Here is a 144179-nt window from a genome sequence, read left to right as displayed (position 1 = left end):
AGCATTATCTGTCAAGATCATCACCATCAACTGTCCAGTCTACACACAGAGGATCATTACCTTGACTATCATGGAGCACTCCGCCAACTGTAAGAACTGGAGGATGTGTGGGTTAGGGGGTCTAAAGTGTGGGACTGAGCCCAGATGAGAGAGGCCTCTCTGGTGTGAGGAGGGCAGGATGAGTGTGGTGCTCAGCTCCGTCTGGGTCCAGGAAAGAGTGAGATGCGAGGAGGGATGGTAGGAGATAAGTCCACTTCACCAAACTCAATGGGACACTTCAGTACAGGCGCAGCTCTCACTCTGAGCACTGTCTGTCTGCCTGTCAGGACAGAGAGACACAGAGAGATATGGACTTTGATAAATTCAACTTGGACCAAGAAAACCAAGAACTATTCACTTTAGTCAGTCATTACTGTCACTTTTGGTCTAGCTAGTATCAAATACACAATAACATAGCATCTAACTAGGGTAACGTCACTGTGTGTGTGTGTGTGTGTGTGTGTGTGTGTGTGTGTGTGTGTGTGTGTGTGTGTGCGCAGGCTGCAAGCACAGTGACAGAGACAGATTGGGTGTCTGAGAGGAACAGATAGCCTTACAGCCAACCTCCACTCACTCACTGAGTAAGATAAAGAGGAACGTTCACACACACACACTCTCACACACACACTCCTCCACTGGCATCCGACCAATTGTGTTGAGAAATAACTCAACCCTTAACATGGACAAATAGGTGTGGATAAGGCCCGCGTTGGGTCTCCTGAAAATTGCCGATTCATCACAAATTTCAAACAAACAGATTAGAAGAAGACTGTTGTGGTATTCAAATGGACTTATAGGATTTGTCCATGTATACACTCCGCCGTGCTGTGTGAGACTTGGGAGGGTATGCGAGTACGAGTGTGTGTGAAGGTGCCAAAACAGTGACAGGCCATTCTTCTACAAACAGGTTTTCAACAAGCTCTTATCTCTCTTCTTTTCTCGCCTCATCCATTCCCTTGTTTCTTGTTTCTTTGCTGGAAGAAATGCTTACATTTCTATCACAAATACACTATTTGACAGAAAGGCATTCTTATAATGGGCAAGAGCCTTTAACCAGATATTCAGTACATCACCAGAAAACATGACACAGTTAAGGTGAGAAAAGCAGCATTATGGATTTGTGTTTGTGTGGATGTCAGCGTGTGTGTCTGTGGGAGGGCTGGTCCTATGTTTCCGGGTGACCTCAGTGGCCTGCCTGTCTATTAGAGCAGGGGCTATTAGACCATCAGAAAGTGGGAGCATCCCCTCTCGCCATGGTGATAAGATCAAGGCATTCCGACGGCCAGAGCGGTCATTACCCTGTTCTCTAGCCCATAATGTCCCTCCATTAAAACACCCCGTTGCCATGGAAATGCAGCTGTGGTCGTTTAAGTCATTTCTCGGCCCCGCTGTCTCACTGGGTCATTGACATGCGCGCACACAAACACACAACGCATCGACATGTCATCTGATAAACAGTCACACATGAACACTGCTATCAGGGGCACCCACACACACACACACACACACACAAGCTCTGCTGCCTGTCTGGGTGTGATTCTGGCTCATGTGGGGGTCATAGCCGCCAGGACAGCAAGATGATCACTGAGTCACTGTCGACGCAGCAGGACTGATGACATATTGTACAGTAAGACAATCTGAACGGCTGAGTCATCACGCAGCAGTCCGGCAGGATTTAGCTTCAAACACAAACATGGACAGGCAGACGGATACGAGGAGGCTGACAGAAAGACACACACAAACAGACACACGCACAGCACTAACACTGATCCGGATAAACAAACACCTCTGGTTGTTCTGAAGATTTAGTGTCAAACAAACTAAGCCCCCCTGTTCCTCTAATCCTCATTTGACCACTTCCAAACTTTCTTCAGAGTCATCAGTAGACACCTCCTACGCTCAGATTCACACACACACTTCCACACACAAAATACAACCTCCTAAACTCCGAAACTCCTAACTGCCAATGCACGCTTACTAAACCCCCTAGTGTTGCTCCTAAGGAACTATAGCACACATATTTTACATCATAATCTTACTCAGTTTAGTCCCTTGTTTGTATAATTTACCAGTTTTATTTGTATGTACCTACTAGAGTTGTCACAATACCAAAATTTTAACCTTTCATACAATACTAGTATTAAAAAACATGATACACAAGAAGAAAAATGGTCCTAGGAACACTTTAAAAAAAAAAAAAAAAATTAAAAATTAAGATCCTACACACAATGCTGGTACAGAAAAAATATCAGTGAACACTGTCTGGTTTTGCCATGCTAAAAGCCAAACTTCAGGCAAGTTAATAAAGACTGAACCAAAATTATGTGTTGAATGAGCAGTGATATATATATATTTTTTAAATAACTTCAGTACTTTTGATTATTATTTAATTAACAGAAATTGTATAGTTTTAAACATGTGGCACTGAAAAAGTAAGGCTACAAGATAAGGTAGAAATTCGTATTGCAATTATTTTGACTGAAATTGTTATTATGATTTGCAAAATGATTAGTGGGAATTATCATTTTTGCATTACAATTTCATTTCTACTGAAAAGAAAACCCTACTAAAATTGTGATGATGTGATATTTGTTGGGGTCTATGCCAAACAAACACATATTCTTTCATCTGAAGAACAAGATTTTTAGGCCAGGTCATATTTGCACAACTACAGTCCTTCATTTTTTTTTTCCACACATTTTTCCTCTATAAAAAAAAATCTGATTTGGTTCTGCTTCTGCAAGTTAGACTTGACCATTTTGCAATTTTAATAATATTATGATTAATTGTGCAGCCCTATATTTAAGTATCAAAACATTTGACATCCTCAGCACCTACTTGCAAATATCTGCACATTTAGTTTGATGTTTTTTTGTGACAATAAAGAAATCTAAAGAATTCTATCTTTTTTTAGTTAATTATTTCCCCCAAGATTCATTTCATACATGCAGCTTATCTGTCTCCAAATTTACAGTTCAAAATAATTAACATTTTTTATCCCAATTTTAAATAAACAAGTGAAGATACACACCCAGAAGAACAGCAAATAACCCCTAACCTGTTTCGGCAGGGTACATGTCTTTTTTTTTTTTTTTTTTTCTTTTGGTGCTATGAAGAGGACCTGTGTTTTCCGTGATTCATTTTACTATTGAATGTACAACATGTATATCAGCACCTGATGAGGGTCTCTTATGTTTATTATTTTCGTCAAAACTTGACAAATACAATAAATATGTTATGGGTAACACAGTTAAGTGAAATATTGTCAAAATCACAATGTAGCCAAGTACAATATCCACAAGCTGCATTTTTTTGATAAAGGAAAAACGTGTGACCAAAAAAAAAAACAAAAACAAAACATTATAATGAAATACTCTAGTGCTGCACAGATAACCTGTCTGATCTTCTTGTAAGAAAACATGTTTATTTGCTACAGACCCCAACAAATGTCACATCATCATCAAGTGAATACTTCTTTTCAGTGGAAATTAAATCAAATATTATAATCCCCACCAATCACAATTGCAATATCTGTCAAAATAATTATTTCTTTTTTTTCTTCTTTTTCTTTCTTCTTTTTCTTTCTTTTTTTTTTTTTTTTACCATGTTATGCAACTCTATATCACACCAACAGATTTTTGGGTCTCTGAAACTAACATTATAAAGAGCAAGGTCTAGAGCTGTCTGTTATGTAAAGTGACCTGAAATAACCTCTGAAATAATTCTGCACTATATGAATAAAAATTTATTTAAATGAAATAAATTTAAATATTGGGAGAAATATTGCAGTGCTGCCATCAAAATTACACTGTACAGTCAACACAATACACTGCAAACAATTTACGTCAAAAATAAATAAGAAAACACATAATGCAGGCATTCCATAATGTGCATCTTACCATAATAATAAAACTACTTACATTACACAGGCTGACGGACAGTCAAAGAAGGCAAGCGTCTGCTTAAAGCGACTGGGCTAAAATTAGCCTGCGTTGCCCCCTAGTGGCCAAAGTTCAAATAAAAAAACAAGAAAACAAAACAAAACCTGAAATGTGACTCAAACATACGCAGCCTGTTTCAGAGTCATTCCCTATCAATGTCTACTTTTTCCTGTTTAATGTCACCAGGACCAGCGTTCAAATGAGCTTTCTCACAGGAGACACAATGAAGAGTAAAAGTTAGTGCAGTCTCTCCCCCACTTTGAGGGGAATGGCCAAACACAAGGCTTTCAGCTAAAATTAATAGCTCAAAGGCAAACAAACATAAACTTAGAATATAGCTACATTTCTTGCGTTATTTCACAGTCTGGCTTGTACAAGAACTACAGCAGAAAGGAACTACAAACACGGCCCTGTTTGTAGTTTTTTTTTCTCTCACAGCCAAACACACACACACCCCTAAACTTAAAAAAAAAAAAAAAAAATACACCAACCTTGTAGTAGAAGTTTTATAAACTTTAGTGAAGCTTTTTGCAACAAGTTCCTGGCACCGCTAAGATTACATCCCTTATTTAAATGTAACAGTGTGGTTTGCAAGAATGCAAATTTTGACGAATATGTTGCTGCTGTTGGTCCAATCTATCTTCTACGCATGCGCCGAACAATTATGCCCTAATGTTAATGCGGGTCGTGTCTAAAACGAACACTTGATATGCTATGCTCGATTTTGCAAACTCCAAAAAAACTGAAAGGGTAGCACACCTGAAGTCTTAATGTCAAAGAGGACAAATACTCACATTTCTCTTATCTATTTGGCTCACATCACAATAAACAAACGCTTACACGTTTCGGCAAAAAGCCTTCATCCGAGCGCTTGATTTTGCAAACCATGATTTTCCCTTGCGGGACTTGTATACGTTGTTTCTTCATGTTGCACCTTGTACAAACGTAAAAATAAAATGAATAAAACTATGTTTTAACGTTGTGCTTAAAACCTGGGTAGGTTTAGAAACGTAAAACATGTGGTTATGTTTAGGAAATGGTCATGGTTTGCTTTAAAACGATCACTCTCGCGAGATCGTTCGCGGGTCTGGGCTTCACTTGTACACGACATTTAAATTGTGTTGAAGACTGTTTATCGGATTGATTTGTGTTTCTCCCCACCAAACTAACCTCAGCCTTACCCTGTGACTCCTAACCATCAACTCGCTTAAGTCTTAATTCCAACCGCACAGTGCAAATACGATGCTAAACCACTCGAAGAGGAGACATAGTTCGCAGAGGAAACACATCTCAACACAACACCTGTTAATTTACTAGCCGCATCTCTTGTTGTTGCTGCTGTTGCTAAGATACACTACGCACTGGAATGTGTTTATCTTAAAATCAAAAGTTAATCTTAAATCCACTTTGTCAGCCTACGTTCACACCCTGCTACCTGTCGACCACAAAGTAAGTTAGTTAGGTTAAGTTACAGTAAATATTTGCTAAATAATATATTACCGTCTGCTGTGATTGAAACCAGTTTTAACTAGTACTGCCTCAATGGTAGTCAGGAAAAGTTAACATGCTAACCTAGAGTCATCTGTTTACAAATATTGACTAGCTCTAGATGTTTGTTTTAAAGTGTTGAAAATAAATCACAAACCTGGCAGTAGACCGCAGTTACGACACAACCAGTTAACTACTTTATGTTGTTTATGCAGCTACTTAAGGCTAGCTAAATTTCACTTTTGGTGCAGTGCAATTTAAGCTAGCCTTCGTCCTGTTCTTTCACTGCCACCTAGTGGATTAAGTTAATAACAACTAGTTGGCTAACTGCTTGAGTTGAGAGTGAATTGTCACTGCATTTCTGTCAGCCATGTCCATAATAATATTAACCTAGATGCAATAAGATATTATGTTACGGTATTAACTGTCTTGGGATTAAGTGACCTGACAACTAGGTGACAAAATTACTTAGGAGTGGCTTATTGCTTGCAATAGTTAATCAGTGACCATGAGCCTTATTTTTTGGACTCCTTTCGGTCAGAAGCTCTGTCTGTTTGTAAGGATAGGTTTGATATCACAATAAACACAAGTCTATAAAAAGCCAGAACCAAGGGGATCATATAACAGATTAAATGCTTACATCAGCACATAGGATTTAGGGATTTTGGTATGACCATAACTTATAGTATGCTCACACAAGGGCTGGGTAATATTGACAAAATCAAATCACAATATTTTTGACCAAATACGTCAATGTCAATGTTTATCAATATTTCAGGGATGGCTATTGGTGCTTTCGTAAAGTATTAGCACAATTAGATTTTCAATAAATAATCATCAGTAATGTGGATATGACTAAGTGGGTAAAAGCAAACTATGGAACAGGTAGAACTTCCCATTTCCTGGGACGTCCAGGAAATGGCATCACTTTATACTGTAATGCATCCTGTAAAACCAGCAACACTTAGGCCAAATAACAATCCAAAATCTAAGACAATATCTAATCGCATATCAAAATATCAGTATAATATCGGTATATATTGCCCAGTCTTAACTCATACTGCAGACATTGCATTTTTTCCAGTACCATCAGGACCAAATGAGTGTAGCTCACCAGCAACAGTGGCAGCCACAGATGTTGCCTACAGTAAGGCCTGTCTGGAACACAGGGCCTGGAAGATCTTGTTCCCTGAATGAACCACAGAATCCATCCAATTTTGAGGCACGGATGGTTCAGCAGGCTCACCGAAAGATTATAACCCGTCTGAAAATGGCAGACCTATTCCAGCAATACAGGTAAGAAAACCTTAAATTAGAATTCTAAAGCTCAGACAGATTCAGAGTTGTATTTACTGATATTCAAAAGTATCAAACTGTTCAGGTTTCAATCTATGACTAAAGTTAAGAATAATACATTCATTTAGTTATGTTCAAATGATCTTTTTCTTAATGCATTTGAAGTGCTCACAGGCAGAGCAACACAACACTGGGACCTAATTAGTGTTTTGTACATTTTTAAGTATCAGAGATAAAAATCATCTTACAAGTAGCTTATTGGCCCATGCCTCCTTTCTTTTCTTTGTGACTTCTTCCTTGTGTCAAAGCACTTTACTGTTTGTTGTAAAGCAGGGATGAGTTGTTTTCTACCTTAAATGTGAATTTTTAAAACATTAACTGCTTCCAACATGTGATTTTTATAACTGTGACATGCTGATTAAGTAGAAAAAAATACAGTACTTCACAAGTTTACCTGTTTCGCAGTTCACTTTATGTATGATATAATTGCAAACAAGCCTTGCTGTATAACTTGTCATCCATCATAACAGGGACCAGCTAATTTCCAATAAATATGATGTCACTGTGACCTCAGAACCTGTGTCAACAGAAGAGAAGATCTGCCTCACTGTGGCTAAAAAGAAGGTGAGAGTTTGGGGACTTTGACTAAGAAGCTGTGCTTTTTAATGACAATCAAAGGAACCTGTGTGATTTATAATACCAGCAATACCATAGCTTTAAGTAATTGCATCAAGTCTGACTAAAACCACACTGAGAAGCTAATTAGATTCTTGGACCAACATTTAGGTATCATCATTGCAAATACAAGCGCCTTTTGACTATCATTACTCATTGTATTGTATGAATCGTCCTACACAGGCCAAGTGTTCTGATATCAATGCACTGTGATGAATACTGGTCCTAATTCTTAATTAAGACCACTCTGATCTTATATAGGCAAATTTCAAGGGCTACAACTAGCAATTATTTTCACAGTAGATTAATCTGTTTATTATTTTTTCAATTAATCTATAAGTCTGTAAAATAAAATAAAAAGTCTGAATGTATTCCAAAGTCCAAGATGACATCCTCAAATGTCTTGTTTTGTATGCAACCCAGACATTCAGTTTAATGTCATCGTAGGGCAAGGGCAGGGAAAATATTCATGGTATCAATATTTACGGTCACAGTATCGCAATGTTGTGTTTTATGACACTGTATCCATTCTTAAAAACACTGTATTGTGATATTATGATACATCCAAAGAGTCATTTTGTGTTGTGTTTAAACCCCCAACCGCTAGATAGCAGTGTTGTTTCACTGTTGTTGTCGTCACTATTGTGATTTCACAAAAAAGTAAGCTTTTTTAAAAGTCAGATTCTATGCATATGATTGTGAGTTCTTTGTACTACGACATTTTCTTAAAATTAGATGAATAAAACAGCAATATATCACCTTGCTTACTATATTTCAGTCTACTGTGATATATTATTTGTGATCCCTATATTGTGATACATATTTTGTTGCCAGATTCTTGGCAAAATACAGCACTGTATCATAGAAGAGTAAAACAAAACAGAAAATATTCACATTTAAGAAGCTTGAATCAGAAAAATTGACTTTTTTCTTGCAAAAATTACTCAAACCAATTATTCTGCTATCAGGATTGTTGTTTATTAATTGTAATTTAATAGTTCACAACTAATCAATGTATCATTGCAGCTGTATAAACTCAAAGCAGAGGTTATTAATGGCTCCAATAACATGCATGTGATTATGATTGTGAGTTTTGTGTTTGTGTGGATATATAGTACATTTGCTCATGGCTGCAGTGATGATAATTGTTAAAGTTTGTGTATAACATATGTGTTTCCTGCCCAACAGAAAATTGTGCCACTCACTGTGAAGAACTCTGGTGTCACGCCAGTTTGTTTCACTTTTTGGGCTTCTGACCTCGTAAAGAACATTTTCACTATAAGAGACTGTAGTGGAAACATCATCAAGATTATCAGGCAATTCACTCTTGAGCCAGGTATGAAGAAGACACACACAGTCATGTGCCGCATCTGTAAGGTGATCTATACAAGGCTTATTTAGTTACTTTCTTAGAAGGGCCAGATTTGAAAACAGTCAAGTGCAAAGGGCCAGACGTTTACATTTTCCTATGTCTGACCTCTAAAGTAAGGGATTTAAATGTGTAAAAACAAAACACTTTTATTTTTTTCTCCACTTTGTTGGTTGTTGGGAAAAAAGAAAAGAAATATTATACACAAAATCCAGGAGGGAAAATGCTCATCCTAGTTTAGAAATAGCTTGTTGTTTTAGCAATGTTACATTTAGCATCTGTTTCATTCAATTGGACTTAATTCCCTCTGCTTAAACAGCCTCAGCTAAAATCTTGGAATAAAATTAGTGTGGCTGTGCTTAACAACAGACATAACCAAAGAATGGACTGATTAGCCTACTAATAAAATGATGATCTTATAATAAATAATGTAAACATCCATAAACTTTGAATTTTAGCAGGTTCAAGTCCTGATGATAGACATTTTTCATATTTATAAATGATCTAACGGCCAGCTTGAGGTCATTAAAGGGCCAGATTCAGCCCACTGGCCACCAGTTGAATAGGCCTATACAGTTCAGTGGCAGTTGGGTAGTGATACCACTGTCAAATAAGTAATTCCCAGCAATTGTCCACATCATGTTCACCATATCATGTACACCATTCTTAACTGTGAATCCACAAGGAGGAAGAACACAAGCTAGCAAAGGCACTGTGTCTATAGCCCACCTTAGCTTGGGAGATTAAGTGAAACCAAAAGGCTCACCCAGTGTGCATAGTGCATCAAAAATGTAAAAAAAAAATACAAAAAGGAATTGCAACAACTGTTACAGAATGAGAGACAAAAACTTTTAAGCTGAGTCATAACAGAAACAGGAGACTTCACTGACTGGTCATAGTCAATTACTTTTTGGCACTTTTCAAAATGAAAGTATGTGTCTTTTTTTTTCGTCCAGTTGCGACAAGTTACTGTTCACAATCCTCACAATTCCTCCAGGCAGTCACGTGTTAGGTTAGACAACTGTTTAGTGTCTAAGGCATTTGACAATGGAAATACTGACTCAAACATGAGACAGACAATTGTTATTTCATGTGGTCTATAATTAATGTGCTACATTTGAGTAAATGACAGAAGAGAAGTTCTTAAAATGTCTTCATCTATGAAATATCTACCATTTCAATTGACTTTTAACAAATTCAAATGACTGCTTAACAGCTAACATCACATTTTTCTCCCATGCTATTTCTAGGAGAGGAATATCAGATCAAGGTCCATTTCCACTCGCACCACGCAGGCTTCTATGAACAGTTACTGGTCTTTGAGTTTGAAACATGCCAGCAGTCCGTAGATAAATTTAAAATCATGCGCCTCCTAGAAGTCATACATCGGACATCTACTGGACAGCTTCTCCCCAGAGCCAAAGAAAATGAGCGCCTTCTCCAAATAGTGAAGTGGACCCCTGCTCAACGGTATAACAAGTTGATATCATGTAATATTCATGTTTTCTATGTTAGTGTGTTGATTATTCTGTACAGCATTACTCGAGGAATTTTCCAACCCAGTTGTTTTTGTAATTTATTATGGGGTTGAGAATCTGTTGGTTAATACTCTCACTGATTTGGCCTTTTTCAGACAGAAGTCTAATTTACAGAAATTACCACGAAAGGCTCACTTGACAGAGTGACAGTTTTTCAGTTATATTCACTTCTGGTTTCCTTGTGATGGTCTCCATTCACTTGCAACTTGCAACGTGTGCAATATTCAGTGTTTGTCACTTGTGTTCTTACTCATCTAAGATATTTATGTGTGTGTTCTGTCTTTATTTTTCCACTCTAGTAAAGCCTTTAGGCTTTATGAGCATTTGTTGCCTTTGAAGGCTTATAGGATGCCTGCCGATATAAAAGACTTAAAGAAAGCTGACAGGTATGTATCGTGCACATCACATGCACACAAACATACTAAATGAAAAGGTTAACATAATTTGTATGAGACTTAATTTATTGTCTTAAGGTAAACCACTTCAGATTTTAATCCAGTAGATATTCAGCTTCTTTAACAACCAAACACATGTCAGGGCAATACACTGTGTTACACAAAATAATTTTTATTTCTCAAGTGAAGCAAACTAAGTCTGTCATTAAATAATGTCTCATGTTTGAAATAGTCTCATTCCACCTTGGGCAAACATAACAGCACTCTACTGTTGTGACTGGAAAAATAAAATCAAACCAGTTCCTTAAATGACTCACTGAAACAGTAGTCATTATTATAATTCATTATATGAGTTTTTCTCTGTGGAACTATTTTAGTGTGACAGACAACTCATTTTGCTCTGAAAAAGGCCACTGTGTTAAAGGAGAATTTTGTAAATACCTACCGTTCAAAAATGAGTACTGCAGTCCAAATTGCGAGTGGAGCCATAAAAGGTATATTAAATAGATTGAATCTTTATTTAATGGACGTTCTATGGTTGAAGCAAGTTGTTTCCTCCTGACCCCTCCTCACCTGCAGCTCAAGCAGGCTGCCTGCAGACTGCACAGATATGGAACAGGAGCACAAAGTTGAGCACAACATTATATTTTGACATTGACAAGCGTCGACAAGTCCTTCACTGTAAGTTGACCAGCTGTAGGACGGTCAGTTGTCTGCCAGTGTGAAGCAAAGCCTGTTAGCCTAAAAGCAAAAGCCCACTGCTCTGAAAATACACAGTCTGGAACTGGAGCTGGAATTGTGACTACCTACCTTACTGCCTACCAGACTCCATTAACTTATTGCTCAATTCAACAATTAACATCTATAAACATGCACTACTCCTTTTAAAAGATTATTGATGATTTCTTATGGCTCATAAACAGACACCAACTCATTTGGCGGACATTTGGCTGTAATTTTGACTCTATCAAACATGAATGAAGCAAGAAAACAAGAAACAGTTGTTCTGACCTAGAATGGACATTTCAAAGGACAGACTGGTTGTAGTGGTGTTGTTGTTAGAGAAGGCAGTATTTCAGTATGAACTAGGGCCATCAAAGTGAACGCGTTTATAACGGGTTAATGCAAATTCCTTTTAACACCACTGATTTTTTGACGTGCAATTAATGCACACTCTGTTATATTGACTAATATTTTGAATCAGCAGCCTGAAATGAATCAGCTCACAGTCGCGAAGACGCGAGATTCTGTCACCTGATAATGTAAAGGCTTGTCTGTTTGTCTGACGACTGACTTAGCGCAAAGAAATAGAAGTATATGAGGAGGGAGGTGAGCAAGTGCTGATCGAGCTGCAGCTCCACCTGAAACCAGATAAAAGTGAAAATAAGGCTGACCCACAGCAGAGAGAGAATGTGTGAATATGGACAGATGTGTTGACTTGATATAAAAAAATTTCTGATCATGAATCTTAATGGTAATGTACACTTCTGTGGTGCATGATTTGGACTCCAAGTCCAATTTGTGTACTTTTAAATACTTAATTACTTCACACTGATTAGTCATAACTGCAAGGGACAAGAGACGAGCTGCAGAGAGGAGGGAGGGAGGGGGAGCGAGTGTGTGAAGTACTGACCGATATAAAAACATTATTGATCATGAATCCTGATGTTACTGTACAGTTCTGTGGTTTAAACACTACAGATTAAAATATCTGTCTCTGTAAATGCCAAAACTGACAGCCCGTTGTCTCCTCCACAAAACGTTTGTCACTGCGCTGCATTGTCATAAGTCATGATGAAGAGTCCAGACACTGTCTCTCCTTTTCATCTCCTCGGTGTGTGACGGTGTGCAGTTTGCCGTCTGCTGTGGTCTAAAACATCCTCACTGATGTAAACTGTTAGAGTGACACTGATGATGATCCCGCTGCATTAATCCAAAAACATAAATATCACGCACCGTTTCGTCATTATATAGACTGAGCTGAATAAACGTGAGGATTTTTCTCCTCAGAGGGCAATATTTTATTAAAGAAATAAACTATTATTATTAATAATAATACTAAATAAATAAATAAGTACCGTAAATGCATATAAATAGTAACCTTTTCCTAAAATATGGCAAGTTCTGTAGTGTTGAAATTTAAAATCTGTAGTCTGCAGTGCACCACAGAAGCTTCAGTTGACTTTTTTATTGAAGCTTTTGGTGCGTTTTGACCTAATGTTAAATTGAGCAGGTCAGTATGCTCATGCCAATTTTTATGCCAAATGTAGTGCCTTTGAGGGTTTCTGGACAATATTTGTCATTGCTTTTGGTTAATATCCTTTTAAGGTACATTTTGAACAAATAAAAAATGTGTGATTAATTTGCGATTAATCGCAATTAACCACAGACAGTCATGCGATTAATTTTGATTAAATATTTTAATCAATTGTCAGCCCTACTAAAAACATATAATTGTAATTTTATGATTTAGTACAGTAAATATATTACATATTTCTCCTTTAAGGTTATTAGTTTGAAGGGTATATGAAAGACTATAAACTTAAATGAAGAAAACTTCAAGATTTAAGATGCCTCAGCAGATCTGTAATAAGTAAAATGAAAATGCTTGAAAGAGCCACTGCGGGAAACATGGTGCTTTATGTTATAACTTCACACATGCGCCATGCTTGTAGTAGTCATCCAATATTTCATGCCACTGGGATCTCTTTAGGGAGCTACAGGGACTTCTGATGTGGAATAACTATTCCCAGAGGTTCCACCTGCTGCTGCATCTCGAAGAGCTCTGGCAGACGACAGAGACAAAAAAATTCAACCGTGATGATGTGCCCATGTTTAGACACAAAAGAAGGACAGACCTTTTAATTTTGCAGGTGAGTGCCTCACACACACAAAGACATAAAAACTGCTGTTGCATTGGCTTGAACTTTCCCCTGAACAATTCTAGAATGAAACAGTAAGTTATACGAGAATTTTTTTTTTTTTTGTCATCAGTTGGGAGATGCTTCTAAAAGCTCGATATCGAACCTGTCTGGGAACAATGCGCTGGTGACTCCTTTAGACCAATTAGGAGATGACGATAATAAGGCTTACAAAGGTTGGGTCCATCATGTGGATGAGGAGCGAGTCTACCTACAATTCAAGGAAAAGTAAGATCAGAAAATTGTGTAAATAAAATGAAAAAGGTCTTTATAACCCTTTTAGTCATATTGAACATCTATTTAACAATACATGCAAAAAATACAAAATCAGTCTTTATATTTTTATATCAAAATGCAATCATGTTTTCTCCATGTAAAATCTTTGATTTTTATCAGCAACAGATGTAAGATTCATTAGTTAGCTAGCTAGCAACAATATAGTACATTCTCCATGTTAATTTATGACATGCCCACTTTTCAACATTCAAATGAAATTCCTCCCAAACGTTATGTCCCACCTGCCTGTCCCGTTTCACTGAGAAGTAGGGAAGCTAGATGCTATCAAATTGCCATTTCATCTTTTCACACCTTTTCTCTGGGTTATTGACTTTTGGAAATGTAGGGAAAAGGAATATAGGTATTACGACATCAGTGATCACTGCATCTCTTCAATGGCATCATATGAAAGGGGAAAATTTAGTACTCCTATTATTTCTAGTTGTAGTTTCTAGTGTATAGAAAGGGCGAAAATGTTTCCTGTTTTCAGTGTGTTAAGTTCACTTTGTTATTTTTTTTCCATAGTGTTCACCAGTTCAAAGTAGCTCAGTCCATGATACCACACATGACTACCTGTAATTTTAATCACAGGTTCCACAGTCTTTTTAAGGAGGGCATGAGGCTCAAAGTCAACTTCGCTATCAACCGTGTCCCCCTACGTTACCAGCATAGAGCAATTGACATGGTGTACAAACACAGACTGAAGGAGGTGCTGTTCCCTACTGGAAGATTTTCTCCACATCATTCATTTCTACCCAGGTCAGACTACCTCATGGTCAGGAGTTCAGAGAAAACATTCAAAACATATGATACAGACAACGTCATACTTCTGTAATTGTTTAACTGAGTCTGTGTGCCTTTTATCCCATCCATTCCATAAGTCGCATGTAAACATACCTGGGTGTAAAAACAGACTCACTGCACAGCCCTGATATCATTCCTGTGCACCTCTTTCTCTCTGTAATCAGGCTGATAGAGCTCGAGTGCAACCCTGAGCAGAACTCAGCTATTCAACATATTGTAGCTGGTACTGCAAAACCTGCCCCTTACTTGCTATTTGGTCCACCTGGCACAGGTATTGTACACGTATATGTGGGCGAATGCCCCCTGATGCTTAAATATTGATTTTATTTACATGCAGAATAATGTATTTTTACATGTTTTGGTCAGGCAAAACAACGACTTTGGTGGAAGCCATCAGGCACATCATGCAAACTCAGGCTTCGTGCAAAATCCTGGCTTGCGCTCCTTCTAACAGTGCGACTGATCATCTCTGTGAGAAGATTCTGGGAAGACAGATAGGAAACAACAACGTGTATCGGTTCTACTCTCTAAGCAGCCCTGTGATGAGCATTCCCCCAAAGATAAAGGTCAGAATTCTTTTTTTTTCTAATTTCTTAAAAATAAATACAGCAAGGAATGAGCTTAAAGACAACACAAATATTAGGCAAGAAGTAATATTTACCACCATTTATATCTGTTTCTGAAGGTGCACAAATACATACCAGTGCATAATAGATTCATGAAGAGTTCTGCTGCTTCGCCTCCATCAAATGACACATTTCACTCTCTGATATCCTGTTGTTGTAACTTTTTACATAAATCCTGACTATGTTAATGTCCGGCCCCAACAGCTATTTCTCAACAGAAAATTAATCAAATTAGGGAAGCAAGATCTTTCACTGTGAATTTACTAGTAATTAGTCTAATTTATTGCAGTCAAATGTAATTCTTGCCTCTGCATATCTATGTGTAATGTAGGCGTGTTCGTGTGTATATGTATGAATGTTTTTTTTTATAGTTGTGCTGCAACCTGGAGGAAGACACAGACAAATTAATGATTCCTTGCAAAGAGGAGCTGATGTCGTATAAGATCATGGTCACCACTCTGACAAATGCTGGAAGGTATAATAGCTAGTACAATACATTTTTGTGTTTGTTACGATTGACTTTAAATACCTTTTTTCACAACACATATTTTGACATGTCACAGCAGGTGAAGCACAGGTGTAATAATAGATATAACGGCCACTTTCCATTTAGGTGTGCCAGTTCCACATATTGTGGTCATGTACTTAATTGTGTGTCTTAGTGCAGTTTGTGTCATCCTTCTACTAACATGCAGACGCTGAGCTATAGCCAACATACATAATGTCTGAAAAGTTTAATGTTAGCATTATGTTGATTGTCATTTTTATTTGTTAAATGTTTTCCAAATTACATCTTCAGATCCATGTGAAGAAGAATTGTCAAGTCAGTGTAACTTTGTTTGAGTCTGTGATGTAATTGTTTACTGAGGATGTCTGTTTCATGTGAACGTTAACGCCACAGAGATTCACAACACTCACATTGTCCTCTGACCAGGGTTCCTATGGAGTACTGAAAAGTATGGAATTTGATTTTAGTAATTTCCAGGTCTGGATAAGTTTGGAAAAGTGAAAAGACACTATTGAAGAATATGTGTTAAAAGACTATTGCCACTTTACTGTTTTCTAAAATATAAAATCAAGAATATCTAAAAATAAATTGAACGAGCAGAATGCTTTTCATGGTGTTTGGAGCAGGCAGCCAGCACAGCCAAATGTGTGTTGGCCAGAGCCATGTCATCAAAAGCAAACCCTCAGAGTTTTTTTATTCCCACTCAGCATTTTTTAATGTTATTGTATATCTTCTGTTTTGGTTTATTATATGCATGCCTATATTTATTAGATGCACAAATGACCTATAGAAGTGTGGCGTGCGACTCAACGCACATTCCAACACAGCTGTCTCTATACTTGTACATCATAGCCTGTAACACAGTTGCCTCAAGTGTTTCATAACTGTACCAAATCCAGACATCCTAAACAAAATTAGTTTCAAAGAAAATATGACAATATCTTTGAGTTGCATATATTCATAGCATCACAAATAACCAAGTATTAAGCTTGTCTGAACATTTATGAGTTACGCAGTGGTTTAGTTATCAGAAAAGTAAATGGATTATCTTTTTTGCATAAGGAAACTATACCTTTATGGCCTTGTTTTCATGGACAGAGTGGATTAACAATAATAATAGTAACTTTATTTATATAGCACCTTTTAAAACAGTTTTACAAAGTGCTTTGACAGGCAAAGCAAGGCAGGGAGTTGGTAAGCAATATAACAACAGAAGCTAAACAGTAAGGCCAAGCAAGACCAAAGAGATAAAGTTAAAAGATAAAGTTAAAACAAGATGGCAGAAAATATGCTAAAAAGCAGGCTGCATGTCAAAATACATACATATATAATATACAAGATAAATTAGGTATATATGACAATATAAATAAAAACAATTAAAGCAACACAATAAAGGAATAAAAAATTAAATGAAAGGAAGGACAATAAAGCCATAAAAAAAGTGAATAAATAAATGAATAAAAGACAACATCACACAAAAGCAGGTCTACAAAAATGGGTTTTAAGAAGTCAATTAAAAAATGTTACTGATTTTGCAAGCCTCATCTCCTCAGGCAGGTCATCCCAACAAGGCTGTACAGGTGTGCTGGGTATGTTTTAAAAAGTTACAATACAAGTACCAATACCAGTATCATTAAAGTGATACCAATACCAATGGAGTACTTAATTTGATACCCTTTTTGAATGCTCTTCTTTATGAAGAACATTTGCCGTGAGCCAAGAGGATTGAATGCAGGTATTGATTGACTTGAGAAGATTCAATACTACATGGCACTAGGTTATTTCAGTTGATACCTGAAAGGTGTTGAAATCTAATACACAGCCCTACTGTACAGACACCTGAAAATTGAATTATTTAACTTTATTTGGCAACATAATAACATACATAGTAGTAGTAGTACGTACAATGTAACATACATGTTATCAGTTGGATTGTAAAACCATTTATTTACATAATAAACATTTAGCTATTTATGTTCTAATGTCAAATATGGTCTAAATAATCTACTGAGAAGAAGTCTGGAAATTTGAATCTAGCAAAGTGTGGAATTTGAAAATGTGTAGGAACCTTGTCTGACATGGACACTCATATTAACTAGTGCAGTTGTTATTAGAGTGCTTTGTTTTGTAAATTCAAAGTTTCAGCTTTCTTCAGTGCAAGCAAGTTACCGAGAACTCTCATGTCAAAGAGCGAGTAACTACAACTGCAAAACTTTTGTCTAAATAAATATTAATATTATTTTTTTGTTCTCTCCAGGCTGGTAGCAGGATTTATCCCTCCAGGTTTTTACACTTACATCTTTGTCGATGAGGCAGGGCAGGCTACAGAAACTGAGTGTCTCATCCCTATAGCAGGTGACATAATATGACACATACTGTATGTCATATTACTGCTGTATTCCATAAAGTATCTGATATTCTGTATAGTCTGTAGTGTGTATAGTAACATCTCTGTTTGCTTCACAGGCTTATTGAAACCACAGAGCTGCCAGTTAGTGCTGGCTGGAGACCCTAAACAGTTGGGCCCTGTCATCAAATCCAAAAAGGCAGAGGAACATGGCCTGGGTGAGCACTGTGTATAGTGTTTAAACATATAGGTAAACACTACTAGTGTGTGAGATGTTTCTAAAGAATCAGTTACATCGAGTGTTTGATGTCTCAAAGGCTTATTTAATCTGAAAATAACAATGAAAGCTGTAGATCTACTAACTCAACAGGTCTTCAAATTTCAGTTAAATCCTGTCCAAATGCCATTTATTATTGCCTGTACATCAGGAATTTAAAAGATGCTTACTCCGTGCAGGTGTGTCCCTGTTAGAGCGTCTGATGACGGACATCAACCTTTACAAGTCACATGAGCAACATGGGTTCAACAACCAATTTGTCACCAAATTACTGAGGAACTACAGGTGTGGTGGTGCTGATTTGTTGCTTTATCTTCTCACAGTGTTACTGTTAAACCACTCTGATATCTCTGTCTCCCCTGCTTTGTCTAAATCTTGTCCCTTGTCCACATTTTTCCATGATCTTTTTTTCCGCTTCACACTCTCTCAGGTCCCATTATGCGATTCTGAAAATTCCAAATGAGCTCTTTTATGAAGGAGAACTCAAACCTTTTGCTGACAAAGAAAAATGTAGTTCATACTGCAACTGGGAACACCTCCCCAAGAAGGTAATATGCACACACGCACACACGCAGTTCTCTCTCTCTCTTTCTAGAACCCCTCCATTCTCATTCGTCTTTTGTGTCTCAGGGTTTCCCGGTGATCTTCCATGGAGTGGCAGGAACTGATGAACGTGACCGCAACTGTCCCTCTGTTTACAACATGGCAGAGGTGGAGGTGTTGATGGAATACGTAAAAATCCTCATTGATCATCTTCACAAAAAGGGTGTGGCCAAAATTAAACCAAGACAAATTGGCATCATTGCCCCATACAGAAAACAAGTAAGTATGTTATTACAACAATCCATGGATGTATTACTAAACCTGGAAATGGCACTTCATATGTGAACAAATCAAAACAAATCAATTGAATGGATGTAATTTTTGAGCCCAGTGTTCAGTTCCCATGTAATAAATATTTAATTGCATTTCATTTATTTATACTGTAAGGACAAAGCACATGAATCAACATTTATGTAAATGTGCCAGTGCTAGCCAGCTGCCTACTTTTTAATTGCAGTCCTTTGGTAAGATGTTCGGAAACCAGTGAGGTGATGTTTAAAATGTACAGACATAAAACAATGAGACGCCATTAAGACAGCAACTGCAAAAAAAAAAAAAAAAAAAAAAAGATTCTCAGAACATGCAATACTGCAAACCCTTAGAACAGTAATACAGAAATGGTATCCACTGTTTGGTACATATAGCCATGCAAGCAACATGAGGCAACAAAACACAGCAAAGCAATACTGATAGCATTTTTTTTGTTGAATGGTAATATCATACACCTAATATATAAGCAATGCAGCACAGGGTTGTTGATAAATTACTAATAAATATTCCAGATGATCATTGCATGCATATATCATTTTGCTGCTATAGTTATTAAGCAATTTCTTAGATGACTAATGTTATAGCAATAAATAATACAATATTGCTAAAGTGGTAAGTGCATGTGAGTTTGATCAAGCATTGCAGTGACCAACACCACATCTGGTAAGAGTAACCTAACATTTTATTATTTTTGTGTGCTGACAGGTGGAAAAAATCCAGAACGCCCTTAAGATGGACAAAGATCTCCGGCAGGAAAACTTGGAAAACGTACTGGTATGTAGAAACAAAGTGAGGTGTACTGTGTGTTTGTTACAAAACATGTTTTGAGAGAGATTTTGGAACTGTATTAACAGACCTCACATTTATATTTTTCATAGATTGGCTCAGTGGAGCAGTTTCAGGGTAAAGAGTTTGATGTGATTCTAGTGTCTGCTGTGCGAAGCGGTCCCAAACTGACTGCGGACGAGCAACAATTCACTCTTGGCTTTGTTCATGATGAGAAGGTGAGAAACATTACACAAACACACAATAACTCAAGAAAAATATATAAAATTTGTACCAGATTGCCATTAGACTTGGGCGGTATCTATTTTTCATACCCTCATTCCTTCCTGAGACTTTACCAGGGTCTACAGACAGACTGACTTCTGGTGGTGTGTGTAAAATACCTCACATTAATCCAGGATCTCTGTATCAAGTTAAGAGATTATTATATGACTATACTGAAAATCAGTATACCATAATATCTTTATACTTTATCCACAATAAATTACATGCTCACTTTAGTAGTCTGAGAACATTGCTGCAAACGCTTCCACATTAATGAAAATAAATTCAGTGTTATGGTATGGTGTGGGCTACAATGGCAGCAACAGTAGACCATCTCACAGACACTCATTTTACATGAACACTAACTGAAACTATCTTCTTAGAGATTCAACGTGGCAATGACTCGAGCGCAGTCCTTACTAATTGTGGTTGGAGACCCGAGAATTTTGAAAACTGACCAAATGTGGAACAAGTAAGGCTATAAATCATCAGTGGCGAAGGGTGGATTGAGCAAATGCACCCCCCCTACATGCCTCATTCACTGACTTCTCTTTTTAGATTCATCCATTACTGCTACAAACAAGGGGGTTACAGAGGCATTAGAATGGCTGATGAAGAGGAAGAGGAGGATACACTGACTGACATAACCCTCAGTGAACCTCTGGTAATATATACATTCACACATATATACACACTGCATACTGTGTGTCTTTCTTTTGTCTGGAAACTGTTGAATAGTCTTGAAGACTAAGGGTTTGGGTTCTCTGTCCACCTTTGATCTACAGACCACAGTGATTCAGCAGCAGCTGGACCACTGTTGAGGAACAACAAGACTTCACATCCTCATCTTCAGCTCCAGGATTTAACATAAAAAGTAAGAATAAAGAACTGAATGAGAAAGCAAGAACTAAGTGTGCAGCCATAATGTCTTTTATACTCAGGACAGACACAAAGCAGAACTGTACATTTATCATATTTTATTTCAATTCTATAAATGTTTTGAATTAAAATTAGAGAGATAGGTTTCCTGTTCCATTTCTAACAAATGTACAGACATCATCAAATACATTAATTACAATTCAAATACACTGAAATTAATGAGGAAGTGAAAATGGGAATTGTGTGTGATTATCGTGTCTCCCAAGACAATATGAAAAAGAACACCTGTTTGCATAATAGCAATAACTGACACCTGCTAGCAACTGACATAAAAACTGATTGACTTTATGGATTACTAAGAAACTACAGTCAAGTAGAAAGTTTCATTTTCATTTCACTACCTGGACTGACTGTAGAAACTGCACTTGGGTCAATAAATATTTGTATAAGAAACTCTCTAGGGCTGTAGTATTACCCATATAATTGTTGGAATAATCAGAAAGAGGTAGGATTTTAGGTCTGCTGATGGCTGCAGTTGTAAGCCTGCTAAGAAACACAAGGGCTACCTGTCAGACAATAAATGCCATATGCATTGAAGGAAGACTTGCACATACAGAACAAATGTTTCAGTCGATATTGGACTTTCTTCTCTTTTGCTTTTGTTGAGGAAAGTCCAACATGGACTGAAACTTTTGCACTCTATGTACTTTTGCACAGTTTGCACTGTCTGTACTGCCCTACAATGAATCTAATATTAAAAATCTCTAGAATCAAGACTTAAGTCTGAACCGTCTTTGTTCTCTGTGTGTGTGAGTCCTCCTTTGCTGCATAATATGTGACTTCTTGCCTGACTACTGCACCAGAGAAGTGAAGCACAGACGATATAAATCTGCAGATGTTACTTCTCTCTGGAACTCTCTTTGCACAAATCATTTACAATGCAGGCAAAGCCCCTCATCAACCCCTGTGCTCAGACACAGCCGTGGACAGTTGTGATAGGGTGAACAAGCAACAAACCTTCCTCACAAAACAGATTTGTAGTATTGCTGCTGCATTACCGAGAATTTCTTTCAGGTGATATGAATAACCTCTGATCTTCATACAGCAGGATACTGAGAGTAATTCTGAAAGCAGAAGGCTGCAGGAAAAGCCAGTGATTAGACTTCACACCCTGCTTTTTTTTGTGATCTTGCTGTAAGATGTAGAAGACATTAAGAACACCAATACTGCTTTCACACCTAACTGAAAAACATCATAGTGCACAACATATCAATGAAATTGTGAAACAGCAACAGGAGGTACTGAAACTAGACTGATCTATTGTACACACGTTTAGCTGTTTGAATACTACCAGTAAGAAGAGGAGTTGAGAGACTGTTGGCACTGAGATTCTGGCTTTCAACTGCATGTAACTTCCACTCAGTGCACTTTAATGACATTTAAAACTTTCGTTTTTCTGGGACTGCAGACATTTTTTTTAAGGCAGATGGACTTTGCCTTTGCCTCGCCTCTACCCTATTTTACCTTCCTGCATCATCTATCTGTTCCTCTGCCGAGGACAAGAGGAAACAAAACAATGACAAGACATAACAAAGACATGTGACATGACAAAACACACCAGAAACCTTGAGCCACCTCAGCCCTCCACCTGATGAGAGTTTAAAACATGAGGGACTTTAGAGACAAGAGAGAGATTCTCCACCTCACATGCCAACTAACTCTTATGAGGATTCACCTTCTTCACCAGTCTGGGTCACCATCCTCTTCTGTCACCCTCTACCCTTGTGGAGTTCACTGACCAGATAAAAGAGCTGGTCAGCAAAGCCTATTTGAAGGACAGAGACTGCTTTGTCACCAGCTGACTATGGTCCCATTCAAGCACTAAGTAGGTGCCAGAGTTTTCTTCACTTAATCAAGGTTTTAAAAAAAGGTTTCAAAAGTTGAAACTGAAATAATTGTTTTGGAGCCAAAGAAGAAACAGTCAGTGCTCAGCTTAAGTCCCTGGAATTGAAAACAGTCCAGGCTATTTTAAAGACATAATGTGCAACATTTTCCTGAAAAAAGATTTGACTCTGAAACATAACTCCTTTCTGTTATGGCCCACTAAAATTGTTGGTGGTGGATAAATGTGCAGAAAACCTGCCTCTGCCTGTTAATTCTCATTATTTTGCTGTGCTCAGGATACTTTTATCAACCCAAAACGTTGGTATTTGACATCCTAGGAATGAGACATGACAATAAACTGGCTTTCTGGTGCATTTACAAAGAGTTCAGACAAATCCTACTGATCAGCCTAACTTTCACAGTGTCTTTACGGGTCTCTCTAAACTCTCAGAATGATGCTGTTAGAGTCCTCATAATGTCCAGGACTGTGGATCACATTAGTCCAGTTCTCATCTATACACCGGGTTCCTGTGTGCTAAAGAACTGACTACACTATGACCTCTCTCACTCACATTGTCTGGAGCAGGTCTGCTTTCTGTCACCAGAGTCAAAACTAAATATGGAGAAGTAACTGTCAGTTTTTATGCAACACGTATCAGGAGCAAACTCCCAGAAAACTGGGGCTCTGCTCCAACTCTCAGTTCAAATCAGGGCTTAAGACTTTTCTGTACACTGCATTTTATTAAATTAAAAGTCTTCCTACCACTTAGAGCTCATCCAGGATGATAAGCCTAGTTTTGATGCCAGCACTGGCACTTTTATCTGTGGGCCCATTTACTGATGTATCATTGTGAAAGCACGTAGATCATTTCCAAATGGCTCCCTCTTTTGATAATCTTCACCCATTCTTTACCAAGTCATATTTTCTTTGAACTAAACACTGTAACATATATACTTATATTTGTTTTAACCTTAGAAAGTTAATATCTGGGCTCCCTAACAATTTTAAGTTGGCTGAATTTTAAAAGACAAGTTGAAGTAATTTTTTAATATTTCAAGACAAAGAAACTTTTCTCATCAAAAAAACTTGATACTAATTCAGTTGAAAATATGTTCAGTAAGCTTAGAGGGATAGTTCACCCCAAAATGAAAATTCAGTCATTAGCTACTCATGCTCATACTGACTGATGGTCAGGTTTAGTTTTTTTAGTCCACAAAACACTGCTGGAGTTTCACAGGAAAACAGTGTTGCAGAATCTCCCAAAACAATATTAGTGAGTGATGACCAGAAAAAACAAAACAAAACAAAAACCATAAAATGCTTCCATACTGCTGGTCTGGTGTAATCCATCTCTCCTAAAGCCCCGTTTGATTGAACTTTGTACAGTGCTTTCATTCAACTTGTAATTTAAAGTCAAAAGACTTTTGGAAGAATATATAAGAGAATAATTCATGAAACAAGCCGCAACGACATATATGTTCATGAGAATAGATGTGTCGACTCAGCTAAATTTCTTTAAATATTTTTTTACTGTAATAGTTTACTTAATATAAAGCTTAGTAGATTTTTTTAAATAAATGGAAGCATGTTACATTCACCAAGTACTGTTTCTATTCATGCTTAACTGTTTAAGTTTTTAGGGTTGAATCAGTGACAAAAGTTAAGCAGTGGATGTCCTTACACACACTCTGGGTTTGTTGTGGGTTTGTCCTATGTGTTGATCCAGCTTCAAATTTAACATTATTATTATTATTATTATTTTATTTCTTATTATTATTATTATCAGTCGGCAGCAATAATGTAGCTAGCTCCTGTATCTCTGATTGGTCAATTACAGAACTCCTGAAGACATGTTTTACACTAAATTATTAGTCGCGTAAAGACATATTAAGTTATTAAGCAGCAGTAGCATATGACTGACTGACTCATACTTATCAAATATTATTAAAGTCTTTATAGCCTCGTTTGTTTACAGTTTCGCTTTGTTCCAGTTCCAACTCGTTAAGTTTCGTTTCTCCGGGCTGACAAACTGCGTGGGTGCGCCTGCTATAAACATCCGAGCTATACCTGTTTCAGTGTCGCAGCTCTGCACAGTGTCAGGATAGAGAGACACCGCCCGCGTGGACTGTCCGGGAGTAAGAAAGGAACTGCAACGCTTCGGGATTTGCTCTGAGACGCAAATATATCTCGTGTGTTGATGAGCTATTTATCCCTATCTAGACGAACAACCCAGGTGTATTTATGTTTTTTGAGTAACTTCGATCATATCAGACTTTCATCATGGTTAATAATAAGAGGTTATCTTGGCTCTGCCAGATTGGACTGGACTTCTTTGAGTTTTTGGAAGAGAGTGATCGAGCATCCATCACAGACAGACTTGAACTAAGAGACATTTACAACACTGAGTTCAGGAGAAGGTGAGTTATCCTTCATTATATAGAAGATGTGAATCTAAACTTGACAATTTTATTATATTTCCGTAATTAATTTGTGTTTTTGTGCTGACTTAAGAATTCCAGGGACCAAAGATCCAAACTTCGGTTCGGTGCTTCATGGCCTTAAAGTGTTTAACAAAATAACAAGACGAAGAGACAATATTCGCTTCAACTCCTCGGTATGCACTTCCACATTGTATTTTAAGAACCTAAGTCTATCTCGGTATTATTTCAGTGTTATGCTGCCGCATTTGAGATGTGATCATGCAGAATCGAGAGTCACCAATCCAAAAGTTTTATTGACATTCAGAAATAAACAAGTTATCTATGCGATGAAACTCTTGGTTCCCTCTGTCTCTACCTGGTGCCGTCAATTATTCTACTTAAAAAGTTGGACTGTTATGTTTAACTTAAGTGCAGAGAATGAAGTCTGTGCAAAATAACAAATTAGTTGTGCATATCTTTGGCTTTCATCAACTTTTCTGTTTGGGTTTTGTATAACTTGGATGAAGTTATTTGGTGGCACAGTGTCTCATACAATATACAGTGTTTCAGTTTTAACATTTAGAAACACTAAATTACATAATTAAATGACATCTTGTCAATCACATGAAACAATTACTGTATGATGGATGGAGCCTTAATGTTGCTCTGTGTGTAACTGTCATTTAAAAATATAATCCTAGAGTTTAGTGGCTCTAATTTAGGGGTTAAAGTCTATTACACATCTGACCACTGTAAAAAATTATTAGGTAGGTGTGGTCATGAGTCTGTTAGACTGGTGATCACATGCAACAGTGATGTCACTTTGCATCACAGGTCAGTGACACAATGTTAAGTGTTAACACAAAACTATCTTTTTTAAATCTTGGTTCCAAAACAAAATAAATAAATAAAACTATTATGGTGGAGTTTTCAGGAGCTTTAAACATTTTCAGAGATTTAATGTTTTGAACCAACCACAGAAATGTGTCAGTTCAAAAGCAATGGCTTTGCCAAAATCACCAAATGACTTGAAAAATAATTGTTTGTGTTAGAACAGGGTGGTGTCACTTTCTCGGGAACAAAATATCCACTCTAAGACAAATCCCTTTTGAACAGTGCTTGCTGGTATATTTATATGCATTTAAATATTTCTATGCAGATTAAGTACCTTGAAAAACAGGTCAGCCCACTGCTGCCAATAAAATAAATAACTGACATGAAGTGATCTTCTGCACAGGTCAGAGCTCTTTATGTGGACCAGTGGCATTCACACAGGGGCCGACAGCCAGAACCTTCTCAGAGTGGAGCTGCCAGTCCCGGGTCAGTACAGGCTTTCACCTCTGGAGATGAAGCAGAGACAGGAGTTAGAGCCCGGAGGAGACTGGCCAGTCATCTAATGGACAAACTGAAGACAAACAGGTAACAGTGTCCTCTTTTGATTATCATGCTACCAAAAGTCTTTTGTCAAAGTGGGGTTGTTTTTATCAGTGCTTCTCTCACAACACTATTTATCTCACTACAAAAGTGCTGCGAGAGCAGTTTGCCTGTAGTGTCAAACAAAGAAAAGAGAAGAGAAAGAGAAACCTCAAGTGTGTTTGAACTTCATAGACAATAAGCAAAAGTAATTTAAAACCTCTGTACACCCACTCAGGTGTTTTCACTGATTCGGACTGATTAAATCTGTACTCAGGTTAAAAGTGGTTTGGAGCTTTGATGGGGATTAATTAGGTCACAAACCTCATCTACCAATAAGATGATAAATGTGTGATTTATCTCACCTTAACCGGTAAAAGAAAACTAACAATCAGTTGCAGTCTACACTCCCACACAGTCTTGAGCCTGAAAAAACTGAAAACACTCATGTGGGTGTGCAGAGGCTTACAATCAACAAGGTCAAAAAAGAAAAGGCAAAGGATCTAACTCTGAATTAACAGCAGGCTTCACTTGTGGCAAAAAATCGGAATCAGAAATATTTTATTGATTGATTGATTACTGATTCCAGTGAGAGATTAGGTTAGATTACACTCTAACTGAGAATAGAAATATATACGCATAGAAAATTAACAAATGAATAATCATAAACAAAACAGAAAATGGGTCAATAAGTAATCATGTTAAAATGCAAGAATGTTACCAATAACAATGTTAGCTGAAGTGTACTATGAATGCAGTATTGATACCAGTGTACCCGAGTTAAAGCATTATTGCACAATGTATTTATTGCACAAAAAAGCAGATGGAATAGGAAATTGGGAGGGTTGAGTTGAAAGCATGAATTGCAGAAGCTAGGACGGCTAGCATGCTAACAACAGCAGTCCACAAAGTTGTGAATGATACGGTTTTACTTCCGTCATTGGCCTTGCACTCACTGCAGCCCTCCTCATCATCACCCTGCATATATGTATGAGAGAGCACATTTGAAATTTGAAATTTGACTCTGTGATTTAATGGTGATATTCAGAGTCACACACACACCACTCAGCTGCCTTGAATACAGGATATCATAACCTTTGCTCTTCTTGCACCCACAGGGCTCAGTTCATCTCTGACAAAAATGGTATCCGCATCAGCTCTGACCATCAGTTTGAGAATGGGAAACTTTGCTTGAGTGTGGATGAATGTGAGGTATTAATGTTATAAAAACTGCAGCGTTCTCTGACGATCATCTCCTAAATCAGATGGACCCTTTGTTGTCATGATACAAATGTGGAGCTGTGTTTTTTTTTTCTTTTTGAAACAGTATGCGGTAAATCTGATAGTGGAAAACACTGGAACAGAACCTGTGTATTTCACCTACTACACCCCGCTGCACTGGCTTAAGTACTTTGCTCTGACAGATGTGCACAAAGTGACCAAGACAAACCCACTGTGTCTAGAGCCAGGTAATTTAAATATCATGATGCCATATTTGCTTAGTTGAAAGAGAATTTATGGACATAATAAACCACTGTGACTACAGTGAATATTATTACCTGTTCTATTCTTTTCTCAGGTCACAGATATGAAGTCCAGGTTCTTTTCTCCTGCACTTTGGTTGGTTATTATCCAGCTACACTGGCGTTTGAATTCAAACCAGACCTGCAGACCTCCACTGCGTTCTACATTGTGCGCTTTATTGAGGCTCAGTGTATAACTGCCTTAGGACGGGAGCTGGCACCTATAGCGCCCTACAAACCTCGTTCCCTCCCTGCCTGGACCCCTGAATGGGAGTGCACAATTGTGGATGGACAACATCCTGAAGGGTATTATTGATCACTCAAGACACTGTTAAATATGCAGCAAACGTAATAATTGAAATGTCTCCTGGTGATGGGTCCAACCTTTTCCATTTTGTCTTACCAGGCTGTCAGTGATGCAACTAAAAAATGTGGTTGAACTAAAACAGTATCGAATACCACCATTTGTGAACCAGCTCATCCAGTCGCTGAAGAAGTCAACTTTCTACGCCGATACAAGGTAAATTTAGTTATGTTTTGATAACACCAAAATCTTTTCTTGAAATACAGTATCCACTTGTAGTGACTGCTGTTATAGACAAAACTCAAGATGTGAACCCGGGTCTGAGATGTCAAAGTCCTGTGTGTTGTATGCCTACTGTCCACACCAGCTGCCTCGCAGAGACTCTGGTGTGCTAGATAAATGTAGCTCTCCAGTCACAAAAAAACGTTGCCTCTAAACATAATTAAGGCAGCAATTGCATTTAATTGGGAAGGCAGTTTAGTATAAGCCCCAGTTCCAAAAAATGCAATTATTTATATATATTAACTTTTTGACCTGTGTTCACTTGAATACAGTACAAATACAGGATATTTAATGTTCAGCGCCCCATGTACGGAGGCCGTGAGTCCTCTGCAGCGGCCGTGGGTTCGACTCCCGCCCATGGCCCATTGCTGCGTGTCATTCCCCCACTCTCTCGCCCCATTTCCTGTCACATCTTCAGCTGTCCTGTCATTAAAAGGCATAAAATGCCCCAAAAAATAAAATAAACACTCATTCTGAATTTTGCAGGCATCAGATTCAGAATGAGTGTATATAAAGGAACAATGAAGTTTTTCAGTTTGAACATTAATTATCTTGTCTTTGTACTTTATTCAATTGAATAAAAGTTGACATTTTACACAATGTCCTAACTTTTTTGGAAGTTGGGTCTGTAATATATGCAGTTTCTTGAGGAATTAGTGTGAACACAGACCAAAAACATAAATTAATGATATAACAACTCAGGTTCGTTTCTACATTATATACAATACCATAAAATGTGTTTCATTTCCTCTGCTCTATTCAGAAGAGCCTTGCTGGAAAGTCCCTTGAGCTGGGAGAACTACTCCGAGAAGTTTCAGCTGCTGCTATATCTGGAGGAGCAACAGATGGAGGTGGACATCAAGAGATACAACATCCCCAACAATGACAGAAAAGAGGCCATTATGACCAGAGACCCACTCAACAAGAAACTTCTCGTTCTGGAGGTTAATATGTGCTCACTCATCCACTCAAACAGTCACTTATTCTGTGACTTCTTCATTTCCAGATGATTTTCACTAGCTATTTACCTAAATAGCAGAGTACATATCATTAATAGGTATCATCACAGACAACAAATAACACTGGCATTGGCCATATGAAGCAAGTCTTAGTGATGACATGATTGTATATGTTTCATTTAAAAGACATTCTGATATTCACTCCTGCCTCTGGTCTCTTTTACATCAGGGAATATCTATCAGACATAAAAACAGACAGTTGCTCAAGTTTAATGAATTATTTTTAAATGTCACAATAATCCCTTGTGGTTTCACATTTGTACACAGCCGGTACACTAACAACATATTCACCTGCCAGGTACCCGGTGTGTCTGAGAACCGCCCGTCTGTGCTACGAGGGGATGCGCTGTTGGCGTATCCTGCAGGAGAGAAGAAGGTCAAGTATCGCGGCTACGTCCACAGTGTGCAGCTGGACAGTGTCAAACTAGGCTTCAGCTCAGAGTAAGTTCATGACATTAAAGTAACGGACAATAATTAAAAACTAAAAATATTGACTCATATTTAACATGTTTGTTAGAATCCAAGATTTACAAAGTTTGTCTTTTTGTTTCAGATTGCTGGATCACTTTGTAGAGAACATGAAGTTTCATGTTGAGTTCACTGTCAACCGCCTTACTGTGCGTATTCAGCACAGAGCAGCAGAGCTGGCAACCACATACGGACTGAAAGAGGTGTTGTTCCCTTCTGCACCCACCTTCCCCTCTCAGCAAGCTGAGCTTCCCCGTCTCAGGTTAGGCACGCTAGTGTATACATGACATGTTTCTTTTTTGACCTACAAAGTACCATGTGTTGCCTGGGTATTGTACAGGAGAGACGTGCAATGTCCCTCCTTCTACATATGAATGAATAATGGAAATTATTAAGCTGTACGTATGATAGCACAAGTCAACTAATGCTATGGATGAATGTATATATAAACATACAAACATACATGTAAATATGTCTGCAGATTTATGCAGCAATGACTGTATGACCTCAGCATACTGCAACTTAAGAAAACATCTTCACAAACTGAAAACAAAGTGTAGCATTTAGAAAATGTGGCCAAGAGAGAAAAAACACAACCAAACACAGGAACACTCCAAGTAGCACACCAAAAATAATGAACATGCTGGGACAGGCTTGTTGTAGCCATGGTTTGTGACCCATGACATTATTGATATCAGCTATCTGTGAGTGAAGCCTGTGACTTCCTGACCTCTCCTGACACATTTATCTTTTTTTTCTCTCATTATCTGTATTTTATTATCGTTTTATTTGATGATCCCAGTAAAAAAAACCTTCTAGTAATTTGAAAAAAGTTTCTCATTACAAGATAAATCAAGTTATTCTAACAGCATTGGCTCAACATCCACATCACACACTGTACATGTCAACATAACTGCTGACTCTGTACCGCTGACATCGTACCTCTACTATCTTCCTCTCAATAGGCTCTTTGACTCAAAGCTGGAGAGAAACCTAGAGCAATATCAGGCTGTACAGCATATTGTAGCTGGTTCATCCAAACCTGCCCCTTACCTGGTGTTTGGCCCGCCTGGAACAGGTACAGCAAATACCAGCATATTACTTTGTCTTGGTCGTCACTGTTTAAGCAGTCGAGGTTTGACCTTGTTATCCTACCATCCACCTCTTTTCTGTTTAGGCAAAACTGTGACTCTGGTGGAGGCCATCAAGCAGATAGAGAAGACCCAGCCCTTCTGCCACATCCTGGCCTGTGCTCCATCCAACAGCGCTGCGGATCTGCTCTGCAAGAAGATTCTGGACCACGTGGACGAGCATAAAGTGTTCCGCATGTACGCCAGCAGCCGGGATCCAAAAAGTGTCCCTGAACAACTGAAGGTCAGTGCTGGTGCATTTAATGCATGATGTTTGTTTTGGATGTGAAGCATTTCTTTGATGCAGAAGTTAAATGTCACAAATTCATTCAATTGGTCACACTTAAATTATCTCTACCTGTTAATTTGCTTTCTTGCTACAATACTTGAAAAAGAGATGGGATGTCTAGGGACTCAGGTGGTTAGAGTTGGATCATAATACAGATGTGTTGTCCAATTAAAGAACACACTATAGAGCAGAAACAAATTTTCTCATTTAGGTTGATTTGTTCAAACGTGGTCTGTAAGTACCAGTATCTCAAACAAACTATAATTTAGGACATATGCTCATATGCAGGTAAAGACTGTAACTACTGATCAGAGTGTATCGACTACCAATTTACCGCTGGCATACAAGCTCCCACAATGCTTATACTTTAGAGATATTACTGGCAGAGAAATAGGTGCAGAGATACGAAATAATCACACGTATTCTAATTGTAAATATCAGCACACTCACCTTTGAATATTTACACGCAGCAGCAAACAAAGGCAATATAGGTGAATAGCAAAACTAGAAGAGGAGAAACACCATTGTCTTGATGTCAGCCACAACAGAAGAGAAAAACTGAACTGAACCTCATGTCACAGCCTCCTAACACAGCAGCTCTGATGATGTCACATAAGGCTAGCTTTACATGGTAATATCTTCATGCAACACTGGTTTGTTGAAACTTGAAACTTAATGAGATGCATGGGCTCTGCAACACACTTGAAACTTGTCTGAAACTCAGTAGCAACAGTTGCAAAACTCTCGACTTTGTGAAACGAGTTTCATGCAACAGCTAATGAAAACGCTCATAACTTGTCACATGATGACATCAAACTTTCCACATTGCAAACATGTCAACAAATTTTATTTGATTGATTTCAAATTGACAACAGCTTATCACCAAAATAAACAAAATATTAAAGCAGAAGATGGTCTAATGGATGTTTTCAGAAGGAGATTGTTGACATTGACTTCATGTGCTGTCAGCAAACAAATGTGCGTGAGACAAAGTTTGTTGACATTGCAGTTAGTAGGTGGCTAACATTATTCTTGGTTGAGTTATAGCTAAGCTAACAATAATAATAATTACTGCAAAGTTTTAATAAGAATCAGAGCAATTATCTAAAATGCAATCTTATCAAGATACAGTTTTGTAACAGTGTCAGGACCTGCCAACAAAGACCAATTTATTTCATTATACATTTTTTTCACAGGCATGCTCTAACCTGGTGGGGGAGTGTTATGTTTTTCCTGCAAAAGAGAAGCTGATGGAGTACAAAATCATAGTCACCACCCTGCTAACTGCTGGAAGGTAGTGAAGTTTGCTCACCTGCATTGCATTATAAAAAAGATGTATTTAGCTGTTGCATACTACACTATTGACATTATTTTTTTATTCTCTGCCATCTAAAATACTTTGAGTCAATACTACAGACGACCTGTGAGAGTAAGTTTGCTAATATGTCTGTGCCCTCTGATCTCTGCAGACTGGTCACAGGAAACATCCCTGAAGGTCATTTCACACACATTTTTGTGGATGAGGCAGGACATGCTGTGGAGACTGAATGTTTAGTCCCACTGGCAGGTAAAGAAAACAAACAGCAGTGTGTTTTCTGTAACTGTATTAAACTTGTTTTATGTGTTGGTTGACTGTGTTTTTTTTATCTGTGGAACAAAGGGCTGCTCCATGCAGAGACTGGTCAGGTTGTTCTTGCTGGAGATCCCAAGCAGCTTGGACCCATCCTCCGATCTCCTTTTGCACTAAAATACGGCATGGGTGAGTACAGACACGCTCACATATACATTGTCCTGTTTATAACAACTTAGCTTGGGTGAATGATGTTCTGCAATTCGGCTTTTGTTACACACAAACCTTAAACTTGAAAACATTGTCCTGTATGTATTACTGGAGTTAAAAGGCTCTCCCGTCTGCAGGAATGTCCCTCTTGGAGCGCATGATGAGTGATTTCCCTCTGTACCAGAAGAACGAGGGCGGATTCAACAAGCGCTTTGTCACCAAACTGCTGCACAACTACAGGTGTGGTAGAAGAGATGGTTGTTGACAGAAATAATGTATTTGAATTTCCGCATTTTTTTAAAATCTGTTTTCATCTGTGTTTGTCGTTTTCAGGTCCCACCCTGCTATCCTGAAGATTCCCAACGAGCTTTTCTACGACGGAGAGCTGCAGGTTAGCGCAGATGAAATTTTGCGCAACTCCTACTGCAGATGGGAACACCTCCCGAAGAAGGTAAAGATTCTTCTTTCACCATACGCACATGCATGTACACACTGATCATTCAGAAATCAAAGAGACTTGATTAAGTCTTTGCAATCTGCACATGTGCATGTCTGCGTGCATGTGTGCATGTGTGACTAGTAGACCTGGGGCCTGAATTACGAAGCAGGATTTGTGGTTATGGAGGACTTTCAGAATTAACTCGAGGTTTCTGGTTCACTTCTTACAGGGGTACATCGCCATGGTAACGTACGCTGAACATCTAAGCTGTTCTGGAGCAGGTTATGTTCTAGATTTAGAGGTCAATATGGATAAAGCACTGCCTGCTGACCAATCAAATCACTATATTAAATGGCACTGTGCATTACATAGATCCTGTAGATCGGTGCGTTGTGCGTGGAGGAGGGAAAAGTGTTTTTCTTTGTGCTTCTTCTTCATTCTGCTTTTATACACCAATTTCATCCCACACCAACAACCTGTTGTACTTAAAAATATATGAAAGTAAGCCTTCTGACCACTTTGAATTATGTTTTTATATTTACCTTTTATTTACTCCAAGTCTGTCCATATAAAGCAGAGAGGGTCACACTTGCACATATATCATTTAATACATTTGATCATCTGTCTACAGATCAGATGACAGACAGATTATCAGTAAATATATGAAATTATGCATTTCTCCTTCAAGTCAGTATGAATACGTCTAAGCAATACATTAATTTAATAGAGCACACAAACTTCATTATAGTTAGATCTACTCTTGCTGTAATTAGAGCATTAATGATGGAGCAGTGGTATTATAAGGTCCTGTGTCCAGAGTGTTTTCCACCTGAAAACATCAGGCACCCTCCTGAAAAGACCCAGATGCTGTAGTGGCATATTTTTCATCATGGTATTCACCATGTAGTGCCAAATTTGGCATACTCTTCATGGTATTTTCCTTAGGGGTATGTCACTCAGAAGGATATTCACAATCATGTGGCACACCCAGAAGTCAACTGCTAGGGGATAATTGTTGGGAAATTTATGTGATATTTGATTTTTTTAAAAATAGTTAATTAATTCACATGGACCTAAGGGAAGTAGACTTTCTTTGTGTAAAAGACCGAAGGGAAATGCTGAAGGATAAAGAAAATGATACACAGTTATGTTCGGGTGAGAGGAGGAGACTCTTCAGAGCCTCCAAATAGTATCTCACAAGGTGCATTGACGGGTATTCATCAGTCTAATCCTGGGATTGGCCCAAGTTTGTTGATTTTGTTATATTAGCGGATCAATAAACTTTGTATGGCAGAATCCCCCTCCCTCCTCTCTGCAGCTCGTCTCTCGTCACTCGCAGTTGTGATCAGTCATCATGAAATAAGTAAATATTTAAACGTACACAAATCGGACTTGGAGTAAAAAGATCATGCACCACAGAAGTGTACAGTAACATTATGATTCAATGTCATAAAAAGTTTTTATATCAAGTCCACACATCTGTCCATATTCACATTCTCTCTCTCTCTCTCTCTCTCTCTCTCTCTCTCTCTCTCTCTCTCTCTCTCTCTCTCTCTCTCTCTCCCTCCCTCCCTCCCTCTCCCTCCCTCTCCCTCTCTCCCTCCCTCCCTCCCTCTCCCTCTCTCAGAGAACTATTGGTCAGGCCAGTATAACATAGAATGTGCGTTAATTGCGCATAAAAACAATTAGTTGCGTTAAAAGGAATTTGCATTAACACATTATTAATGTGAACTGTGGTACACTTTTTATTTATCCCAGCTTGATGTTTATTCACCTCACAGCAGCACAGTATTCAAAAGAACTTCTCTAAATAATATCTAAAAACCTAAAGTATTTTCTTTAATATTATTTCTGTTCTGAAATATAAATTATGTGTTGCATTTCTCTCAGGACTTCCCGGTGATCTTCCATGGTGTGACCGGTGTTGACGAGCGTGAGGCCAGCAGTCCTTCATTCTTCAACGTAGCAGAGGTGGAGGTGCTGATGGACTATGTGAGGAAACTGCTGCAGACACATGGCAGGAAGGGCCTGGCTACCATCTCACCCAGTGACATAGGCATCATTGCACCCTACAGGAAACAGGTCAGAATTTATTAAGTTCAACACACACAGAATACCTCTACAAAATAGAATTACAAACCTGTTGAAGTGGAAATAGTAATAGTAATATGTGGATTAAAAGATGGAGCTGATTTTTCTGGGTGTTACACAGGTGCAGAAAATCCGTAAGGCCCTGGACAAAGTTGGCAAAGACTTTAAGTTTAAGGACATGAACGCCCTTAAGGTAACTAAACATTTCACACTTGTGTAATGTAAAACACACAGCAGAAGCGGTGTTTTAAGTGTTTATATATATGTATATGTGTGTATCAGGTTGGATCAGTGGAAGAGTTCCAAGGTCAGGAGAGGAGAGTGATCATGGTGTCTACAGTTCGGAGCAGCCCCAATTATGTAGAGATAGACAAACAGTTCAACCTCGGATTTGTCAAGAATGAGAAGGTATACAACATAGACATATGTATGTATACTGTGCAAGTATGCACTAAACATCATTCTGACACACACTTTTCTTGTTCAGAGATTCAATGTGGCTGTGACTCGAGCTAAAGCCCTGCTGATTGTGGTGGGAAACCCCAGAGTGCTCAACACAGATCCTACCTGGGGCCGGTACGTGTCGCATGGCTAGCTCTCATCTGTCAGCATTAACATTTAAATCAAATATTCAATCCAAGAGAGCAGTCCCTGTTAACATTTTTGTTGTTCTCTCCCTCCCTGCTCTTCTGCAGGTTCATCCAGTACTGTCGAGATGAAGGAGGCTACACTGGTTTCAGTCAAGCAGAGGAAGACGAGGATGTGGTGGTGAGACTCGCTGCCCTCTACATCAGCATTGAGGCCACAGGTGACAGAAGCATATATTTATTTTCCATTAGTACCCCTTCAAAATGCTTTTAAAACTTTTGAGCCGATGTTAAACTTGTGATTTTCTTGCCAGTGGAGACTGCAGAGAGTGTTGTCCAGCAGCTCTTGGACCCAGAGTGGAGGAACGACCTGTGAGGGAAAGGAGAGACCAAACTTCCATCCTTCCTTCCCTTTTCTTCACTAGATCCTTCAAAGAAAAGATTCATGACAGTGGTTTTTGCACTCAAAATTTTCAAAAAGGGCTTAATAGCACTTAAAAGTACACAGTAGTCTTTTTTTTTTACCTTCTCCCCTTTCAGAAAATGTGTGTTTGCCTCCCCTCATCGCATGACAGTGGGCTTAGCACCACCTTTATATAGGTGACCGTCCCACCCACTGAATACCTAGCGAATCACAGTGGGCAGTGCCGGCGCCCCAAGGCAGGAAGCTGACCAATCAGAGCAGACTAAGTTTTTCAGTAGGTGGGACAGGAGCAAAGACAGCTGAAACAGGGTGAATAAATGTGCTGCATCAATGGCCTTTTTTTTTTTTTTACATTAAAGTCTGTAAACCTATTTTATTATCAGCCCCAAAAAAAGTATGAACCTGAAAACGAGCATAATATATCTTATAATGTTAACTATATAAAACCAAAGATGGGCAAATGTTGAGGGGAAACACTGCACAGCCAATATGCACAAGACAAAAATAACATTCCAAAATATCTCTTTAGTGTCAGATTATTGTTTTCTTAATGTCAGCTATATGAACTTGACCAAAGACAATGAAGGACAGGCAGCTGATTTGTGTTTTGAGCAGACAGTTTGTCTTCAGCTACCTCAGTGGACTGCACTTTCAAACGCTCCTTTTGCCCTTTAAAGATCACAGCAAATGATTTGGAGGCTTAAATCTTAAATTTTAAGACTCACATTGTAGTGGTAAAAATCTTCCCAAGCTGCATTGCATAGGGCGCCATAGGATTAATTCCAATGCCCTTAAACAAGCAGCAGCTGACATGTGTTGACACTTATGAGGAGATCATGGGGAGAATGTGTGGGTGCCTCTTCATGTGAACACCAATAAGAGTCGTGTCTCAAGCTGAGTGGTGACGTTGTCAAATAACAACTGGAAGTCATTTATCACGAATTTTAAAAAACATATGACGCAAAGATATTGGTGGCAGACAGTGATGGGCGGATTGAGTGTGGAAAGCACCCAGAGGTCCAGATAGTGATACACCAATATGTTTTGGGTGAACGTAAAAAATATAAGGTAGGAGGGGACTCCTAGGAGCCCCAGAATGGTATAAGTTGAGGGGATTTCTTCACTGTTCTTCAGTCTGTGCCTGGCTGGACTCAAGTTTACATGGTTTTCTACTGAGCCTGTTCCATCTCCAGTGATCTCTTCTTTCCATGATTGCCTGAGTGATTTTTTTCCTTACTACAACAGAGTTTTTTCCAATCAAATATACAGTGTGGTGGTCCTATGCCAGCCCTGTGGGCATAGGAAAGGACATTGTTGCTGGCTGATTTCTGTCACAACAACATTTTGCGCAATGTAGCAAAAAATGTGACTGTCAGGTTTTTTATTTAAATTTTTAACAGTTTTTGACTTTGCTCAATTTTCACTGCTCTGTTAGAATCATGTAGTTTTATGAAGATTTGTTGATGAACTACAACCAACCGTCTGAAGTATCCAACCTATTTTTAAATCATGATGACTCAACACAGCTGTTTTTCATTTATGTTAAACAAATTAAAAAAAATTCTGATCTATTTTGACTGTTTAGCATTCTCTGAAGAAAATCTAAAAAAATCAAGCTATTTGAAAACATAAAATGGAAGTGCAGTAAATGTCTAAACTACAAATATCCAAACCAGAGCTGGAAATAGTTTAGATCATTTGGCACATGCTGGTTATTTCAGTGTGGGGGTTTTGCTGTTGTAAAAATAATGTAAAAAATAACTTGCTTTTCATGCGATATGGAAATCAGTGTAATGTAACTGCTGCTTGGAACACTGGAAAAAAAAAAATATATAAATCCAAGACACCATGGCACATGGTGAGATGTGTGATTTTTATAGTTAATAGTTGTCCTTTTGCTAATCGGAGAGTTTTACCAATCATGTCTGAATATGAATGTAAATGCGTTTCTAAAAAAGAATAAATAAATGAAAGTATCTGCAAGACTTTGTTTCACCTTTGGGACAAAAAGGCCAATTTCAAAGAAATTAAAACTGCAAGTACAACCAAACCAGTTACGGTTACAAAGTGTTTCGAAATCCATTCGTTCAACACATCCCGCTCCTGTTTGTAAAAGCGTCAATATTAACATTTTCTCTTGAGCTACGGTGTTTGATCTTACAGACATAGAGCCACTGTCCTGGAATTAGACCAAAGCGGTAACATTCTCATCTTTATGGTTCTGAATGTACTGAACACCACAGCTGCATCTTATGATGGTGGGAGGATCAATGTGGAGACCCTTAAGCAGATTAAAGTGTAGTGTTTTAATTAGTTGATATTTTGATTTATTTTAGGTCTGGAATGTAATTTTTCTGTACAATATACGGGTGTAACGATTCACTCATGCATCAGTGTATCAGTTCAGACGGCTTCTGTCAGTAAAAAGTTGAATGTGAAGGATGCGGCACAAGCATATCAAGCGTATCATCAAATATCTCATCAGGACCTGCATATTTTTCATTTTTGGCATCAAGGAAGTGTCACTTCATCTTTCCTCTGTTTTCTCTCTCCCCCCGCCTCTGCTAGCCGTCTCACTCACAAAAACAAGCGCTCCCCCTTCCCTCCACTCTCTCCTGTTTATTTCCTCCAAACAGACTGTGAAAGAACTGATGTTGCACCATCGAACATCATCAAACAGTGTGGAGCAAGTTGGGTTTTAAACGAAAGATGAGAAACTCTGCTACTTCATTAATGCAAAATATGTCGGACAGCAGAATCACAAACTCAATCTGAATTTTCAGCCACATGGGAATCCCCTATGCTTACAGTAATACTACCTAATGTACCATTATTTGTCAGCAGTAATTCTGTTACTGAAACAGCCTTGTTACAGCAGCACTGCATGAATACTTTTTAAAATGAATATATTTGAATGTAAGAACAGTTGTAGGCCTTTACCGTAGAAGTATTCATATTTTGATGATTGGAGATCTTTATATAGTAACCACAAATTATGATGTAAAGAATAAAATCATCTCAAATTAAAAATCTAATCTTTTTAACTGGTTAATGTGCAACTCACTGTAAATTTTCCTGTGAAAATGTAAACACAGGCTTGTTCATCTGATTTCAAGGAGACCCCAGCACGTGGCAGGCATCGAAACAGCTAGATTTGTTTGAACTTAACAAATTACACACCTGAACAAATAGAATTGAAAAAAAAAAATGGATAAAAGAATTACATCAAGGACATGAAGAGGTTTTTCAATTTGGGCAAACCTTGCGATTTCATCACAGCTTGGCTCTGTATGCAGTTTCTATAAACTGAACCTGTTATATTTGCTAGTAGGGACACACCAATCTGATGTTTTCTCTCTTGATACAATTTTGTTAGCTCAATTCAGGTGTTTGGCTGATACAGAGTATAAATCTGATACAAGTGCTGTCTTTTTATAAATCAATTTAAAATCTGTGCACCTTACTACAAGGGTTTTTCCACTGGCTGGTCTGCCTCAGCCCCGCCATGCAAAACCAGTATGACACCACTATTTCCACGGCTGCCTCACAGCAGGGGATTAGGTAGCAGGCCGGAGCAGGAGTTTAATTTCCCTCTGTTCCTGTTTGTAGTTCACCTCACCACAGTTCACCTCAAAATCAAAAGTACATAGTTTTCCTCGTTTTTGGTGTGAGTTGCAGAGCTTTGGAAATATCAGCTGTACAGATGTTTGCCTCCTCTCCAGTGCAATGGGCCTAAATGGCATAAAAACAATACGTTTTTCAAAACCAGACTGCCAGACTGATTACGTAAAACAGTCCACAGACCTTCCTGTGAGCAGTGTCTTGTAGGTATTACATGGTTTCGGCTTACGGTCGTATCACAGCTGTTTAGCGTACTGCTGATGCAAACCAAACATTTCCTGCTTCATACCACACATACACTTATGGTGAGTCATAATTGATGATCTAGAAGGATTAGGTTTATATGAGTCCATACATTTTTTTTTTTTTTTACTTGTAAAACGTTTCATGTTATGTCTTCGTGGAATAGCACAAGCCGCAGTGAGCTGTAAAGCGCTACAGGCGTCATGTGCTCAGAGTGGTTTGTGACAGCACACTTCCAGTATGTCTTACAGGTTAACCACTTTACCTCGCTGTGTAGTGCAGTGGAAAAATACCTGATTGTGTCAGCGTGACTCAACTGTTTGCAACTGACCACACATTCTGTTATAAAAAGTAGAAATGTTAATATACCAGCATGCATTATAATCTTGTTCATATTTTAGAGGTCTTTTGTTCTAGGGCAGAGGCTGAGACTGTGGGCCTCCCCTCAGACAAAGCTTTAAAAAAGGTGCTTTCCCTTAGTTTACTTTAGATTTGTTCAATTCTTGGATGTTTATGGGATCATGATTATGTTATTTGATCCCACTAACACTCAGCCACATCCTAAATAGACTAATATTGCTGTTTTACAAATTCAGACTGTTTCAAATACATTACAAAGGTCTGTCTAATGTCTAATGTCTAATATTAGTCTATAATTCAAACAATAAAATTCCCTAAAAATACTGTATCTCTTCAATGTCATAATGAAAGACGGACCATCATTAAAGTTGTCTAATACATTTAAAACAGAAACACAGTTCCTGCCATGGCAACCAGGCCAACACACAACAGACACTGCAGTAGACGCCTGAGCTGATGAATTTGTCAGTTGAAGGTGTTTGGTGTCATATGCATGGCAGCCCATTTCCACCAGTAAAATTGAAAAAGGGCTGCCATAATTATCTATCACATTATTTTGACTTTTTATGTCATATTATGACTTTTATCTCTTCCTTTTGAATTTTTAATCACAAAATTTTGACTTTTTATGTCATAGTTGAGTTTCATCTCATAATTTTGACTTTTTATCTGATATTTTGACTTTTATCTCATATTTTTGACATTTTATCTTACAAATTACTTTTTATATGTTCTTCATTTACTTTTTATCTCATAATTTTGACTTTTTAACCCATAAATGACTTTTTATCTTATAATTACGACTTTTAAATCTCATAGTTTGCCTATAACTATAAAATTGTTTTTTTTTTTTCTCTTACTGGCGCAAATGAGCTTCCATACATATGTACATTAAAGAATTAGCTTTTTTTGGACGACAAAAAAGGAAAAGGAACTGTTAAGAGCAGTTTCCGGAATAGCCTTTACGAAACCTTTATGAAATGTTCATGGTTCCGGCCCGTCTACTTTGTCTACTTTGTCTACTTTCGTTTCTGTCAGCTGCGTGGGTGCGCCTGCTTTAAATACCCGCGCTCGACTGTCATGTTGTTGAGTTGGTGATCAGTACAGACAGACACGACACCGCCCATGCGGACTTTCAGGGAGTTAAAAGGAACGAAAGTCTCACTAAACTCTGTGAAGAGAAATGAAGCGTTGATCCGCCATGCAGGCAAACAGAATGGATATTTCATTGTGAGAATAACTTCGATCTTATCGATCTTTGATCATGGCGGGAAAAAGGGAGACTTTATTCTACCAGATTGGACTCGAATTCTTTGAGTATTTGGAGCAAAATAATCAAACATTCATCACAAACAGACATGAATTAAGTGCAATTTACAACCAGAAGTTCAAGAGCCGGTGAGTTGTCTTCATTCCCTCTGTGTGTGTTTGACAGTTTTACAAATATTTAATATTAATAATATTAAATAATAATATGAATTCATGTTTTTGTGTTTATTTTAGGAATCCAGAGACCAGTTATCCCAGTTTCGGCTCAGTCCTCCATGGCCTGAATTTGTTCAACAAAATAGAAAAAGACGGAGACAATATTTTCTTCAAGTACCCGGTATGTACTTCCACTTTCTATTTTAAAAGCCTACGCCTATTTTAGTATTATTTTAGTGTTATGCGACCGCATTTATACCGTTTGAGATGCGATCATGCAGAATAATATGTAATTTTTGGCTTTCATTAACTGCTTCATCTGGATCAATGTCAAGTGGACAGTTTCCCCCTTGTCCCCCTTGATGGTCTGCCTTTTTTCATAACAATTCTAGCTAATAATAATTAGAATAACAATATTAATTAGTCATAATTAGTAACTAATTATTAATAATATCAGTTTTATTTATTGAATTTAATTCTTCAACTATGGGCAAATTTGGCCAGCAAAGTTTTAGAAAATCAAACACATCATTTAGAGAAATGTATTTATATAATAGTTTTCTCTATCTTGTGTAGAAACGCTTCCTGACAGTGGCTGTGCTGAAATTATTTAAATAATACACAATTTCTTTTACTAAGTCACATTAAGATGTAGTCGTCATTTCCATTACACCACAAAAAACTCCTGTCGTCTTAGGTTTTGAATTAAAGTTAGTTAAAATGGATGGTAAAATGAATTTAAAATTTGCTTTTTAAAACAGTATGTGAAACTAAATGAAATCAAGCTTTTCAACGGAACAACCCTATTTTACAATACATACAATATTGGCGTATCTCTGCAGAACCCATGAACTCTGTATCTGTCAAACTTGCGTGTGGGCCGAGGTTTTCTTGCTATCTTTCTTCCTTCATGGTCAAGGACAGAGTTAATGAAGTGTTTTGTTGAACTTTTTAATTTAAGATAAAATATTTTTAGTCATATAAAACACAATATTCATGTAAAATGACTGTTGTGGAAATGACATTTTGTCACTTTTTTTTTAAATATCTGCTGATATGTTAACATACTAATGTCTACTAATTACTAATGTAATATACACAAAATACATAATATAAGATGTTAATTATCATATTATTTTTACATTCAAGGGAAATACGAGTTGTTTGGAAATGACAGTTAAACTCTAGACTCTTAAAAACAAAAGTTGACCTTGATTTCTTATATTGTCAGTTCCCTCCATGGAGCTTACTCTCTCCTCTGGCTCCCAGGGGAGGGACAGGTGTTCTTTTTATGAAAACATGCATAAAATACTAATATTTCTTGCAACACATGATACATGTCATTGAAATTTGTGTTTGTGTGTCATTTATGTTCAAAGTTAGTATTAGATCAATATTCAATTTTAAAATTCAGCAGGTTTAAATGTCCAAAATCTGGCGAGATATAGCAAAAAATCACACATAAAAGGACACTTTATATAATAAAAATAATGACTAATTTACCATACCAATTTCTGTAGGTTCCTTTTGGTGTCAAGTGTGAGAAAAGAAAAAATGCAAAATGTGCTCTGTTGTTTTTTTTTTATATCTGCCAAGGACACAAATATTATGATAGTTGAAGCATGACCTTTAAAGTCACTTTACTCTAGCTGTGATTAACCACCTTTGAAGTGGAAAAAATGCGTCATTCAAGGTGGAAGAAAAGCCAAAAATACCCACTAATAATGACTAGCGCCAGCATGGAATACTATTAATTTTCAGTGTTTCCCAAACATGATCCCCGGTAAGTTGATGACTTTTTAACACACTATCAGTTCCTGTTTTAGAAATGTCTGTTTGTGATCCGTGTCATAACTATCAGAAATGTCATTACTGCGGGTTTATGATTTTTTGCAGTACAGCATTTTTTCCATGCATGAAATGTTAATTGATATGCATTGACCATGGTAAACTCATGTACTCAGTACTCATGATGGTGGTGGGGATTCCCCCTAGGGGCAGTGAATGAGGGCATGTTGAGTGACTAATGAAATGCAGCGTACATCTAACGCAATGTTTTATTATGTTTTTGTTTTTTAAATTTTGTCACAGGTACTGAAAATAATACACCCTTTGTCATTGTTATTGACATTTATCAATGCTCTATGTAGTTTTATATTTTATAATATAGATAGATAGATTTTAATTTTTTTAAATTTTAAATTTTCTGCATAGGTCACAGACCAGCGGTCCCACAGGGCCCATCAACAGTGGAATGGAGCTGCCAGTCGCGGGACATTACAGGCCAACACTGGAGTTCAAGACCAGACCAGACCCTTGGCCAAAGAATACCTGAAGAAAAACTGGTAACGGGGTCCTCTTTTGATTATCATGCTTCCAAAAGCCTTTTGTGTTAGTGTGTTTGCTTCTTATCTCTACTTGTCGCTGTAAGAGAGCTGCAAGAGCCGTTTGTCTGTGCTATTAAACATGTTTAAAGGTACACTTCATTGCAAAAATACATTTTTCCTGTAGTGCTACTTATCCATCACAATATTTAAAATAAAAATAGCTGTGTTTTCGTTTAAGTATGAGCCATTTATATCTAAAGAGGGTGCAGCTCCTCCTCCATGTGTGGTAGGAGAACCTTCACCAGGGCCAGATGGGTTAGACCATCCACCACACGATTCGACAAAATATACAACAAAACTGAGCTAGTCCCAGGGAGCACACTAACATCACTTTCTACCTAGGTTGATAAGACACCATTATCTCATGGCCTTGGTACTTTCCATGAAAGCAACTATTCTATGAAAACAATGGCAGCTACGTTTTCTCCTATCTTCATGGGAGTTGGGTACACATGCATTCCTCCCATACCTCTCACTATTGGTTACAGACACCCTTTTCTTTTGGACCTCACAATAGAAAAATAAGGCTGGCTTGTTTTATTACACTTGTTATTTATGCATGAATAATAGCAAAGAAGTAAATGAATATGAATAAACAACAAAAAATATCTCTTACAAGAGTCACACGAGGTGGGACTGAGTATGTGGCATCTGCAAGCTCACGAGCAGATAAACTGCATGCTGTGCTTGTGTCACAGAACTATGTTTTGTATGATAAAAGGGAAAAGAAACTACAGAGACAAAGATTTTAAAGACATAGTGTTGTGACAAAAAGACTCAGAAAAATAGGCCAGTGGGGTCTGGGCTTAGAGCCACAACACCTTAACAACCTAAGTAAAAAACCACTGTTATCACTTGTATTTTCAAAGTTCAAATCATCAAAGGAAAAGGGAATCAGACAGAGTCTGGAAAAATCACTGGAGGAGCAACAAGTTCTGCCACACAAAGTTTATTGATCTCTCTATGTAGAAAAATCAACAAGCATGAGTCAAACCCGGGGTTAGACTGAAGAAAGAGGTTTAACACACCCTGTTACTATTTTGGAGGCTCTAGGAGCCTCCTCCCACTTTCAACATTTTAGCCTTCGTTCAAACATATTCGTGTATCAAATTTTGTCTTATCGGGCCTTAATGTCATTCATATCTTGACAGATTGCTGCTTCCCTTAGGTTTGCATGATTTATTCTTATTTTTTTTTTAAATTAATTAAAAGACAAAAGATTTATTACTGACCTAGTAGATAGTCTGAATGGTGACCTGATAGCGAGCCTAATTAGTGAGCCTGCCGGCTGAATGCAACGCTGAGTGCAATCCTGCCTGCGGAATGCAATATATTGCTGTCAAGCCCTTTATTGCAACCACTTGGGAAAGTACCAAACGAAACACTGCAGCAGTATTGAATGACATATGTTGGATGAACATTATGACTATCACAGCAGGCCAACAGGGAGGACTCAGATGCAGGACTCACACAGGGTTTTAATGAAAAAAGAGAGCAGGCAAAAACAGGAACAAAAAAGCAAGAACTGGTCCAAAAGTAGGATATCTCTAGAAAACTGTTGAGCCAGAACACACTCACAAACAAAGAGACGAACTGGCACAGACAAAGGGTGGCACAAGGACTAAATACACAAGGGAGGAGGGGTAATGAGGGACAGGTGAAACCAATCAGGGTGGGGCAGGCGATCACACAGGAGGGAAACACACAGGGGCAGGAAGTGAAGTGCCTGAAACGAGAGACAAAACAAACAATGACAAAAATATACCACTACAATAGGGCCTGATTTCTTAAAGTTTTGCATGTTAAGGAGACGTGTATAAACTTGATATCACCCACAAACAAATGTGCAAGCCGATCAACTAATGGTGTACACTGAGGATTATATTTTCCAAATATGCAAGACAACACATATTGTCAATTTAGTGCATTTGCCTTAATGCATATGCAGTATGGGGCGTTTCTACCCTAAGGTGTAAATACTGGGAGAAGAAATTGCAAAAATAGGTTAATTTTGCACAAGAAATACCATTTACCAAGTGTCAAAACAATTTTCGGTGTCTGTATGTAATAGGTTTGAAATAGGTATATGATAGGTTTTCTTTTGCTTTTGCTTTGCTTCTTTTTTCGCTTTATGTCCTGCCATTTTCTCTTGATTTCATCTGTTGTTTCTGACTTTCTCGCAATACTCTCCATTATAGCATTTCTTTTGTAATATTTAGAGGTTTTTTTTTTGCTGTAGCTCAACAACATGTTTATATGTTTATTTGCATCTTTCACTAATACTTCAAATTCCATGGAATAGAATTTCATTTTGCATTTGCAGTCGATTTGCTTTCCATTCATACTCCCCGTGGTGGAAACATGTAAAACACACAAAATACTCATTTAATGTTTAGTGTGACAATGGTGTGTATCAAGCTTCAACACTCTATGTATCACGCCCATGTTTCAGCAGAGTGCTGAAGCTGCTGTGGTACAGTTTCAGCTCCTGAGCCAAGCAGTGAAACTCATCAAGAAAGAGTATTTTTGAAATTTGACTCTGCGATTTAATGGTGATATTCAAAGTCACACAGTACTCAGCTGCCTTTAATACGGTGTTGTTGTTCGCTCTTCTTGAACCCACAGGGCTCAGGTCATCTGCGACGAAAATGGTATCCGCATCAGCTCCGACCATCAGTTTGAGGACAAGGAACTTTGCTTCTGTGTGGATAAAAATGAGGTATTAATGCTATGAAACTTTATACATCAATTAGTTCCTACCAAGTAATTTGATTGCATGAGAGAGAGTCCATGAATGCTGATATGGAGTACAACTTCACTGGGACTTCTAACCACATGTATCACTCTGCTTTAAAAGTGTTCTTCTAACTGTTAGCCTACATTAATGTTACAGTGACTAACAGATAGAGACTGCAGAGACAGGAGGAGACAGGAGACGTCTTATACATGATTCAGGACTTATTACTGTGGGGTCGCTGTTATTCTTGTATTGCTGTATTGTTACAAAATGATTTCCAATACCTGCTATTGTAATATCCTGTAGTGAATTTGTCTTCAGAACACAAATATATATTAGGGGTGTGTATCTCGCTGACTGAGATGATTCGATACGTGTCTTGATACATGTTTAGCGATGCAATATATTTTATAAATCTTTAAGTGGCCAACGATTTGATTTGATACGATTCAGCCCTGTCACAATACGATACGATACAATACAATATGATGCAGTACAAGACAATGCAGTGTGTCAGTCTTTACAATTTTATTCAATTAATGCTACATTTGTAGAGTGCTGTTAGTTGCCAAAACATCCTGATAGTTTATAGTATATAGATTTATTACTCCTTGCAGAGCATTTTATATTGTTAAAAACATGACTGTAGGTGGACTTGGAGTTGTGTTCTCTGATGATCATCTGCTGAATCAGATGAACCCATTGTTGTCATGGTACAAACTGAAGCTATATTTTTGTTTTTCTTTCTGAAGGAGCGTGTGGTAAATCTGAAAGTGGAAAACACTGGAACAGAACCTGTGTATTTCTACATGATACTAAACCAGCTCAGGTGCTTCACCCTGAAAGATGAGAAAAAAGTGACCGAGAAGAACCCTCTGTGTCTATACAAAGGTAATTTAAACATCACAATGCCATATTTGCTGAGCTGAGAGAGAATTTATGGACACAATGGACACAACGAACCACTGTGAATAGAATAAAGGTATTTACCTGTTTTATTCTTTTTGCAGGTCACAGCTATGAAGTCCAGGTTCTTTTCTGCTGCCGTTATGTTGGTTTCTATCCAGCTAATTTGGCCTTTGAATTCAAACCAGACCTGCAGACCTCCCCTGCGTTCCGCATTATGTGCGTTATTGAGGCTGAGTATATAACTGCCTTAGGACAGGAGCTGGGACCTATAGCGCCCTACAAACGTCGGTCCCCCCCTGCCCCGACCCCTAAAGTTAAATACAAGATTGTGGATGGACGACCACCTGAAGGGTATTACTGGGCACTCAAGACACTGTTAAATATGGAATAAATGTAACACTTGAAATGTCTCCAACCTTTTTCATTTTGTCTTACCAGGCTGCCAGATATGCAGCTACGAAGTGAGGTTGCACTAAAAGAGTATAAAATGCCACCCTCTATGAACGAGCTCATCCACTTACTGAAGAATCCGAGTTTCCGCTCCAAGGCGAGGTAAACTCAGTTTAAATTTTGATGTCATTAACTCTATAGGTCAATATTTACAGCAGTATGGAAAGCCTAAGCTCACTGATGTGTTTGCCATGTGATGTTAATGTATTTTTTATATATAACATTATAGCCAGTAGAAATGCTAACTAATTTGCAACAGCAAACACATTTTTAGGGAAGTGTGATGCCAGACAGATTACGTTTTCAGTCAAGGTAATGAGGAAATATTTTTAATTAACTTATCTACACAATTTTCAAAAATATTAATTTCGGCAAAAAAACATATCACAATGAAAAACAATAACCGCTTTACAACCACTATGTGAAACTTGTTATGACATGTTTTTGTTGTTGTTGTTTTTTTTTTTTTTACATTCAAAGCTTCTATTGAAGTTTTCAGATTGAGCTTTGAATGTCTGTTGTTATATTTTGTGATGTCATCAACTTAAAAAAACCCTTGAACAAAGTCCTTAGTTTGAATAAAGTGATTTATTGGATTGAAGGTCCAGTGTGTAAGATTTAAAGGGGTTTATTAGCAGAATAGGGCAAAAAAAAAAAAAAAAAAAAAAAAAAAAAAAAAAAAAAATATATATATATATATATATATATATATATATATATTATTTTATTTACGCTATTTAATTATTCATATAGCGTTTTTTAGCTCTGTCAAACAGAGAAATGACTGAGAAATTAGTGCAGCCGTAAATGACAGCAAAATGTGGTAGAGAATTCTCAGCATTGTTTGTTTTCTACTCATTCATTGCATTTTGGTCTCTGTTATGATAGTTTTGATTTATGACACCTTCAGTCATCATTAAGTGTATTTATTCCTCTTTAGACATGAAAAAAAAACCTCCAGCTTTTCAGCATTTTCCTGTCTCTCCCATTATATGAAACCGTGAGTTTTCCCCCAGAAAGGGGCGTGGCCTGTCGACAGGGGCTGGTCTGATGTATTCAACTAGTTCAGCTGTAAGGAATGTAAAATCTGGTCTAACAAAATCAACCACCTGACATGGACTCAGGAGTGTGTTTGATAAATGTAGGTCTTCATTCACAAAAACATTGGCTTTGAACACGATCTATGCAGATCATGCACATTTGACAGCTGACATTTGACAGGTGTCATGACAAAAAGTCTCAGAAGAAGGGCCAGTAAGGTCTGGGCTTAATGCCACAACACCTTATCAACCTTATTAAAAAACCTTAGTTATCACTCTTATTTCAAAATTCAGACCATCATCAGAGGAAAAAAATCACTGGAGGAGCAACAAGCTCTGCCATACAAAGTTTATTGATCTCTCTGGTGTAGAAAAATCAACAAGCATGACTCAAACCCGGGTTAGACTGAAGAAAGGGACTCAAAACACATTTTATATTTGTTTGGAGGCTCCTGAGAGCCTCCTCCCTCTCTTAACATTTGAGCTCACATCCAAACATACCCGTGTATCACTTGTCCCTGCTTTTTGGCCTTGGCCTGATTCATAGCACGGCAAACGTCTACTTCCCTTAAGTTTGGGTGGTTTAGTCACGTTTTTTTTTTTTTTTAAATAATATCAGAAAAATAATACCAGTTATTTTCCCCTAGAAGTTGCACATGGGCATGTGCCACAAGTTGAATCAGTCAAGGTAAAATCTTTGGGAAATACCACAGTGAAGAAGATGCCAAGTATTTCACTGCATGGTGAATGGCATGATGGAAAATATGCCACTACAATGGTTAATTTATACATACGTTGACAATATTCAATGATATATACACAGCCATACAACTTTGATGAGCAAGGCGTTGCTGGGGAAGCAGTTGAGCTGGAAGAACTACTTCAGGAAGTTTCATCTGCTGCTGTTTCTGGAGGAGAAACACCTGGAGGATGACATGAGGAAATTCAACATCCCCAACGATGAAAGAGAAGAGGCCACCATGACCAGAGATCCGCTCAACAAGGACCTTCTCATTCTGGAGGTTAATATGTGCTCACGCATTCACCTGCAAAGTCACTCATTCCTTCACTTGTTCATTCCCTCTCTCATTTAGAGATTTGTTAAAGATAATTTGCATTAGCATTATCAAGCAATAGTGATGATGGGATTGTGTTGGCTTAATTTAAAAGACATTCTGATATTGACTACAGGCTCTGATCTCCTTTATGTTGTTTCAGTGGATGTGCATCAGACATAAATCTCAAGACAGAATTTGTTAAAGTTGTAATTTGAACATTTGCACACTGCTGGTACACTGTCTGAAGTGTAATCAAACATTGCTGACAGAAAGTTGTCATGTGTAGTAATAGTATGTAGTGTGATAAGAAAAAATCAGAAAACAAAAGACAAATGATGTCTGATACATTTTAAATGATTTTGTGTGGAATATAATCACCTGCCAGGTCCCTGGTTTGTCTGAGAACCGCCCATCTGTGCTACGAGGGGATTGGCTGCTGGTGTATCCTGTAGGAGAGGAGGAAGTGAAGTATCGTGGCTATGTCCACAATGTGCAACGGGACAGTCTCAAACTTGGCTTCAGCGAGAAGTAAGATTGTGACATTACTGTAACACACATAATTAAGAAATAGAAATATTGTTTAAAATGACTCTTGTTAAACATGTTTGTTGGATCCGAGATGAACGCTATTTGTTTCTTTGTTTGCAGATTACTGAATCGCTTTGAAGTTCACATGAAGTTCAAAGTTGAGTTCTTTTTTAGTCGACTGACTTTGCGTCTTCAGCACAGAGCTGCAGAGCTGGCAGTTGAACACAGATTGGAAAAGGTGCTGTTCCCTGTTGCACCTGCCTTCTCTCAGCAAGCTGAGCTTCCCAGACTCAGGTTTGTCACAGTGTTTACATTAGACAGCTACTGGACATAATGTTCTAAATTGCCACAGAGGTGTAGTTTTGTTTAAGTACTTTTGTATACAAAAGTATACGACAATGAAAAAACTGTCCCTCCATATTTTGAAATTTTTCTCCCACTCCTCTCCCACTCAATCCTCACCCACTGCCAGTGCACAGAAGCTTAAAGTTAAATAACAATCAATAAGACAGGCCTTGATTGCAAAAGCAACAGTTAAAAGACGAATTACAAGACAAAAACAAGAACAAAATCAAAAGGTTGGAGAGCTTTACACAACTCTGAACAGGATATATTCTGTTATCTCTGTGTCCAGCTTAGGGACATCAACTACACAATGCTATGTGCATACAAGGTGACTATTAAATGTCCTGTAACACATTAAGGTGATAACACCTTTTAACGATTGAGGAAAGATAGACAATAGAGTTTGTCCACACGAGTAGTAATCCGTCAGAATTAAAGCATATTAATAATACAAGTGGTCTTAATCATGGGGAAGAACTGCAAGTTGATCAAAATAAGACAAGAGGGGCAGCCAGGCTGTATAAAATTTCTGGATCCATGGATATCAAATTAGATTTTTTCTAGTTCAAGGAAATTCATCATATTGTTGTGACAAAAAGACTCAGAAAAATAGGCCAGTAAGGTCTGGGCTTAGAGCCACAACACCCTGAAAACGTTAGTAAAAAACACTGGTATCACTTGTCCTTTTTCAAAGTTCAAACCATCAAAAGAAGAATCAGGCAAAGTCTGGAAAAATCACTGGAAGAGCAACAAGTTCTGCCACACAAAGTTTATTGATCTCTCTAGGTAGAAAAATCAACAAGCATGAGCCAAACCCGGGGTTAGACTGAAGAAAGAGGTGAAAAACACCCTGTTATATACTGTTTAGGAGCCTCCTCCCACTTCCACACTCCCAATGTTTCAGATGAAAAGGACAACTGGTCTGACAATTAGTCTGAATGCTGAGCACCAGGCGCTGGAAAGTACCAACAAGTACCAACAAGTACCTTAGGTGACAGTGATTGATTTTGTGGTCATGCCTGTCTTATTACAGTTACCTTGGAAAGCGCCTAACAGCACTTTACATCAGAATTGTGTAAACTTGCGACTAAAGTGAATGAACATTGTGAACCTAAAGAGAATGAACCTTGTGAACCTTGTGCTGGATGGACATCATGTTACATCATGTTGAAAATTATACCACTACAATATCCTCTAACAGGGATGATGATGAAGGGGGGTGGGGGGGTGGGGGGGGACTTCCTTTGGAGTAAAATTCTTTTGAAAGAAAGAAGAGAACTAAAAGAAATAGTTAGATTTTGTTTAAAATATGCTATTAGATATTTTTATACTTCCTACTGGAAATTTTAACTGTTTATATTTTCAGGGATGGATAGATACATAAACACAAAATACACAAAATGTCCAAAACACAGTTAAAATGCACCAAGAGAAAATACATAAATAAGAAGCAGATAGACGATCAGTGGACATGATATATTTTGGTGTGCAAAAAGAGTTATACTACTACTACTCCTATTACTACTATTACTACAACTACTATTAAGCATAGCATAACATAATAACAATGATGTCGAAATATATATAATGATAATGTCATATATATTTAATATAACTAGGCAATATCACACAAGAGGGCATCATTATTGGCACAACAGTGATGCCATCAAGACCAAGGCACTTGCAATTATACAAGAGATTACCAACAAAATAAAAATATAATCACAGTATCATTGTTGTGGTCCCTTTTGAGGCAGCAGCCGGCTTGAATCGGCTGTTAATCCTTCCTAGACATGTAGAGATTTCTCAAACTGAAAAAAAAGAGCACACGCATATGTGGTCTGTTTGTCCATTTAGCCACCCAAAACCAAAGGAATCATCATAATAATGGGGGGACAGGAATGAGGTTTCTCGTAGTGTCATTACAAAATAAGTTGTGTTATTCTAACAGCATTAGGCCAAAACCAGGTACATATGCTACCTGATGAGTCTGATTTGCTGTGGATGTAAATATAACGGCTGACTCTGACATACCTCTGCTCCTCTATCTTCCTCTCAATAGTCTGTTTGACTCAAAGCTGGAGAGCAACCCAGAGCAGTATCAGGCGGTACAGCACATTGTAGCTGGCTCGTCCAAACCTGCCCCTTACCTGGTGTTTGGCCCGCCTGGAACAGGTACAGCAAATACCAGATTATTACTTTGTTCAGACTGTTACTGTGTAAGCAATTTTGGTTTGACCCACAAACCACCACACACAGCCAGAAGTTCAGTGCACCTGAGTTTGTTCTGATGGTTCCTTATCTACTCAGGCAAAACTGTGATTCTGGTGGAGGCCATCAAGCAGATAGAGAAGACAAAGCCCTCCTACCACATCTTGGCCTGTGCTCCATGCAATGATGCTACTGATTTGCTCTTCAAGATGATTGTGGACCACGTGGACAAGCATAAAGTGTTCCGCATGTACGCCAGCAGCCGGGATCCAAACAGTGTCCCTGAAGACCTAAAGGTCAGTGCTGGTGCATTTGATGCATGATGGTTGTTTTAGATGTAAAGAGATCAGGTGCTTTACATGTGTCATACTGTTGTACTGTTGTTGAGTTTTTATATATATATATATATATATATATATATATACATATATATATATATATATATATATATATATATATATATATATATACATATATATACATATATATATACATATATATATATACGGACATGTTTATTACTTTTACAGGCATGCACCAATCTGGAGGGGGAGCATTTCCATTTTCCTGCAAAAGAGAAGCTGATGGAGTATAAGATCATTGTCACCACCCTTTTTACCGCTGGAAGGTAGTGAAATTTACTCACCTGCATGACACAAGGGTTGGGCAATATAACGTACATGCCGTGCCACGGTAGAAATGCGTGATTTCGCAAATCTAGCTGCCCCAAAAAGTAACATGATTTGGGCCACAGGACTGCTTACCATAAACATGAGAGTGACAGCTGTTGGCGGGTTTGCCAACCACAAAAGAAGAACAGCAGTAAAAATTACATACAGTAAAATTCGTAAATATAGAGCATGAGGTATTTATTTGCACCATTCTGATATATATCTTTACTGTAATAAATCATAAAATGTTGCTTCAAACTCGCTTCAACCATAGACAGTATATTAAATAGGATTTCAGCCTATTTTATATATACCATCTGTGACTCCCACTCACTATTTGGACTGCAGGACTCATTTTGGATGCACAATTGTTTCATATTGCTCCTTTGAAAGGACAGTTCAACTCCAGTATAATGGTACTAGATGGCGCTCAGCAGACCAGTGTCTCTTTCCAAAAATCATGACCCAGTGACTCAAAATAATCCAATGATCCAATTAGGAACTACTTTTTTTCTGCATTAAAATCTACAGGAACTATTTTGTTTTCTAACAGACAGAAGGTAGGCCCTACATTAATCTGCGCACAGCAAAATTTGTGGATTATCTTGAGGTAAAGGGTCGTGATTTTTGGAAAGAGACACTGGTTTTTAAATTTTCAAATGTTTTTACTTTTTTGGTGCTTTGAGCACCACAGGTTGAGGGCTATTTAGTTCTACTACATTAGAGAAGACAGACATCTCCATGGACCATATCTTCAAAACTGTGCAACTCACACCAAACAAATCTAGGTGGATAAACATCACTAAAGGAAAAATATCTACTTTTGATTTGTGTGTGAACTGTCCCTTCAATCTTTAAACCTGAACCTTGAAATTATTGTTCTCATTCCATTTTGAAACTATTTTAGATTTTAGATTTTGTCTCACATGAGTACGGTTATTTAAATTTTTCTGAATTGAATTCACAGAATAATGACTGTATCATAATATATAGGTTTACTGTGATATAAAATCACTTATACTGTGATACAAGGTTTTGACCATGTTGCCCACGTCTACATGGCACTATAAAGAAGCTGCAGTTTACTACACTATTGTCATCCTTTTTGTATTCTCTGCCGTCCAAAATATTATCAGTCATCTCCGTAGATAAACTTCTGTGGGAGTAGCTTGCTGACATGTTTTGATTCTCTGATTTCTGCAGACTGGTCACAGGAAACATCCCTGAAGGTCATTTCACTCACGTGTTTGTGGACGAGGCAGGACAGGCTGTGGAAACCGAATGTGTAATCCCACTGGCAGGTAAAGAAAAACAGGTGAACTGTATTCTGGAGAGACAGACATTTCTAAAAGTCTTTTCATGTACAACTGTCTTTACTTTTTTAGCTTCTAACATTTCCTGATGTTGTGCAGCTTCATAATACAAGCATTTAAATAGCAAAACAACAGGGGGCTTTTCTTGTGAAGAATTTAAGGAAACAGCACATTTATCTCAGAGACGTTTATGAAGAGTTTACAGCCGCTCGACTCGAGCTTCATCAAACTCATCTTCAGTCAACAGACACGCCTTCAAGCAGGTAGACCTGTTGTAATGGAAATGCAAACTGCCATGCTGATGGACCAAGTCAAACTGAGTCAAGCCGGGCCAGCTCATGTGTATGGAAAAGGGGTTTAAGAAGTCTCCACTGTAATAAGAATTTATTGATCAAAGGCCACCATGACCTCCTGAAACATGTTTTCATACCTCTGTGATGGCGTCAGCTGTGGTCGGCGGCATTATGTTTGCAGTTTATCAGTCTGTCCCATTCTTGTGAATGCGATATCTCAAGAACACCTTGAGGGAATTTCTACAAATTTGGTAGAAACGTCCACTTGGACTCAATGATGAACTTATTAGATTTGGGGGCTTAAAGGTCACTGTGCCCTCACAAAACATGTTTTTTGCCATAAAACAAGAATTCATATAATAATTATGACAACATTTCATGTCAAAATAGGATTAGGAAGATCAAATGTCTAATAGTATAAAATGATGAAGTGATGATATATTATATCTGAAAGGTCAATTTAACTCTGACATCATAATGTTCTGCAAAAACACTTGAAGCTCTCTGTACTCCTCTGTAAAAAAAATAGTCTCTAAGTGGAGACAGCATGTTTCTCACTGGAGGATATTCACTGGAATCACATGTCAATATTGTGACCTTTGAAGTTCCTTCAAAGTCTGGACAGACATGGATGTAAACTGCAACTTGACTGGTTGGTGGAGGCATACGATGTAGTACAAGGTGGTAATGGCAGTCTGTAAGTGTATTGAACTTATTTTATGTGTTGGTTGATTTTTGTTATCTGTGGAACAAAGGGTTGCTCCGTGCAGAGACTGGTCAGGTTGTTCTTGCTGGAGATCCCAAGCAGCTCGGACCAATTATCAGATCCAGTCTTGCAGCGCAGTACGACCTGGGTGAGAACAGACACACTCATATGTACTGTCCTGCTTATAACACCACACAACACACAGAAACTTTAAATATGAAAACACTCTCTTGCTCTATTTGTGTGTGTATTCCTGGAGTTAAAATGCTCTGCTGTCTGCAGGAATGTCCCTCCTGGAGCGCATGATGAATCTGTACCAGCAGAAAAAGGCTGCATTCAACAAGCGCTTTGTTACCAAACTGCTGCGTAACTACAGGTGTGGATAAGAGATGACTGTAGGTCACTTCTCGATGTATAATTCTTCATATTTTCTTATCTATTGTCATTTGTGGTGGTCCTTTTCAGGTCCCACCCTGCCATCCTGAAGATTCCCAACAAGCTCTTCTATGACGGAGAGCTGCAGGTTCACGCAGATGAAAACGTACGCAACTCCTACTGTGGATGGGAAGAGCTCCCACAGAAGGTAATGATTCTTCTTTCAGCACACACATACAGTACAGTGCAAGTGCAAACTCATCATTTAGAAATCAAAGCATGAAAAGTGACCAATATGTCAGCACCTCAAGACTTAGGGGTTTTGGACCAAGTCCACCTGAAAGGGTGGGTCTCGGTACAGTTCCAGTGGACTCTGGTGTGGTTTGTTTGTGGTGTGAAGGCAAATGAACCAATTACAGGATTTTATGATAGGAGATGTGATTTTAGCACAATTTCAAAAGGTAAAATTACTAATATTTCCATCTGCTGCTTCATCCATCTTGAAATCTGTTCTGTGGGCAATCATATAGTTGATAAGCCATGTATAGCCAATATTTATGAAATTCATTTAGTAAGGAGTATACACTACAGTGTAGGTATTTCCCCCTATTAATATGTCAAAAGCTGTTAAAGCTGCTGTGCTTGTATCCTCCATGTGTTTTGTCTGATCAAAAAGTGTGTGATAGCAATCCAACAGTAATAAACCTGTATGTCACATACATGAAAAAATCTGATGAAGGCAGATGCACTTTCTCTGTCCCTCCCTCTGAACAAGGTAAACAACAATCCCTGTGCTTTTAGTATATATATGTTGTTAGATTTTTTTGATGAATAAAGAATAAGAATGGAATAAAAGAATAAAGATAGGCGTGGCATTATGGGCAGGTCTGATGGGCCTGGGCCCACCCACTTGCACAACTGACCCACCTATGACACCCTAAGACGAAAAAAGTTTCCATTTGAAAAAAAGGCGACATTTATTCAGGACCAATCATAATGGGCCATTATTCATCGCCCCAGACACGTTACACACACTGTGGCGGTTGTTCAGCAGAAAATGATGACCGGTGTACTGAGGAAAGCTTATCATTGTCTTATTTTTTATAACTTCAAATGCATTTCCCATCAAAACTAGAACTTCTAGAAAATGTGGTCAATATGGGAGGTAGAGCTGAATATTCCTGCCTGACTTGGCTGTTTTCAGATTCAGAACAGTCAATTTAGAGATCAATCCAGGCAGATCAAAAGAAAATAGAATTAAAATGTCAGTTTTCTTAATGAATTGATGTATTGATCCTTGATCCATAGTGAAAATATAGATAACAGGACATCCTGTGTCACTTGAAATAAATACAAACTGCCACAGTGAAATAATGAGCTATATCGGCACTGAAACTGTTTTTTTAAAAACATTTTAAAAGTGTCATAATCAACTGGAAGTGCTAGTCGCCCTCCACAGCATGATGTCAGTCATTTTGTTTAAGTGAGACCACCAGTTGGAAACAGTGTTAACTTTTGTAATTGAGAAGCCCACCTAAAGTTACTGTGGCCTGTCAGCAGGGCTGGCATCTGCAGTTCTTTACACACACGAGCCACTGCAGGTCAACATCACACTCATATTGTGTGCAGTGCACTGGACGCCTCCTTTTCATCCTGTCTCCATCTGTTAGTTATTATGCATAACGTGCAGTGATTTAATAAATAATGTTTAAAACTGGTAATTTCTTTGAAAGCTCTTAAATATACACATCAGAATCATTTAAATGCCACAGAAACCTCTGTCAGTCATCACAATATTAATTCCCCATGTGGGTCCTGAGGATGCGCTGATTTTTACTTTGTTCATTTGTAAAAAAAAAAAGTCTATGATGTGAAAATGCCCTTAGTTACATCTTTGTATTTAATATATATTGTAGCCAATTTATTCCCATTCTGTAGTTGAACAATAAGTTGATCACTTAGTCAAGCAACAGAAAATTTATTGCAAACTATTTTGATAATCAATTAAACATCTCAGTTTTTTAAGCAAACATTTGCTTGTTCCTGCATGGCCAGAGTGAGGATTTTCCGATTGTTTGTTTTATTTCATTGTACTTTGAATATCTTTAGGATTTAGATATTCAGATGGAAAAGGAAAATCACTTGCATACTAATCTATAATGAAAATAATTGTTCTAATATTAATACTACTCATTTTTGTCAGAGGATTTTCATTGAGGGACAATATATATTTAACATTGTCATTTAATTAAATGATTTCACTGATTAATATTTTTTTTCAAAAACGTTATGATTATGATATATCTCACATATCTCTCAGGGCTTCCCGGTGATCTTCCACAGCGTTTACGGCCGTGAAACACGTGAGGCCAGCAGTCCTTCATTCTTCAACGTAGCAGAGGTGGAGGTGCTGATGGACTACTTGGAGAAACTGATGAAGACAAGTGGCAAGGGGGGCCTGCCTTCCATCTCACCCAGTGACATAGGAATCATCACCCCCTACAGGAAACAGGTTAGAATTACATTTTTTCTGAATGGCTTTAGCTCATTGTTTTTAACACTCTTTAAACTGTAAGTGCAATCATCATCTTCTTCATGAGACATCACAACTTGCATTTCTGCAAAATCTCATTGTGTGAACTGTACTCCTCAAAATGTTTTAATGTTTTTGCACCATGAGAAGCAACTCACCAGTTTTGATCAGTAAGCCATGTTTACTTTTGCACACGTGCAACGCATGCAATTTACTTGACTGAATGAAAAATTCAAATCTGCTGTGAACAACAAACTAATTTTTGTTGTTTTGAATTCTCATTCAAGAATTCTGCCAAAGCAAATGAGAAAACCCCTGAGTCTGAGTTCACCAAACAGACTACAACAGCTTGTTGTTGCAGATTATTTTGGTCCAAGTACAAATGAACACCTGCTGAAGTGGAAACTGTATTTATCAGTGGATTAAAAAGCTGGAGCTGTTTTTTTCTGGGTGTCACACAGGTGCAGAAAATCCGTAAGGCCCTGGACAAGGTTGGGAAAGACCTTAAAACTGACATGAACTGTCTGAAGGTAACTAAATATTTCTCACTTAAATAACATGAAACACACAGCAGAAGCCGTGTCTTAAGTGTACACATATATGTGTGTGTGTGTGTGTGTGTGTCAGGTTGGAACGGTGGAGGAGTTCCAGGGTCAGGAGAGGACAGTGATCATGGTGTCTACAGTTCGGAGCAAGTCTAAGACAGACAATCAGTTCAACCTCGGCTTTGTCAAGAATGAGAAGGTATGCAACACAGACACACGTAAACACACTGTGTACGTACACACTAAACATCATTCTGACACACACTTTTCTCTTTTCAGAGATTCAACGTGGCTGTGACTCGAGCTAAAGCCCTGCTGATTGTGGTGGGAAACCCCACACTGCTGATGGAAGATGATGCCTGGAAAGAGTAAGTGTCACATGGTTGCTTCTTTTCTATCAGCATACATCTATTAAAGCTACTAAAATTAGTTCTTAACTGGTTATGAAACAGTCTCAATTTATAACTGAAGCCTCTATATGACCTAAATAAATTAATCAGACCATCTGCAATTAGATCAGGTACTTAGATTTGGCTTTTTAGTCTCCAGTTTCTTCTTGTGCCCTAAAACTTTCTGGATCTTGGAAACTGTAACAGCTATGGCTCCCAAACCCAGCAGAAAGGTTGGAAATCTCACCCGTTAGAAGGAAATTTTTATCCAGATAAATTTATTTTTGATGTTATATTTTGTGGTTATTATATTGGAAACACTACTGCTTTTGTCTACATGGACCTCCAAAATCAACACAATACTGAAGTTACTTGTAGAAGTTTTAAAATTTCAATTAAGATTTTATATTCAAGAGAGCAGTTCCTATTAACTTCCCTGTCACTTTTCTTTCCCTCCTGCTCATCTGCAGGTTCATCAACCACTGTCTAGCTGAAGGAGGCCATGTTCCGAAAGAGGAAAACGACGCCTTGATGATGCAGCTCGCTGCCCTCTGCATCGACAATGAGGCCCAAGGTGACAGACGCATGTGTTTATTTTCATTAGTATCCCTAACAAAATGAACATTATGAATGGATTTTAAAATTGTGATCTTGTCTGTGGAAACCAGAGAATGGTGTTTAGCAGCACCTGGACCTCGGGTGGAGGCACGACGAGTGAAGAAAAGGAGAGCACAATCTTCATTCACTTGAAGGGATTCATTTTGCTTTTGTACTCAGATTCTCCAAAAAGGGCTTAATGACATCTTAGGTACACAGCCAGTATTCACAACACAACAATAATTTTCCAAAATGTCTCTTTATTGTCAGATTGATTTTTGTTTTATATGAGTTTGACCAAAGATAACAGACGGGGAGCTGATTCCTGTTTAGAGCAGACAGTTTGTCTTCAGTTACCTCTGTGGACTGCACCAGCACTGCTCTCAGCTGTCGGTTTCACCCAGTTAAAATCACAACAAATGATTTGGAGACTTCACTTGTATACTGTTGTTTAGAGTGGAAAGAGACAACTTGTTTGCTGTAACTTATCATTATGAAGTAGAAGAAGGTGAACAGATTTTGTCACAACATCTATGGCCATTGCCACAGACAGCAGCACAACAGTAATACCACTTGGAAACGCTAGGGGGCTGAAAAGTTGTCTCTTTACACTGAAAAAATGAATTTTATCAATAAAAATGACGGTTTCAGGTTTGTTATTTAATTGACAGTTTGTTCAATGATTACTGCTCTGTTACCATCGTGTAGCTTTGATGTTTTGTTGATGAACCATCTGTACATCAGGGGTCTGTCCACATATTAAGTGTCAACATATGAAGTGTCAAGTCTATGTTTAAATCATGATGACTGATATTAACCAAATAAAAATGTTTGAGATGTTTTGGTATTTTCTGAATTAAGTTATTTTAAAACATGGAATGTCCAAACTACAATTTTCATCCAAACCCTCATTTGTTAAATGGTAAAAATAATGTTTGTTTTTCATGCCATATGGAAATCAATGTAATCCAGTTGCTGACACTGGAAAAAATATAAATCCAAGACACCAAGTTACACTTTGGAAATGACAGCAATTACATGTAATTTGTTATAATAAATAGTTGTCCTTTTGCTAATGGGAAAGTTAGACAAACCATGTCAGAATATGAATGTAAACTTTTAAAAAAGCTTTTTTTTGAGACTGTTCCGCTTTTGGGGGAAAAAACTGCAAACAATCCAGACCAGTTAAGATTATATAGTATTTCAAAAATACTTTATTAACATGTTTGTCTCATCCAGACATTCAACACATCCCACTCCTGTTTGTAAAAGCGTCATCACAATCAACATTTTCTCTTGAACAACAGTGTTTGACATTACAGACAGACACAGAGGCACTGTCCAGGAATTAGCCCAAGCCAGCGACATTTTGATCTCTATGGATCTGAATGTACTGGATAAAAGGAGAATCACCCCAGCTGTAGCTTATGATGATAGTAGGATCAATGTGGAGACCCTTAAATAAACTTACATACAGCGTGTTTAGGGCTCTTTCATGACAGGATCTGTTATGTAATATCTTTGCTCCAGCCATGACACAGGAGCACACTGTTTGAGAGGGCTGCTTACAAGATGATGAGGTGGTTTAATGAGAATACACATCTCTAGAAAGTTACTAAAGTTTAAATTTTGGTTGCAGCCACAGATGAAGTTGGATCTCAAGCTTTTCATCCCAATTCTGCTGCAATTTCTTGTTCAGATCTTCTGTAAACAGCATCTTTATGATGCACTTGGGTAAAACAAAAATGAACTGTTTCAGCTTTAAGTCTAAACATACCACTGCTGTTCCCAGACATATTGCTGCATTTCCACCACAAGAACTTTCCCCACCACCTCTTTCCACCACGGGGACCAGAATCTAAATTAGGTTTTAGGGTCATTATTTTGCCCCCTAAAAAGTCCCTGCACAGAGGGTAGCACTTTCCAAAAGTAGAGGAACTTTGGGGATGGGGCTTGCAGGACTGGGCATTTTTGACTGGTTAAGTACTTGCAGCATTTTTCTTAAGCTATCATTTTCTCCAAACACAAACCAATTTGTTTTTTGCTTGTTGTGCTTCTTCGACACATCAACATGAAGTTACAGAAGAAAGCAGACAGATGGACTGAAGATGACATTGTAGTTGCCCACAAAAATGATGTGTAAAATGTGTCCTCTGATGTATGAAAGCTTTCGCTTTTCATACATCAGTGGACTAATTTGGCCTCTCTTTGTCTGGTGGAAACGCAGACAACGGGCTGAAGGAACCTTATAGTTCCTTGAAAAGTACTTCATGGGACTAAAAGTCTTGGGTGATTTGGTGGAAATGCAGCTATTGTTAATAAAGTCATTTCAATCATCTTCGAAGGCTACTTAAAAGAAAACTTTTGGCCGGATACTGTCGTACTTAGATATCCTTGTTTTTCCACTCACTTTTGAAGGAATGTCCCACATGTAGGGCCAACAACCAAGCCTCAATTTCAAATAGACAAGAGAGCTACTGATCTGGTGAGATGACACATTGTAAATAATGTCTGAGCTGTCAAACAAATTGTCAGCTGGGTTTCTTAAAACTTTTGTACACAGAACGTGCCTCTATTCTGTCTAAATATCAATATAGCTGAATACAGAGTGCATCCATTATAAAATGTAGATTACAGTGTGCACTTTTCCTCAGGGAATCCAGTATACAGTGATGTGTAACGACTGTATACTGGATCTGAATCAACAGCACAGAGTTCAGACAGGAGGCTTGTTTGGGGAAGGCGTTGGTGACGTCTTGGTAGAGGCAAGTCTGTCAGAGCCAGTGTGAGCGTGACTGGGCGCTTTGTGTCCGTGACAATAGACCACTGTCTCCAGTGCCAGTTTAAGCTATCGCCATGGAGGAGAGACAGAGAGAGGGCAAGGTGCAGTCCAAAACCTCTCCACACGAATAGTCGCTGCTGCTGCTTCAGTTTATGTAGGTTTCAGTGGATTAATGCAGTGTGAACACACTCTAAATTTAGTCCTTTATGTCAGAAGAGATAAGCTGGGGAAAACAGAGCTCCGCTGACTCAGCACTTGGTGAAATAGGACTTTAAGGGTGTAAAATTAATAGAGGTGTGACAAAAAGATGGATCGAGACTGGGTGGTGCATGCAGGTTCATGAGAGGCAGGGGCTAAAGCAAATCTAAAACTGTCTGCAGCCATGAGAGAAAGACATGTGAGCTACAAGACCCTTCTCTGTAAACAATCATAATGCAGAGGCAGAGGCATGATATATTTGTAAAGTATATGCACATATAAATACAAACATACATTCATATAGGAAGGGAAACAGGGCAGGTCCTTCACACAAACAGGCTGGTGGAGGAAAACAGTATGGCAAACAAACAAAACTGACAATGAGTGAGTAGCAGAGTAGTAGTAGAGTTTTTTTGTTTGTTTTTTTTTAAAAAAAAAAGGCTGATTTGTTTTGCTTTGAAACAGGTGTGTCAGTCTTTCATATTCTTCTGTGGCATATCTGCATCTGTGAAGTTAAGTATAGTCCACGGAAGCCATTGATTTAAGGTTTCTCTACGTGTAAGATAGGGAGTCCTCCCTCAGGTGCTGATTTGGCCAACAAACTCCGTCCCTTCACAGTAGCTGGCAGCCGCCCCGCTTCTTGCGCTTGCGGACCTGCAGCGCTGCTCTGGTGGCCATCTCAAACACCTCCCGCACGCCGTCCTTGGTCTTGGCGGAGCACTCCAGGTAGCCAAAGGCACTGATGCGGTTGGCCATGTCTCTGCCCTCCTCAGACTTAACCGGCTCCTGGAGGTTTAATGTACAGACAGTGGGTTAAAATGATGCTGTGGGTAGAAATATTCAAGGGGTAGTTGGGAATTTCTGAAGTGAGGCTGAATGAGGTACTTATCGATTATCACTGTATAACCTCAGTTTAAGTGTAGACTATATCTAGAATATTTACATCTATTTACCTTACTGTCAGACAGACAGACAGCTGGGAAACCACCATCATACACTGCCTGGCTAAAAAGTAACCACCTGGATTTAACTAAGCAAATAGGTAAGAGCCTTCCTGGATAATTACTGCAGTAATTAATGTGTTTCAGCTGGCAACAAGTTAACTAACCCTAACTGATGCAGTGTTGGCTTCTCATTTCTTAAACAATAATGTCAGAAGATATATCCTGTGGTCGTGGAAAAGTTGTTACTCTGTTTCAGAAGGGTCAAATTATTGGCCTGCATCAAGCAAAGAAAACAACTAAGGAGATTGATTAAGCTACTAAAAATGGGTTAAGAACTGTCCAATGCATTATTAAAACCTGGACGGATTGTAGTGAACCACTATCTTCCAGGAAGAAATGTGGTCGGAAAAAAAATCTTGAATGATCGTGATCAGAGATCACTTAAACATTGGTGAAATCAAATCATAAATAAATCAACAGTGGAACCCACAGCTATGTTTAATAGTGAAAGTAAAAACATTTCCACAAACACAGTGTGAAGAGAACTCAAGGGATTGGGACTAAACAGCTATGTAGCCTTAAGAAAACCACTTATCAGTGCAGCTAATTGGAAAAAAAGGCTTCAACTTGCTAGGGAGCATAAAGATTAGACCCTGGAGCAATGGCTAAAGGTCATGTGGTCTGATGAGTGCAGATTTACCCTCTTCCAGAGTGACAGGCACATCAGGGTAAGAAGAGAGGCAGATGAAGTGATGTACCCATCATGCCTAGTGCCTACGTTCAAGCCTGTGGGGGCAGTGTTATGATCTGAGGTTGCTTCAGTTGGTCAGGTTGAGCAACGTTATGTGCCCAATAAAAGAAGTCAGCTCACTAACTGAGTATACTGAATAAGCTGATTTTTCCAGCAATGGATATTTTTCTGCATATTCCAAGACGACAATGCCAGGATTCATCAGGCTCAATTTGTAAAAGAGTAGTTCAGGTAGCATGAGACATCATTTTCACACATGGATTGGCCACCATAGAGTCCAGACCATTGAGAATCTTTGGGATGTGCTGGAGAAGACTTTAGGCAGCGGTCTAACTCTCCCGTCATAAATACAAGATCTTGGTGAAAAATAAATGTAACTCTGGACAGAAATAAATGTTGTGACATTGCATAAGTTTATCAAAACGATGTCATGGCAAATGCTTGCCATAATCAAAGCTAAAAATGAGAGTATGTGACTTTTTTTTGGCCAGGCAGTGTATAAGCCAAATATTGCTCTCTCCGAAGCCATCGGACTCCTTCAGCAAAAACAACAATTTTACCTAGCAGAATACAGGAGTTTCTGGTATACTGCTGCCTTGATCAATTAGTTTAGATTCACTAAGGTAAAACGATAACACAAACAAACTAACATTTTAAAACCACAGAAGTCACAGTAAAACAAAAAACTAACCTACTGAAATAGCGCTAGCCCAGCAACTTGCATGTTCTGTAAAGTAAAACCAATGTTTTGTATATTTAATGTTTGGTGGGTTTGAAGAGAACAATATTTGCTTTAAATACACAGCAGTTTCTGCAAAAAAGGTTGTCCAACAGCAAAGTAAAGCAGTGAAAATATTATAAATATAGTGAACACTAAGAATGAAAACTGATTTTTTTTCCTCAATGTGATGAACAGTTTTGCTGCTGACCCTGTCCACAGCAGTACTTTACTTCGCTTCCTGCCACAGTACTCCTGCTGCTTCTCCGAACTGCGGGCAAGCTAACAGCTATTTACTCTAGGTCAGTGTGAAGTTCACAAAAGCTAGCTCAAAGTTCAGTTCAAACTCACACATATTAAACTCAACTTGTTCATTTAAAAACTTTAAATAAAACCTCCTCCTCAAGGGGAGCTAGAGTCTGGAGTAAGAGGTTCACGTTTATTGTATTAATTTGAGTTCCCAGAATAATTTATATCTATAGTTACTAACCATTTACAACAGTTTAAGAATGTTTTGAACTACAACAGACAGCAAACTTGAACACCAGCATACTATTGAGATTCCCAACTGAAAATGTGGAAATTCTAACTTCCCAGTTCAAATGACATCACCATAATACATGAGAACTGCTGAGGGAAGAGGGAGACAAGAAGAGGAGATGAGTGAGTAGAAAGCAATAGTAGTAGTAGTAGTATAGCCTAGCTCATAAACTTCATACTGCTTGGTCAAACAAAGTTTTTATGTCATGTCGACCCTTCTGTCCACATTCTCTTACTCTCTCCCTCTTTTCATCTCTCCATTTCTGCTGCAAGTCTGCATCACACTTTTTTATGTCAGTTCAAAATTCAAAATAGCAGAAGCTAGAATTATTTGGTAAAGGAAAAATATATGATAAAGCAGCATCATAATGAACTACTGGGGTGCTGGTCTGCAAATCTTGTTCTCCAGGTAAAAGAAAACATGTTTGTTTGGTACAGACCCCAACAAATGTTACATCATCATGTTATCATTAGTTTATTTCAGTGAAAATGAAAATCGCAAAGCAAAAATGATAATTCCCTCCAACTGGGAGCATATTGTTGTTGCTGTCAAAATAGTTGTAATTTGATGTTTTTCACCATATCATGTACCCCTAATTTTTAAATCAGACAACGTGAGCATCATTAATTATCCATTCAGTTCACCAAAATAGTCAGTGCATTCATACACAACACTGCTGTAGGTAATACACTCATTAGAGGAGTACAAAAATCAAACTATCCCTTTAAATAGGGAGATTAGACATAGAAACACAAACCTGTTTCATCTTGGCCAGCTCCCTGCGTGTGTGCTCATCATTTCTGAGGTCCTTCTTGTTACCCACAAGAATGATCGGGACATTCGGACAAAAATGCTTGACTTCAGGCGTCCATTTCTCGGGAATGTTCTCTGCAAGAAGGGAGAAAAAAATTTAGAGAAAAAACAACAACTTATGGCACTGCAAAGTAAATTCCAGACTTTTCTCCCTACAAGGACAGTTGGGAGAGGCCTTGTCGTTTCCCTTGTGACTGGACAGACACAAACATCAAGAGGTTACTGACCCCTCCCTGATATATGAGCGAGTCTGCTAGCCAAAATCTGTGCTGTCTAGAAGGAGATGACTTGCTGTGATAAGAGTGGGCATACCATCTGTGGCATTGCCTATATCAAAGCACTGTGGGAGAATGCCCCAGAGCTGAAGTTTGACTAAACAAAAAAACAAAACAAAACATTTTCTTCATCTGTTTGATTTGGATTTTGAGCACAAAGATCACCCAGATCCCAGTCTGAAATACATGAGACATATAGTGTGTACACATCCACATTTTCCTGCCCCTAATGACAACAGCAGCAAGGTCATAGTCTGAATTCAACTAAATTAAAACCCATAAGAGTCTACATTAAGGATGCATTTGATCAGAGTCAATCATAGGTTGATACTCTACTGACTATAGATATGTGAAGTTATAACTTCCCAGTTATTTATTAATTTGACTGTAGCTGAGAAACAGTCACGTGTGGAATTACCTAATTTGCTGCCTTGAGTTACTAAACCAGAAAAGGAAAACAGACTAACAGCTAACGGTGATAATTTAAACACACTCATGAAGAAACACCATCTGAATAAGCATTAAATTTTCATAAAGTGGATCATTAATTGCACGAAGTCTGCACACAAGCAGCAGATGGGGAATTGTAATGAAAAATACATAAATTACCAGAAGGGAAAAAACTTATAAAAAGGAGAATCAGCATCGATTTTACTGCACTGACAGATGAGCCTAGCTTGTGGTGGAAAACGTGGACATTTAATGGAGCATTAGCCAAAATGTTGTCCTGTATGTGTGCAAAAATTTAAGTGATTATAGCTTTTCAAAGCAAATAGTCCTCTACACTCCTAATCTGTCATGACTGCAAATAACAGTTATTTTCATTATCGGTTAATCTGTCAATTATTTTCTTGATTAACTGATTGGTTGTATGGTCAATAAAATGTCAGAAAATGTAAAAAAAAAAAAAAAAAAAGTTGATCAGTGTTTCCCAAAGCCCAAGTTAATGCCCTCAAATGTCTCTACTTCCTCACTACACTGAAATCAGAGAATGTGGACTATTTTTCATTAAAAATGACTCAAAACAATTAATCAAGTATCAAAATAGTTGGGGATTAATTTAATAGTCGATAAATAATTGATTAATCGTTGCAGCTCTACAATCAACTATTATCTGCCTATATTCAGTATCAATGTGGCAGGTTCTGTACTTTCTTCTTTTGCTAATACATACAATAGCTTCTGTCTCAACCAAACTGAGGAAACATTACAGGTTGCCTTGACTCACTAGGAAACCACGAGGTACCACTGGTACCACTAGGAAGAGTCATAAAATAAGATATATATCATGTAGTTTTATCAGGTTAATACACTTCTTTTTGTTTCAAGATTCATGAGCTCAGGTTCACTGTAACTCTGCAGTGCTGTCAACAGTTTAGCTTCCCAAAAAATTTACTTAACTGGAACACAACACTTTTCCAACATCTGACTTGAGCTAAATGGTAGGCAATTTGTATCCGACTTTACCTAAACTGTCAGGGCTGTCTATGGAGAAGCACATGAGGATAACGTCTGTGTCAGGGTAGGAAAGAGGCCTCAGTCTGTCATAGTCCTCCTGGCCTGCTGTATCCCACAATGCCAACTCCACCTGAGAAGGATAAAAAAAATAAGACAAACAAAACATAACATGTGATATGTTATTCAAATAAGGTAGGATATTCCCACTTCACTGATAGCAGGAGGAAGAACAGAGACAAACAGAATAAAATGTAAAAATAAAACTTTGCTTAGGTTGTTAATCAAACTGTTTGTAATCCCAGAGTGCCTGACCTGATCTAGATAAAACAAATGCCCAGCTCAAGCTGTAGCATATAATGCAACAACAAAGCACCAAAAAGGAATATAGCCTAGAAGTGTCATTTCATGCATATATCACACAGTTTTTGACTGTGAAAATCTCCTAAATGGCTGTGGTCTCTTAGTTTTCACTGTAATCTTGACCTAGCTTACTCTGCATCAACTTCACCTGCATTACAATCACAGCTGGAAAGTGTCCCACACAGCTGAGAATCGGGTAAAAAAAAAAACAACTGTAATCATCCCCCACAGTATGTTAGCACCTCATCTGGACTTTTCTGACGACTACATACACTCATGTCTTGCCAATTCTTGCTTGTTGGGTGAGAAACAACTAACCCTGCCAAGACTGCCTAACCAAACTGCCCTCTGACTTTAATCTAACATTGACAGGGCATTTCACATATTGTGCGAGACAGTGGGCTGAAAGCTACTACATCTTCTCATCTGTGTGGGAAAGTCAGCAACATCTCATCATGACAAAACTTGTGTCCATTTGTGCTGCTCTTGAATTTTTCTACCACTAGGTGTCTCTCAGGTGCCTCATGTGTAGTTTATTTTACAGCCTCTGCTCTTCACAACCTTCTTTCTTAGTTGTTGCCACAACTAAATTTAATCAAAGAATGACAAGAAGGGGCCAGCTGCCATTTCACCATCTAGACTTGTTGAGTAATATTTCACTAAACCAAATACAGTTTTTTATCAGAGTACCACAGCTGATAGACTGGGAATACAGTCAACTTTGTATTATACAGCACAGGAAACAGGAACAGGAAATGGGACATTAGTCATGATGTATGAGGGATGGGGGGGGGGCAACACTAAGCAGGAAGGTGGCACTGATCCATTTCCTGTTGTTGGCTGGAGGTCGGCTGCTTTATAACAATGAAAAGACCCAAGGATTTGCTTACAATAAGCACTTATCCCCATCAGACTTGATGGCACGTGGTTTCCAACCAGCAGGGCCAACAGGGTCACATTTTTAACAGCACAGCAGCAGCAGCAGAGACCTGCCTGATCTAAGGACTGAGTCTCACCATCAGTGGTGGAAGATAATATGCTTATACATTACTCAAGTAAAAGAAGTAATACCACAATATAAAAATACTCCACATCAAGTAAAAGTCCTGCATTCAGAATCCTACTTAAAGCAGCTACAAGAAACACTCACTTTGTGTTGATTTTGGAGGCACCTGAGGACAAAAACAGTAATGCTTCCACTGCCATAACCACAAAAAAAAATCTAATCAACATCTCATCCTGCTTCTTTTTAATTGGCTAATGTACTACTCACAGTAACTTTGCCTGGGAAAATGTAAACACAGGCTCTTCCGGTCTGCCTGCCATGAATCATTTCATCTGATTTCAAGGAGAATCCGACCCGGTGGCAGAAACTCGCTCACTGATGGTCTTGCTTGCTTATGTAGGTCATACAGAGGCATCAGTATGAAATTGGGACAGTTTCATAACCACTTAAAAACTCCTTGTAGTACACTGAAGTAGAAGTACATAAGCATAATGGGGAAAATTTACTTATATCTATCACAGGACATTTACCTGCAGAGTGAGTACTGTTGATATGAAATTATTAATATAAATATGAGTATTGATGGAGCACGCAAGCAGCACCACTGCAATATCAAATTATATATTGTGATAAACATCAATATTGATAAATATGAAAAAATTAGAGTGATCATATTTTTGCTACATTGTCCAGCCATAGTTTATACTTTATATATCCATGCATACTCAAGTCAGAGCACTAAGCACCACCATTCATCATCATCCTCTCACCAAAATGAATACAAAGTTAAATTTATAATATAAAGTACCTGTTTGCCATCCACTTCAATGTCAGCGATGTAGTTCTCAAACACAGTGGGGACGTAGACTTCTGGGAACTGGTCCTTACTGAAGACAATGAGCAGACAGGTCTTTCCACATGCTCCATCCCCAACTATCACCAACTTCTTCCTGATAGCAGCCATCTGCAAACAGAATACACTGGGGTTAGTCTGTATATTAAGGCCTGAGATGCATAACAACAACTAAACAGTCAGTAAACTGGTGAGAAACTCTCAGACAGAGGAGGGAGGTGAAACAATGAAACCAGAAATAGTCAGAGTGAGAACGAGGAGGGAAAAAAAGAGATGAACGAAGTCTGCTTTGCAGCCGCACCCTCTTCCCTTTCCTGGGCTGCGTCCTGTGTGTGAGGTGGAAAACAGAGTCAGGCTGAGGGTTCAGCACTGGTCTGGAAAAGCAGTGGGAGGGAAGGGAACAGGAGGAGGAATACTGCAGCCTCAGTTCTCTACACACTACTGCACATGCATGGCTTCTGACACACTCATATGAAAAATTATCTTTCATGTGTCACTGCTACATCCCCGTTATCTACATCTCTTACTGCTTTTTACTGACACCCTCTGTATTGCACACAAATTATCTCCCAGTCTTTTTGCTTGTATCCCATAAAAGCTGTGTGTGTATGTGTGTGAATGAATCGACATGGCCACACACAAACACACACGGATCAATAGCCATCCCCCACAAGCTGACAATAATAGAGAGAAGGCAGAAGGTGATGAGACAACGTACTGGCTGCCTGCCAGCAGCATTAGCTTTCACCAATCTGAGACTACCCAGACCAAAACAAAGATCTGCACCTCTGCCATCACACACACCTTCCAAATCAAAGCTGAAAAAATACACCTAAATTGTTTAAAGCAGCTTTAAATCAATAGTTTTATATTAACAATGACCCATTGAAAGTAAGAGGTGGAACTCATAGCGATGAACCCACAGAAAATGATCACCCAACCCTAACCCAGCCAAGGAACAGTTTATTAGCAGTGCCACCCAGTGTTTCCCTTATCCAGTAATTGACCTTTTCCACAGTAGTCATTATTGATACCCACCCAGGAGGAGAACGTACTTCAAGTCCCGCATGAAGTTAAATGTCACTTCTTTCTTTTTTCTTTAAGACTTAGTTGACTTATCATTTTCAGTTTTCAGTCATTTGGTTAGGTTTAGGCAAGGAAACTGTATTTATCCACCTTGTTTCCCCTCAGTGAATGACAGAGTTGACTCTCAGCCTCATTTCTAAGAGGTGGATAAAGTTTATAATTGTTTACTCCTCACTATGCCCCCGATGGGTAGGGTTAGGCAAAAAAAACCCCTACTTGGGTAGATTTATGAAAAGATCCAAATTTATCACAACATTAGAAAAGGTTTTCTGGGTACTTTTCCTGTGGCGTAAAAAGAAGATATGCTAGTAGCTATAATATCTCCAGCAGTAATTTTGTGCTAAGGAATGGTAAACAGGAGTTTTCCTGCTATGTGTATAAACAGTTGGTTCCTCTGAAATGGTCTGTGGGTGGGCTGGGAAGGTCCTGTTGCATATTCTACAAACTGAAGCCAATTTAATTCTTACAAGCAGCATGATGGCTCCTCTATGCAGAGTGACCAAAACAATTTATTTTGCAATTTAAGAAAAAAAACCCTGCATGTTGCATTATATTTTCTCCAGACAATAAACCCTAAAAATAACCGAGAAGACCCAGGTGTTTGTGTCATTTTCACCCTCTACAATACTAACAACAGCTTCCATTTTCACCACAAGAATAAAAAGACAATTGTTCAGTTTGCTTTTTGCTCCCACACATTAAATCGGGCCAGTGTGTTGTCAGTTTGTCTCTGGAGAGAGCCACCTGTTCTCTGTGATAGCAGACTGCTGCTACTCCATACATCATACTGTCACTGCCAGAGGGAAGACACACACACACGTGACTGGTAGCTACCGTGTAGCCCCAGAAAGCATCAGAAAACCAGTCTAGTGCTGCAAATCTTGTGCTGTGACAAAATAATACAGTTTATTGATGGCTCACACAGCATGCTGCCTGCTGTGACAGTGGCAGCAAATGGTACTTAGTGGGGATAATGGCCCCTTCCCATTGCACTAATGTGCACACTGTGCCTGCACAAGGACGGAAACAGAAACTCCAAGGATTTCTTCCCTAAATAAGAGCTGATTATAAGGTGTGTTCTACTACCCTTAAAATATGGCGTTAGATAATTCACTCTAACACTGATAAATAGAGGCCTAACTAATAGGACTACCAGCATTTTAGTGAATTTACTATGTAATACCAAAATAAAGGAACTGCACCAAAGTTGGCCCGCAGTAAGGTTACTTTTGGCAGTATAAAGGTATAACAGTACACCAAGGTATTAAGAAACCCTGACGGTAAGATTTTCAATGTCCTCATAAATACAGTTGCGCCTCTTTCTATGAAACTGATACTGAGATGCCATATTATAGTGTGCAGCTTACACCACCAGGGGTCAGTCCCTGTTGGTGCATCTTCTCAAGACCAAAGTGGAGCTCCTGTGTGTGTCGTTTCCCAGCTGTGGAAATAGTGCCACTATAACGATCAGCTACGCCTATGATGTGGGAGTGATAAGTACAGCAGAATACAGCGTGGCTGAGCCATTTTACACAAGTTTTACACAAATACCGCCTAATACTGTATACCCCAGTAAAATGTCAGGAGGGTATGAAGATAAGGAATGAAAAAAATCGATACTGGCCAAGCCTACTTGGGATCTTAATATTAGTACTATTTGGCATTATAACAATTTAATGTAGTAGGTGTTTGTTTTTAACCCATGACCCACCATTATGTTTCAGTTTTGGCTCGAAAAGAGAAAAGGATTAGGCACCATCGCGTTTCACTGTGATAATTTCAAGAACATTTGTTACAGTCGTCAGCTAAGACATGCTTAATGAAGCAAGACAAATAGATCTCAAGACATTTGAAGATGCCGCTTTAGGACTTCATGATCAGCATTTTTCACTATTGGCTGACATTAGCTCCCTTTTTTCCAATCAAGTGCAATATTACTTTCAATAGCATGTGCAAGATCTATCTGATCCTATCTTTTCTGATCTCATCTTATGAATCAAAAGGATTAATTAGTTAATTAACATGAATGAAAGGAGGAAGAAGACAAGAAGGTGGGGGAGGAGAGCTATCAATGTATAATTTGAAATAAATCAAAGAGTAGAACAAAGTAAAACTAACAACCTGTTCATTGCATCAATTAATCAACAGCTTTGTTTGATCCACACTGTGACATTGAGATGTAAGAAAAAAAATGTTCCAGACAGCATAGAGGTAAGTAGAAAGTGTTATGGCATCAATGCATTTATTATTAAATCATGAACTAAGACTTCCTGCAGGTGGCTCACAGTAAAAGCTTTTCAGTGAGGAGAAAGGAGCAAGACTTTCTTCTTTTTACTAGTCTGAAGGAATTCCTCAGTTCACCTACCAACAGAGGATGTATCAGGTGAATATCTGCAAATGCTTTCTGTGTTTTGGTGGATTTTCTCCATTTTCTGTCCTCATTTGCTTTCCTTACTTCCTCTCAGTAACTTTCTGGTAAGATATAAACAGCAGTGAGGGAGGAGAGAAAATGAGCAACAGGAAAGATGACTGGAATTCACTCATTTTGTTATATTCTCTCCTCAGGTCACTGGAACTAAGCTTTATTAGCACAAGGAGACCAGCACAACCAGTGCCTCCTCTTGTTTTTCAAGTCACACGACTCAGGGACTGTGTGGGATTTCCATGTTCATTTTAACAAGAGTCTCCTGAAGGAGAGTTACAGTGTGTGTGAGGTGTCATGGAGAGCAGACATCCATATAACAGAGTGAAGGTTGTACAACAACTATGTGAAAATTATGGAAAACAAATCACTTTTCATCCACAGCCTTCAAGCAAGTTTAACTACAGTTTAAAATGATACTTAAATGCTATGAATTATATTACAAAGGCTACATTAACCTCATTAAAACCAAATGCAATGCACCTAAGAATAACATCTTGCAATGCTTGCCCTGTAGCTATGCATTGTTTTACCATTTGCTTTTGTATTATGTCACTTTACTTTGTGTTACATTCAACAATCAATAATTAAGTGTGCCCTGGATTTAATATTGTGGTAAGTAGGTCTCTGTTAGTGTTTGGGTAAAAATAATTTTGAGAGAAAAAAATAAAGAACAAAACAGTCCAAATGCACTCATAAATAATTTAAATAAGGATAGCTATCTCTGTGGTGCAGAAATTACTCAGAAGCAGCTAACTGGGTAGACATGAGCTGTAGACAGAAAATGGGAACCCAAAAATGCACGGAAATCAAAATGGTGAGCTACTGTCAGAGGTGGCAAGTAATGAAGTACTTAAAGGAGAAATGTGTCATCAGCGATGAAGGGAATGCTAAGTTCTGGAAATTCTGGCTTTTCCGACAACAACACTACAGCCACTATGTTCTCCTGAAATTTCCATTTTGGTGCGGAACATCTGTTTTCGTTTTGTTTCACATTTATTACTATTCATATTAATGCTGAATGTGAAGTCTGTGTCATAAGAAATCAATTCTAATCTTTTAGGAGTAGACATAACTATTGAGCCATATGTTATTGGAGTCTGGCAACCTGCTATTTGGACTGCAGAACTCATTTTTGCTGAAATCTTGCATATTGCTCCTTCAACTAGAATTTTCAGGTATCTGTATTTTGCTTAAGTGTTTATTTTTCTGACGACTTTTTTTTTTTTTTTTTTTTTTTTTTTACTTTTGCTCAGTACATTTTAATGCAAATCTCTACTTTATACTCCCTACATTTTCAAAACAGGCTAATTTACTTTGATTTTAATGCATTAGAGAGGAATTATTGAGTATTTTTTATTTTGTGTCATTGTACACTGCCTTCCCAAGATCAAAACTGATTTCAACCTAACTGGATGGGACAATAATTCTTGCTTATTCCTCGTTGTATCCAACAGTGCATATCACACATGAGCATTGCAGATTTTAACAAAATAAAAAAAATACGTAAAATACGTAAAAAGATGAAACAGAGGGAAACTCCATCGCGAAGAAAGATTGTCTAGTAAATCTGTCACTTGCCTGTGCTACTTTTTAGCACTGCAGGATGGATCTTTAGACCTAGAAGGGTACTATTCACACTTTGATTCAAACGTTGAGCATCAGGTTCTGCTGTAGCTGAACAAAAGATTTTGGCAGTGCTGTAGAGGTGAGTGAATTTCTAACACAATAAAAAAGGCTTTATTACACCTGAAGTGTGTTTTTGTGTTGCTCATGATGTTTCAAATTCTAATGCCGACATTAAAAACTGATTTGCACATTGGAATAAAGTTAATGTTCACCATTTTCAGTATACTTTTTAAAATTATTATATGAAATTAGAAAGGTTTTAATAGTCAGATTATATTAACATGACTTCGGGTTCTTTTTGCTTTGCACAGAAACAGCCAGTGGAAATGTCCCTCAGAGGACTATGTTTTACTTTTGCACTTTCTGTACATTTCAGAGCCTGTACTTTTTCACTTTTACTTGAGTAAAGGAAGTTGAATCATGTGTACTTTCTGCACTTCTATGTGAGTAAAGAATGTGTGTAGCTTTGCCACCTCAGGCTATAGTATACATGCAGAAACATAAGATGCCTGCACACAGAGCCCTCGAAGAGACAGGTCATAACTGTGCAGGAGACTGCATGTTCACACGTGTCTTAGGATGAATGAGCCTGTCTTGCATAATGTTTGTCCCTGTGTGGGGTAGCAAAGGACAAAGTTCTCATTCCTTGCACATGCAGCACAGACGCTTATTTCCCCCTGGCAGGTTTTGACTCACCCCTGCAGTAGTGACACATTAGCCAGGTTTGTTCATTAGAAGTAGTAAGGAGAAAAAAATCACTCTGTAAGCTCCAGGAAGGGCAATAGTAGCAGACAGAAACTTTCTCTTCTTTAAGTATCAATCAGATTCTAATCACATGGATCAGCAGACCTGAGGTATTTACACCAACCACGCACTTAGTGACCCATTTGATTAACAGTAAGTACTAGCCATAAACCCCCCATCATTAAATGTCATGTACCAGTCCAAGTCAAGCAGAATCAAAGAAAACTGCTTGATATTTCTGTGTTTTCACCTCGGTAACAAAGCAAAATTCAAAGCAGAAGATCCAACTTCACAAAAGGTGAGGACCCACAAATTTGAGGTCTGATTTAATCACATGCCTTTAAGATATTACACTTATCTAAATGCTGAAGGCACTGTGAGTTCAAAGCAACAAACATCCACTACTCAACTCCACTACTCTACTCAATGTGTTTTACTCATTATATTATGAAGACATTAAGCATGCTGACTATTTAAAGGCCCAGTGCATTTCCAATTTTTGTCTTGGTTTGTTCCAGGCGTGCCAGCCATTGAAAAATGCCCTGCTGTGCTCCATTAAAACAGTGGGACCACTCAGACTAAACTATGTATATAGAAGAGCTGTTTCAATTAATGATATGGGCAGCAGAAAGAAATGCAATCTGATCTGTGCTGTATAGAAAAATGACTCTCTCAGCAGCATAATGCAGGTGAACTTCACCTGTAAACTGCTGCATTTGAACTTCAGTATTTTGTTCTTGTGTGGGAAGCTGTCCAACCTTCCTGCCACCAACAATGAGACATGTCTCTCTTCACAGACAGCCCCATTATACAAAACACTAAGAATGTCCAGATACCAACACCGGAAACAGGTATCAGCCCGACACTGTGCTCATTTACATGTACTCATAAAGCTACTCCAATACCACCACATGCAATACCACTTTAAAGAAAAGTAACCCTTTCAACAAGCAATTTGATAAAACATCTAAAGAACCAACATGATGCAGAATTAAAGGAGCTTGTTAAAAGGACAGTTCACCCCAGTAGTGCTGATTATCTATCTAGATTGTTTTGGTGTGAGTTGCAGAGTTCTGGAGATATCGACTGTAGAGATGTCTGCCTTCTCTCCAATATAATGGGACTAAATTGCACTCTGCTCATGACCCAGGGTCTCAAGATAATCCACACACCTTGTTTTGAGCAGTTTCATGTCTATTAGAAATATAGTAGCTCCAGTAGATTTTAGTGAAGCAAGTAAGTAGTTCCCATATGACACTGCTCACAACAAAGTAATAAGTATTATCCTGAGCATCTGAGTCATGATTTCTGGAAAGGGATGTTGCTGAGTTTTTCCAAATTTATTTTTCCAGCCCTTTGAGCACCACAGGACTAGTGCTATCTAGTACCATTATACTGGAGAGAAGACAGACATCTCTATGGCCCATACCTCCAAAACTAGGCAACTCAAACAGCATAGATAATATTTATTTTTGACTCTGAGGTGAACTGTCCTTTTATTGTCCCCTTTATTGCTAGCTGTGGGAAACGGCAACAACAATTTGTTGCTTTTATAAAGAGAGTAACATCTGAGGAACACAAAACATGTAATTTAAACCCAAATATGTTCACTTTACTGTCACAGAGGAGGAAAGAAACCAGAAAATATTCACATTTGAGAAGTTGAAATGAGAGAATTTGGACATCTTTTCCTTAAAAAACAAAAACGAATCAAAATGATAAATCAAGTAAGACAGTAGTTGGTGATTAATTTAAAACTTGACAACTAACTGATTAATTGTTGAAACTCTAGTCATAACCACATAATGCCATCACCTGGATTAGGCCATGTTTAGCACTGTGAGGAAAAACACAGTCCCCTCATTCGTTAAATTGAGGCCAGTCTGGGGCGGCTGTTTAGCTCAGTTGTTAGAGCGTCCACCCCATGTACGGAGGCTGTCAGTCCTCTGCAGTGGCCGCTGGTTTGACTCCCGCCTGTGGCCCCTTGCTGCGTGTCATCCCCTCTCTCTTCACCTCCCTTTCCTGTCTAGGCTTCAGCTATCCTATGAAATAAAGGCAAGAAAAGCCCAAAAATATAACTAAAAAAAAAAAAATGAGGCCAGTCTACTAAAGCAGCAGGGTGCTGGTTTAACAAGGTGCAACTTTTGCTGCAGCTGAGTGTGATGTCATCTGGCAGGGCGCTGCTGTGTGACCAATTAAATACATACAAGAACACATTCCTGGAGGATTACTGTAACATACATGAAACAGCGTATTTCTACTGTTTACCTCGTGATCACCATGACATGAGAAAATAGCAGAGCAGCCATGACAACTTTCCAGGGTTGTATTATGAACTGCTATGTGCTCATGGATCTGTTAACCGGACAGCCTAGATTGTATTTCATATCAAACCAGTACCTGAAATCAGCAGTGCTCTAACAACCAGTACCTGAAATAGAGGGCCGTTTCCGATCTGAAAGGATTGTCATGATATGTAGATACCTCTTAGCCAGTCAAATACAGACAGATTCTTCAAGGAAACTAACTCAAGAACACAGACTAGCTGACAGTGCAGAGCCTAAAGGAAAGTTGGTAAATGTTCTTGTGTGGTCAAGTCAAGCCTGGGCTTGAACTCTAATGGAAATGTAAAGTGAAACCCGAAGGTGTCACTTTACATTCTCATCCGGTTTAACAGAGAACCAAAGAAAATAGAGAGAAACTTCCTGAATCTTGGCATGCAAAGAGTCAAAACTACAATCTCTGCAAGTGGCGTTTTTGTACTGTACTGAATCCAGGGTCTGGATACGTAGAAGGATAAAGGAGGTTTCAGTTTCCTAAAATCCACCAACCTAAGTCTTTATTCCCTATTTGACCAAATGCTAAGGGCAGTACATACAAATTCTCTGACTTTGGCTAAAGATGTTGCCAGAAGTCAGTGGAAAAGGTAAATATAAAAGACACAAAGATAAACTAAAAGGATTTCAGCTGCTCAGCAGACCTGCATTTGACCACCAATGAATAAATATGTCATCCCAGACTGTCTTGAAAATGACACAAGCAGCTCTGCTGGGATAACCCCCTCCAAATGTAAACCAACCGTTCATACGTCACTTGCAGGTGACGTATGAACTAAACGTTTGAGTTGTTACAGACAAATATTAGCTGAGTGTTTGCAGTTAATGACACACTAATTGTTCAAAGCAGGAAAGTGCATTCCACATGATGATTAATAACGGGTCAGTGGATGCTCACACACAACTCTGTCTGACTGTGTAAAATGTGGGAGGACGTAAGCTGTGAGGAATGTCTCACCCGCTTTCAACACCCCTCACCCTTTTCTTCTAAACACACAACATCCCTTCCACCACCAGTGTCTCTCCCTCTTTCTACTGATTGAAATGTTGAGGATGGGAATAAACATGAAACTCACGCTACCATAAAGATACAGAACAACAAACAACAGATGCCCAAAAGTTGTTGCTGTTCTGTTTACGTGGTACAAACAAGCACTATTCTTGGTCTTGTTCAAACACCTCCAATTCAAATGTTGCAGGTTAAAGAGGCGAGCCCAAATTCATTAACAGCATGAGCAATAGTCATAAGGCAAAACTGTAGCCTTTAGTTTCAGCTAACTGAAGCTGTTGGTTTGAAAACATGTTGAACAACTTCAGTCTTTTGGTCCTAAAAAAAAAAAAATCACTACTTCCAGCTTCTGAAATGTGAATATTATCTCGGCTTCCAGGTACTCTACAACATTAAATTCAATATGTTTGAGTTTGGAACTCTTAGTTGGACAAAACGAGCTATTTGAATATATCAACTTGGTCAATGGGAAATTTTTCCCAATATGTGACATTTGATATATCATACGTATGTATACCAAACAAATTATATATATATATATATATATATATATATATATATATATATATATATATATATATATATATATATATGTGTGTGTGTGTGTGTGTGTGTGTGTGTGTGTGTGTGTGTGTGTGTGTGTGTGTATATATATATATATATTTATAGTTTAATTGTTTAATATATATATATTATGTTTAATATTATGCCTTTGACAATTAATCAAGAAAATAATCAGCAGATTAGTAAATAATGAAATGTTTTTCATACCGCTTCATTTCTACCTGCGAGAACTGTGGTTCTGCATACAAAAACAAATTCCATACATGCACATGAAAAACATTACGGCAACCTCCTGACAGAGAGGAGCTTGATCAATACATATATTATTGATGCAGAGTGAAAATATGGGTCTATAATCATCTTTAAGAGACATCTTCATTTTGAAATTCCCTGTGTCACAGTGAACACTGGATGTTGGTGGACTTGGGCAAATGATGAAGTCAAGTTACACCCTGTGAATATTTTGATGCATCAGAGCCCAAGATATTGTCTTTTTTTATTCGAAGCATTCTTCTTTTGTCAAAACCTGACACCTACATTACCCACAACACAACTCAAACTGCCACTGATTCAGCTGGAGAATTGGTGTGTACAGAGGTCTCAGATTTCTTTTACTTTTGTACTCCTCAAAGCCTGTAAACAACAGAGTTCCCCTTTAAAGGAAACCATTTAAGAGATGAAGGCTCTACTTTCTCAATGCATACTTAGATAACAAATGTACTCCGACTGTGTTATTAATTTTAATGTAGACCTACTTAAGGCTAACTGTACACTGTGGAGCAGTATAATGTAGGGAAAAATAAATGAAATATATAATTAAAATGCAGTATATACATACATAATGGATAGAACTCTCATTGGAACTGGGGACACAAAAAGACTTAATGAGGATGTACCTAGAAAACATTGCTCACAGTTTTCCCATCAGTCCTTGCAAAACATAACAACCTTTTGCCTGAGGCTGGATTAGAAAAATTCTTGTAGAGAAGTTGAAGCCAAGCTCAAATTTTCAAGGTTGTATCACACTTGAGACCAGAAGTGGCTGCTCAGGATCCAGGCCAGGGAAGCGGCTAAAGTCTGAGAACCTAGCTGGAGCCCAAAATAGGACAGAGCCATTGAGACTCCCCCAGCCCAATTTATCACAGTGCACACAGCTCAGAGGAGAGGGCGAGAGAGAGAAATATCACACAGAATTATCCTTTCATCCGCCCCTGAGCCTCCGCTTGTGGTACAAACAGACTGAAAAGTCGGGCGGATGGAGGAGAGGCATGGTGGTCAAAACTAGAACATGGCCACACAACTTGGAACTTGAAAACATACTAAAGTGTAGTAAGAAAGTCTTTGATTAATAATCCATGAGTACATTTTTTTTAAATGGATGAATTAGGCATGGATTGGATTAAGAACGGAGCTGATCAGGATCCAATTAGAAATCATAAATATAGTCAGACCCATCTTAGCTGGACCCTATTTCTTACTCACTGAATACTTGTTCCTTTACCTCCCTCTTCCACCCATCCTCCTCCAGTCTCTTGTTCTCACTCTGTCCTCATCCCTTCACTTTTTCTCCCTCCTTTCCTCTGTTGCAGTGTGATGTCACCATCAGGGAACTAATGTACCATATCCTTAGGGTGCTGCATTCCTCCTTTCCAACTATCACAGCAAAAATGAAAGCAAAAGCTGACACACATGTACGGGGTCCACAACAAAAGGTATTTTAGCCACATTAAAAAAACAAAACAAAGTAAGTTTAATTGCATGCTATATTTGGAATAATTTTCAACACTTTACTTTGACCTTGGACATTCTTTTCTGACACAAAGTCACCATTAAATAAACCAAATATTGCTCTCTCCAAACCAGCCACACTCCTCAGGTCACAGATATTGATATTGATATTTGGTGGGCCTTTTTAAAGTGGCTACATTACTTTTTGTTGGTGACCCTGTCCACAGCAGTTCATTATTTAGCTTTGGTGCTGATGCCCCTCTCTGCTTCTGCAAACTGGGGGAATGCCAATTGAAATCGACTGTAGCTAATATACTGACTATCCATAAGTACCTCATAGAATCCCAATAATCTTAACTATTGCTTTAAATGTACTGGACACGTTCAGTTCAAAAGCTGCAGCCAACCAAATACTGGGGGTCCACACGCAACCTGAGGAACTGAGGAGGAGAGATAAATGGTTTCATAAGAGCTTTGTTAGCGTCTGAGCTTAACAAATCTGTGTGTGTTGCCAATCGGGAACTGTATCTGAAATAGAAACCAGCTATCAGACCTATCCCTGAGGTCTCTGCTGCTAATGTAACTGAGGACAAAATGTTTAGCTTTCTAAATTGTCCTTTTAGGGACTTCCTGAAACTACGAGATCCAAACAGGAAACTCTACCAGAGATTAACTGTTTTCCCCAGAGGATTTTTTTTCATCCGCTTGTTGTCTGTGTGTGATACACCCCACAGCCCACAGACATGATTTTCCATGCAGGCATGTTAGTCGGTGATCATCAGGTGACAAGGAAACAGAGACTGCGTAGAACCTAATCTCAGCATTTTCCTGTAGTCCAAGTGTAAAAGAAACTGCAGACGAATTAGCTTTCAGTATGACACTGGCCTCCATGGAAATCACCGCTTATGGAAAGTTGTCCAGACTAATCTAAGACAGGATACTGTGGAGTATTGTGTTTGAACACCTCAGCTGATAAGCACCTAAAGTTTAACAATAGAATGAGTGTGAGCTGTAAAGATGGAAAAAAAACTGCCATCTGAGCAATCCCCTTCTGTCCTTGCACTACTTCCAAAATCTTTGCCTGGCTGGGAGAATTACTATAAGCATAAGTCGCCATTCCTGAAGCTTGGACTGGCACGTACAATGGCCAAACAGTAAAACACCCATTGTAGGTCAGTGGTGAAGAACATGCCAAGGGGAACACAATGAAGTCCAGCACCAGGGTGAAAAAGCCTCTGGCAATCGTGGCATATAGTATATGGCGCTTTTTGATCAGTAATAGGTTTCCGTGAAGGCTTTCATACTGACCTATTCAGCTGTCTTCTGAGATGACCTTAATACGACAAGAAGAAAAGACTAAGTTCACATGCTTGAGATAGACGAAGCATTAATAGTGTCAATACTGTCAATAGGAGGCATCATGTCTTGTTATTCTAACTTGAAAGTTAGGATATTTAGGTTATTTCCTTAGGTTTTTGAGTGCTTTAATATTGAGTATCTGCTGATATTGAGTCTAATGTGATGCTTATGTTTACCTGAATGTTGATTAACTATGTATCTGACATAAGAGCTGTAATTGTCTAAATTCAGCCCTCTTATTTCACATAAGCTTCTTTATCCAAAGACTGAGGGTCCTGATTCATAACTATTAAATTGATGAGCTTAAATAATCAAAATGATATGGGCCTCTCTTATGGGTTCTCATTTGGCGGCCCACCTCTGCAATAAAAGACTGAAGGAAACTTATAATGTCATAATGTTGTTATTTTATTAGATGAGTGAAATGACATGATTAGTCGAAGAATTGATTAATCAATTAAGTCAAAATTAACGGTTTGTAAGTAATTTTTCACCAATAACACTCTAGTTCCAGCCTCCAGCTTTTCTCTGTTTTAAATCATTGTAAACAGAATATGCATGGGTTTTGGACTGTTGATCAGACAAAACAAGATATATGAAGATGTCACATTGGACTCGTTGGAGCATTTCATACCCCAAACAATTGGTTGAGAAAATAATTGTCAAATTAATCAACAATGAAAAAACACTAATCAAAGGTGGCAAATAGTGGACTACATGTAATTAAAGTAGTAGTTTAACTACATTTTGCAGCAGCCTGCTGGTAATTCAACTACATTAGTGTTTGCAGAGTGACTGAAGTAGTTTAATTACCTTTTTGTCATTTTTGGGGAATTGTCTACTGAACCTGTAAACAATCTATTTTACTGTTACTTCTCTACTGACTGATGGACATTATAAATAGATAACCAAAGCAGACATTCTTTGCGCTTTCAGATGAATAGTGAGGCTTTTTTTGGTTCATGTATGACCTTTGAATAAGTGGGCACATAAACTCAAGCGAGTGGCATTTATTTGCTGGCATGTGACTTTTGTGAATTATATTTTGTTTGAATTTTGTATTTCATCAATCAAACCTAATTTGTATGCCACAGTTCATAAAGGTTAGTGTTTAACAATATCATGTAAATTGTCAATTTGTTCTTTTCTTTTTTTTTCAAAGTAGTTTAAATTACTTTTTCTAAGTACCTTTTTGTTAAACAAACTAGATTTCTCCCTGGGGTTGCTTTGCTGTAGTTCAACTTCTTCCATTGTGAAATAATTGGAAGCTTGCAAAGCTATGCTTTAGTAAAACACTGCTTGTAATTAATTGCTGCTGTACTATGGTTGCTTTGACCTAACAGGTCATCGTATTTACACTACAATTTTTTTCTACATATTTTGCTGTGTATAAACTCGTCTGTTCTGTTACTGACAGATGATTTTTTGGTGAGAATTATATTTCATTAGGGCTTTCTTGTTTATGCTCTACACGCTTGTAAAACCTTGCAAACCATATAATTAGTCATTGTTTTGATCAGAGGAATCATTTCTGTAATTAATTTTTTTTCAAGGCATCCTCTGTGCATGAGATCTTTGTTCTTTCCAGAATACTAATAGATGCCACCCACCATCTTCATCTATTTGTATATGCAAATAATGGACCCTAATAGAGCTACAACGATTAGCTGATTGATTGATTGATTGATTGATTAGTTGGTCAAAAGAAAATTAGTTGCCAACTATTTTGATAATCAATAATTTAATAATTTCAGTCATTTTTAAAGGGAAAAATGTCAGATTTCTGTTGGTTCTAGCTTCTTAAATGTCAGCATTTGCTGCTTTTCTTCATCATTTATGACAGTAAATGAGGAGTCTTTGGGATTTAGATTGTTGGTTGGAAGAAATTAAGAAATTTCAAGACATTGTTTTAGGCTCTGGGAAACAATTCAGAGGGAAAGCCATAAATGTAGGCTATGATGCATATTTTAGTTGACAAAATATTACACTATTTTTCATTCAGAGTATAGGCTATAGTTTTACAACAGGAAAATGTATAAATCACCTTAGGCCTACAATAATGATTATTTAAAAAAAAAAAAGAAAAGAAAAAAAAGAGGTCACCAAAAAAATTAAAGAAAGTTTATTTCCATACAATGTTTTTGGCAAAGCCACAGAGTGCCACTAGAGAGGGGCAAAATAACTGCATACAGCTCTGGAGTGAAAGGTTGCAGACCCCTGGACTAAATGATTAATAGATTATTTGTGAAAATAATCAGCAGATTAATCAGTAATGAAATACAGCCCACTTCACACAGAGTGGCTCTGGATTACATCACTTAGACAGTCAAAACCACACTGTGATGACAACACCAGACACCATGATCACTTCTGCTTTTAAATTAATGTTGTCTAGATTGGGGATTTCTACAGCGCTTCCTTCCACTGCATTGGCACTGATTTGTGTATGTGTGTGCGCGTGTGCGTGCATGCTACTTCCACTTCTGACCACTACCTGCAAACAGCTTGGTCAGCAGTCAGCTGTTCAGCTACAATGACATCATACTTTCTCTTGTAGTAGCTTCACACAAACATTTTACATATGCAAGCACACATGCATACAGTAAAAATTTAAAGCACTCTTCTCCTGTATACTGTATGTATTTGTCCTTCTACATCATGTGACAAAGCAGAAACACTTATGGGAGTAGTCTAGGGCTGTGACTATATATTATTTTCATTATAGATTACTAATTTTCTCAATCGATTAGTTGTTTAGTCTATAAAATTCCAGAAAATCGTGAAAAATATCAGCTGAGTATCTTTACGTTGTGAGCAAAATTAGACATCTGAGGATGTCATCTTGGGTTCAGGGAAAAGCTGATTGCCACTTTTCACTATTTCCTGACATTTTATAGACCAGGCAACTAACTGATTTAACAACAGTGTTAGTTGCAGCCCTACCCAAAGTACATATTTTGGTCCATAACCCCAAGATATTCAGCTCACTGTCATAGAGGAGTAAAGAAACCAGAAAATAATCACTTTTGAGAAGCTGAAACTGGAGATTTTGGACATTATTTCTTGACTCAAAAAGATAAATCAATTATCATAACATTGGTAATAATTTTTATGTTTGACAACTGATCGATTAAGCGATGAATCATTGCAGCTCTACATGCAAGCATGCAAACATACAGACTGGAGATTTAAAGCACTCTTTTCCATATTGTATGTTTCTGCCCTTTAATATGCTGTGTGTTTATGTGACAGTGTAGAAACACAGACGGGAGTAGTCCAGTTGATGCACGGCAGAGTTTTTGCAGGGTTTGCTTTGGTCTGGTAGTTTTTTTTTTAATGGGGAACAAGCCAAGACAAGGGAACAAGCCCGTGTGAGATATACGAGGGTCTGCGCTACTGTAGCTGAGCAGCACAACAAGGGTGTGGTGACTCGGAGAGAGGAATTTCCTCGGGACAGACTCATGTTTTATCAGTTATTCGGGACAAGCAGCAGAGTTTTTCACCACATTTCCAAATGGAAAAGGTCACACGCTCGGTAAAAGAGGGTTTTTTGCTTTCCAAGAAGTCTTGTCCAGTCGAAAAACACCCGATACAACCAGTTCCCGTTTACTGGTCAAACAGGTTTCCAAACAGAAAGAGGCGATAAAGTTTTAACAGCGAGGAGAGATCGACTCTGCCTTTCTCTACAGCTGAAGTCCATATAATTAAATTACGTAATGAAGTTATATTGTGGGTCGAGACAGGGCTAGGTTTGTGGGGTAGGAATGCTGATATGATCCATATCTCCGGCAGGACATGGCCAGAGGGAACAAGCAGGAGTGTCTCCAGTTCGTGACACTTTTCTTTCACGTTTCTATCAACTAAACGTCGAAACTTTTAATCCACACGGCTGGAAAACTTCTTTACAAGTAACAGGTTTTATCTCGCCGAGAGTAGTTAGCAGTGGTTATCTATCTGGGCTCGTGAACGTTTCTTCTGAGAGCGTTCGTTTTAACTATTTTTTTTTTTCTTCAAGCCTCAAACTCGCATTAATAGCTCGATGTGCTCTAAAATTAAACGAAAGTGACAAAAGGGACATTTTGTTCTCTTACCTTTCCCTCAATGTGCTTTCAAATACCGAAGAGCTCTCCGTGTTTCCCTCCCGCTGTGGCCCTTCCCTTGAAGCAGCTGTAATCAGAGTGACGGACCGAGGAAGCGGACTAACTGATGCTCACAAGACCCGCCCACATGCTGCATTCGGGTCTCCTCGGAAAGACAAGACTTAGCATTTCACAGTCCGTTATAAGTAAAAGTAAAACCCTTAAAACATGCAGTTAACTGAAATTAAAATATTAACTAGATTTGAAAAAAAAGAAAACTAATAATATATTGTGATTACAAAACTAACTAAAAAAAATTAAATATAAAGGAAGTGTCTTTAGAATAGGTCTTTGTCAGTTTGGTTAAATTTGTCAACACAGCAAGCATGAATTGGCATCGATACATATTAATTGAGCCTGGGATGTTTACATGATTGTGAGACAGTTGCATTTACAGTGTATTTGTACAGTAGTGACATAAATAAAGATGAATGTTGTGTCTAAACTTCTTCCCATTGTTCAAAAATTAAGACAAAAATATACTTGATATGAGTGCTGCCATCTGGTGCTGGTAACATTAGGAGCCAGAGTCTGTGCAGTGGTGATTAGAGTTGGACTGTGCTTTCAAGTTACTGCCATAGACACTACTACATACTACATACTAATGATTGCATCCCTCCCCCTGCCCATGGGTTCCCATTATGGAGATGTAACAGACCTTATAATGGTGGCCTATGGGGGAAAATGCTTTTTGGACAGGGGATCTGCAATACCGTGAATGACCACTGGAAAAAACTGGCACCAGGGCTGAGCGGTAAAGCCCTGTCTAGTTCTATAATAAGTCTATGGTTCCCACCAGTACAGCTGGTCTGGTGAACAGTGTCAGCTGTAAATCATGACATGAAACCCACTTTTTATAGCATCACGTAACTAATCAAAACCAACTGGATTGGAAAAATAACAATTAAAAATACATCTGCATGATAAGAACTACCTAAAATGACAGAAACCATTTTTAGAAAAGAACAATTTGATGTGTTTGATCTTTTAGTTTGGCTGTCATCCTATCTATTAGCATGGAGAGGGCAGGATTTATGACCTATACCACAGCCAGACACCAGGGAGCGATCAAGATGTTTTGGCTTCACTTTTGGGGAGCTGTCATGTTGTCCATCTCTATATAATACCAGTTGTGAACTTTGTAAATCTTGCTCTAGACAAATATCCCCCATATTGTCATAATAAAAAAACAATATGAAACAAATACCATAAATAATAATAATAATAAAATAAAAAAAACACTCTGAAAACTAATTGAACTGAAAACTAAAACAAAAATCATACCAAAATTTTGAAAATAACTCTGGCTGCAACTAACATTTATTTAAAAAAATGCTAAAAATATGGTGTAAATGGCATCTTTGTGGGTCAAATTTTAATGTCACAGCTTATGGACTGTTACGACCCCCAAGTTGGGCTAGGGGATAACGGGTGCAACATTAAATAAATTTACCCGAGAGAAAAAGGAAGGAAGGAAAACTGAGACAAAGTGATGTAAACAAAGGTTCTTTTATTAACAAATGTGTCAAATTAAGTTAACTAATTAAACTAACATAAGGGTTAACTTAACATACTAAATCAAACAACAAATACATACAAGACAACAAGTGTCCATGCTAGCCATTTTGGCTAGCATGGCAAAAAAGACACATGGACACAGACAAAGACAACAAAATGCAGACCTCCATCTGCCGAATGGCCCACTGGCCCCGAAATGCAGACTATGTCCACTGAATGGCCCACTGGCCCTGAAACAAATGACCCTCTGCCCCTAACATGTGGACTACTGTCCACAGAATGGCCCACTGGCCCTGAGTAGCTTCACTCTCCAGGTTTTAAAGCACCAGGTCCCTGATTGCAGAGCAGCTGCACCTGATGCCAATCACTGCAATCTGCAAGGGGGGAGGGGCAGAACCTGGGCACAGGAGAGCACAGCACCACACAGACACTGTGGCATGTAACAGGACACTTGGAGTACACCACACAAGCAGTATGGAGACTTTTTTTTCACATTTTAGCTCCAGGAGTGTTTTGTGAACTGGAGATCTTCACCCATTCTCACATCAGCACAGGGGTGAGTAGATATGGAGTGAAATTTCATTTTTGGGTGAACTATCACTTGAAGGACTTTGTCATTTTAAAAATATCACACACATCAAATACAAAACCTGTAAAGAGTAGCACATAAGGTCTAACACATACCCCATTCCTTCTTCATAGCACTTAACATTGATTATCAAAATTTCCAACTGTAATTGAATGCAGCACAGTGTTTGAGATTCCAGCGCCTGCGTGCTATTGGCTGAGAGGATTTAACCGTTACAGGGTTCCCTCCCCTTTACGGTTAGAGTATAATGACATCATTTATGTCACAGGGGTCTGTCATTTAAATTGTCAGCAGGAGTTGAGTTTTCTGTCATCTCACAAGCAATACTTTAAAGTCATACAAAATGTTCGAAATCTGAAATGAGTATATCTTCTTATTATTCCTCCTTGTGTAACGAAACAGACTTTGACCCTAAGCGATTTTCTCCCACAGTGCAACAGGAAATCCCACAACAGGGATTTGAGCTTTTTAACATGCCATTCTCTGAATAAGGTCATAAGTTCATTCACCCTAGAGTGCAGTGTACTAAAAACACAGCAGCTCCAAGCTAAAAAGAACTCCCCACCAACTATAGTAGGCATATTATTCATGCACAGTAGCCTATTATAGCACTCACAACTCTTATCAAGAAAAAAGTTCCAATCAGGAAGTTTTATTGTACCCAAAGAAAAACACCTAGCGGCATACCCCTGGTCCCGTTTTGGGTCTCAGAGACTCAAAACAAAGACTTGGCTATTTGAGAGGCTGCAACCACAAGCTCCCACGATAAACTGGATGTATTTCATTTCTCTGAATCCTGGCTCTTTGACAGTAATTTGGACAGTTCTCTGCAGTTTCCATGGTAATATCCACACACTGTAGTTTCAGATAAAACGGTGCACAGTGGCACCTCCCAGTCCCATAGATTACTGATGCTATTTCTGTAAGCTGTCTGGGAGGGAGAGCTGCAGGCTCATGTGCGTTGACTGGAGAAAGATGAGTGTTTGAAGTGCAGCCAGTTCAGGGAGAACTTAACCCTGCATATGGATTTATAAGACCCCTATGCTCTCTATCATTCCCCCTCTGTCCCTCTGTCAACCACTATTTTGACACTACGCTACGAGGTCCATTAGATGATTCTGTAGATTTAGATGGCTGGATTGTTTGGAGACATGGGAACTTCAAACATACACTCAAATCAGTACACGCAAGGTCAGTTTTGAGTTTGAACTAATCAAATTTTTCACAATTTTTAAGTTTTAGAGTTTTAGAAAGTCAAATCTATTACTTTTAATGCAGCAATCAATAGATTTGCTTTTGGAGGTTAAATAAATTTGTGCTTTCACATGGGGTTTAACTTTCACTTGTACATTCATGCAATCAACCAATGATAATTCATCTTGGACATGCAGAGGCAGATGGTTTAATATAGAGAGCAAACTAACATATTAGCTGTGTCGAGAGGTGGTAAAAGTACACACATTCAAGTAGAAGTACAGATAATTGTGTAAAAAATGTTGTACCTTCCTCTTTTGTCTGTTTCATCTTGTTTATTTGTCTTCATATGTTGTTTTTGTCTTGTTACATCTTTTAAATAGTTTTTCGTCTTGTTATGTCTTTTTTGTTCTTATTTCGTCTTGTTACGTCTTTTTTGTCCTGTTACGTAATTTTCATCGTTACATCTTTTAAGTAGTTTTTCATCTTGCTACGTCTTATGTCGTTTTTCTTATGTTTTTGTTTTGTCCTGTTGCATCTTTATGTTGTTTTTTGTCTTGTTACATCTTTTTTGTTAATGCAGTCCCATCCATGTAGTTTGAAATCAGTCTTTATGTCGGGAAGGAGGTGTGTAATAACGCAAAATAAAAATAATCAGTAGCTCCACACAAATGCATTAAAACTAAAATAACAAGCCTATTTTGAAAATGTATAAAGTATAGATTTGTGTTGATGTAGGGAGTAAAAGTAATAAGCACTCAAGTAAAGTACAGATATCTGAAAAACTGACTTAAGTACAATAACAAAGTATTTGTACTGTGCTACTTCACACCTCTGTATCCTGCTCTGCCAGAGAACAAAGTACTCTGTGAAACAGACGTAGAATGGTTTGTACTCATGAATAAATCCAGAAAATACTTGTGTATTTTTCATCATGAGAGTTTGTTGGTTTGTTTATGTTTCTGTTCCCAATTAGCTTAAATATTAATACTTAAAATACTATAGTTTCTTCTTAAAGAAGCAAGGTGTGGGAGTTAGTGGCATCAAGTGGTGAGCTTGCAGACTGCAAAAACCTCCTTCTTACTCTCCATTTCCGAGCAGCTCTGGAGCTGCAGGTTGCTGACCCCTGGTGTTGGAGAACTATGGTGGCCACAAAACTCACACAAAATGCATTTTGCCTTGTCTAGAGCTACTGTCTGGTTTATTTTTTCTGGGCTACTTTAGAAACACAGCGGTACAACATTTCAGAGTCCGTGGAAAAGAACCTACGCCCTCTATGTCTTCTATTTTTTTCTATTCTTTTTCTATGTCTTTGCAACCAAAAATGAATCACACAGTTGTAGAGTAGAGTGGGTTTTAAGGCAACAGTCTAAGGCAGTATCACATGCCTCTTTTACACATAGTTCCACACATTCAAGAGCATTTCTTGTCATGCACCTTTTCAGATGTTCCTGAATATTTCAGGGTTAGACTGCATGTGTGAAAGGGGCTACAGACTACAATGCAATGCATCACATTGTCTAGTGTGGCACGAGAAACTTTAGAAAGTTGCAGCATAAAAAAATCCAACATATGTCATGTTTAAAGTCTTTCATTAAGTTTTAGAATTAACATCTGCTTTTCTTGATAAATACGTTTTTATACCTCAGAGTGTTACGACACCTTCCCATGTGAGATGAGGACTGTTAAAAAAAGCAAATCCAAGAACTTAAGCATTTCTGTATATAGTTGTATAGTATTAGTTTGAAAGGACTGCTTGTGCATCACAACTTGCACACAGAATGACCTAAACATTTCATCGATTTATCACGGTTTATGTAATTCAGTATTGTGGTCACACAGTGTCTTTGCCCCCAGGACACAACATCAATACATCAATAATATCTCTGTGAAAGTCAGACTTGGCATTTCTCATCTTTTTCCCACACTGGTCATTATGGATCAGTGAACAGAGAAAACAAGAGAATGAGCTTTAGGCTGCGGTGAACTCCTGAAGTCACCCATCATATCCCAGAGGAAGTTTACTCATGAGAGTGGAGGTGGACTATACGTCCTCACTTCAGCCTCTCTCTACCAACACAGCTAAACTGTGAGGCAACAGTGACACTTAGTGGTGTTACACAGATAGTACAACCAGCATGCATATGATTGTTTCTATCTTGTAGAAGTAGTGAGGAATCCAGATGACAAGGAAGGAAATCCACCTCATCACCAAGTTTGGTCACATTCTTTTGTTTAGCTGTTGAAGAAAACATTAGACAACCATCTGATGTGGTTAAGAGAATGGAGATGTTTTCATAACAAATACTTAGAAAGAAAAGTTCTAGCAAATTATCAGTGCTGATTGTACTGGAGACAATATTTTAGACCTGGACCTTCATCACACATCAAATTCACAATGTGAACCAAATCATTTTATACTAAAGACACAGGCTATAATGACAAACTACCTATGAAACAGAAAAAAGGTAGACTTTTTTATATATATATGTAAAACACATATCTTTAGGTTTTGGACTGTTAAGCTCGGCTCAAACTCCTCATGACAATTGGAGGAGAAAATTGGTCCAGGACCTTGGCTGATGCCGGTGGTTTGACGATTATCTGGTAATGCGAGGAGTTTATTAACCAGACAATAAGAAGATATCTGAAAATGCAATGATGGGCTCTGGCAATTTGGGATGGAAAAGGATCTTTAGTTGCAACTCTAACCAAGAAGAAAAAATCAAAGAAGGGCATGTGGAGGGAGGTCTGACAGTAAGTCTATGTCTTATATCTAAACCAAATGACCTTGAAGAACCTCTGTTTCCACAGGCCATCACCCCGATAAACAGTTAAACCACTCATACTGTGTCAATAACCCTCCAGCACTAAGAATCCACTTACCTCCATTATAGATTTTATTTTTACAGTTTAAATGCAGCACCCTGTTTTAACTTGTACATATCTTTGTGCAGTGACAACGTTACTATTTGTAATGTTCACAACTTCTGAAGACTTGACTCGTATACTTGAGTCTTTATTTATGTTGCTGGTGCAGTATATCTATATTTTTGCATACAACTATTGCAGTTCTGTCTATTATCCAAGTTATTTGTTTAGCTTTGTTGTCACTATTCCTACCTTATATCTTTTCTATATCTGTAAGTACGTAGTCAAATCCCTTGCATGTGCACATGTACTTGGGCAATAAAAGCTGATTCTGATTCTGAAAAATCAAATCATGCATCTGCTAATGAAGTCAAGGGCAATGGAATCAACTACTGTTAGGAAAATATTTAGTAATAATCAACAAAATATCAGTCAATATTTCAAGTGAAAACTTTAAAGTAAAAAGTCTAATTTAGACAACATGGGGCCATTATTTTAATGCACACATGAAGAAGACAAATTCAAAAATAGTGGAAAGAATTGCTTCTGGAAATATCAAATAAAAGGCCAAAACAATATACGAGGACAAGTTTTTATCCGTACTTTAAGTACTGAAAGACAGTCACAGATCTGTTGATTATTTCAAGTGTTGTTTCACATTGTGAATATGCTGTCTGATGAAAATCTATGACAAAGAAAGGATTTATTTCATACACACACGTCAAGTGTGCTTTAGATAAAAATTATCAAAACAAATACTTTATTGACGATGTACATGAACCTGTTTTTAGGAGAGTAATTTCACTGTGCCAACCATAAAAGTCAAAGTGCATGCAGACCTGACCACTAGAGGGCCCTGAGATCACATACATTTTAACACCACCACTCCTCTCTCTGTATGCTTTTTCTTTCATTGTGATTGCATAATAATTCATTTTCTTTATATAAGGTGTTTTAAGAGACTAATTTTAACAGTATTGACAACCCATGAACTACCGCTGCCTACTGTTCATGCTCATTCACCCCTTCCAAAGATAAGTTTAGGATTGTTAAACTAGGCCAAAACTGAATAAAAAGAACCATATTTCTCCACGAGATGACATTTATAACCACCGACCTCGTCTGCCTCCGCCTACTCATGCTCGGAGCTGATTTTTCTTCAAAATAGTGCTATTAGTAGCAGAGAATGTGGGCTCACTGGTTTTCTCCTCTCCAAAGTGTCTTTTATCTTGGCTCCCTCTGGTGTCTTTTTCCTCAGTAAGCTGGAGTCAGTTGAGTAAAAGACACTGCTGGGAACAGAGAAAGAGTGAGTGAAAATTCCCCTTGCTGCCTCTCGTATAAAATGCTCCCAAATCGCAGCCAATGGCCGGCATGGATTATCATTAATCATGTGTAGGTGTTGTCAACAGGAGGAAAATGAGGAGGTCAGAGGAAAGGAGTGAGGGGAAAGGGGGAAGCAGGTGGGATAGAAAGGGTGAAGGAGGGGTGAGACGGATGAATCAATGCAGTGTAGTCCCACTGGCAGCGTATACAAACGGACTGAATTGCTTTCAGTGGCCGTGCTCTGCACAGTGATGCCTCTATGGGGGTTATAGACACACATCTGTATGGGTGGGACGTCGCCCGACTATCAGGCAATTTAAACTTGTATGAATGTGAATCCAGGTTGGTGTTTAGCAGACCGTGTTCACGAGGACTTTAAAAACAATTGCCTCCTTCTTGTAAGGCTTTACAGGGATGAGCGGGCCTACGCAAACATAAAAACCAGGAATTGAGGAGACAGTAAAAGTTTAATCCCATTTCACTCGGGCCAAATATCCAGCTGTGCTGCTCAAATATGTAAAGCTAAAGGCGTGCATCCATGGTTGTGTTTGTGTCAGAGCCTCTAATCCAGTTTATGTACACAGAGCCTCAGTGTAGCAGGGTGCTGGATGCAGGGATGGGTTAAGGGCACAATATCTGCTAATACTTTTCAACGCAAGTGGAGGAACAGTCTTTAAACCTTAAGAAACTATATGCACTCTGCCTCTCTCTTTCTCTTTCTCCAATTCTCTGCTCTTTCTCTCTTAACTGTACGATAGTACAATATAAACCTGACAAATGCATTTGCAGAAAACTTTTCTTTTCAGCTTCCAAATAGAGCCTTTTCTTTCTGATCCCATCCTGATAAGAACTAAAGCTGTTTATGAGATTTAGAGAAGGAAAGAGAGCAAAAGACAGACAGAGAGCGAGACAAAGGCTATAAGAGGGAAAGACAGAAAAACTGACAGTGAGGGCGGATTAAAAAAAGAAAGACAGAAGGAACGACAGATATTCCTGTCCCTGAACCGGTAGCGTGGAACAGCATAATCCCGGATTTTTATGGCCGTTGTTTTTCCTGAAAAGCTTTCGGATTATGAGTGGCTGTTGCATTATAACGCCTGTATCTCATTGTCCTCAGGAGATTATAAACATGACCTCAGAGCCCCGCTGCTCAGATGAGTGCAGCCAAGAGGTCAAGACACGAGGATAGAGATCGGGAGAGAGAAGGAGAGCACAGGTGAGTGTTTCAAATTCTATTTATCTCTTACAGATTCAGATGTTTTCTCTGTTCAAAACATTAAGAAACAGAGCTTTTATTTGTGATATACAGGTCAGAATACCTTGTGAACCTGTGCCATCATCTTCACCACTGAATATTTTAAAAAGCCATGGAAACACATCTCATGCACCCTCTCTCGTTGCACTGAGAGAGCCTTCCAGCTGGTGTGTGTATCATCCTCCATGTATGGGATAACTGACTCCCATCACACGTGGATATCTGATCAGTCAAAGGATCATCACCCTGAGTCCTCATCTTGTTCCACAGCAGCACGTGTGACAAAATCGGTGTTTTATGCATTCCTAAACAACACATATGAGTGTTTTCTACTGTGCTTATATGGTTGATGTATGGTTAAGTTTTGGTATGAATAGATTGCCAAATTGCAACCTTGCATCCTGATGAGTACATTTGGTATTTTGATAAAATAATAGTGCCTTGTGAGTAAAAAAGCACTCATGAGACACTGCTTACTCCCTGAGCAACCCCACAATACAGGAGTGTATAGATATAGTAAATTGCATTTATGTTATATGAAAGATTACATTTCGCACTCAGAAAAAAATTCATTCAGTTCTGGATGAAGTAAATCAAAAATGTAAAGTCCTTATAGAAATAATCTGTGGTGGTCTCAATGGCCTCACTGATCTTTATTTTACTTTATTTCCAATAAAGTAATAAATAATTTTAAAAAATGAGGCAACACTTTATTTGAAGGGGTGTGCATAAGACTCATTACACTGTCATAACCATGTCATGACACCTGTAATGAACATGAAAGAGTGTTTTTGGATGTTTATGACTTTTGTGTGTGTGCCATATGTCATTTCTGATACAAAGTTTTTGTTATGGCAACTTGGGATTAGTCAAGCCAATAATGTCTTTGTCATGACAACTCGACATTATCAAACTTAAAGAAACTGTTTAGCTTAATGTTTTAACTTTTATGTTTTAACTTTATACTATCATATGTGGTTGGTTTTGACACTGGTAAAGGAGAGCATTTTATATTTTACATCATAAAAATGTCATTAAGTGTTATTACACTGTCAAATGCTTTTCTAACGGTGCCATGAATAATTACTTGGACTTCAAGCGAAGCGGTTCATTTTGGACTTGTCATACAGGTGTTAAATGTTACAGCACCAAGGTGATTTAGCTTACAGGGTTAGCTGATGGACAGACAGCTGTTAGCTTGTTTACTTATTGCTAAAGTAGGCTAAGTGCTGTCTGCTGTTATCTGTAGCTGGTGTTAGCTAGTTAGCTTGGTTAGCCATGGCGCTAACTGCCTAGATGACTTCGCACCAGAGTGCCAGGAGACAAACCCAGCCTCAACCAAACTCAACCACCTCAGTACCGTATTCCCTGCCTACTCAGAGGCTGTGTTTGGTCCCGGTCCAGCTGAAATCTCCACTTCTGCCAGACTCAACTGATGATGATCTGGGAGGAAAGTGCTGATTGGTACTGTGCATGTGCAACTCTCAACAGAGATGAGAAGGAAGAGAGACGTGTCACTGCTTAATTCAGAATGTTATTGATTTAGACTTTTCTGGAACGAGAGACCAACGCTGGCCAGTTTGACAGGGACGACAGTACTGAAGTGACAGAATTTGGTTTTGGCTAACATAGTTAACTAACTAACACCAGCTACAGATGACTGTAGACAGTGCTTAGCCTACCTCAGCTACAAATAAACTAGCTAACCACTATCTGTCCATCAGGTAACCCTGTAAGCTAATTCACCTTGGTACTGTACTCTGTTGTCAAACTGACCTTATTACATATAATGAATTTTTTATGACAAGTCCAAATGGTACCACTTTTACTTAAAGTCCAGGAGATGATTCAAGACACCATTATAAAAGCATTTGACAGAATAATTAAAATTAATAACATCCTTTTGACAAGTCCAAAATGTACCACTTTACTTGAAGTCAAGGAAAATATTCATGGCACACTTATAATATAATCATGGCCTCATAAGAGCCGGTGTCAAAACCAATGTAATGTTAAAACTAGGGCTGAACGATTTTGAAGAAATAATTGCAGTTATTTTGACTGATACTGGAACTGTGATATGATTTGCAATATTATTAATATTATTATTATTAGGAAAGGATCATTTTTACATCATTATTCTCATTTTCATTTAAAAACACATTAAAAGATTATGGTGTGTTATGTTTTTCAGGGATCTGTACGTAACAAAGATGTTTTCTGAAGTCTAGAGAATGAGGGATAAATCTGCAGCACCACAATATTTAATTCAAAATGGTATTTTGACACATATTAAATAAAAGACAAAAATAACACTAGTTCCAGGCTTGGTTGATCAGACAGCCTTCAGGCACCTGAGAAACAATTTTGTTTTATCCCTGCAGAGGACAGTTGAGGTGTCCCTGTTGCACTCCTGTGGTGTCTACATTAGTGTACACCCTGACAAAACATAAGGAAGTGACATTTTGAGAACAGAACATCAAGTAGTGACACAATTGTCTTCATTTCCTCCTTGCTGTGTTTATCAAAGTCGACGGGATGTGAGGACACTGCTGTCATGCATGTCCTCAAGCCCTTGTGTGTATGAGCACTGGGCCACTGAGCTTATATTTGAAAAGAGGATTTGTGGAGTTTCTGCCTCTTAGTCCTTTGCCATCACCAGCGTGGATGGGGGAAGATATTATGACATCACACATCATATTAATTGTGCTAACTAATTTAAGGGCCACAGCAGAGACAGTTTTAAATTAAAAAGCTCTAAAAATCCACTGTGCACTACCTGCTTATAGACCCTTTGTAGTTACCTTGCGAGGCAGCTAGATTTGCGAGATCACATGAGAATCCATCTTGCCAGGCCAAGTTATCAGTTTGAGTTTGCATCAACAGTGGTACAGCAATCAGCACCCCAGGAGAGACAACTGGCAGCTACAAGCGTAGTTTTAGGTGTGACAACAGCGGGAAGCATCCATGGAAGAGATTAGTGTAAATACTGCGATAGCATCAGTTGTATCAGAACTGGAGTGTTTCTTCATTGAAAAAAGATCAAACAACACACTGAAGGCTGGAAAAGATGTTTTTGCTTTTCTCCTGTCCGGCTTCAACAAGAGTTTGACCTGATTGGTTGAAGTTAACCCATGTTAGACATGACAGACAGATGGTTCATCCAATTACCTGCTGTGAGCATTTTTTTTTTGAAGCGCCTGGCCTTTTCCAAACAGTTTCCAAAGACAACTTTCCAGATGGTTCTGTGTAACAAACCATCTGGTGTGTCAAGTTACCTTTGTAGTGCTGATATCATGATTCCTGGTTTTAGCTGGAGGCAAAACAAAGGAAAAGCTGGAGGCTAACATGAATCATGTCAGAGTAGTAGGCTCTATAACCAAGAGAAAATGTAACATGTTCTCTAATCCCAGCTCGTCACATATCGACAGTTTGTCACCACCCTTTGGCATCAGATATTGAAACACAGTATACCGTTTAGCAGCTGTCTGAGACGCTGCCAGAAAGTTTTTAATATGTGATTAACACTGTGAAACAGTTTGCTTAGTTTTAGACACATAAAAACTACATGATTAAGTTCAAGATAATGTGGGGTTACAACAACTATGTTACACTATGTAGGGGAGGATAACATTATGTGTCTAAAGGTTGTCATGCCCACCTGAAAGCTGGGATGAACTGACAAAATGTTAAGAAAGGATTCTCACACCCATTTTCCTTATTAAACAGAAAAATAAAACCGATCACCTTCCTAATTCAAGTTTCTCTCTTTGACTAAAATTAATATGACTGCCTTGTTAACGCAGTAAAACACACTGCATTTAAACTCAACAGAAACAAAATAAAAATCACCAAAACTGTCTTATTTAGTCTTTCTACTGTTCAAACAATCATTAACTCTGGTTTGGTCAAAATAAATCTGTGATTCACATTTGTTTTCCTCTCACTCGTCCTCCTGCTCAGTGCAGTCCAGGCCAAATATTAACCAGCTACAAGTGAAAGTTCTCAGTCAAAATTTTACTCAAGTCAAAGTACTACAGTACTTGCTTTTAAAAATACTTAAGTATTCAAAAGTACAAATTACAAAGTACAATTTCTAATATCAATACATGCTGTATTGTTTTCACGATGCATTTAAAGAACCTTGTAACTCTCTGAAACCACCTAATGATGCACTGACCTGCTTGTAGAACCACTCTGCTACACAAAGCCTATAGAAACACCTATAAACACTTCAGCACAGAAATGCAATCAAAAACAGAAAAGACAGCTATTGTCATTTTCTGATGTAACTGTATTAAAATCAAAAAAATAGATTTAAGCCAACTGTTAAGATTTCTCCAAGTCTGTTAAAAAACTGAGATTTCTTTCTGCCTTCAGGGGCAGTATATACATGAATTATGTGGTATTTTTCACCCTGTTAAAAACAACCCAACATTAAAAGCGTACCTGGAATTATTTCTGTTTTTCTAATTATATATTAAATTATACATATTATATATTTTCTAATTAATAATAAGCCGCTGCCATTATCAATTTTCGTTTGAATCAAAGATCGACAACTTGCTTGCGCTTGTTACAAAATGCAGCTGGATGATGTATTTCTGCTTTTACATCAGTCCCAGTTGAGAGTGGGTACTGTGATTGGTTTCCTTCTGTGAGGAACACAGTGTGTATTTTAGACAAGAAAAAACAGCAACAATTGACCTCAAAGCTCTGCTTAGCCTAAAAGTAATGAGTAACGACAACCTTTCTAGAAATGTACAACATTTGTCTTTGAAATGTAGTGGAGTCAAAGTCATAAGTTTTCAAAAAAACAAATACTCAAGTAAATGTATTTCGTTACTGTCCACCAGTGACAGTATGACAATATGCCGCTGCGAAGCGGTCAAAAAGAAAACAAACAAATAAACAAACAAACAAAAAAAAAACAACAACCCAATATTGCTGCTTTAAAAGAAGATTGTTTTATCAAAATTAACAAATGTTGCATACCTGAATATGTACATTTAAAACATATTTTACCTATATATATTTCTTTTACGGTATAATATGTAATAAATCTGCATTTAAATGTCTATTTACAACTACATCCATATTGTATATTTTTAAGTTGTGTACTTACATTATCCAAATGTTTCCAACAATGTTCAAACCCACACAAATCTGTAATTTGGTTGCTAGTTGCTAAAACCTATGGGGAAACATGAGAAAAAAACAGATGATACCTCAGAGAGTGAGGAAGTTAGTGGATGTGACAAAATGTTGCGTAAAAAACTTTAATACATTACCTCGTCCATGAAAATGATTTCTACCTGAGTCACATCCGATACATTTTCATTGGCAATTGTGGTTGATTAACAATTGAGACAATAACTCCCATGATCCCTTGTTACTTCACAACTTCATCAAATTGTTTTTTGCAATTGTTTTGATTGAGATACCCAAGTACTAGAACTTACATACTGTGTGTTTTATTTTAGTTTAATTTAACCAAGTTTTATCTTCTCCCTGAGAGCCTGGGGTGGGTGGCTGAATGGGTTTCTCAGCACTTTTGCATAACTGTGTAATAAAGAAATCCTCAAAAAAGATCCTCAAAAAACAGTTACAATAATAAATGCAACTTCACCTGTATTCATTCATCCATCTATTCTCTCGCAGCTCCTCTGGGTTAGGGGTGCAGCGGTATCATAGATGTTCTTTTCTGAAGCAGCATCCTCCAGCTCTCCCTGGAGGACCTCCAGGTGCTGCCGCGCCAGCTGGGAAATGTTGTCAGTTACTCTGTCATATTGATCTTGAGCGTGAGGTTCAACTATTGCCTACGGTCACATGCTTGCATCTACTGGCTTTCCCAGGAGAAAAAGGCACTGCCTGAAAAAGAAGCGTGCTCGTGTGGTTTGACCAGTCACACCGAAAGGCGTGGTTTGATGCAAATGCATGCATAAAGGACAGTTGTGGAAGAGTTATTTCTCATTGGTGGCCTGTTTTTCTTTTCAGTGCTACTTCATGATCAGAGCAAGTTTCTCTGATCAGTGGATAAAGACTAAGTATGGCAAACATACTTGTATCTTCATTATAAAAATACAAAATTATTCTGACCATGCGAGTAACAGTCCTTCATCTTTAGTGTGATGGGATCATTCAGGTCTCTTGCACGTACTGTAAGTGACATTTAAAGAGAAAGAATTAAAGTGAAGGGAGATCAGTGTAAGGTGTGTCTAGGATGTCTGTAATGTAATTTTAATGGAGCTAACTGTAGTGTAGTTACCACTAATGAGAGTCTCAAGCAAGGCTCATCCAGCTTTCATGCTGCGATGCAAGGCCATCAATTAGCAATGAGGGCGGGGACTGGTCTTTCATGCTCATCACAGCTCTGAAGGAATTAGTCCGTTTGAACATTTACATCTTTGGGTGAGAGAAAGAGAGAAACAGACAAGAGGAGAGAGGGATTTTGAGTTGGTAGGTTGCACCCTGCTGCTATCTGAGATAAAGTGTTCTTTGCCGAGGGCAGCTCTGTCTTTCAACTCAACTTACAGCCCATGATAAGTGATCTACTGTAACTTTTTTTTAACACTGTAACTCGTATTATTCTGAGTTCTGAGGAGCACTGCTTGAGTAAAAAAAGGCTTCCTCAGCTGTTTCAATTTTATAAATGAATGCAGAAAATTCTTGATTAGGAAACTTTCAAGAAATAACTTCTAGGATTTCCTGAAAGTCAGCGTATGTTTGAATTTCCATTAAGTAAAATGCAGACGTGGGAAGTACAAATACTTTGTTACTGTACTTAAGTATATTTTTCAGGTACCTGTACTTTGAGTATTTATTTTTCTGACAACTTATTATTTTTACCCCCTACATTTGAACACAAATATCGGTACTTTCTAGTCCTTACATTTTCAAAACAGGCTTATTACTTTATTTTTAATTTTTACTTTGCATCATTGTGTGCTACCATACCCACCTGAATGGATGGGAAAGTACTAATGGAAAAGACTAAAATTTCTTGGTGTGCCCATGTAACAGACGTAACAAGACAAAAAAAAAAAGACAAAAAAACACGTAAGATGAAAAATTACATAATAAGACAAAAAATATGTAACATGATGAAAAGTGATAGACAAGATATAACAAGACTAAAAAGGATGTAACAAGAAGAAAAACCATGTAGAACACCTAACAAGATGAAAAATACATAATAGGAAAAAAGATCTAACAAGAGGAAAAGTGATGTAAAAAAACACCACAAAACAAAAAAGATGAAACAAGACAAAAAACATGTACCAAGATGAAAAACAACATAAGATGTAACAAGACAAAAATGACACAACAAGACAAAAAACAATGTAAAACATGTAACAAGATGAAAAAGATCTTACAAGACAACGTGAAATACACACACAGAATATGATGAAGGATGCATGTTTACATAATTTTTTGTCCGAGCTGTGTGTAGTGAGTGTCCAGTCTTCATATATACATGAACTGCATGTCCCTTATCTTCCCTGAAGGATGTGACTAGTCATACATGAGTCCCAGGAAGAAACGAGAGGAGCATGACTGACAGACAGAGGGAGACACACAGAGAGACGGCAGGGAGTGCAACAGTGAACACTCACAAGGCGAGGGTTAGCATGAACACAGGAGCTGCCATCCAAATGGATAACACAACAAGCAACAAGCAACAACAACGGTGACAGCTACACCTTGCAGCTGCTGTCTTTCATATGCTAATGCTGGTATTACCGCCTGCCAATGCAACGCAGAAGACAATGTGTGTGTTTTTGTGTGTGCACGTGTGTTTGCGTGTGTTTATTCCAAATGAAGCGATGCACTCAGCACTCGGTGCCACATGGTATTGGTAATAAGAGTCATCTGGCAAGGCTTTGAAACACAAGCACATGTGCACACATAATACTGTGTATAAAGCTTTCATCTTTACTTTGATGTTTTTACATGAAAATCAAATGTTATACCATATTGTACTGGGCAAGTTTCACGATGCCAGTTCGAATATATTGTGACAGTTGGCAGCCAAGGGAACAACTGATGAGATTCCATTTTTGTAGTAAGAATACTGGCAACAAATCCCATGAAAAGACCAAAAGCAACAATGAACTGATCCTACTAACAAGTATTGCCTAGAGAACCAAAGCCTGACATGATGTAGCTTATTTCTTCAACCTTCATTGTCTTCCAAAAACTATTAAAAACTTAAATGAGCCAATATGTTTGCATGTGATGACATGTTTCTACATTGCAACGAACATGGATGCTGTAGTTTATTTTAGGTCAGTCCCACATACACTGTTGAGATGCTGTGAATATCAAGTAATGCGCCGAATCCTCAACTGAAAATTGTCCTGAAAAATTACTTCACCTTAAAAAAACAGAAAAAAAAAAAAAACTTTAAAAACTGTAATAACTTATCTTTTGGGGGAGGGTCACTTGTTTGGCTGTTGACATATCATCACCATTTTAAGTTGAAATGGAGAACTTGCAGTGGTTGGTAGAGTATAGAGAAAATCTATATATACTCAAGTAAAAGTAAAAATGTACCTGGTTAATAAAGTACTCAAAATGCAAGTTATCTTTAATTTTAATATCTTTATGGTGTACTAAATGATGAAATGCTGCTTTAGGTTAATTACCAAGGCTAGTTTAAAAGATAAACATACCACTGGCAATCAGTATTATAAAACATACACATGAAAAATAACGTAGCTAATGTTAGCTAGCTAACTTCATTTTAATCTACTGTATGGGCCAATTACTTTAACTTGTTTGCAGAGGTGAGAAGTTTTTAAAAGCGGAGATCTCAGTGTTTTCCAGGAAGTACAGCAAGCACTTAATCATGTAAGTGATATCTTTTTTTTTAAGTTTTTGGTATAAAAAGTGTCACAAGATGTGGGATTGTCACTGAAGCTGCTTCTTGTTCTGGGTTTTGCTCCATCATCATCATCATCATCATCATCATCACATCATGGTTAAAAGACAGATGGTGCTTATTTTTCTTCCAGGGAGCAGCAACTTGTAGAGGTGCAAAAGAAGTACAATTTTAAAAAAGGATGTATAAAAAGTATGTGTTCTTTGTAAAACTACTTTTTTATTCCTGTGCATTACTTGTGGCTCGTTACTACCCACCCCTGCCCGCTTAGCAAACTGTTCCTTATTTCTACATCACGACACGGTGAGAGCAGTGAGAGTGAACCAGAATTTGCAGGCAAACAAGGAGGTAAGACTTGTTATAAAGCTTCTCAAGTTGAGGGAAGCTGCAGATTCAGGTGATAATTCTCTATAGGTTCATGACTGTGAGCAACTGCTTTAATTTTGTCACATGAGAAATATTGATTGTAGCTGCTCAGTAAGTTTTGAGACTCACAGACAGGCTGAAGAAGTCAAAGAGCAGTGAGAGACCAACACATTAATGGATGACTATTTGCAGTTTCATTCAGTAAAACTTAAAAAAGTAACTTTTTCTCTCTGAGGTTTTTCATGTGACAGCTGCCCGCTGGTACATTGTCTACACTCATTAACAGCTCTGGTTATTATGAGTGTATGCAGCACCATGTGGCAGACTCCTCATGGCTGTAAGGATTATCTCTCAGTCCAGCAGCATTTCTCTCCATTTCAGCTGTTCTGCTGAGCTGATTTCACTTCAGCGATTGAAGGAAATATGTGACAAAAGAATGTGATTACACTATTTTGAGCTGCCCTATTAATTCGTCCATGTGGCTGTGTTTGTCTGAGTGCACAGGCGTGTGTGCGCTAGCATGTGCTGCTCCATGTACACACAACATGGCTTTCCAAGGCTGTCATGTGATCTGTAAAGCTTCCCTCCATGGGAACTGACTATCTCTTCTGTGACAGAAATGCACCAGTGTCTTTGATTGGCACATGTTAAATCCCTCTCTGTGTCATTGGGGGGCCACCAACTGGAGAGTGTGTGTATGGGTGAGGAAGGATCCATGTGTGCAAATGCCACAGATCCCAAAGGAATTAGGTTGATTTTTGAGGGCTTCCAAGCAGCCCTGGGACCTTGCATGCATGTGTGTCTCTATTTGTTATCTTGCGGTCCACATGCTGAGTTTAACTGTGCTGCCAGAGAACGGTGCAGACGACAAATCCCACGTCTAGGTTATCCATGATTCACCCGTGTTACTGCAGAGAGAGAGAGAGAGAGAGCAATGGAGGGACGGAGGGAAGGAAAATGCATTGGTATATTAAGGAGATAATAGGAGGGACCAAAGAATGAGAAATGAAAACTCAAAAGGAGAAAAAAGAGAAGAAAAGAGTACAAGAGGAGAGTGTTGAAGGCCCGAGGAAGAGGATGGAAAGGGGAGGAGAGATCGGTAATCTGAACTGTTTGTCAGAGTAACAGATTAGCTCACTGGGTGAAATGATATATGACTGGCACCGGGCCTCCTCACATGCACACGCGCACAATCACACCCCCACTATGGATCAATTACCCTGTCATCCATGTGTGCTACCATACATCATCACCTCGATTACATCTTACACACACACACACTCAAACTCTGGCACTCGCATGCTGACTCCTATATATACTATACACACACTGCCAGAACTTCAGATATACTTTGTTTCACTGGGTCGGTTCTGTTTGTGAGTGTTTCTAAGTGTTTTACAATGAAGAAGTCAGATATCTGGGTTCTTAATGATTTCTAGTGTGCATACTGAAGTTGCTGACGATTTTTATAATTCATATTCAGGTACCTGATGAATTTTAGTGTCCATATTGAGGTTCTTGGCAATTTTTAGCACTCATATTGAAGTTCTTTGCGATTTTTAGAGTTGATATCTGGTTTCTTAACCATTTTTAGAGTTCATATCTTGATTCTTTGCAAAGATATTTGGGTTCTTATCCTTTTTAATTTTGTTATTGAGATTCTTGGCTAATTTTAGTGGTGATATCTGGGTTCTTGATGATTTTTAGTGTTGACATCTGCGATCTTAAAAAGTTTTATAATTGATATCTAGATCCTATAAGATTTTTAGCATTGTTATTGGGGTTCTTTACATTTTTTTAGCATTGATATCTAGGTTCCTGGCTAGGCTTTTTAGGTTTGATATCTCAGTTCTTGGCCATTTTTAACTTTGATATTTTGGTTCCTAATAATTTTAATGTTCACATTGAGATTGTTGAAGATTTTCATTGTTGACATCTGGTTTGTTGAATAGTTTTAGCATTGATATCTGGGTTCTTCGGGATTTTTTGAGTTGTTATTGGAGTTCTTGACAATTTTTAGCATTGATATTTGGGTTCTTAACCATTTTCAGTTTTGAGATCTGGGTCCTCCCCAATTGATATCTGGGGTCTTCGTGATTATTAACGTTACTTCTGAGGACTTATACCTGTTACTGTCTATCTGTTTCTATTGCAGCAGCTGGAGGAGAAACTGCACGCCCCAGTCCAATATGCACACACATGCACGGTCGCACACAGTTACACCCCAGAGCCAGTGGGGCTACTTCCTCAAATGAACTGCACTGGTCAGAGTGACTGAGTCTGGACAAAGTCATTTGTTGTGAGTAAACTTCTTTGGGCAGCTCAGGTCATTTCAGGCTGTGGAAGAGACACACACACACACACACACACAACCGCACAGTTCAGTTTGGTCGGGCACGGTGTCGATCACCCCTCTGCTCCTGTTGGTGTAGTCTACTGGGAAATGCCCATAGCTCAGCTAAAGTGAGTTCAATTTAATTTGAACTTCACGCAGCTGAAAGAGAGACAGACAGAAAGACAGGGAGACAGTGTGTATGTGTGTGTGTGTGTGTGTGTGTGTGTGTGTGTGTGTGTGTGTATGTGTGTGTGTGTGAGAGAGAGAGAGAGAGAGAGAGAGAGAGAGAGAGAGAGAGAGAGAGAGAGAGAGAGAGAGATGAGGAGAGTGAGAGTGTGAGAGCCAATATTGTTTTGTCCTTCTTGAAGTGACACAAACATTTCAGACTTTCCCCATGTCCAGCATCAAGCCCCCTGAGAGGCATCACTGATGCATCTGGAGTTATGTGTGTGTGTGCATGCGTGTGTGTGTGCGTGCATGTGTATGTGTGTGTGTTTATTGTCACACCAGTTATGGTTGTTGGTGTGTTAATTAGCTGGGCATACTGGGCAATATGGATATAAAGTACATCTCTCAGTAAATAATAACCACCAGGTAATAGCATAAATAGTATTTTATATTTGAAGGCTTATGTTTACATTGTATAGCCAAAGCTAATTCTATAATATTGAGAGGACTGGACTAATTACTAGGCAGCAGAGCCAAAGCTCAGTGTAATATTTTATTACTTTCTACATTTTATATTTTCCACAATTTCCTATTTGTGTTCATGTTAATGTTCACACTTTTTATTTTATTTTATTAAATTTATTCAATTCAACTCTAACCAAGAGTAAAAGACTAATTGAGATTGAGAATCTCTTTTTCAGGACTGTTGTGGTTACGACACACAGGTTTTGGACATTAAATCAAATTGTACTCAGTGCTCAATTATGATTTTAAAGTAACTAAGTAGATTACATCGTGTAATGCACAAGTTTGTGTAAAATAAAAAAACAGCAACAGTAGTCTGTACCATTGCACATACTAGTGAAATGCTGAGGGAAATACAAAAAGAGTTCCAACCACCCCCAATCTCCCCTATCATATATCCAACAGGTCTTGGCGCTCCCCATATGGCCTTCTTCACATTACTGTACAGTATCATTTACATTTATTGCATGCGCATCTCCAGCCAGCTGTTCCCACCTGCGGCCGCCAGGGAGCGCTGCTCCACTTCCAAGCTGGCAGTCCAGCAGCGCTCTCCATCTCCAGGCTGTTGGACAGACAAGAGCGCACAACAGTCTGCCAGACTCCCCGACCGCATCGCACCTCTGTCCCGCCACACTGGGCCACTTTCTCACCGCTTCCTTCAAGGAGGATAAAGAGGGAATTCCCGGTGCAACACAAACGCCTGACTGAGGAGGTTTAAGGTGGATGTTTCCTCCATGCTGGTATGTCTTAATAACTAAGTTTGCTGCCTCAGCCGCTGAGCAAAATAGGAGGAGAGGAGCGGAACTTTCAGGGGACCCTTTCTTTCTCGCACCGGAGTAACCACAGGTTTTAATCCAAGAGGTCACACCTGCCACCGGCTCCGATCCTCTCCAGCCCGGCTGCGGAGGTGGATGCTATGGTGTAACTTTTACACTCCAGTCGAACCTGAGGAGAGGAGAGGAGAGGAGAGGAGCCGTTTGATGGTGCTGGAGAGGGGATGCGAGCCTCTCCTCCGTGTCGGATAGCGGAGCGGCTATGAGGAGAGAGGTTCACCTGCTGGGCTAACAGAACAAGAGCACACTGCACCAACAGGTACGGCTCTACACCTGCACACAGCAGCCTTTTTTTTTAACTGCATAACAAGTGTGCGTGATAAAAAGTAAATGAGTGTCACACCTGTCACGCATGGACAGGATTGTGTAACAGTCCAGCGGTTATCTCGTCTTTGGAAACCATTTACGCACAGGATGGATTATCATCTATTCCATTTTAAGGGGTAAAGACAAGGATTTGAATTCATGAAGGCGTGAGAGTTATGCAAAAAGATCTCTCGTGGTCATCAGCCCGCTCCGCTGTGGTATCACTCTTATTATCACGGTGGTGATTTTATAGCAAAGACAAATGATTGCGGTTGTTTCAGGTGTTGCACAGCCTATAAAGGCTCCCCCCTCTCTCTCAGATACACACCCACGCACACACACCGACACACTCACGCACACACCGGGGCACATAGGTCTTAGCTGTGTGTAAATATGGGCATATGGCACTAATTTAGGCATAGCTGGTGTTAAACAGCGGTCTTCACTTCTTGTTGACTGATTCTATGCGCTGTGATGTGTCCAGATGTGCTAAATGATAGGTAAGTTGTAGCTTTATTTCATGGAGAAAGAGCAGATAAGGAACCTGAGCTCTATCGCCTGTCTTCAGTTTAAAGATAGTTGCACTAACAGTTTTTTATTGTCCTTATAAGACAGGAACATGATATTTACTGCTTTTACATATTAAAAATGTGAACATCTGGAGTGTAAATATAGACAGGTTGTACTGGGGCCCATGGAAGAGAATGGCCCTGCGCAAGTGATTCAGATCGTCATCTCAGAAATGTGCCTGTGATCTAACAAGAACTTGAAATGAGAAAATTCTGCCATTGGCTATATATACATTTCTTGTATATATCTTGTTTCTTTCCTTTTTTTTCTTTGTCTTTCTTTCTTTCCGTTGTGGTAAAAATAGCATATAGCTAAAATCATTTATATGCTTATTATTCTACATAGACTATAAAAACTATAAATATAAAAATCTATTCAATCAAAAGAACAATATATTTTTTTCCGTTGGTACACTGTCATGAACAAATATACAGTGATTTTACTGGGTAACATGTATGTTGATGTTGTCCAGGGTCAGACTGCTATTTGACCATGTGAAGACATGATGCACAAACAGAAGCTTGTTTAGGTGGAAAATCCGTCAAGACTGACAAGCTGAACACGACGCCCCTCCTAGCAGCAATGCTGCTTGGGCTTGGTACCTAACTTTGATACTTGTATAGTACAGATCAAATTGTTTCAGTACTATCAAGTATTCAAAAAATGACTTGTCATTTGATACCAAATTTGGATACGTAAGGAGTTTTGACAGTTTACATAATCCAATACTGTACAGATATTCCATCAGTTTCTTCATTTTAGTCCAGTTATCAGGGTTGAACAAAGTGCTCAGAGTAAAAACGGTTTCTCCAGCTGCTTCCAGGTCTTTTAACAGCTTCTTCCTTAAAAGTGAGCAGTTGTGCCATAATGTGTAATGTAATTTTATTATGTTAAAATGGATTTTATAGAATCGGTACTGAAGAAAGTATAGTTTAGTAACCGGTATTTCTGCAGTTTGGTTAGCATCAGTATCAACATTGCCATTAGTAACCATGCAGCAATTAATGTTGGGATAGCAATGTGTGTATGGGTGCTTCACAACTAGTAACTCGTACGCATTAGGGCCCATCATAATCATCACACACCACTGGTGAATGTGTGAGGAGCACGCAGGGAAACTCATCCCTCTGAAACCAGTGGTGGGCGTCTGCTGCACAGCACCATGGATCACCTGATGTACTGTAGATGGTGATGAATAAGATGACCTTTATGATGACAGTAGTGCATCAGTTTGGTAGCAGAGCAGATGCTGTGAGGTGCTGAAGGTGTTGTAGTGGCTACTTTGAGCTCTGGACATTTTAACAAACACTGTTAGAGGTAACATGGTAACATTTATGTTTCCTCATCATGTCATTTCCTGTCTTTTGATAACCTTGAGTTGTTTATAAATCCTCATGTGAGCATACAAGATGGTTTGATTTAAACAAAGATGGTCATTCCAACTGTGAATATATTTTTTGACATGCTCCTGCTCCATCTGTCTCCGTCTCTTACTCTCCTTCTGTTTCCATGAGCCTCTGTGAACAACATAGAAGGCAGAGAAGAGGAGTGAGGGAGATACAAAAAATGAGGCGGAAGAGAAGTGACTGACAGTGAGACATGATTGACAGGAGAGAAAGGTGCAGGGAGGAAGACTGGATGTTGGGGTTTATGGGGAGATAAACAGGAATGCTTGAAAAGAAACAAATGTGCATTCACTGATTAGTTGCTCCTGGAATGATCCTCAAACATATTTTTAATACGACCACAACCTGATGGATACCATCATGAAATGTTATGACATCACCAGTTTACTGAACAGTTCTAGTTTTCTGCTTATATTACTGATCACGGGGGTATAGGTGAGACAAAGAGAAGAGATGAAGGGTAAAAATCTACTTTTGTGCCTTTTAGGAAACATTTAGTAACTGAAGCCTCCCTCCTGTGACAGGCTGCACCCGCTCCAATAAATAAATCACAACAGTATAGTACTTTCCTCATGGTAATTAAATATGAATTACCATGTTGGCTGAATCAGGTTATATTTCATCCAAAATGAGGCAAATGATTTAACTGGAATAACATGAGAGACAGAGAGAGTGACTTAATGAAGAAAACAGATTTATGTGTTTGTGAGCTTGTGAAGTTTTAGAAAGTGGGTTTTGAGGTTTAGATATATTCTTTGAACCCAGATAGGGTATGGCAATGGTCACTCCTGGTATTGCAGCAGAATATTCCCCTGAGACCCAAAAAGCCTTTTCCCTATAAGCCACCATTATAAAAGAGATGTCAGTAAAACTGTGGACAGAACACCTCAAACTGCAAACAAGCTCAGAGGTTTTACAGTTGTAAAATTTTCCCAGAGCCAAGAAAAGCGATTTAACAGTCGATGACATAATCACAATGTGAAGTCTATGGGCTGAGCAGGAACTCAAGGCCAGCTGAAAAAAAACAGCTGCACATTTTCCTGGAAAACCTGGAAGCTAACTTTTTTGGCTTATTTGAAAGGTGAGCAATTCTCATCAAACTGAATTGGCGCCATCTTTGTGTCTGGTTTCTTGCTCATATAATACGTCTCTGGTTTGAGGGTTGGTTTTAGGCTCTAGGTTAGAGGGTCGTCACAAGTATAAAAGTACAAAAAGGAGTGTGTGTACTTGATTAATCATGTTGTCACAGTCACATTGTGGGGACTGGTTCCTCCAAGGATAACCATTTATTTAAGGTTATTCACCTGAAGATGTTTGCAATTTTCTGAGCCAATTCTAATTTGAGATTTTTTAAGTCTAACCTTGAGATTTTTTAAAAGTCTAACCTGCCAATTCCAATTTTCTTTGTTTCTAAGAACCATAATTGGAATAATATACAACTTTAAAGGTTACTGCCATGCCTTGTCGTCTTTTCTCTCCTCCTCACCACCTTTTTCTTTTTCTAACCTTTTTTTTTATTTCCTTTTGTCACATTTTCTTTCCATCTCTACTAATGACCTCTCCTCTATTTCTTCCTCTGTTCTTTCCAGAACACTTCTCTTTATCCTGTTCTTGAAGTCCACCACTTTGCCTAATGCTGATGACATGCTAGTGTGTGTGTGTGTGTGTGTGTGTGTGTGTGTGGCTCTGACCAGGTGCACTGAATATGGTGACATCACTGTCTGTGTCGCTGTACACATGCAGAGAACCAGTGTGTGGTGTATACGTATAAATTTGACCAGCACAGGTCACCGATTGAGCTGATCAGTGCATGTTTACATGTATGTGAGGATAAATGTGTATCTTTGCTTCTTTAAAATATATATTTTTTGTGATTTATGACTATGTTGCATAGCAATTAATGTAAGGATGACAGGAAACGGGAACGAGACAGATGCAACAAAGGCCATAGTTGGTGTCATAATCCCTTTGCCCCCAGACACTCCAGTGTATGTTTGCTTTTGGAAAATTAACAACCGCATATGAAGAGCAATGTAGAGGATAAAATGCCGCTTTGCAAATCAGCAGAGTACTCGAACTACTCAAATTGCACTTTCCCAGTTGTTTTCCAAATATAAATTATGTCCTCACAATTCAAAATTTCTCTCTCTCTCTCTCTCTCTCTCTCTCACACACACACACACACACACACACACACACACACACACACACACACACACACGCCCTGGCCATGATCCACAGGACTTGTTCAGATTGGTCAATTTGACTCTGCCTCCCTGTGGCAACATGACCAACAGTGACCATTCACACACACAGGGTCATACTAAGCTTACAAAGTAACATGTTACATCTTATTTCACTAGAAATAACTACTTCTTATTTCACTAGACATGAGTAACTAGACATGTAACTAATTACATTTTCAAATTAATAATGCAATTAGTTACTGAAATTTAATTGCCTTGGTAATTGTTACTTTCGTCCTACTTGAAAACAAAGGTCAAGACGGCTCAGGAAATGCAAGCTCAATGTTCGTCTCAGTATAATTAATATAAACTGTTCAGAATTATTTATTAACTACTGTAGAACAGTAGAAGCAGACATTTAAAAGTAATTTTCCAAAGTTACTCATGACTTTTACATGCAGTAATTTGTAAAACAATTTAATTACTTTTGAGAGAATTAACTAGTAAACGCAACAAATAATTAAAATTTAGTAACTTGCTCCACACAGGTTATACTAAAAAATATTGCATGCTTTCATGTCCCCATATCTTACACCTCCTTCTTCCTGCATTTCTCTCACTCACTTCCTTTATCCCTCTCTTCTACCAATAAGCCCTCTGGGCCATGGGAATAATGTCAAAGCTTCTGTCCAGAGAGACAGAGACAGACAGAGTGAGACAGGATAGATTGAGACAGACAAAGACAAAGAGAACAACCAGAAAGAAATAAAAAAGTACAGCATGTGTCCTATAAAAGGTGATCTCTTTTTCATTTGCCACCTTGTGTAGCTGTGCGTGATGAGAAGAGGGCAGGAGAGAATGAAAAAAAGAAAGAACGAGAATGAGAAATAGGAGTGACACAGACACGTAGAGAGAGAGGGAAAAAAGGAAAGAAAGCTACAGGGGATAAATAAAAATAAATAAAAAGCATGTGTCCTATAAAAGGTGTTCTGTATTTCATTGGACATCTCCAGTAGCTGTGTGTGGTGTGCTGAGGCCCAGGGGGGACGAGTAGCCACTCTAAATGTGTGTAACCCACATAAAGAAATTGTTTCTGGGAGATCGGGCCCCGTAAATTCATTCCTAGCCGCCAGCCCTGTTCTTATCCCACCTCCCAAAGGTGAGCTATAACATCCAAACACATATATTTTTTAGATTCTTTCCCTCCACACACACAGACAGACTCTCTCTCTCTCTCTCTCTCTCTCGCTCTCTCTCTCTCTCTCTCACACACACACACACACGCACACACACGCACACGCACACACACACACACTGACTTTTCTGTTAAACACGCACACATCCAGACCCCCACCCCACACACACACACAGATCTTCCAGCAAAATCAGAATCTCACTTTCTCTGTATGCAATCTCTGCTCAGGATGCACACACACACACGCACACACTTTTTTCACATTCACACAAACATACACACATTGCTTTGCTTCCCAAACGGCTTGTGTGGGACAGTAACGGTGACAGCTACAACAACATCAGTACCTGCTGTGGAACAGAGGAGCGTCAGAGAGAAACAGCAGCAGATGCTGCGCTCACAGCTTCAGGATTACCTTAGCCTGAACAAACTCCATTACTGCTTCTATTACCCAGGTATACACAGCCTGGGAAAAAGCACTTTGCAGAACCACTGTTTACCCAGGACCTCTGTGCCCCACACACTGTGTCCCTCGACTACAGAGCAAGGAAGAGGTGAAGACCAGAGGGAGGAGAGGGACGGTTTATGGGAGGGAAAAGCTCTCAGTGACTGTCTTTGTCACAGCCAGGGCAGTGCTGAAGCAATAAGTCAGTTAATTCAGTAGTCAAATGAGAGATAATTAATTAGTAATCAATTAATTAAATAATCAGATAATTAATTAAAACATTTTGAAAACAGAGTGATCATTTAGATGTGGTACTCTAGAGAACTTAATCGTCCATATACAAGTACACAGTAGGGATAAAATGTCTTTTCTCTGGGGCTGATGTTGCTGTGCAAACAAGGCAGTCAGCATAAGGTGCCATAACAAAACAAATCAAACAAAGTCCCACCACCTCTAATTCAATATTTTTGTGTTGTGAGCCACAAAACAAGTAATTTTAAGTCATTTTGTGGAATAAATGATTAATCAATAACAAAACCTGCAGTTGCAGCTGTAAGTGAGTTGTTTGTTATTCAACAAGTAGAATAACACACTACTGCCATAATGTGTTAACTGGAAAATGTCAGACAAAATAATATATTTTGAAAGACCAGTGTGTAGGATTTAATGGCATGTAGTGGTGAGTGTGCAGATTGCAAAGACTTCGCCTCAGCATCCCCTTCCAAACCTGTAGGAGAACCTACAGTGGCCACGAATCTTATGAAAAATGTGAAGGGCCTTCTTAGAGCCAGTGTTTGGTTTGTCTATTCTGGGCTACTGTAGAAACATGGCTGTTCAACATGGCAGCCTCCTTAAAAGAAGAAGCCTCCTGGGGCTGATGGTGCTGTACATTTAAGATTTAGGCAGTGCAAACAAAGCAGTCAACACAGAAATGGACAACATACAATATAAAAGACGAGACAGAAACCACCACAAAACAAGCCGATTTTAAGACATTTTGTGGAGGAAACCATTAATCAATAAAAATAAGCTCTAGAGGCATTCCTAAATGAATTGGCTGTGTTATTCAACAAATACAAATAACACACTTCTGCTGGTTACTAAGCCTGGAAACCAGACAAATCTTGTTAGCTCATGTTTTCATTTAGTTTCACAGACATCTCTGGCCCCTCCAGGTTTGGATCCAGTTGGGCCAATCACAGCAATTTATTTAATATGGGGTGGGTTCTAAACATTGACTGACAGATGTGTGTTGCAGGCCCAGGTTCAAAAAGTAACATGTTTCACTGCTCTGATTGGTTGTACATTTGTCTAGTTGCTTCCAGTCAGCAGGTCCATCCAGTGCAACGTGTCACATTTCTGAAACTCAGGTCCAACTGTCAAACTTAGGCTGCGCTGATCAAATATGGATGACGATTCTGTCACTGCATCGCCTCTTTCTCGCCTAAAATGTTTTCCAAAACATATTTTAGTGTGTTTAGCTGTATTACTACACAGATTATAGCCAGGTGGCTGCCATTATATGCTGTTTTTGGAAATGGACACCTTTCGTCACTCTGATTGGTTGTATGTCACATTTCTTTTCTCTGATTGGTTGTAGGTCTATCCAATTGGAAATTGAAAGTGAACTGAGAGGTTCACAAAAATTAATTAGTCCGGTGATGCCAGACTACTGTTTACAACCATACTGTAGTAATTTGAACATGTAGGGATTTATAAATAACAAATAACAACACATAAAAAAGCAACAATTTTAAGACATCATGTTGAAGTGTGTTACAGTACAACTACAGTACCAACAATTTTGTTAACTGAGTAACCAGTAAAGTCATTTATTTAGCAAAAAGAAGAAGACCTGTTTAAAGTTTTGTAAACATTCTGCTGCTTTTTCTGTTTAATAAAACCAAATGTTTGGGTTTTATACAATCTGTGTGACAAAGCAAGCAATTTTAAGACATTTTGCACATGATTAACCAGTTCGTCTACAAATAAAGGAGGAGGCTGTAATTAGTAAAATAATCAAAAGAATTGCCAACAGTTGCAGCCCTAAATTAACTATTATTTATCAAATACAAATACCAGTGTTTGCTGGTTACAACCATATTGTATTAATTTGTTATTAACAGTGCTTTGACTGGTTTAAGACATCATGTTGAACTCTATTATTCTGTGATTGCTTTTTGTCATTATTTTTGACAGTGTGCGCTTTAATAAGTTTAGTGAAAATAATAAGTAATAGATAATGATAATCGTTTGTGGCAAAGAGGCAAATACAGAAGACAGAGATGACAGGGGAGTACTGTGTAGCAGGTCTCTCCTTTGACTAATGAGGGTGTGTGACAGGGCAACGGTGAGTGATGCTCTGCGTGTGTGTGTGTGTGTGTGTACAAGAGTGTTTTCCAAGGCTGTATATGTGACTGCAGTGCCAGCAATACAATGCTGAACAGTTCTGTAATGGATAAGTGGATGTTCAGAAGGTTAATAAGGGGGAGAATGAGAGAGAGCATGAGTGAGTGTGTGACTCTGTGTATGAAAATACGCTATATGAATGTGTGTGTGTGTGTGTGTGTGTGTGTGTGTGTGTGTGTGTGTGTGTGTGTGTGTGTGTGTGTGTGTGTGTGTGTTTGTGTCTGAAGTGAGTGATGAACTGCCATGTATTTGAGTGGAAAGCCATCCATCACCCTCATCAGAGACTCTGGGGTCCTGTCATTACATGTTTCCCTTCATTTACACTGTTAATGACCATCTCTCTTGACCAAACCCTTTGCTGTGCTGTCTCGCTGTCTCAAATTCAAATTTTAAAACAGAAATGGACATTTGATTTGTATAGTTCACTTCAAAGATTCATAGTTACTGACTATGTAGTCAGGTGGTTCTTAAAGTTTTGTGGGAGTCACTACATTGAGGACTACAGAGGGAAACCCATGAACTTCTCACAGGATCTGTGATTGATCTCATAATGGCATTTAATATCAAAGGAGCAATATGTAAAACCCAGAAATGAGAACTGCAGTCCAAATTGTGAGTTGGAGCCATTAACAGTATATTAAATAGGTTTATTCCTTATTTAGTATATAATCTGTGGTCGAAGCAAGTTGTTTCTACCCACCCAGACTGAGAGCTCAGGCAGGTTGCCTGCAGGCTGCAGGGACATTGACAAGGAGTGTAAGACAGGTGCAACATTAAAATTTGACAATGACAAGCAACAGCAAGTACTACACTGTTTCTAACCGTCAGTTGTCTGTAAAGCTAAAAACAAAATCCTGAAAACAAAAGCCCACTGCTCTGAAAATGCACACTGTTTGCCTTACTGTCTGCCAAACACTTTAACATTGCTTAATTTAACTGTTTTTTAACATCTACTCCTTCTAAAAGATTACTAATGATTTCTTATGACTCATACATAGACCCCAGCTGATTCAGAAAACATTCTGCATTAATTAATTAATTTTGCATTAAATCTCTCATGAGCTATCATGGTAATTTTGACAAAGTACAGTAAACATATCACATATTTCTCCTTTAAGTTTGTAATTCCCCTGTTTGCAAATAAGGCAGATCCCTTCACCTGTCCCCAAAGGTCCGAAGAAGTAAGAGCTCATCCATTTTCCCTGATATTTCCCCTTCTCTTCAACCATACAGCATTGTTTCCAATGTGACCTTTCCATCTCATTTACACATTAAACTGTCGAGTTGCCCATCGAAATTTCTAATTTTAGCAAACAGCACTAGCATGGATGATGTGGCTAAAAATGATTCCCACAGAACACACAAGCTGCAATTAGTTGCCATGCAACAGTTAGCTAGCCTGACAGTCGCTTGGGGTGCAGTTTGGCACAGTAACCAAACAGTGTATTAAATGTAGGTTACTAAAAGTGAAAGTCTTGAAATGGAATGATAAAACTATAATGCATGCATTTCATGTCACCAAATGTCTCTAAGGGCCACTGTTGACCTGCACGCCCCACTTTGAAGAACTATGAAGTAGTTTGTTCACTTTCCTCTCTAAACTAAACAATCAGATGCATCTCAGCATGTACATTAGTTCATAAAGTTGCAAAGTACTGCACTGATTCTGTCTTAATTTTAGTGGCACATTCAGTCTGTTGTTGGTTCAAGCTGTTTCAGTTCAGTTCAGTTAAAAACTAGGCTTATTCTCGCACTCTTTGTAAGGTTAGTAGCTCAGCAGCCATTATTTATATATTTATTTTATGTGGCCTTCGTGTATTTTTTAAAATGTTTTTAACCAGGACGTAAGGTACTGCGTATCACGTCTTGAGTTGACCCTGGTGCTGTCAGGAGCTCTGACTCCCGACAGTGACAAACATGATTCACTATAGTCACTTCACTTTGAAGATTTGGTATTAAAGATTTCTTCGCCTCTGTTTTTAAGTTTGCTTTACTGGCACGACTAAAGAAGAAGAAAAAAACTGCAATGCTCATCTCCTGGATGCCAGCTGGTGCAGAGTGAACCACAATAAACCACAAAAATCAAGCGCACACCAGGATACTGGGATTGACACTTTTTTAGTCTATGTTAGTATGTTTTGGTTCACAGAATGAAGCAGGTTGTATGTTTTTTGTTGCAATGGGATTAAACCATTCTGAATTTCTCAGAAAAGATAACAAGTGGTTTTACAGTACTACACGGTTGTCACAGTCTGCATTCAGCTCTTCTGCTCTCCCAGTAGTTTTCCACTCACCCCCCCTCTGCCTCACGCCACCTGCCAGCCACTCCTACCTCATCACCCACTCACCTGGTCTCACAGCTGCATCTCATCAACAATCAGCCCAGTATATAATCCTCTCCAGTTCTCTCACTCTTTGCCAGATTGTTCTTTGCTATCTCCATGCAAAACTCTCCAGCGTTCTGTGGACTGATCCCCCATTGTCGACCCTGTTTGCCTTTGACTCTCCCGTCTCGTCTGAATCCCGGAAAGCACCTCAGCTTTCTGCCCCCGACCACAAGCTCTGCCTCAGTGTCTCTGGTTTTTGTCTGCCTGTTCCCATGGCTGAGGAACATTTGTAGTTCACGGAGCGAGTGACTGTGTTTACCTGCCTGTGTTTCTCTGTGGAGAAAATCTACATCCTCCACCATCTTGTGATTGCCTCATGAACGATTCTCTTGTTTCACTGGTTCCCCAACTCCTCACCTGGCTCTGACTCTCCTTCTGTCTGCTCTGTCTTGGTCACTCGGACTACATGCTTAACCTGGCTCTCGACCCCCTGTCTGCTCGACAATGTCACCTGCCTGCACCTTCAAGGATCTGTTACCTGTTCACGAACTGGACTGTCAGTACAATCTCATCTTGTATGTCCTGAACTCGCCTGCTCCCTGATTCATCCCGAGTCTATGGGACTATTCTCCACCGCAGCAAGTCTTGGGGATGTGGGATAGAGAGTAAGGGATGACATGCCGCTGCAGAGGACTCACAGCCTCAGAACATGGGGCTCATTCTCTACCAGCTGAGCTACCTCGCCACCCAATGTGCCTGCTGTTTAGTCTCTTTCTATGGTGAAAATAAAGGTCATTACCAACTGACCTCGTTGCACTGGGTGCAGCATTTGGGTTCCAACCATACCTGTTACAATAGTGTACTGTAATAAAAGAAAGGGGGGATAAGATCAGTTAATTAAAAACTATATAGATATAGTTACAGATGCAGTTTATGGTTCTTACATTACATTAAATTAATATCATATGATATAAAACATAATGAATGTGACGAGAACCATAAAGTGTACTGTACTGAGCTCCTTAAAAAAACTCTCTCTCTGGGTTTTTCATCCACACTTACACAGTTAGAGATGGAGAACTGCATGTAAGCATGTTATGGCAATGCTGTGTAGTCTCGCTACCCCTCTGTGTCTTCAGGACAAATGCTGTACACATGACATGTCCTCACCACATATGGATGCAGATGTGATGTGCATGTGTTAGTATTTATGTTTTCTACCTTATTATTTGCAGAAATATTTAGTATGGCATACAACTAACAAAAAGACACACACAAAAATTCAAACAAACCAACCCACCTACAAAGGAAGCGTTAATGTTCAATTAAGTAAAATTCTATTATATACAGTAATTTTACTGTAAAAAGACAGCATGGTTAGGCCTGGGCAATAACATGAAAGCAATATGTATCACTGATGAACACATCTTTAATGGCAATAGGAAAATGTTCAATAGTTTGACTTAAATGCGTTAAATACAAAGTGCCATGAAAACAAATAATGAATAGACCCTGGCTCATAAACAGCCAATCATAGCCCTTGATAATGGAGCATGCTACAAGTGACACGCAAACAATCAAACATCATCGACATGTGACAACAACAGAAAGAGCCTGAGGTGATAAAATCAGTGCAAATGGAGAGAAAATTGTGCTTCATAAAGGACAGATCAGCTTGTCAGTATGGTAGTTATTTTTTTTCCCCGACAACTATCAGAACATCGCCACCTTAGCCACTTCCATTTTTTCAGCTAGATCACCCAACCCTGGTATCAATAGACAGATAAGGGAAGGACCAAGGACAAGGTAAATGAACAGGTTTATGAAATTAAGTGTTGCCTTTTTACAGTGAAATGATCATTACATCCTCTGGTGCAATTTTAATATTTTCAAGGCTCAAGAACACCATCACATCCTGCACATCCATGCAGACTGAGATGATGAGGTTGGAGATTTTTAGGGAAGAAGTACTACTAAGCAGGTTCTACGACATACCAAAAGAGTGGCCAAGGCAATCATGTCCTGGTTCTTTCTACCATATGATGATCCCCAGAATAATTGAAATCTCCTCTATCAATAAATTTCATGGTGTTAAAGTTGCGTTTTACTTTGATTGCAAATTTTGATTGATGATGATGATGATGATGTGAAAAATGTAAAATATGCTGGCTCGTTGAGATATAATTCACAATATTTCATAAATATTAGAGTTTGGTGGATGCTGTTAGCTAAATTCATGGTGTGCAGGTGAACTACAACTATAGCTTCTATTGAAGCAGCCACTTAGCAGTGCACGTTGCTTCTTATTAAGAAAGCAGTTTGATCTGTTGATTTTGGCGTGGCTGTAGCTTCTGCTAATGAGCCTGCAGCGACAGGACAGTCCAGCACCAGTGTGTGGGTTGGGATGTGGTATCACTTTCAGCAGCAGTTATAAACGGACCAACACAGACACTGTAGCTTTGGCGGTGTCAGGGCTGACTCATTATGGCTGACGGCAAACAGGAGCTGTTCGCCAGGAGTCAGCGCTACACCACACATGCAACCCTCCGGCTCCAGCAGCTTTCTTCATCAACAACAACTAGACAGCAATCGCTGTGGTCATTAGGCCGACATAATTAGGCCTGGCCTTGTGTTTGTGTGTGTGTGTGTGTGTGTCCCATCTTTGCTCTCCAGAGGCACGTTTGTGTGAGTCTTGCCTTGGTCATTCCTTCGGCAATGGTGACGAGTGACAAAAGGTAGGGAGCAAATGACATCCCAGAGGCTGTGACACGGAAACCACAGAGACACTCACAGTCACTGATGAACTGAGCCACTGTTGACAGAACATAATGAGAGTTGTAAACTCACTCACTCTTTTCCTTCCTTTAATAATCTTTTTTGGGTGTGTAGCAGCTCTGGGCCTACCCTAGTGGCTGTGTTTATCTGTGTATGCCCTTTTATCTTGTAGTCTTTGATTATGTTCTTATAAGTGGGACCACTAGCTATTTTATGGTGGCCTCATTAGGTTGTGAGGCAAGCCCACAGCAATTGCAATTATATCTAATTATGCAATTATGAATTCAGTATGAAGCTTTATATACTGTAGATTGGTATGTTTGAGCTGGAGCACATACACAGCAGTAATTAGTGCAGTTTTGTGGGTGGTTGTGGCATGTGTGAGTACACACTTCATTCAGCAGCTCAGCTTAGCCACTTACTTCATCTAGTCTCTTTTCTCTCCAGGAGGAAGGATCCAAACAAAACAAAACAAACCATACACTTGGACGTTCAAGTAGTTTAAGTACTAAATTTGACACTCATGCTAAATGTACTTTTCTTTCTGTTTTTCATAAATATAATAAAATATTATCTTGACGTGGCTGTCATATTCTGCTTAATGCTCACATCTATTGCAACTATTTATGCAGGAGTGTGGATAGAGTAGTAAACTGGGGGTTTGAGTCCTGTGTGAAACAAAAAGTCACTGTGGAGTTTTAAGTTACCCAAATTTCATTACATACCTCTGTCCTGTCTGTCACATGACACACGTAACATACTTATTTTAACCAGTAGTTCAACCAGTGGTTTTATTGCCTATACTTAGCAAATTAGTTTTATGGCTAAACCTAACCAAACTGTGACCGATTTACAAAGCAAACCATGTGTGTAATGCAGTGTGAGTTATGTCATATGACTTACATAACATAGATAAGCTTTTGTAAGCCTGTCACTGCGGGTACTGTTCACTGGTCATATATATCATCTTGGTAGTCATTGGCAAATCGATCTGTCCTGTCACGGTGGTACGAAGATGTGTTGCTATGCTATCTTGACAGCTCAATTTTTGCTTCTTTGAGCTGGACATGGCTGATACTGTGGAAATAGCTTCATGTAGGTTGGCTCTGCAGTCTTCTTTTGATGTTTTTCACTGCTTATTGCTCTGTATTTCGATATCATTGCAAATGAGAGAATTATTTTCGAGGCTTAAATGAAGATTTGGATGTATGAATGAATAGAGGTTGCTATACTATGGCTAGATGTAAACAGGAAGAAGATGAATAAAGTTGGAGCTCAAATGACTTCAGTGTGTATTGATATCACACATGTTAGACCTAAGTTAATGCTTTATTTCTTGAGAGAGTGGAATAGAGTGGCTAAAAGTCTTGATTGGCTACTCAGGCAATCACTCATGGATCTCATTGTGTTAGTGGTTTTGGGGTGCTCTTCTGTGGCCTTTTTACACCCATTTACATGTATTAGATCACGGATAATAAGGAAGTCAGTGTTGGATTAGTGTGCACTGCATGGCTCTGAGGCACCCATTAGGAAAGATAATACATCATCTTTGCAGTGTTTTTATTTCAAACTGTATAACTTTACTTGAAATAATGTCAAACTAAAAGTAAAAACTAATTGCTTATGTCAAAATTTATTAACCTTGCTGACACTGAATTTAGCTTTTGGCTGGTGGGGCACCAAATGTGCGCCCTCCAGTGGCCAACTGTCACTGCTATCAACACTGCATTTTGCTAATTCTCTTTTCTTTCTAACAGATTTTAGCAGAAATGTACCGCATGGCACACAAGATTTAAAGGTTCCATATTCCATTTTTTGTGTTAAACAAATTACAATGAAAAAAACAAAAAAAGTCTTGTGATACCAGACAACCAGAGATCTCACCATCTGCCGATCACCTGTGGATTCTAAATGCAAGGTAGCTGCTTTAATGGTGTCGAGCACAGCTGCTAACAAACCTACACTTCCTACATTTTTTCAGGTCACACCATACTGGAAGCAATGCTTTCCTCCCATTCACCCAAGCCCCCAGGAAGAGCATCAGGCTTTGAAGCCAATTTGACATACGGGCCAAAGACTGATGTTGCAAAAAAAAAAAAAAAAGAGGCTGTAAAACATACTGAAATGACTCATTTCACCATCAGCATTCAATCCATCTGGTCTAATAACATTTGGAAAGTCTAGAAGAGCAGCACAATTAAATCATATCATCCCATTCTAGTTAGTGGAAGCTACATTGGAAGTTAGCTGCTCGGCCGAAGGAAATCTCTACTGTACTCACAATGCGGAAGCATATGCAGAATCTTTGACATCTAAGTTGGCTACGTGCATTAATGAGCGCCTTTCAAAGGAATGAACTGAGGCTCACCTCCAACACTGTATCCAGTTCTTTATAATACCACCATGCGTTCTCCTTAGTAGTTTGCACGATGCCCGCCACCCCAATATGAAGGGCCACCCTAAAGACTTTTCAGCAATGTATGGCTTTGTTAAGAACTCTCTTTCACCCAGTTTTAGCAATGAAAACTGTGTGACTGTGCTCAGTCTGTATTGGGCGAAGCATTTAGAGACTGTCTTAGTAGTTAAGCATTAATGTTCAATTAAGTAAAATTCTATAGTGCAGTAATTTTCTGTAAAACTACAGTATGGTGTCAGTTAGACAGACAAGGGGAGGGCAGAGGACCAGGTAAATGAATACATTTGATCAAACAGGTGAGTCTCATTCAAGAGGCAAAACACAAACATACTTGACCATAATGTCACACACTTAAGTTACTAGGAAATGTTGTCCCTTTGGCTTCAACCATAAATGCCACAGTCTGCCCAGTAGGAAAGAACACCTTGTTAAGAAGCTCAAGAGCGAATAGGACACTGTCTCCTAATCCGCACGGTTCAACCTTCCAACACAGCCAGAGCATTTCTGTTTTTCTACGAGACACGTTTCACACCAGCACTTCAATAGATGAGATAAAAAAAAACACACAGTGGAAGAGGGGAATGAGCTACAGTAGGTGGTGCGCTTCAGTGTGTCATGTTTCTCCACAGATCCTATTGAGGAAAGCAGGCGAGGCTGCTAGGCTCCCAGTGTGTGTGCGAGACAGGGCTGACAGTAATACAAGCAGTATCTGGCACCCCCTCCCAGGGATCACATCCTTAAGACGGTTTCTCTTACTAATCCCCTCCTAATATGACTAATATTATGACACTGCCATTAGCCACAGCACACTGAGGGCACACACAGGGAGGAAACTATCGCCATGCACATGTGCAGGAATGCAAAAATTAGCATTTGGCCAGTTTTTAATAATTCACATGTTTTCATGCATATAAACAGTTTTTGTAATGCTCTGTGGTATGATTGAACACTATAGCTAGCTTTTTCATTTGCTATATATCATCTTAAACATCCAGTGCTGGTTCTGGAGGACAGATAACAATGCCCTTTTCATTTCTGACTGCAGCCACAGTTGTTCATTACAGGAATGTGTTGCTTAGCTGGACTTAGTGACAGCTCCTGAGGCCAAGAAGACAAAGATTTGTGTCAGTGTCTGGAGACAGCAAGGCTTGATCAACACATGGATTGAGGAAAAAGCAACAGTGAGCAGAAAAGATGACATCTACACTCTTAGAAATAAGGCTTCCAAAAGATTTCTAATGAAGGGTCACACCAAACCATTTCTTTCTGAAGAACCCTTCTTAGAATGAAGGTTCTTTGTAAGACAAAGGGTTTCATCAAGAACCCTTTTCATCCAAAGAACCCTTTTTGGAAGAAAGAGTTCCTCAAGGATTGTTGAAATCCTTTAAAAACTCTTTCATCAAGGGTTCTTTGTACCATAACATAAAAGGGTTTTTGGTAGAACTCTCCTGGTAGGTTCCAGATAAAACCCTTGGAATATAAAATGGTTTGCTGTATAACCTACCAAGTGTGTTCTATCTAAAAAGGTTCTTGGTAGAACCCACTGAGTGTGTCCCAGATAAAATGTTGTGGTCTAGATAAAACCCTTTGAACCTGAAAAGGATCTCTGTAGAACCCACAGAGTGTGTTCTAGATAAAATCCTTGGAATATAAAAGGTTCTCGGTGTAACCCTTAGAAGGTGGAAGGGAGGGTTCTTGGTGGAACCATTCCAACATATAAAAAAGTTCTCTTTAGAACCCCTCACAGTGGGTTCTCGGTGAAATCTTTCACAGATGGTTCTAAGTATAATCTATTACGCAGGGTGCTGGGTAAAACTCTGAGAAGGTTCCAAGTGGAATCTATAAAGGTTCTACCAGCAACCAAAAAGGGTTCTCCTATAGGAACAAGCACAGGAACCCTTCATTGTTCTACTTGGCACTTTTATTTCTCATAGTGTACTGTAGGAAATGTCTATTTAGCACAGAAGATTATGTTGAAACAAGAAAGGAGGATGTTGCTCATAATCGTAGGATTTTTAAATGTTTACGTTCTTGTAGGATTAAAGTAAAAAAGAAAACGCCTCACCCGTCCATCTTGTGAGTAGATAACACAACATTCTCTCAGTTCGAGCCAGGATAAGACTCAGGCTGTGTGGGAGAGACAGAGAGAGGCTCTGAATGCAGAACAAGAATTCTAATTTTAAAGCCATGAATTACCAAAAGACTGCTTTCAATTTGATTGAATCCAACTTTATTAGCATTCCGCCTGCCTTTATGTGATGAGGCTGAGCCGGCCTTGTGTCCTCTCGCAGGCTGCAGCTGTGGCAGAGAAGGGCACAAAGAGGAGCTTAATTTGTGATGCCGATGGCTTTAGGGTTTCTGGTCACAAGGAATTATATTGTCAATTATTTTTTTGTCAATATGTTTTCTACGTTTGTTTTTTTTTTGCTTGTCTCACACAGAAATTCTTTTACTCCAACTTATTGGTCATGTTTGTACCATAATGTGAAAATAGGACAGCAGCAAAGTTCAATTTTCAGCCATGCTAGCAGCTCTATAGATGGCAATGTTGGTCTGTTGGTCCACCGCTTTGATCCAGACTGGAATATCTCAACAACTGTTGCGTGACTTGCCATGATTTTTTTCATGGACCCTAGAGGATGAATCCTAATGACTATGGCCATCTCCTGATTTGTCCTTTACTACTTTTGATTTTGAGTGAAATGTCTCAGCAGCTATTGGACAGATTACCATTAAATGTGGCACGTACACTTAAGTGAAAATATACAACTTTTTTGCTTTAACTTATCATTGTAAAATAAATGTTAATTGCACAGCGTAATGGCTGTAGAATAAAGACACCATCTGTTTTTAGACTGGTTCTTCGTGAGCTTTGCTTTCATCTGTCTACCACTGGGCACAATTTACAGACTAAATTAATGAACAAGTTCACACTTTTTCTCCTAATTTAATCTTGTAACATTACTCCCCCTCCACCCTGATGTCAACCCTTGCTGTAGTTATTTGTTTATGTGAAGAAACAGATCAACTTTACTCAAACTATGTTATTACTATGCAATGCACATCATTACGTTATTTTAAGTGGTGTTGATAATTTCTCTATGAGGAAATATAAACCAATTTGGTGTTGTGTGCAGGTGCTGTCTTTGCAACAGCAGCACAAACAGTTAAAAAAAGATGTCACTTTTCACTTTAATGTCCCGCTTAGGATATATTATAATAACTTGATCACCTGACTTTTCTTCTAGTGCCATCATTATGTAAAAAAATATCTATATATCTTTTAAATAAATAAATTAAATTATGTCTTACAAAACTAATGACATTCCCATCAGACTCAGCTGCTTTGGTTAGTGCCAATTACTGTGGACAAAAATGCTAAACTAAGATGGTGAAGAAAGGACTTGTTGGTGAAGTTGCTGTTGTTGACATGTGGAAAGAAAATCAAATTAAGCTGCTGCTGCTGCTGGTCATTACACTACGTCTCCATGTCACATTTCTTATTACTAAGCCTGTCAAATTAGGTGAAGCCATTCTTTGGGCCACTGTTAGTATGTTTCTTTTTATTGTGTTATTGTTACTTGTGCTATTGTTTTCTTAGTTAGCTCCCTCAGTGTGGCTATCTGGCTAACGAACAACAATATCATCGTCCATCACAGTGTTTCACTGTTTGACATGGCCATATACCAATTTGGCTGACATCGCCCAACCCTAGTGCCTAAATAAAACCTCACAGATTGGCTAACATGGCTGTAGAGCAGGGAAACTCAACTTGTTTGGGTTGAAGGCCACTTTTGTAAAAGTTTCCCCCAATTCATAAGCATTAATAATAACTAATTACAACACACACAAGGCCTATAATTCATCTTTAATTGAAATTCTGTATTTTCAAATTAACTGACTTATTACATTAATGTAATAACTAAATGAATTGGGTGCAAGGATTGATATAAATCAGATATATTACTGCAAAATAACTGCAACTGCATTTTAGTTATAAATATTTCAGTAATATATTAAAGTTTATACAACATTAAGTTAAGTTGGGTGTCTCTGTTGTAGAGTCTTTAGCATTGTTCTCACCAAGAATGTTAACTATAACAATAACTATAAATATGTTGTTTTAAAATCATTCTAACTCTCTCACAATCCACCCTACCTAACTGGGTTAAAGCATACAACTTATTACACACTTATATAATGTAATATTAGGCTGCAAATTGCACACAAAAACCAGAATTTTACCTGAGACATACTCCCAAATGGTGTCCGTTTGTTTGGTCCTTACTGATGTACTGAACTGAAATTGATTCATATGAAAGCATGAATAAAATTCTAGTAACAGAGTGTTGGATTCTCCTAACTCCTCTGGTCTTTGAAGAATTTTGTGAACCGTATCCTTTTGGTATGCTTTTTGCTTCTCTGCGCAACGTTCAGCAGCAACAGGTCATCAATATCCATTTTCTTTGGAAGCGTGCAGCACGTTTGAAGCACGCAGCACGTGCTTGACACTTGGTGTGGCCGGGCCTTTCGTCCTGTTTTTTTTCAAATACCCTCATCAACAATCGCGCTTTTGATGTTAAACTGCACTAAATTGATTCTGACTGCATGTACTTAGCAACAAAAATGTGCATGACTGTGATATGCACTTAACATAAAAGAGATTACAGCAGTGGATAAGCTAGGGAGTCAGAGTATGAGAATTATGTGTTTATTCTTTAAATCTCTTCATCACAAACATGCCATGCGATGACTATACTTGTTATATACTTTAATCCTGTTACATGGTCTGTCGTTAATCTTGCTTAAATGTTCTTAAATGGAAAATTGGTAATGGAGGAGTTAATAGTTTCTTTAAAAGATGACCCAGGTAAGCTCAGGTAAGATTTCACCATCCATGTTGAATGCAATAGGAGTTACTCTCACACTGAGTTGTGAGTATTCTTTTATAAAGTCAGCTTAGTGGCGGGAATGCTCTGCACAATCATACCTCTGACTACATGAAGGTGTAAGGTGTAGACTACACCACACTACTGCTCTGACCAGGAATTGCATCATTTTAGGGACAAGGCCACTTTTACTTCAGTTCAAAGTTTTTGAGGGCATGAAGGCCACATGCCAGGGTGCCATCACATAAAACAATAATATTAAGTTGATTGAAATAATGAATTTAAACTCTAAAGGGTTTAAGGTGAATGTATTTCAATCAGAAGAGACTTCACTTTGAGTGAATAAAATATATTTAATTGACATGTGCACAATCTGGAGAGAAATGTGGAAAGTCTTTGGCGAATAGACCCCATTGTGGCGTCATCATGTATAAGGGGGTAGTGAAGCTGTGATTAATGTAGGAAACCCCCCGATGGAGAGAGAGATGGAGAGATGCCGGTGGTGGTGAAGATCAGGATGTAATGCAGAGTGGACTTCTGATGAGCTCAACCTGGGCTCTGTTATATAGAACTGGAGATGAATGGGGTGGAGGAGGGGTGTAACGACGCTGAAATGACAGCTGACAAGAGCAAAGAGGAGAAGAGATTTTAAAGTTTGTCTGCAACAACGTGATTGGTTGATGGAGACAGCAGCTACATCTGGTTGGTTAACTGACAAGTGAACACCCATAATCAGCTGATTGAGAACAAGTAGGAAAGAGAATAAGAGAAAGAGTTGTGAATGAATGATGCGTAAAGATAGTCTTCCTGATTGAACTTAAGCTGAGTGACATTTGTCATTTAAAGTGGATGAATAAAATAGACTATTTGAAATAGGGATGAATAACTCTGGGGATCAGGGCAGATCATTTTTGAGGGACATAAAGCTAAACTGATAGGGCACGGTGGCCATGGCCTTCATGTTTTCTGGTCCATGAAATTCTGGCAGAGCTTCACAACTCTTTTTGGGAATTGCTGTCCTATGTAACCATTACATCACCCAATGGTTTATGAACTACTGTTCTCCAGTTTGGCATTATTTGAGTGGCCATCTTGGACTTTCCCAACTGGAACCTCTGCGGTGGTGACAAGAGTATGGAGCTGGTGGGTGGCATACTGTGACTTGGGAGATGCTTGGTTTTGGCTCGTCTTTTCAGCAGAAAAAGCGGCATAATTTACAACTGAAGAAGACTAAAGTAATCTGAATCTGAAATTAGTGATTGATATCATAAACTCATCAGGAAACTGTTTGCTGAGGTCAGCAATCAAGCGAGAACTAGAATCATATTTGCTATGAGAGTTCTTACAATCATTTCACATCTTCAGACTTCATTTTGCAGCCAGTGGAGTCACCCCCTGCTGGCCATGAAAAATAACACAGGTTTAAGGCACCTCTGCATTATACAGTCTATGTCACCCCTTATTACCTTATGCAGTGGGGAGCTGTCTGTGGTGCTGACCAGTGCGGCAGGAGTCAGTGAGGGAGCTGTCCGTGGTGCTGCAGGGATAATGTGCAGCAAAGAATAAACACCAAACAAAGATGTTTGCAGTTCACTGTAACACCTGCTTAGTATGCATGACGTGAACTTATCAGATCACAATCATTTCTTGTCGTTGGGAATGTGCCACCCACGCCATGACAGCGCTGCCCTCTGATTGCCTGTCCGTGGCAGAGGTAGGGTGGGTGCTCTGCTGCTTTAAGGACAGATTTTTTTTGCAGCTGAGACTTTGGAGCATGGAGAGATGGCCATCTTCAGAATTTCCTTGACATAGCCTGGTCCCTCTCACCTCCAAAGGTGCTGGGAAAAGGGGAGATAATGCAGTGAGGCATGGTGTAGAGAAAATCCATCTGACGTGGAGTTGTTTGTTCATGGAGGAAAAGGGGAGAGGGGAACAAAACAGAAAGGATGCTTGAAAGTGAGCACATGGAAAAACAAAAAAAGATGGAGATTTATGACAGAAGCTTTGTGTGTTTTCCCTTTGACTTTGATGCTGTATAATTACCTGCAGAAGAGAGCTGCAACAATTGTCAATTTATCAATTAGGTGATCAAGATAAAATAAGTTGCCATTTATTTTGATAATCCATTAAGTCTCAGTCATTTTCCAAGCAAAAATGTCAAACGTGCTAGTTCCAGCTTCTTGAATGTGAGGATTTGCTGCTTTTCTTTGTCATTTATTATAGTAAATGAAGAGTCTTTAGGTTTTGGACTTTTTTTTGACTCTGGGAAGTTGTTTTCAATGTTTTTTATGCCATGGACCCCTTAGCTGATAGATGGAGCAGAGACCCCATACTACATATATCATTTTGAATACTTTTGGGTCTAGTGTGCTGTTTTGAATAGGTATGGATAGGTAACTCTGAGAACTCCTTGCTGAAGACCGATGTTTTATATACTAAACGATTAATCATGAAAATAATCTGCAGATTAATTGATAATGAAAATAACTGTTAGTTGCAGCCCTACAGCAGAATATAGCTGAATAATTAATCAAAAATTTATGAAAAACCGCAATATGGCTGACTGCAATTGTCAAATCGCATTAGACACAATATTTGTCAAAAGCATTATGTGTGTCCAAATACCATTTTACATTACATATTGTCATGCTGCAGAGATGTCCTGGCCAAACGTTTAAGAATGTTCTTCAATAAAAAGTGTAATAATAATGTGAAAAATACTTCCCTTAAAATCCAAATCATATTGCAATTGCAATATCAGTCAATAATCACAATTAGATATTTTTTTTAAAGTTCGGTTCTTCTGCAGAATGCATGACATTTTAATATATTTTAGGGTAACTCAACTCTCCTTGTGCCATTCTAATTCAATTTCAACTTTAAAGCATCCTGTTTAAATATTAAACAACCCCTCTCCAACTTTCGCCCTCTCTGTGAATGTGTGTGTGCTTGCTAGAGCAAGTAAGTGCATATGTGCATATATGTGCATGCATGTGTGAGCTTGCACTTCATTAATAGATGATAACCCCCGGCTGGACAGAGCTGTGCTAATGCACTTGTTGTCCATCCTTTTTTTCCTTGTCTCTCCATGTCCATCTCTCTAAAATCAACCCACAACTGCTCTGGACTTGGGGAGAACTGTGAGGACTGAAATGGGAGTTGGAGATAGGGTTGATATGAGGATCCTGTGTGTGTACGTACGTATGTGTGTGGGTCGTGTGCTTGTGTGTGCACGCAGGGTAAGCCTAGGGGTAAGCTTTTAGAGGTCTGAGCAGAAGGGTGTGAGTGAGAAGGAGAGGACAGATTTGAGCAGTTATCTCTCCCAGCAGACCTCCTGTCCTGCCTGCCCACATATCCGCAAACACACACACGTATTTCGACAGACACACACCATTCCCATCTGTAATCATGTTTAGCATGGCTCTCTCCCACACACACATGTACACAGTCCAGTCTGAATGGACTATCACATCCAGCTCGAACAGAATGCCTATGCGGACTGAGTCTGGCTGCTCTGTATTTGTTGTGCAGCAGCAGCAAAATCTCTCCACTGTACCTCCTATCGCTCACCAGAAACAAGCCCTGAGCTGCAAGCAGACAGAACATTGCCCGGGATTGTGGGGTTGATGCTATTTTTACAGCTGGTGTGATGAGGGGTGTGCTGAAAGAAAGCTTAGCTCTCTCTTCCTCCCCCTCCCAGATACTTTAATTAGAGCGCTTGCAGTTCTTGCTGTCTCACCTGTCTCTTTGTTACCACAAATGAATACATGTTAGGGAGATACAGGTAAATGGATAAATGGATAGATAAATTGAGTGAGAATACAATTTGCACTTGCTTTGTTTCTTGTGAAGGCAGATTTGCAAAGAAAAGGTGCTTCCAGGGAGTCGGTGACTGCATATGCATGGGTGTATATGTGTGTGTGTGAGCGTTGCAGTCGGAGTGGAAATCAATGCAGAGAATATAGTGGCAATTACTACAGCAGCCTGCAAGTGAACCTAGTGGAACAAACTAACTAATACATGAATAAATAAGCACAGTGAAATGGAGATGTGTATATGTGTGTGTGTGTGTGTGTGTGTGTGTGTGTGTGTGTGTGTGTGTGTGTGTGTGTGTGTGTGTGTGTGTGTAAACTGGTCTGTAGATCTTGGACAGTCCTTTGCTGTGCCAGCCAATTAACGAAGTGTGTAAACCGAGCTCATTAAAGAAACACAGCATTGGCCACACACTAACAAACACTTTCATACCTACACACAAACACACACACATAGTCTCAGTATCAAGCCAGACTCTCTCCTATTTCAAGCATACCATGCATACACTGTAAAAATTCATACAGGAATTTAGTTGAATCAGCTAATCTTTTCTCATTAACTTAAAGCTACTGCAAGGACTTCTGTTGATTTTGGAGGCCATCTGTTGATTTTCCATCGCGATAACCACAAAATGTAATGTCAAAAAATGAAATGATCTAAATAAAAACCTCCTCCTGCTTCTTTGTAACTGAATAATGTACTACTCGCTGTAACTTTTTCCAGGGTAAATGTAGACACAGACTCACTTCTTGTGATTTCAAGAAGAATCTGATCCGGTGGCATCTGGCATCCGGTGGTTAAGTTTCTACGGAACCATGATAACCATATTTCCCAGGATGCACTGTTTGAGTTAAAACAGTATGATCATATCATGATTCGTATCATGAAATGTGCTGAAAATACAAAAAAAAAAAAAAACTGATATACACACTGAAGTAATTTCAAGTTTTAGACTGAAAACCTCTCAACGATTTGAAATGGCATTGTGTCCTTTCCAATGTCAGCATTTTCACTGATGCAAAACAAACCCACGCTGCTGCTGTGCCTGTGTCTGGGAGACTGCTGCTAACTTTGGTTGATTCTGGACAGTATTTACTGTGAGCTTTTTAAAATGTGGTAATCAAACATGGCTATTATGTTAAATACAATTTGAAACAGTAACACTGATCATGTGGACTTTAATCGCTGTTTATTGGAAAACTGATTATTGTTCCATACTTACCCATGACCCTTCATTTTATAGTTTGAAGAAAAGAGATCTGATTGAAATTTGCTGTATGTCTCTAATACACTTTAAGATAAGTTGTGGTTGTTTGTTTTCATAATAATAAAAACTCTGCGAACCATAATGAATATTAGGGTTGACACAATTCTCCAGATTAGCAATTTGATTCGAGTTGAAGGTATTTTTATAGCACTGATGCCTGCGATGTTTTTAAAACTCTCGAGTCTTGTTTTGTAAAGATCAACAGATCATTGGTTTTATGCCCTGACAACTTTTCTTTGGACTGGCAGGATGTGGCTAGTAGGTAAAGATGGACAGAAAAAAAAACTACTGGGTGAATGATTTCTATATGATTTTGCTAATTTTGATTGATTTTCAATTAAATATTGAAATTGTGGCACACCTAATAAATTGTAATACATATTATAAACATTCATCAGTGAGACTGAAGCTTCAACTTATATCTCACACTTATTGAACATGTTCAACTGAATTAAGTTTATTTGACTTGTAGAGTTTAACTGATTTAATCATGACAATAATTACCTCAACTGGTCTTTTCAAATTTAGTCAACTTAAAATTTTAAGGCAGCACAGACACTAACTTTTGTTGAAACATTTTTTTTTTTTACAGTGCAGGTAGTGAAAACCTTTTTTCTTCCTTGTTGTACAGGTCTACTACAAAGTGTCTGGTATTGTCTGCTTGTTTGTGGTTGCTTCTGTGTGTACGTCCTTTTTTCAGGCCCATATATTCATGTCTGTGTGAGTCTGTTTGGACAAGCTGTAAAAGATTGATTTAGAGTTTGTTGCTTTGAACCAACTGCCAAGTGCTGCCTCACTAACCCTCCGTGTTCTGAGAACAAAAGCTTTCAAGGTCCCCACCTACTAACCATTCCTCTCTCTCCTTCTCTGTCTGTCTTCCTCTTTCTCCGTGACTCGGCGCCTCTTGGCCTCTTTTCTTGTCTTACACTCATCTATTTCAATCTGGCTTCTCCATTTCTCTGGCTCTGCCCTTCTGTTTTCAAGTGGTGGATGAGTGCAGCACAGATATAAGCTCTTCATTTGCTTAACTGTGTTGTAATGTTGAGTCACGGAGATGCTGTTTTGCTCTGTGTCTGCGGCTCTCAACTTTCTCTGCTCAATGAGACCGTGAAAAATAAGCAGCCAGGAGACTTAGGTGAAATATTTTCTCTTACCGCACTTAATAACCATGATTCATGGAACTGTGCAGACTATTATTAGTCATCCAAATGAGGAAAACAGAATAGTGTGGGGAAACAGAAGTGTGACTGGATCAGACGGTGCAGTTAGTTTGTGTTATTCCCTCAGGCTCTGGGTGCTGAAAGACATGTCTGTCTCTCCTTTTTCTGCACCATACGTGTCTCAGTTTAAATCAACTCAATTTAGTTTTATTCAATTCAGTGTGATTTATTGGCATGAATGTTAATGAAGTGTGTTTCCCAAGCTGCAAAATAAGATGGCAATTACAGATTATATGTATTGAATATTAAATTTGATAGAGTGAACCATAGCCATTTTCAATCATATATTAATTGTACATGTCATCTACCAAGTAAAAATAAAAAAAATATTTTTGAAGGTTTTGGCTTCTGAAATGTGAATATTTGCTTGCATCTTTCTGCTTGTAGTTTAAATACCTTTGGGGTATTGTTTGTTGATCAGAACTAAGATTTTGGCTCTAATTTTGCATTTTGTCTCTGTAAATTTATATTTGATTCAATAATGAACAATTAAATAATGTTTTCATTAATGGATAAAATAAGAATTGTATTTTCTTTACCTTAGAATGAGCTGTTTATAAATACACAGGGTGCAGGTTAGGTTGGGCAATGTAAAAATCTTCTAAATGGCCGACAAGCGCCGCTATATTTTGCGGGAATGTGTTCCTCCCCGTTTCAGCTGGAAGACAGAACCAAAATAAATCTCACTGGTTATCTTGGTTAGTCTTTCCACTGTTATAACAATCACTTGGCTGGCTAGGTTGAAATAAATCCTTAATTCACTGCTGACTCTACAGGCTGTCTCACCTTTGGCTCAGTGGATGTAGACTTTGCCGCTGAATGAGAGTGTGTCAGTGAGCAGTGGCTGCCACTTGTGCAGAACATTAAATTAGCAAAATAAGATGACCAAAAAACAAAACTGTGTTAACATATTTGCCTAATTGTTCATCCATAGCATGAGTCCTCTGCCATGGAGGCCACCATGTTGCACCGAATGGACAGACCAAAGCTTTAGATGGCTCTACATAAGGTCTTTTGATTTTTTTTTCCAGCATTTTATGCCTTTAATGACAGGACAGCTGAAGACATGACAGAAAGAGTGGGGGAAGGGTCATGGGCGGGAGTCGAACCCACGGCCGCTGCAGAGGACTCACAGCCTCCGTACATGGGGCGCACGCTCTACAAACTGAGGTATCCAGGCGCAGTTTTCGCAGCCACTGTATGTTCTCCTACACTTTTGGAAGTACACTTTGGGAAGGGAGTGAGATGAGGTGTTTGCAATCTGCAAGCTCACTATTAATATCACTAAATCCTGCACACTGGATCTTTAAGACATTAGCTGACTATCCACAGTTGACAGTGGATGGTCTGAGTTTAATTTGATTCCTCTTTGTTCTCACAGCAATCCAACAGATGTAGAGCATTTGATGAATTAATGTTATCTTTTTGCTTGACTGCATGCAGCGTTAACTCTTCGACTGGCAGAAATGTAAAGACTTTACATACATACATATACTGTAGATACACAGGGACTGTGAATGAATACAAAGGGCAAACACTAAATTCCTTTAGTTACACCTCTTGCAAAGCGATGTATGTGTGTGTGTGTGTGTGTGTGTGTGTGTGTGTGGGCGGGTATTGGGGAATAGGGGCACAGTGTGGGTCTGTGCGCATTTCTTTGTTTTTGTGTGTGTGTGTGTACAAAGGCTGATAATGTGCTGAGCGAAGGATTTGGAGGATAGGGAAATGAAGCTGCTGTGTCCAAATTTTGTCACAGATTCTGGCTGGTTATGCAATCCAGCGAAGCCAGTTATACCTCTGATACAAAATATGATCCTCTTTATTATTCTACAAAACTAAGAGTAGCATTTCTTTTCTTTTCATCAGCCTCCTTTTGGAGCTAAGCCATAAATGGCTGACCTCATTCCACATAAAACAATTCTGCAACACACATTTTACAACAAAGGAGTGGACAGCCAAGCCAAAATGCTAAGTCCTCATCCAACAGATGGGAGATTTAACTACAAGCCACATGCTATATTGCTGAAGGGGAATTGAAGAATTGTGTCATTTAGAAAAGCCTGACTGCAAACTGGTAATCAAAGACCCGAGAGCAAATCCTCCCCCGGAGGCAAACATTCATGTATTCACATACACTTATGCAGCAGTATAGCCTGCAGGCCACCCATGGCTCCAACTTTACCCGGCACACAGCAGGAGTGATCAGTGGAGTACAGTAGATGATGTGTTCAAACATTTTTCTTTAAGACATGGAGGCTGAAAAATAGGCTACATGTCCTACCTGCACTTATGTGCTCCATCCATCCATCCATCCATCCATCCATCCATCCATCCATCCATCCATCCATCCATCCATCCATTTCCAGTTGAGTTCCCGTTGAACCCTCTGCAACATGACAGTAGGAGTTGCCAGATTGGAGGGCTGTGGGGCTTGGTGTGATGCCAGTAGAGCCAGGTGGTGGGAATCTGTTGGAGATTAAACTGCTTGGTGACCAGCTACCCGGCTCACCCTGGCCCTGACAGACGTGGCACCCCTGGCTGATTGACCCATGTAGCAGGTGTCGTGGGTACGGGTGGCAGGTCAAAGCCTGCCCTTATCTCCCTTCTCATGGCTGGGGAGAGCTGTGGATGTGGGAGGTCGTTTGGTGATGCTGCCCGATGATTAACGCTTGCCATAATCCCATGCCAGATCAAAGCAACTTTACTAGACGAAAGTCTTATTGCAATCCTATTTCTAGACAGGGAAATATTGGACAATTTGGTATAATCCTGGATTACATTCAGTCACATGTTTTTGAAACTGAATGCAAACATTTCTAAAATATTTCATTCCTACAATATTCATGGACGACAACTATAATATTGTTATGGAGATTGATACCACTCTTTTTTTATCATCTGTAGTTGTTTTTACCTTTTTATAAACACCATAATGCAACACATTACAGTAAGTCAATGAACAACAACCGACAAAGCAAATCTAACAAAACAAACAGATCTTGGCACTAGTGAGTCTAAACGAAGAAAACAGAAAAATGAGGGTACAAAGCACTTTTACAAATAAAAAGGGATACAAAGTGTAAATAACCTAAAACACCACATAACTACAAGGGGAATTAAGTAGCATATTGTCCTTACAAAAGTCTGACTTTTTTTTGTTCCTTTATATTTCTTTCTTTATGTACATTAAAAAATTAGACCAGGCTTCATGAAACTTCCCTCAGTAATTATTAGTCCTTACAATTAATGATTCAAAGGAGGCAATGTCCAACATGAACTTCAACCATTCACCAAAGACAGGCTTTATCTGACTCCTCCAATGGCAAAGAACAATCCTTAAAGCACCAATAAAGTCTGCCAATGCGAGTTCAAGGATCCTCCTAATAAGCACAGATGGGGAGATTCTGGCAATACTAATACATACGACTTCAATGCCACTCTTATGTTTATTCAGTAAATATGTGGTTACAGCCAGCATATGGCTAGCTTAGCATAAACAAAGACTGGAAATGAGAAACGGCTAGCCTGGCTCTGTTTGACAGTAACTAAATCCACCTCCAGTGCCTCTTAAATCTCACCAACTCATGTAAAAAAGTGTTAAACTGTCGTGGTTTTAATGGCGCTGCCTGGAAACCTCACAGTGACGACAAGACTCCAGGAAGACATTAAACTAATCAGCTAAAAAAGACACTTTTTTTCTCAGGATAGCAAAAACATGACCTGCCCTACTTAATTCACCCTGATATTCTTTCCCGAACCCTAGCCCTCCTCATGCCTAAACCTACACAACCCAAATGACCCAAACCAACAAAGGCAACCAGTAAAACCAATCAGTTTAAGAGTAAGAAGAGTCATGATTTCACTCAAAAAAAAAAAAATTGCAAGTAGGACAGTGGCACTGGAGTGGCAATAATCTTCTTCTGGTATCCATTCTCCTCTGAGATTGGGCAGGAAAGTTAATAAATGCCTTTCCCAAAATGTTAAACTGTTTGTTTTATGCCATTTGATGCCTTTAATACCATTGGATGTGATAACACAACAAAATAACAAATGCTTTTATTTATTGCTGTATATTGATGTGAAATAGCTTCAGTGTGCCAAGGCCATTTGATTTGAGCAGCTTGTACTGTAGCTTTCAGGTAAAGCTCAACATACAGTGTACTATTTTCCAGCTTCTATACAAATAAATCATCTGCGATGCAAAGCCAAAGCTCACAATTTATGTGCTCACACCATTCAGTCTGATCATCAAGCCATGACCTGAGTGCTCACACTGTACATGTAAAACATAAAATAAAATGGCCCGTCTACCCCAGTGGACTGTTGTAGTGGGTAGAAGCTTGTTTTCTAGCAATAAATTAACAGAAGCAGAAATGTGCTACCTTTATTATCTGTCATTCTGTTTGCCGAAAGAAAACAAAAAAGACAGAGGCCTGGTGTATGTGGACTCACAGATGGCTGGAAAGATGTAGACAGTATCGCTTGTCCATTCTGCAGAGATAGACTAGCTACCTTTAACTGTCCATATTTTCCATCCACATGATGCGTTGTGTCACTATTGCACTTTAAGACTGTTTGCTGCTTTGCACAGTGAGAAAAAAAGGCATTGGCCTCAGGAAATGGACTCGTGGCTTTACTTCAAATGCACGAGAGCCTGACAATAGCTGATAGCTGAACTTCTTATGTGTCTGAAATTCATCCAAGGGCTGTTCTGGAACAGTCGGTCAGACCATGCTCCCTACTGTACACGGCAAACGAGGCTCAGTGACGCTGAAATTCAGTACGACTTGAAAAATAAAACAGGCTTAAATCGTACAGTATACGCCAAGCTTAAAGAACACAGTACAGCTGGCCATTAATGCGAAATAAACCCCAACGGAGAGATGCAGGTTTATCAGGGTTTATTTCACATCAATGGCCCGCTTGCTGTATACTGTCCCACTTATCACAAGGCTACTCACAAAAAAACAAAACACTGATTCAAAAGTGATTTGAATGCTTCCCGCCAAGTCTTCCAACTGCATCCATAACAACGGTCTGTCTGTCAGAAATAATTGTAGAATGCCTTAATTGTCTGATCAGAATTGAGTATTCAACAAAGCTGTGTAAAACCAACATGTATGGTTCCTGTAGCTTAAACTCCATCATAAGAACAGCAGCATGTAGCTTCACTAGCTACAGTTTACCAACACCGGATGTAAATCCCTAATGCTGCATTGCAGAATTGTTCAGTATGAATGTACTTCTTGGGGATACCCTGATACTTATTTTTACAATGCTGCTGTGT

At 38.7% G+C, this 144179-nt stretch overlaps 5 protein-coding genes and 1 long non-coding RNA gene across 6 annotated transcripts in view; 5 read left to right on the top strand and 1 right to left on the bottom strand.

Annotated features, from left to right (window-relative positions):
- The first annotated feature begins 6603 nt into the window (after positions 1-6603).
- On the top strand, positions 6604-21244 carry LOC146325210 (putative helicase mov-10-B.1). Its single transcript, XM_084719862.1, has 21 exons — positions 6604-6764; positions 7295-7388; positions 8628-8775; positions 10059-10278; positions 10646-10732; positions 13455-13614; positions 13736-13890; positions 14530-14697; positions 14907-15013; positions 15109-15308; positions 15740-15843; positions 18134-18231; positions 18343-18441; positions 18680-18785; positions 18931-19048; positions 19131-19322; positions 20079-20147; positions 20252-20377; positions 20807-20895; positions 20982-21087; positions 21209-21244. Exons 1-21 carry the CDS (start codon positions 6604-6606, stop codon positions 21242-21244), a joined length of 2643 nt encoding a protein of 880 aa, XP_084575988.1.
- A 4025-nt stretch (positions 21245-25269) lies between these two features.
- Positions 25270-37478, top strand: LOC146325209 (putative helicase mov-10-B.2). Its single transcript, XM_084721083.1, has 23 exons — positions 25270-25604; positions 25699-25801; positions 26845-27026; positions 28139-28232; positions 28348-28489; positions 28600-28849; positions 28950-29063; positions 29893-30073; positions 30447-30589; positions 30702-30878; positions 31582-31694; positions 31794-31990; positions 33232-33329; positions 33505-33602; positions 33696-33794; positions 33953-34055; positions 34149-34266; positions 36145-36336; positions 36467-36538; positions 36628-36753; positions 36833-36921; positions 37041-37153; positions 37247-37478. Exons 1-23 carry the CDS (start codon positions 25468-25470, stop codon positions 37306-37308), a joined length of 3003 nt encoding a protein of 1000 aa, XP_084577209.1. The 5' UTR covers positions 25270-25467; the 3' UTR covers positions 37309-37478.
- Positions 37479-42809: 5331 nt separating this feature from the next.
- Positions 42810-45351, top strand: LOC146325208 (uncharacterized). The gene is made up of 3 exons (XR_014770711.1): positions 42810-42978; positions 43084-43186; positions 45220-45351. It is a non-coding gene; the product is annotated as an uncharacterized LOC146325208 (long non-coding RNA).
- A 2484-nt stretch (positions 45352-47835) lies between these two features.
- Positions 47836-63838, top strand: LOC146325207 (putative helicase mov-10-B.1). The gene is made up of 21 exons (XM_084719861.1): positions 47836-47912; positions 48018-48111; positions 48882-49020; positions 49140-49389; positions 49477-49590; positions 51370-51550; positions 51972-52114; positions 52235-52408; positions 54522-54634; positions 54770-54966; positions 55201-55298; positions 56545-56642; positions 57703-57801; positions 57936-58029; positions 58119-58236; positions 60349-60540; positions 61023-61091; positions 61189-61305; positions 61386-61474; positions 61966-62069; positions 62164-63838. The coding sequence occupies exons 1-21, from the start codon at positions 47836-47838 to the stop codon at positions 62175-62177; spliced, it is 2574 nt and encodes an 857-aa protein (XP_084575987.1). The 3' UTR covers positions 62178-63838.
- A 1667-nt stretch (positions 63839-65505) lies between these two features.
- LOC146325206 (rho-related GTP-binding protein RhoA-D) lies at positions 65506-89906 on the bottom strand. The gene is made up of 5 exons (XM_084721081.1): positions 89760-89906; positions 72747-72902; positions 70582-70702; positions 68784-68914; positions 65506-65858 (listed from the first exon to the last, which is right to left on the bottom strand). The coding sequence occupies exons 2-5, from the start codon at positions 72900-72902 to the stop codon at positions 65685-65687; spliced, it is 582 nt and encodes a 193-aa protein (XP_084577207.1). The 5' UTR covers positions 89760-89906; the 3' UTR covers positions 65506-65684.
- Positions 89907-111406: 21500 nt separating this feature from the next.
- Positions 111407-144179, top strand: part of LOC146325205 (chemokine-like protein TAFA-2) — a 126100-nt gene continuing 93327 nt past the window's right edge. The window contains exon 1 of the mRNA XM_084719999.1: positions 111407-111927. The gene's annotated coding sequence lies outside the window, so the exon portion shown is untranslated. The remainder of the gene's footprint in view (positions 111928-144179) is intronic.

The sequence above is a fragment of the Lutjanus erythropterus genome, chromosome 6 (assembly GCF_056507025.1).
Source record: "Lutjanus erythropterus isolate fLutEry1 chromosome 6, fLutEry1.hap2, whole genome shotgun sequence".
In the NCBI taxonomy this organism is placed as follows: Eukaryota; Metazoa; Chordata; class Actinopteri; order Lutjaniformes; family Lutjanidae; genus Lutjanus; species Lutjanus erythropterus.
This window is presented reverse-complemented; position numbering and strand designations above follow the sequence as displayed.

What these genes read in the sequence shown, in the direction of transcription:
- LOC146325206 (XM_084721081.1), bottom strand. Translation starts at nt 72,902, where the DNA reads ATGGCTGCTATCAGGAAGAAGTTGGTGATAGTTGGGGATGGAGCATGT. An exon ending in TTGAAGTGGATGGCAAACAG is followed by an intron (nt 70,703 to 72,746) that starts GTACTTTATATT and finishes TATCCTTCTCAG; the next exon opens with GTGGAGTTGGCATTGTGGGA. An exon ending in AGCTGGCCAAGATGAAACAG is followed by an intron (nt 65,859 to 68,783) that starts GTTTGTGTTTCT and finishes TTAAACCTCCAG; the next exon opens with GAGCCGGTTAAGTCTGAGGA.
- LOC146325207 (XM_084719861.1), top strand. Translation starts at nt 47,836, where the DNA reads ATGTTTCAGCAGAGTGCTGAAGCTGCTGTGGTACAGTTTCAGCTCCTG. An exon ending in GATGGACGACCACCTGAAGG is followed by an intron (nt 49,390 to 49,476) that starts GTATTACTGGGC and finishes TTGTCTTACCAG; the next exon opens with GCTGCCAGATATGCAGCTAC. An exon ending in AGTTTCCGCTCCAAGGCGAG is followed by an intron (nt 49,591 to 51,369) that starts GTAAACTCAGTT and finishes AACTTTGATGAG; the next exon opens with CAAGGCGTTGCTGGGGAAGC.
- LOC146325210 (XM_084719862.1), top strand. Translation starts at nt 6,604, where the DNA reads ATGTTGCCTACAGTAAGGCCTGTCTGGAACACAGGGCCTGGAAGATCT. An exon ending in AAATTACTGAGGAACTACAG is followed by an intron (nt 18,786 to 18,930) that starts GTGTGGTGGTGC and finishes ACACTCTCTCAG; the next exon opens with GTCCCATTATGCGATTCTGA. An exon ending in GCTTTGTTCATGATGAGAAG is followed by an intron (nt 20,378 to 20,806) that starts GTGAGAAACATT and finishes CTATCTTCTTAG; the next exon opens with AGATTCAACGTGGCAATGAC.
- LOC146325209 (XM_084721083.1), top strand. Translation starts at nt 25,468, where the DNA reads ATGGTTAATAATAAGAGGTTATCTTGGCTCTGCCAGATTGGACTGGAC. An exon ending in GTGTCCCTGAACAACTGAAG is followed by an intron (nt 31,991 to 33,231) that starts GTCAGTGCTGGT and finishes TTTTTTTCACAG; the next exon opens with GCATGCTCTAACCTGGTGGG. An exon ending in GATTTGTCAAGAATGAGAAG is followed by an intron (nt 36,754 to 36,832) that starts GTATACAACATA and finishes TTTCTTGTTCAG; the next exon opens with AGATTCAATGTGGCTGTGAC.